Here is a 121,896-nt window from a genome sequence, read left to right as displayed (position 1 = left end):
TCCCTTTTATTTTCCTTCTGAAAAATGCTTCTGGCGGTAACTTCATATATACAATACTTTGCTGTTCTTTAGGGTCTAGGAAAAGCAGCAAAGGCACAGAGGGGATATCCTTTCATCTTCTTCACATTCATTTAAGCTCTTAGGGAAATACCTAATAATGCATTTACAGCATGCTGTTTTCTAAGCACTACCTATTAAAATATTAATAGCTTACTCATCTCAGTCCCCTAGGGAAGCAGGAAATTTTATGTTTCCACTACTTTATAGAAAGCATGGATAAGTATATTGAAGGAAAGGATAATTTTCAGAGCTGAACACATGAAGGACATCTTAATGCTTGACAGTTAGAAGAGGATATCCCATACCAATCCACTCAAGTATGCATGCAAAGTGGGCGTTAGTCCCACAAAATAAACAATTGGGACATCTGGGTTTAAGGCACTAAGGCCAAAGCACAGACTAAACAAATACACTTATTCTGCACTTCTGTAATTTTTTTCAAACACAGAAACTGGATCAATAGCCACTTTTCATGGCAAGTATCCCTGTATTCATTTTAGGATCAGAGAAGCTGATGCACATTAAGCTAAGCCGATTGCTGAACTTGACACCTTCTGGCAGCACAGCAGATGTTTTCAGAGCATATGTAACGTACAGGTCGAGTCTGTCACAAAATGTACAAGCAAGTACTATTTCCTTCTAAAATGGCAGTGCTGATGCCACAGTCCTTTGATATAAGAACACAAGAAGAACTTACCAAGCATATAAAACGCAAGCTCGTTTCCTTTCCTCTCTGAGGGCATTTGTGCCCACAGTCCTCGCCTTTCTGAAAAGCGTTCTGTTCCCCAGAGCCCTGGGATGAAGGCGAGGAGCAGAGGCTTATCCTCTGCCCTTCTAGCTGGAGCTGTTTCTCTCTACAAAAGACACAAGAATTAAAGATATGTTGGGCTAGAAAAGGAGAACAATCGTATGCTCACAGGTAAAATACTCAGCTGGAACTGTTCACCCCTGTTTAATGTCATGTTGAAACAGCCGGGACTATTGCACCCCAATAACCAAGTCCCTTGCAAAGCATGGCTAACACCAAACTACATTGCTGTTAATTTTACAATCCTTCTGGTGCAGTACCTCTTTGGACTCAGGCACTGCAGCAAGGCAGCTGTAGGATGTGAACCCATCTTTTGGACTCATACATCAGTACCATGTCCACATCCTGCGGCCTCATGCCCAATACCGGGGCACTGTGAGTGTCTTTATTTATTTGAGGGAGATTTAAACACGGTCTCCCATGTGTTGGTCTATTCTCCCACGTGCCTGGTGACAGGACGAGGGGGAATGGGCTAACGTTGCACCAGGGGAAGTTTAGGTTGGATATTAGGAGAAACTTCTTTACCGAGAGGGTTGTGAGGCATTGGAACGGGCTGCCCAGGGAAGTGGTGGAGTCACCATCCCTGGAGGTCTTTAGAAGATGTTTAGATGTAGAGCTTAGGGATATGGTTTAGTGGGGACTGTTAAGTGTTAGGTCAGAGGTTGGACTCGGTGATCTTGGAGGTCTCTTCCAACCTCGGTTATTCTGTGATACCAACTTAACTGCTAAATTATTGTGATAAGCATTTTCTTAGTTCTTTCTATCATAACCTTCCAAATTTAGAGGATAATTAATTAACCATTGGAGTTGAGTATAAGAAAGATACAGAGTGTGATTCAGGAGTTTAACGTCTGAGGGAGAAGAGACCTGAATTCCCATGTGCCTCACTTAAGTATTTTATAGGCTATATATTTAGGCTCCAGCTCTTTCCAGAAGAGATGGATTAGGAAGAAAAAAAAAAAAAAAAAAAAAAAAAAAAGCTTGATAGGGGCTGACAAAGGGCCATTACTGAGGGGCAGCCAGCACAGAGCGAGGCGAGGGGACCCCACACAAAATGGCGGCGGGCAGGCGGCACTGCCACGCGGTGCTGAGGGCGGGAAGGGACGGAGCCTTCCTCCTTCTCCTCCTCCTCGCCCGGTCCCAGCGTCCACCCCGCCCTTTCCACGGGGCGGGCCGCGAGGAACCCAAAACCCCCCAGGGCTCCCGGGAGGCGGCGGCAGCACCCCGCGGACTATTTTGCGGCTCTGATCGGAGGCGGGGGGGAGGAAGAGGAGGAGGAGGAGGAGGAGGAGGAGGAGGAGGAGGAGGAGGAGGAGGAGCGAATCCCTCCGCCCGCCGCGAAGTAGCGCCGGTCGCGGAAGTCGGCGCTGGCGGCTGCCGGGGGCCGCGGCTGGGCAGCGGCGGCGCCTCCCCCCCCGGCGCCTTCCCCCGTTCCCCCGGCCCCGCCGCCGCCGCCATGGCCACCCGCTCGTGCCGGGAGAAGGCGCAGAAGCAGAACGAGCAGCACCAGGCCATCCTGGCCAAGCTGCTGCGGGAGGAGGACAACAAGTACTGCGCCGACTGCGAGGCCAAGGGTACGGCGGGGGGCAGCGGGAGAAGGGGGGGGACAACCGGGGGGCGAGGAGGGAGCCGCAGGCGGCGGGGTGCGGGCACCCAGCGCCGCCCCGCCCCGCTCCACGTCTGCAGCAGTGGCCCCGGCCCCGGCCCGGCCCTGCCCGGTGCTGCCCGGCCGGGCTCGGGCGTGTGGCGGCGCTGCGGGCTCGGGAGGCGGCCCCCGGGCTGCAGGGGCCGCGGTGAGGGGACGGGGACGGGGACGGCGAGGGCACTGCCTCGCTCCCCTCCCCTCCTTGGGGTGCCAGGCCTGTGGTATTTTGCAGGTAGCCCTCCGGACCCGTTTGCTGGCACAGCTTGTTCGGGCCCCCCAGGCTGTGCTTTTCTGGAAAAATCGTGTGTTTTGTGCATTTCTGGCACTTGGGAATGCGGTCCTGGGCGCTGCTCGGTTCTTGCTGGCAGCTCAGCGCGGGTGCTGCTCCCCGGCACAGGCCTCGGAGCTTGGGTGCTCCTCCAGTCGTGCCTCCAGCTCTCCAGCTGTGTTTTGTCTTGGCTGATGTTTGCTCTTTCCAGCCACCACCTGGTCAAGCTGTTCATGAATCTCTGTAGTCCTTGCCTGGTATCTTTTGCCACTTCAGTCCAGCAACGCTGATGCTTCCAGCCTTCTCCTCCCCCTACCTGTGTTATCAAGCATTTTCTCTGCACTGTTCTTTCTTTGATGCTTCCAAGTTTCTCACCTGTCCCAAGGCAAAGGAACTGGCAGAAAGCTCTTACTTCAGTCCGTGCCTTCTGTCCAGGTTCTGGAGCACCTACCAGTCCCTTAACCAGATGCCTTCTGCCCGTACCTGCCACTTGTCTTCCATCTTTCTAGTAAGTTAGATAAGGTAGCCAAGTAAGTCAAAATTTGACTGCATTTCTAAAGTCTTCTGTTTTCTATTTCAATAAAACCTCTTCCTCCCACGCTGTCTTTCTGCATGCTGGAGGTGGAGCAGTGAACTTAGCTGAGCCTCAGCTGTCCTGGGAGCTCCTGACAGGAGGTGGTTATACGTGGAGATGCCGTGTAGGTTTCCTTTCTTATGTTGAAGAAGTTTCCTTCCAGGCAGCAGAGTTGTGTGAGCAGTGTTGAGGTGCCTCCGTTATACCCTGGAGTCTGGAGTTTTGTATCTTTCCAGAAGACATGGTTCAGAAGAAAAAGCAAAATTGGTTTGCCAGCTGAAAATCAAGCCTTCCCCGCCATCAAAACGTAATATCACTGTTGAACTCCTTCATCATATCATTCCCTTGTTGAAACTTCTTGAGGAAAAGAAGTGGAGGCTGCTGCTTGCAGATACAGCGAGCGTTTTCTTTCTCCTGATGTTTCACACTTGACCCATAGTTTCGATACGTGCTGGTGGCTGGCAGAGGTATGGTTTTGTTAGTCATGGCGCACCCGGATGTCTGAGGCAGCAGTTTTTAGAACGGCTCTGCGAGGAAACCAGGTCTGTGAGCTCTCCCCAGGCTCTGGCAGTGGCCTGCTCCACTGCATGGCTAGCAGCACCCCTGTCATCACCAAAGGTGTAATTACAGGCTGGAGTTCCCCACTGTCAGTTGCACTAGAGGAACTGACTTCCCTTAGTCCTGCCTTCTGGAAACTGACCTGTGAAATTGTTCATGATGAAATATTGAGGACTTCTCTGGCGTGAGCTCCAGTTCAGACCTTCTGTTTCCTTTTGGTGGTGTTACTGATTCTGTTTTCATGGAGCTATTGTCTGCTTCGGCTTAGGTTACTTTCCTCTTCATGCAAGCTTTGCTTCCTTGTCTGGCATCCTCCTTTCTGTTGGCTAGGATTCCCCGAGTTCAGTTTATTCACGCTTCCATGAGTTGCACTTGCACCTTGGTTCTTCCTCTGCCGATATTCAAAACCTTTCTGCCTGGTAGGGCCTTGCAGCTGCCTAGCATCAGCCCAGATTCAGCGCGCTCCGAGCTGAGGCGCAGTGCCTGTCATCGCAGATTCCTTCCTCTCGCTGGAGATGTTGCAGTCTTCCCCTGGATCTGAAGCCTCAGGTGCTCTATTTACCCTGGGCTTCTGTTCAAGTAGTTGCATCCAGGGGATGTTGTAACCTCACCCTGTGCCTGTGTATCTCTATGAACTGCTGTTCTCTGAGGCCCTGGGAGTTCTCCAGCAGCTAGATACCGTCTGAAGCCTTGTGAGTATCCTCTAGCCCCTAACCACCTTAACGTGGTCCCACTTGCATTTTTATCACACTTTGCTTTGACCACAGCTACCACTAAGGCTTCTCTGCTGGCTTTTACATCTCGCATCAGAAAGGGGATCTTTGGAACTTGTCCTGATCCACTCCCAAATCCCTGAGTTGGCTCCTTGCTCTCTGAGAACCTTTTGCACTGCTCATGAGGAAGTGTTGAGCGCGCACCTTTCCCATATTACTGCCTGCTTGCTCTGTGTAAGAGGATCTTTCTTCTTTTTAAGAAAAAACGTGTCTTTCTCAAAATGATAATGCCATTATTAATAGCGATTGTGTATCAAGAAGAAATCCATCCATGGCTTTCTGGCCTACTTCTTAACGCGTGAGGTACGTGGATGAGTTAGGGATTACACCTCCTTGCTGCTTTGTTCTGCAAATCCTTCAGAAGGTGGAGATACGGCTGAGGATGCATCTGCCAGAGTAGGCACGAAGCAATAATTAGGACTGCTGACTCTGGGTACAGCTTGTGGAAGCGTTTCTTATTCTGTATTTGTTTGAACTGTTGGCAGAGCTGCTGGGAACCTGACTGCCACTGCTGGCACGTGTTGGGAGCTACCTGCTGTAGGGCCGGGCTGCTGTCACTGTCACGCTCCCCACTGCACAGGAAGGCTTGATGCCACCTCTGTGGGGAAGAAACCTCCAAATGAAATGCTCTGGAGCTGTCTCTGCAGCCACTGAGGTTTGTGGAAGAGTGAGGAGAGCGGGCTGACTTGTGATAGTTCTTGTCTGCGTGCTGACTGGTCTTGGTGTCCCTGTCTGAGCAGCTGTAGGCTGTAAATGTCTTCCTAATATTGTACTACCTACTCCTAGTATTTGGAGGAAATGCTAAGGCATGTAGGCAGTAACTTCAGTGATCCTGAGTTTCTGAAAGAGACGAGCAACTGAAATTCCCTCTAGTGCATCACTGCGTGGTGCAGCTCTTCACAGTCCTTTTCTGTGTGTGGGTGGGTAAAGCTGGCAGGAACTGGAAGGCTCTGGGAGAGAGAAATAGCTACAGATGTGTGAGGCAGGCTGTGCCGAATGCCACCCTGAAGCACCTGTGTTTTGTGTTGTTTTTTCCCCACTGTATAGCGAGTCTAAATGCATTGCTGCTATTTGTGCTGATGTTTGAGTCTCCTAAGCAAAACCAGCCCTTACGGATCTCTCAGATGGAAGCACAGTCAGAAAGCATCACCTTCAGTCCCCCCTTTGGCTATCAGGGTTTGCTCTTTCCGTTTATTTAGTGCCTCGTTGTAGCATGCCAGAAGTCTGCCAGGCTCGTGGACCTGCTTGGCAGCAGGTATGGCTTGGGCACTGCCATTGAACAGCAGCGCCTCGAGTACTGGGGATCTGAAGAGCGTGACAGAGCCCCCGGGGAGATGCCCTTTGTTAGAAAGAGTTGAGGTGCTCACCGCTGTCAAAGGACCAGCCACCTGAGCAAGAAGGCCTGCCCAGTAAGCTGAAGGCAGGAGACCTCGTGCTGGGGAGGCTCTGCTGGCTGTTCCTGACAGCGTGCAGGTGTGGGACGTGTTTGAAGGCAGTGTGAGCCTACTCCAGCATCTTGTCTTTCTCATGCCTTGTGTTTGGCTGTTGGCTTTAACACAAAGGTGTGGACTTGTGAGCTCTGCTGGGGAATTCACGTGTCTGTCAAGAAGACAATTACCTGGCTTGGCAGCCCCATTAGATTTTTTTTTTTTAAGCTGGAGCAGTTACAGTGAAGTAGTTGGAAGCTTGCAGATCTTGTATAGACAATTTGAGATGCTTTGGACCATCAGAAGAGGTGAATAAACTTGTGTCAGCTGTTTTATCATTTTTTCTTAATGTTCGCTTCTAGTGCGATGAGGTACGAAGCCTGGATAAACGATCCCTTACCTGAGCTCTGGCAGAAAAGGACACATTGACACTGCTTCTTAAACCAGATACAATCACAGTATTAAGTGTTTTTCAGTACATTCTGGTTGTACTGTACAATTCTTAGATATTTGTCTATGAGCGATGACTTGGTCTTTTTTGTCTGAAGAAAAACAAGTATGGGCTTCTAGGGAACGTGGGGAGAGACTGAACAAGGAAAATCGCGGTGCTGAAATTTGTGCAGTCAAAGCCAATTTCTACAAACTTGGCTTTAAGTAAACCTAACTTTAATTTGCCTAATCACCTGCCTTTTGAAAAACAAACAAACAAAAAAAAAGAAATTGAAATGGACAAACCAGCAGTCAAACCAAGCTCCTGCTGGGCTTAGCTGTTCAGACTCCTTTTTTTTTTTGCAGACAAACGATTCTTGGGTTTATCTTCTGTGTCCGGGATACCAACTTAAATGCAGCTAAGCCTCAATGTCTTTGAAGCTACTTCTGCTCTTTGCTTGTTTTGGTGACCGGGGGTCTCAGCGTCTTAATCTTGCTTCTATACTTCAATTGACTGCTTCTCCTTAGGCAGTACCCTGAAGCTTATGGGTAACTCTCAGCCCACTGCAGCAGCGCTGGAGCTTTTGCCTCTGGCTGCCAGTGTCAGCACACTTTTGGGTCAGCTCATCAGCGCTATTAGCTTGATGTAGCATGAGGTGCTGGCTGCTCTGCCTCCCGGGGTCAAGGCTTTCTCCTGCCTCCAAAGGTGGAGAAACTGCTGAAGCAGGACATGAGGGCAAATGGAGCAGAGTTTGCTTAGATGGGAGGTGAAGTCCACAACTGACAGCTCAGGTGGAGCCTTTAGCCTGATACTGAAGGTCAGGCACGGAGCAGAAACCAAGCAGCTCGTGGTTGCACTGTGGTACCTTGTCCTAGCTGAGGGCTTCTACAGCCCCTGTCCTTCCAGGGTGGGCTTTGACCTCTAACAATAGGAAGGAGCTGTGTCGCTAGAAATCCCGCAGTTCATCTGGTTACATTACTATTTTTTCTCACCTCTTCGCAGAACATCACACCATCGAAGACCTTAAGGGACCAGAAGCTCCGTGCTCTCTTGCCACTGTGTCTGCAGGGTTCTTCTTTTTCCTGGTCCTCTGCTGCTACAAGCTGTGCCAGCCCTTGATTTTTGTTCTGTGCTCTCTGACCTTTTGCTTGTCTCATGCTTGCATGAGGCTGAAACTTTCAGAGTGAGAGCTGGGAAGTTAACTGCCTGGGGTGAGATACGAGCTCTGGAGGAGATGCTTCTCTTCCCAGCTGGGAGAGCGTGGTGGCTCTGGCTCACAACCCGTAAGCAGGTGGAACGGGGCAGTGGGGTTGTTGTAGTGCTGGGTGACTCCAATGGTGGTCTCTTTACCCTTGGTTTGGGTTTGTTTCTATCTCCTGACTCTCAGTACAGAAAAATATCCTGACACGAGCCCCAGGAAATCTGTTTAACTTGGAATAGAACAAGGCTTGTTTGCAAATGCCTATTCCTGCTTTTGAAGTTCTGCGTGCTGCCTGAAGGCGTTTTACCCGAGCCCACAGCGGTGTTTCTGTAGAAGCCCCATTCTTCGGCGCTTGGCAGAGCTCGATGGGGTGAGACCCCAAGTGGCGTGGTGCAGCTTTGAAGTTGGCCTTGTTTTGACGGGAGGCTGGGCGAGCTGACCTTTGGAGATCCCTCGCAGCTTAAATCCCTCTTTGACTTTTAAAAAGAAGTGCAGGGCTTGTGTAGCTGATGCTCTTGCACAGCTGCAGCCGTCCTTACCGTGGTTTGCAGCCCTACATGCAGGAGCACGGGCCTCTGCGATCTGAGCTGTTGCCTTTGTGCCGACCATAAAAGTGGGGCAGTTTCTGGAGCAGTGGTGTTGCTGGGCCCATCTCCTGGCCTTTCAGTGCAGGAGGTCCCAGAGCTCTTGGCCAGGAGCTACCGGTGTCTCCCCCCTATCCACACCTCACCTGTGGCCCTGTCACTCCTCGGTGACACGAGAAAGGGGCCGCTGCAGGACGCTGTTGAGGCCAGATGTTGATCTTTGCTCTGTTCCCAGATCTCCTCTCATGGAGCTGAGGCTGTTCCCGTGCTGTGAAGCTGTGAGATCTTCCCTCCTTGGTCCCGATGAACAGCAGAGCAGCGTTGATGCAGCCCGAAGCAGTCCTTGTCAGCAATGCAGAGGAAGCACTTAGACACGTTATGTGACAAGTAGGCTTGCAGGGAGGGACCTTTCCTGGAGGGGTGGCTCCCTCCTTAATCCAGATTTCCCAAGGGGATTTCATAGAGTCAATTAGCAGCTATTACTCTGGGGTAGTCAGAGGTTAATTTAGCTCAGGTGTTGCATCTTCCCCCACTGGCTCACGCAGGTTCATTTGAGCATGATTCAGCCCTACAGTACTGACCGAGGTGCTTTGTTTTGTTCTCTCTGGCGGCCTCAAGTAAATTCCCTGAGACTTAATGAGTTTGCCTTGCCAGCAGGTAGTGTTTGGTGAGATCTTAGTCTCACGTTGAGGTTCTTGGAGTATCCCTGTTGGGTCTGCAACGGCTGGAATCCAGCCCAGGATTCAGGCACAGTAGCCCTGGGCTACCAGAAATCCTTTTCTGTCAGAGCACGGGCCTGATGAGCTTAGGGGCTTACGGGTCAGGGCTAGAGGGCAGCCCAGCAGGGGTGCTGGTGTCTGTTCCTGGCCACCTGGTCAGGCAAAAGCAGGAATGAGAAATGAATACCTTCCTCAGGCAGCTTGAGGGCTGACATTCATGAGCCATGGTGCTTGTGGGGCACTCAAACCACATCAGCAGGAAAGAGAGGGCTGGAGAAAATGTGGACCTGCTGTTGGATGGGGCAGGGGACCTGGTGGTGAGGGACGAGGAAAAGGCTAAGGCATCTTCACCCTGGTCTTTACTTGTTGAATTGCCTTCAAGAAATCCCTTCTGCGTCAGAAATCTCCCTGGATCTTAAAACTCCTGGTTGGTTCTCTGGGTTGTGACTAAAAAGGATACCCTCTGCTCTGCCTCAACAACTTCACTCAACTGAAAGCTGCTTCACCCTCTTTGTGGAAAGTTACCCGTTCAGATCGAAGCTCGCTATCTATTTTATGTTTATCTTTCTTTACAGTGGTTGATTGTAGGGTATGGAGCAAACCCTTGCTTATCCTCCGCCCCTGCATCGATCCCTCACTGCTTTCAGCAGTATGTATGCGTGTGTCGAGGCGTTCCTGCTTGGTGCAAGGGTGCTTGCAGGGGGTGCTGAGCTCCTGCTCTGCTCCCACCTTACCCCAAGCACCCCAAGCTGCTCCGTGTCCCCTCCCCAGAGCAGCCCGGTGCTGCTGTGCTGTGGGGCCACCGTCTGAGGCAGAGGAAGAGCTTGGCAGCGTGGAGAGCATCCCAGTGCTCCGAGCCTGTACCAGGCACGGAGAGCTCTCATCCTGCAGCTGACAAAAGCGGAGATGACTTCTGTGAGGAAGGTGAGAAAGTGCCCAGGTCAGCTCGCCGAGCGTCTCCCTTAACCTGGCCCTTCAGCAGCTCTGCCTGCCCCGAGGGAGGCGCTGACACCCTGCATGTGGCCAGAGCAGCAGGAGCACCGCTCGGGCTTGTCGGAGCAGGGTTGCCAAGCAACTAACTTTGAGCTGTGATTTGGGGAAAAAAGTGGCTCTGTTCCTTGAAGCTGCGCCTGGCTCTGATTTCTCTGGCAGAAAATGGCTACGCTGGGGAGGAGCCGTGCTCCTGGCGTGGCTGGGGAAAGGAATTTGGTGTCCGGGTTTGGTGGCTGATTGCTGTGCTCCTCTTGTATGTTATTGATGTATTGATAGGATTCCTCAGGAGGATTAAAGGCTGTAGTAGTGTAGGAATTCCTGCAGAAGGAGGTGGAAGTGCCCGTAACCTGAACGCAGCAGAGCTTGCAGGTGGAGTCAGAGTGTGGCAGTGAGTAGCAGCTGGGTTTGAGTAATAAATTTCAAATAAACTTTGTGCTGTGTGCTCAAGTCAGCTGGGTTTGTTAGTCATCCATGACAATTTCTAGAAACAGCCAGGGTGTGAATAAAACCCAGTGCTTCTCGGTGTAGCATCTGACTTCTCTAATAGGGTAAATACCTGTGGGACATCGGTTCTGTTGCCTGTTACCTCTAGATAAGGGCAAAAACAGCCGTTCCTTCAAACATAACAAATGCCATACTTAACATTCACTCTTCAGACCTTCAGCAGAAATTGTGTGCATCTCAGCTCCCTTCCTAGGGGCTGGTTAAGCCGCAGACACCCCCACCAGGCGGACTTTGGTCTGATTACCAAGCGACACCTACGTGGCTCTTTCTAGTGGCTCACTGAGCTGCTGAAGGCTGCTTCGGTGTTTCAGAAAATCACAATCCTTTCCAAAAATCACAATCCCTTCCTAAGCTCCAGGCTTCACACTCCTTTATTAAGCAATCTGCCTGGGTGCTCTGCTCACACAGCAAAGGGCCTCTGAGAGTGATGCTGAACGCCCCTTGTCTGGCTCGCTGTAATTTCCATGGAGTTGCTGCTCTTTAAGAAAAGTTACTCAAAAAATGTGCTTTATTAGCAAAAAGATTGTCGTGTGTTTGGTCTTCAAGACTTAAGAATACAACAGAAGAAATCCAGGCTCCAGATTACATGCTGGAGGATCCTTTCAAGTTTTGGGAATACATTTTGAGAGCTGATACTTCTCGAGCACCCTTGATGCCACTCTAAACACTTATTTAAATCGTGTATGTGAAAATAAATGCAACTGATTACTTTGGTGGATTATTCAGTTTCTCTTCCTGGCTTCTGAAGAAACGGATATTTTGCAACAAGTATTTTCCAGCCACAACTCTGTGTCTTACTACTCGAGGAAGTAGTAACCATGTTTGGGGTGAAAAAGCTTCAGAAAAAAATGAGCTTTTTTTTTTTTTTTTTTCTCCTTGTGAAATACAAATCTAGTTAGAGCCCGTGTGAGGAGCACAATGCTGTTGGGCCACCTCTTTGGGCAGTCTGGGCCCCCTGTCCTGCCTGTGTCCCCTCTCAGCTCCTGGGGCACCCCCGGTGTCCTTGTGGGCAGGGCAGCACCAGGAGCAGGAGAGTCCTTGGCTCTGTGCAAGCACTGCCCTGCAGCCACTAAAACACCCACGTGCTATCAGTGCTGTAGCAGCGATGCTCTCAATGCTTAGCTATTAATTTCTAAAAACTTTTTAAGACCTTACTATTCCCTAAATTATCTTTTATTTTTGCATATAGAAGGAATATAAATTGTTCGCTTTAAAAAACAATTAAGCCTTTCAGCAGTTCCTTGCTGACAAGGGAAAAATTGCAGTCAAGACCACCTCCAGAAGCCTCTTACCAGTATGTAACATGCTCCATGGCCGTGTCCTCTTAGAAAACCCCAGATGCTGTTCAGAGGAAATGACTGCTCGCACGCTTCTTTCTCGCGGCTTGAACTCTGACACGAGCAGTGCTTTTTCTCTTTGCAAGCAAACAGGCCGAGTGAAGTCAGAGCACTGCTCCTTAACCAAACTGGAATTTGATTTCTGGAATTGCTGGCTTACTGCACGTGGCCGGGTTGGCACCGCTGACGCTTCCTATGCCAAAGGGTTTGCTTTTTGCCTTTCCAGAGGGGATGCTGCGGCGTGCTCCTAGCCTGTGAGGCTGAGAGGAACGCTGGGGCAGTGTCCTGTGGACAGTGTTTCAATAAGGAACATGTTTTATTTAAATATCATCATCTTAGAAATAAGATGAGTAGGAAGTCTTGGTGATACTTTGGGAACAAACAACCCAAAAGCCATTATTGATCTCTCTTTTCTGTTAATATCCCACGAAGACTGGCCAGCCACATATGGGATGGATGGATGTGTATAACTTCACACTGAACTTGGAAATACTGCGTTTTCATTTGGTAAACAACTTAGCGTTTGCATCAAATCATTCCCTAATTTGTGGTGACATTATTATTGTTATTTATTTTGGAAAAGCAGACATCTCATGGTCTTAGCCAGTCAAACTCAGACTTTTAGTAACTGGCTGTCAGCAAGGCCAAAATACTTGGATTCCATCTCTTACAAAATTTCTTATCTAGTAGCAATTTGGTGTGAGTAAAATGCTGTTCATTGCAAGAACAAACTGACTTTTCCTATGTGGCTGCGTGGCTGCTTCAGAGCTGGGAATAAAACCAAGCTTAGGGGCGTTGTTGTGGATGACTTCAGTGAAAAATGGTTATCCAGATGGGAGAGAGAAACTTGGGGGAATCCTGTCCTTGAAGCTCTACGCCACTTACCAGATTTTGGCTAGCAGTAGCAAACTTTAAGTTTGTTCTCAGGTTCTGGCCTTGACTGTGTCAAAATCACCCCAAATCCTGCTTTGAGAATAGCAAGGTCTAAGGGAGGCATAAACTAAGGACCGGAGCCACCCTCAGACCTGAACCTGTCCCGTGGCAGAAGCATGTGAATGAGAGAAGGTAACTGGTGTGATAACACCACGAGATGTTTACATAGTTTGCTGGTAATTGTATGTAGCCTGCTGGAAATGGTGACGTGACCTCTCCTTTTCCTGATGGAGGAAGAGTCATGATCAGGACTGAGCTTCAGTGAAACCTGTTGTAAATCTGCCTTTGGTCCTCTTTCCTACTTGGTCACTGAACGTCCCAAGTGTCATGTTTGACACAACTGTCAAAGTACAGGCTTATTACTAAGCCAGCTACGAGAGATTTCTCATAACGACTTGGAACAACCCGTTCTGTGGTTCTGCAGATCTGTTTAAGCTACAGACTTCTGTCACCTTTTTTTTTTTCGATATAAAAGAGCTTTTTGCTGGATGCCTTCACATCTGAAAAGAACAAGAAGAGTGCACTCACATGATTTTCTTAGCCTTTGAGTATAAAGGTAAAGCAGGGAAGCCTCTGCTGCACAGGAGAAGAAAGAGCTTACTGTGGGGAAAGGCAGGAGAATGAGCGTACTGTGACACAAGATTGCTTCAGGCTGTTTGTTCCTTTTAATCAGGAACTAACCCAGTGCAGCAGGTGGTAGGTAAATAGTCCCATATCTTCAGTTTGTAAAGACTAAAGGTTCAAGGTCCTCGAAGAACTCTTTATTCAAGAGTAAAGATTCATGTGTTGTGGTTCTTGCACAATTTCCCTTGCGTAAAGGCCTTTGTGTAAGATCCTCAAGGTTTTTGCTCTTTCTGAGATCCGGTCCTTAATTCACAAAATCCGATGTATTTCTTCACGGCTTCTTCTTCCTGACTTGAAGACTTAACTGATTGAATAGGCATGATTAAGATCGTAGTTGCATTATTTTTTGGTTCTGGGGTGCTTTTTGTGTGCGTGTTTTGTGTTGTGTGTGTGAGAGCCTGAACCATACGTGGTAGGAGGTGGTGGATGGGATTCTTCTTTCAGGGGATCTGAGCAGCTTCCAGTGAGGCTGGTAAGAGAGTCTCTGAAAGAGCAGGGAAATACTGAACGCGTGTGACAGTACTAGTGCTGCTTTTGAGCATTTTAGTCTCATCTTGATTTAATCCCTGTCTCAAGTGCGTTGCCTTGAGGGGAGGAACTGATAGGAGCCTCTGTGGTTCTGCCTCGTATTTTTCTTCTTCCCCGTGTGGCCAGTGGAGGCAGGACTCTAGTGTTAGTGGTACTGCTTGTTGAATCACACAAAATACAACTGCTGCTTACATATTTTTCTGTGTTGGTATATCTGATACATAATGCTTCTGGAAAATGTTCATGGATAACTTCATTGAAGTCTGGAGTAGCAGAGCACTTACACGGCCCAAATTGTGTGGGGAAGTCACGGAGAGAGCACTGCACGAGCACGCTGACGTGGTGCAGCCACCCAGCCTTTGGTGAAGCTTTGGCAGAAGAAGTGACTTCAGGAACTGGCTGGTGACCATCAGCTGTGTAAATCTCCTTGCAGTTAATTCTCTATTCCACAAGATGGAGCCAGTTATTTGACAAATACAGTCTGTCAGCCAGCTGTGCTCTTTGGAGGCAGAGCAGCGTACTCGTAGTCGGTGACATTGGAGCAAAGGGAAGAGCCACGGAGCCGGAGTCTGGCAGAAGACATGGATGATGCTGGCCTGGAGAAGTTTGCTGTGGACTATTTTGAGATGCACAGGAGTTAGTGCTCTGTTACCTGTAATATTTGCCTTCTTTCCTTCTAGATTTTATTTTATTTTTTAATATATCTGTGTGGGAAGTGCTCCTGCCCTAGCCTTGGCTAAGCGTGTAGCTGTACTTCGACTTTGGACCTGCAGGAGCTGATGGACCTCGGCCCACGGTACCTCTTGTGATGCGCTGGAACTCGTCCAGTTTAAGTAACACGGAGGAGAAACATACCATCAGAAATCATGCCCTGGAAAGGGAAAAGTGGGAAGATCTTTGAAAGCTGTTCGGGGAAAGCATCTGGTTCAACAGAAAAACACATGAAAATGATGGCTGTTTTTCACAAAATTCATACTTTGAAATCATCTTAGAATATGCGTTGTGTGAAGACAGATCACTTCAGCAGCTTAAAAATTGGACGAAAATCAACTTATGTGAAGATTTGTGTTTAAAATTGTCGGTGGCTTTCAGGCGCTTTATTGCTTAGGTTTAAAGCAGCTGAATTCTGATGTTGAAATATTCTCATCTTTTGGGAGCTGTGGATGTTTTTGCAAGTAGGGAGAAGTTTTGTGCAGTAACTGTAGGGGCATGGGTGTTTACTGGAAAAGTGGGGGGAAAAAAACTCCCCAGTTTGTTTCTGAAATTCCCAAGTTACCCGGCAATTTCTAGCAAGAACACTTGAGACATGTCAGGAAATGTGGAGCCCTGTGGCTGTACTAATTTCATTCTAAAAGTCCAAATGGTCTCTAATAAAAGACTACTTAAGTACTTGATGTATGTCGCAGTCAGTGGTGTTTCTGTGCATCTGGTTAAATTCTAGTTTCTGATCCCAACCTGACCCCATTCCTGGATGCCAGTGAATCTGGCTGTGGCTGACCCCGGTGACCAGCCAAATGTGCACCCAAGCTCTCACTCCCCTCTCCTGTGAAATGGGGAGAAAACAGGAGGGCGAACAGACTTGAGGGTTGAGACAGTGGCAGCTGAATAAGGAAAGGAAAAAGCCCTGTGCACAAGGGAAACCGAGGAGTTCATTCAGTGCTTCCCATCGGCAGGCAGCTGTCTGGCTGCTTCCTGGAAGGCAGGGCCTCAGTACGCATATCAGCTGTATGGGAAGATAGACCCCGTAACCACGTATGTCCCTTCTTCCTCCTCCTCTCCTGGGGTTTTTCCTGCTGGGTGCAGTGGCACAGTGCAGGATGTGGCCCAGAGAAAGCTGGCTGGCCCAGCCACAGCCAGCCCCGGGGAAACGTCGTTTGCTTTTCTCCAGTTAGCATCCAGGAATCCAAATTAATTTATGTGAATGTGTAACATCGCAAGTACAAGTTTCTGTCTGGGTTTTATGAAGCTTGTGAAGCTTAAATTTCAAATTGAAATTTTGTCCCTGTTCTGCTTCTTCAGAAGGTAACTGAATGGCAGCTACAAACACAACTAAATCTGCACGATAAACCACGTGGTTGTATTTGGTACTGGTTATTGTAATGGTTAATTGCTAATGTCAGACTGTCCTAACAAAGACTGCCAAACGTTCACAAGAATAACCTAGTCTTGGTAAGTTTTCTAGAAAATAGCAGGTAGCAGCTGGCTTTACCTAACTACCTAGTAAGAACTGAAAAGTAAACGTAAGTCTAATCAGGAGACAACATAGAAGAGGAAAAGTTTAAATGAAACAAATAGTTCTCATCTTTGAAGCAGCAATCTGCCTTTGGATTAGTGAAGTGTTTTCCTGGGTGTACCCAGATAGCGTTTGAGAGGCTTCATGGACTGCTGGAAGGGGCCACCATAAGCACATTGCACTAAAAGCCTTGTGGCTTTTCTACCTGCATTGTCTTTAGCCAGTGATGAAAGAGGCAGAAGATATTTTTAAGCAGTTAACTGTATCTTAAATGGCAGAAGTTATTTGAAGTGGATTTGGTACCAGAAATGGTACCCCGATAGCAGCAGCATAGAAAGTTGGTGAAGTTCAGCCCAGCCGTTCCAGTAAGAAGCTTGTATTAAATGGCTTTCAAAAGAGTAAAATTAACTATTGTGTTAAAACTCGTACCAGACAACATTTCCTACTAATGTTGGCCAGCTGGAGTTGCAGTTCTTGAGAGGTGAGGTATCTTTGTTACTGCCATGTGGAGGTGTTTTAGATAACATCAATTAGCAGTCATCGACTTTCCTAATGTTCAGTCTCCATTGCTGAAGCCAAACGCCTGTTTTCTTATGTCAGTAGCAGAATATGTACAGCAGATAAGCTAGCTTACTTTTCTAAATTTGTGAATTGTTTATTGAATCAGTACAATTTAACCTTGAACGTCTCTGACACGGAAAAGTTTGCAGGCTGCCAACTTTCTGGCAAAGTTGAGCAAAGCTCAGTGGCATAAAGCACACAGTCGGAGTGGTTCTTTTTGTTCAGACTGCCCTACTGCACGTACAGCAAGTGTTTTGGTGCCCATACAGACAAATTATTTTAAAGCTTCTCTTTTCTACTGCTTACTGTGACACAATTGATTTGTATTAATTACTTCTTATTTGAAATATTTAATACTGCACATTGTCATTAGTCTGAAATAAATTCAGGGATTACATATATGCATTTTGGTCTGGCCTCAGGTTTATTAGTGTTATACCACAGCTTAGTTTGTTACTCCGTTGCTCAGTGAAGTTTTATTTCCCTGAGTTATTCAGAAATAAGTAAAAATTAATGAACTTTGAGCTTCTGGGAAAAAAACAAAACCATTCCTCTCCAGGAGAAGAATAGCTGTTACGTATTATGATCTTACTGCTTGTTAGCAATTCTAAGCTAAGCTATTAAACTACCAAGTTAGCAGTCTCCCTCCTCGTTTGTTAAAATAGATTTTGGTCATGTTGAAACCTCATCCCAGTCTTGCCCTGTTGATGTATGTGGGGACTATAACTGAGAGAAATCTGAGGAATAAACCAGATAGGTGACCTAAAACTGGACAAGCGGTTGGGTGCACAAGACCTTGCTGTAGTTGTTTTAAACCATCTTGGCTACATTCAGCAACTGCACAAGCTAAGGTACGTTAACCACAATGGAGTATTTGTAATATGTTTCATCTGGTGCATATGGTGCATAATTTCAGCTGAAACTTGGTTTCTGAATGCCAGCAGCCTGCACACCCTATGCACTATATGGACTGACTGAATAGGGTGCTTTGTGTATGGAGCATTTTATGGGGAGAACGGCAGGTCAGGAGGCTGCTAGCTTTTGAGCTCTTTTCAGATGTATATCGCAAATAGTTTGACTGTTAGTTCGTACCTGGTGAGTACTTCTGTAGAAGTGTAGTGTGTGCAGCGTTAGTTTCAGTGAGTAATGGTTAGCTCTCCTGACCCCTGAAATCTAATTTTATCGTCGTAGCACTTCTTTGTAAAACTGCCAGTCACCTTAATCGCTTTGGTCTTAAAGGTCAAGCGCTGGACATCAGGGGTCTGACTTGTTAAGGTCATGAGCAAGACAAATTAAAAGCAGAGTGGCTACTCCTGCTGTAGCTAGTAAGAGGAACACCTCTCGCAGTAAAGCCAGGGCCCTGTGTATGTGCTAACAGCGTGTTAGTGGTGTAATGCAAACTGCTGCAGTTATGGTAATGGGCTGGGTGCCCATCTGTCCTACAGAAGGGAAAGTGATTGCTCCAAACAAGCTCCAGCTCTTCAATGTGTGTCTTCTTTGCTTCTGGGTGTTAATTATTTGATCGCTTTAATTGTGTAGAGTTCAGAACTAGATGGAGTTTAAAACACTGCCTTTAATACTGGCGGTGTTGAGAGCTGGAATAAAACAAGTAAGAGTCACGGAATCACCCCAGGACGTGGTTGGCCCTTTTGGCTTCCAGGGCACGCTGCTGACCCGCATTCAGTTTGCTGTTGACCAGAACCCCCCAGATCCCTTTCTGCAGGGCTGCTCTCTCATCCAGGTGCAGAATTGGGCACTTGGACTTGCTCTCATTCAACTTCAGGTGCTTGATGATTGCCCAGCCCTCTAATTTGTCTCAAGATCTCTCTGCAAGGCATCTCCACCCTCAAGAAAGTCAACAGTTCCTCCCAGTTCAATATCATCTGTGAACCTACTTAGTATGGGTTTGAGTCCTGCATCCAGATCATTTATAAAAACGTTAGAGAGAACATTAAAGGGCATTTGACTCGAAGCTACTGCAGTCCCAAATATCCCAAGTGTCTGTGAGATTTCAGGTCAGTGTATACTAGGTCTGTGTCAACATGTTTCTCAGCTGCGTTAACAGTGATAAAGTTCATAAATCATCTTGATTCTATAGGAAAATTCATCGGGCTGTGAATGGCACCTCATTAAGTAGTTCAGGCATCAAGGGGACTGAACATATTTCATTTTCTACTGTACTTTGTCTTGGGTATTTTGATCATTTGGCTGTGTAAATCTCTGTATGATCATTCCCTAAAAGCTTGTACGCTACTGTTGCATATGTGAGGTATCAAAGGATTTGGTGCATTCATATAGGATTGCTCTGCATTTTATTTCAAGTTTGGTACAGGTGTGTGTCTTAGGTCGCTTTTAATTGGAGAGAACAGAGTCATGCCAAAGATCGTCACAGTATATGGAATTTTGAGAATAACTCATGTATTTCCCTATTTCCTTTAGGTCCAAGATGGGCTTCCTGGAACACTGGTGTTTTCATTTGCATCAGATGTGCTGGAATACATCGAAATCTTGGGGTCCATATATCAAGGGTCAAATCTGTCAACCTGGACCAGTGGACACCAGAACAAATACAGGTAAAATATTAGAATGTTTTCAAATTGGAAGGAATTCAAGGAATCCTTTTTGAATGATTGAGTTTATCATGAATGTTTTACAGTCAAAGTACAGAGACAGGAGAGCTACTGTGATTTTCAAATGTTTAAGGGCAACTTTAACTGTCTGGCAAGGTAACTTAATATCCCTATGTGCACAGAAAAGCTACAGAATCAAAGAAAGATGCCTCCAGTTTTGAGGAGGTGTACTTAAGAGTATTTATTCTACTTTCCTTTATCCTCGAATCTTTCAAATGTGTTTCTATATAAATAAAATATTGAATGTACTCTCTAGCTCTTCTGATTCATTGTAAAGAGACTGTGTCCTTTATAGATATTGCAAGCAATTTTTTAGGTTTCATTCCATAGGATTGAACAGATTGTAGTCAGCTACAATCTATTCACAAATACCTAATGTATTATTTAAACCTTTTTTTTTTTTATATATAATCTTGGTACACAACTTGAATTACTAGAGCAAGGGATCAGAAATACTCATGTTCACATGAATCTTTATTATGCTGAATGAGTTTGAGAAGCTGAAGCTTGTTAAGTGCTATAAATTTGGGACATCTGAGTTCTTCAAAACCTACAGCATCATTTAAGCACACCTTTAGCATTCTGACCATCATGATTTGAAGTATAAATGGTCAAGAACTAACTGTTTTCTATCACGTTTCCTTAGTGCATGCAGGAAATGGGAAATACTAAAGCAAGACTACTCTATGAAGCTAACCTCCCAGAGAACTTTAGAAGACCTCAAACAGATCAGTATCCTTTTTGCTTTAGTTTTCACATTGAAATGACTTTAAATGCTATATAGAAATTAGTACTATTTCAACAAAAATCTGCTTTTGGCATCTCGTTATTTTGTTGATACTGTTGTGTAAGAAGTAGCAGTGGAAGTTGGGTACGGTTCAGAAAAGGTTTAAATTACTTCGGTTATAGCAAATCTACTTTGTAATGAGATTTGGCAAGCCCCATTTATTTTTACTGTCAAAAGAAGTGACTTCATAAATTCCATGTATGTAAGAAGTTAAGAGTGATACCAAAGAGCTCTTGATTCTGTCCCTATCTTGAATAACTGCCAGCTGAAGTTAGAAGCATTTGAACAGGAAATAATGAGCTGAACAGTAGAGAAAAATAAGTCATTGGATCCTATGGAAAGTGAAGTACATATTTCTTCCTCTAGATTAAGTATAGTTTAGTTTTCTGAAGTTCAGGTGTGTGCAGTCTATGAACTACGTGAGCATAGATGATAAATACGGGAATATCTGAGTAAACCAAACATCTCCGACAACTGCCATTTGTGTTGGTGCCTGTTTGTCACCAGGTACCTGGAAGGGGAGGGTTGAAGGAAAAATTGTCTGCCACTGATGGGATGGCTTTACTCAAAAATTAGCTTTCTGGAATGTACTGAATCCTTCGGATAACTTATAGTAGTATTAACCTAGGTTTGTATTAGCCTCTGATTTACTGATGGCACTCCGCAGGTAGGATTTGCTTCACCTGATCTTACTGGAACTCTTAACTGTAATGAGATACTAAACACTTACTGTTAAGTGAGCTGAATCTTTTCCCAGCTCTCTTAACCTGACACAGGCTATAGAGGCTGATAAACTGACTTAGCTGTAATTGGAACTGAATTTTCTTTTTCTATATCCCAAAGTGATCTTGGTTCTTCTGTTTATTAGATACTATGCTTGATATGTAATGTGCTGAAGATTTTTTTGAAGGGTAACACTCTTCATTTTAATGAGCACTTGGGGAAAAAAAAATGTGTTTCTTGACATTCCAGTAGGTTTTGCATTATATGTACATAAGTTTAAGGGAAAAAAAAAAAAAACAAAAAAAAACACAACTGGAACCACATAGTACTGTAGTGTCCCAGCTGTAATACTTAGGTTAAAACTTAATCAAAAGTCAGTGTATACCTCGAGATAATTATATAGTCTTTTGTCAGTTTCTAACTGGTTGAGTTGGTAAACTGAATTTATTTAATTGCATATGTCCTCTCATTAAAAATACAGTGCTAGGAAAAATGATGACTGTTTTCTGTTTTAATTCTCTTCTCCCTCAATTTTGGCAGCTTCTTAGCTGCTTGACATTGGTAATAACTGCTGTGATATGAACTTTTTTGCCATCTTTTTGACCTTTTGTATCAGTACAAAATCATTATGGTCTCGAAAGTATTCTGGTTGTGAATATTCTTAATATTCTGAAGCAGCTTTTGGATGAGCTGTGAAAACCCTTTGCCTTACAGTGATCGTTTTTTTATATATTATTTTATCTTAGCGTTTAATTTCTTGTAGCACTATAATGTACATTCTTCTACTTTCTGGGTAGATGAATGGAGAAATGGAGAAGCTTGCAGGGTTGGAATCTGCCCAAAGTCTCCTGATAAAGGTCCCCCAATCACAAGACCCGATCACAAGACTGACCTTTCTGAGCATTTTCATTTTCTCTTGTACCTGACAGGGGTCCTCTGGCCTGGAAGCTGGCTTTGAGGATCTTCTTGATGTGAACATTAGTTTACTGTTTGAAAGTGGTTTTGTTCTAAGAGTAAATTAATTTCCCCCCTTTGTTTTACTTGTCTCTTAAAACAGTTTTGGCATCTGTTGAGGTTGCATTAAAGTACTCTGCTAACAAGGACACGGTGGGTTCCTGACATAAGACATCATTCAAAACTTGGCATACATTAACGTGGGTTATCTTGAATAAAGTGGTATCTTTCAAAATGCACAAGTTCATGCCCCAGTGTAATAGCATCCTGAAAAAGTAAACCTTCTGAAACCTAAAAACTTCTGAGTGTTTGGTATGTATAAAGAACAACATATGTATAGCTTGGAACTAATATTTTAAAGAGCTCGAGATACCCTTTAGAATGTAGATACATTTGAAAAGAGAAAGAAAGTAATGTTTTCTTTTTGCAGCTTTTTTATGAGGCAAGTGTTTAGGTGACACTTGCATGCCTTTGAAACTAAGTATTATTGTTGACTATAAAACTTGATGTGTGAAAGGAAGTAACTGAGTGCTCTGAGCTCAGTGCTAATCTTAAGAGATACAAAAGAGTACTGGGAACTAAGGTACCTTTCCCTTGATTGAGGAAAAAATGGTACGGGAATTAAAGATGCAATGAACCTCAGCTTTCACAGCTGAAATCTTGATTTCTGAATGGATAATCATATTGTCAAATAGATAAGTAAAAATTTAAAATTTATTCTATAGATACCAGAGAGTCAGCTTTACTAAAATTCAAGTATTTACTCTGCTTTGGATGAGCTGCTTTATTAATCTGAGATAACACTTGAAGAAAATAACTATTGTCCTTCCTGTGTTCGAGCTAGCAAGTTATCTGTTCTGGTCTTCCATGTTAGGATGCTTGCTGTTATTTCCACCTGTGGTTCAATACCTTTTTATCACTGCTTTAGTTTTCTTTCCCTTCCACAGAGATGTTTGTTGTAGTGGAATATTCTTATAGAGGACTTGCTGATCCCAGAGGACTTTTTATGATCAGCTTTCGATGTATGCTAGAATTCGTGCAAATCAAGAAACAAGAACATACATCTCACCTTTTTTTCTGAAGAGAGAGCGTTTTTTCCAAGTTACGATGATAAATGATCCTTTAATTATTTACTGTATTTACTGCGAGTACCTTTGCAAGTATTTGCAGTGCTACAGTTCTGCAGCTTATAAATACCAAGTGCAAATATCATAACTGTGGAACGCTGGGTTACTTCTAGTATATCTTTCTGATACTTCATTAAGAGGTGAAAATGACTACTTTTCTGCAGTAAAAAGCAGCTCTTTTTGGACAATACAATAGCAATTGATCTGTGCAGAGTAGTTTCTGTTCCATTGTTCTAAAATGACAAAATGGTTTGGAACAAAATCTGCAGTTCTTTAATTTGAATAACCTGTCAGCCATTTAACTTACTGTTGCTATTTATCGGAATGCGTATTTTCCTTAATCCAGCTGTTTCCAGAGCCGTGGAATTCTTCATCAGGGACAAGTATGAAAAGAAGAAGTATTATGATAAAAATGCAGTAAACACCTTCAATGTAAGTAAACAGTTTCACCAATGATTGTGTCACTTTTCTTACTTGAGAGCTATATGAGAGAAATGTAGAAAACATTACACACGTTAAAATGTCTTTCACAGTAGAAAACTTTTTGATACAGAGCTAAATGCTTTCTTTTATCTGTTGAAATCTGTTCCTAGATTCTGTAAATACAACATGCATTGTCTATTGCATTTTTAACAGCAAACTGTTGGATCGTAATAACTTTCTTCAAGCCTTTTATATTGTGTTTTGTTCTTTCAGTAATGGATAGTTCTTTAACAGTATACTTTTGAGTCCTTTCTGAGTATCTTTTTCTGTCATAGAAATAAAACAGAATTACTGTTCCTGCGTACTTTGGTTTTCCTCTTTCTCTGTAATATCTTGATGAGAGGTCCTAAGGTGTTTTGGGTCCCTTTTATGAGGGTTTTGTTGCTCTGCCAAAATGCTAGAACCTTGCTTCCAGTGAGGTGCACTGTAATAGCAAATGAGTAATAAGCCAATAAAAAATGAAATAGTCATACATTCACCAGAGTAAGCTGGTGAGAGATTTCCTTGCAAAGCAGTTTTGAGAATGTCAGTCCTTACTGAAATTCATAATTCATTTGTTTTCTTGATAAAGCAGTTCATTGGGTGTACAATCTAGTTTATACATCTCATTTTTTGTATAGGTATATGTATACTTAAACTCCCGTATATCTACATTATTTAAGTATGGCCTAACACAAAAAAAACTTACTAGTCCATCTGACTAGGCAGTGAACTTTGTCAAAATGAGCCTAAGGATGGGAGTAGACTGCGAATTTATGCTGCCTTTGCTGTTTGAAAAAATGGGTCTTCAAAAGATGTTCTTATTTTAGAAAATTTAGAAAAATGTGGAAATCAGAGAAGTGAATTTCATCAAGCATTATTGCAGTAGGGGAAAAGTCGCTTCACTTAAACCACAATTTATATTTTACCTCTTGAATTACTGTTAGCTACCTCTGTTATTTTAATTACAAAGTAGAAAATAGCAACAATCACTTGAAACTAGTATAAAAAGCTCAAAAGACTCACAACGTACTTTTAAGCACAAAGCCTAGGTGTCTGGTATAACAGTCTGCTGCTGCTTTAGTAGATTTGAATGAGTAATCAGATTTTGCTTGTAGTACTGCAAACTAATATAAATCATTTTTGACATAGCATTGAGAATAGAACCCAGGTAAGCTGGAGAGATTCACGTTACTGATGAGTAGGGGACAGCATTTTATTTCTTCCTACCTGGACTTTTCTTTCCTTGACTAGTATAAATTGCGTCATTTTTCTGATTAGGACCAAAATCTGATTATGAAATACTTTAACAAACAGACAAATCCTGCACACTCGTATCTACCTGCTTTTCTTCAGGGCCATCAGACATTGGGTTTGAGGTAGGCAATTTTTTGCTACTGTAGTAGCAAAGTCCTAAAAGTACACAGATTCACTGAACTAGTGCAGTGCCTGTCATCCTGGTCGGCTGCTTGTTTTCAGTTGCTCTGCTTGGCTCTGATCCCAGCCCAGCTTGTGCACACTTGTGTTTGTGTGCCTGGTATTCTGTGATCACCTCTTGTATGGGCTTTTGGACTGACAGGGAAGAGGAAGAAAAGGTGAACTGAAGGTGGGCCTTCATATTCTGCATGTCTGATGCACTTCTTTTCTCCTCCTGGAGAGCCTTTTATCAGTATCAGTCTCAGGAGCTGTTGGTTGTGAACAGTTTAATTTGGAGATGCATATGTGTATTGTCATCTGGTACAAGGAGCCCCTTCTGGGTTTGAGCAGGTAAAACAAGTGCAAAAATCGGCTAGCTAGACCTTCAGGGCTGCTTTCCTTAATCAAGTGATTTTGCTGAAGTGGTGTTGAAAACTTCAAGGGACTTCCCTGGATTTGATTCACCGTTAAAGGTGCTTGTGATAAAAGCTTCAAGCAGCGTAAAAATTGTACATTTTAAGAGAATCTGTTCAAAACCATACACAATTTTTCATAGATCAGTTTTGGCAAGATCAGAAGCTTTTCAAGTTTGTTAACAGCACAGTGTCTGTGTTAATGTATTCTGTCTGGTGGAGTCAGGAGTCTAAGTGTCAAGGCTCCCTTCTTGCTACTGTGGTTATCAGGATTCTTGTATCAAAATGTTAATTACATGAGGTGTTTTTTCTGACAAGAAGACTGGTGTAGTACTAAATTGAGTTTTGAGAGACCCTGACTATAATAACAAATTTCTCTAGTGGCCAGACTTGTACTGCCATCAAACACGCAGGCCAAAAATAAGCAAATATGAAAAATGTAATGACTCTTCTCATATATATATATATTTTTTTTTTTTCTGTTTAGCTTCTGCTAATGTTGCACTATTTGACTTTGTTTTATTCTGATCGGTGGAAAACAAGAACAACAAAACTATGAATAAATAAGCCTGCTATGAGGCAAACTGTTTTATTTTTTGTGCCCCATGGAAGCATCCTCAGACTGGGTGCATATGACATGGTGCTGAGTTTGCACAGCTGAGTGTTTTTTTTCCTTTTTTCCTTTTTTTCCTTTCCTGCTTTTTCAAGCATCTGCTCAGAGGCAAGGTATGACCAACAAGCATGGAAGGAGGCAGTAACTTCTGTAAGCTCCACACAGCCAAATTCAAATCAAGCTTTATAAGCAAGAGCATCTTTTTTTGAAGTTAAGGTGTAGTTTAGGGAGACATAATCCTCAGGAATCCTTTAAGGCAGGTGGTTTTCATTTGCAAAAGCAATTATCATTGAGCCAGCCCAAAGACTGGGAATTTCAGAGCAACTTAATGTGTGTCAACTCTTTGAGGAATCGTTACTGTTGTAATGATCTGTAAATGTGTAGATACAGTTGTAGGATTCTGACTGAGACTAAATTGTCAAGACAGCTGTATGGTATTTATTGTATTCAGAAAAATGTACCCTTATTATCAAAGCATATTCCATGTAAGCAGCATAGCCTGTGACAGAAGTAGGATTTCTCAGGCCGGTGCCCATCATATTTCTCTTTCAACATTAATTAGTCACGCTGGTATAAAAGATTACCACTTCCTTTCTCAGGAAGTACTTCATAGCCCTACTGTGGTGAGACCTTGGTTTGTCAAGATTTCGAAAGGCCAGTTGCTTAAGGAAGCCGAGCGTCCATCTGACCGGCTGCCTTCCTGGTTTGCTTTGTTGTGATGGAAATTGGAAACATGCAGGACTTCATGTTTGAATTCTAAAACTTGAGGAATAATACAGATAGAAACAAGTGAAGCTGATTATGTTACTTAGGAATATGTTATCTTTGTATGAATACTGTTGGATTTGACATTGCTAACCGCAGGAACTTTTTTTGCATATTGAATAATCACTTTGAGAGCAGCAGTAATTGTTAACAATTTGACTAATTTAAAATACTTCCAACATAATGCTGTCCACCTAAGTCTTTTCTGCCAAGCCCCCAAGTTTTTGAGCAATACGTAAGCTGTAAAGGATGCCACGTGCAATGTGGAATCTGTTAAAACAAACTTCACATAGCCAAAGGATCGGGGTCTTTATGAATGTGATGCATCTAAGACAGTCATGTGAACAACTTGCTGTGCACTGTGCTGTGGTATTCGACTTGATTTACCCCAAAAGCTTGTACACAGCAACTGAGGGCTTGCATGGCTTCTGTAATTAACTACAGATACTTACCAGAGGTCAGGTGGTGTGAGGTAATTTTGCATGTTAAAGCTCTTCCTCAGGTGGGTGCTGATATGAAGCTGTTCAAGAATATCATTCCACTTCAGACTTGCACCTGAGTTTCACTACAAAGCAAAGGCAAATCCTTCTGTACTCATCCTGTGGTTTTGCTGTACAGAACAATCCGAGACATGAAGGGTAAAGCATGCAGAGTGGTTTCTCCTTCAGTTGTAAAGACTGTTGCTTAGTAAATCTGTTGTTTGCTGTAGGCTCTCATTAAACTCTTTATGCTCTTTTATTTTTTCCTGGAGCGTTCTTAGACGAGCACAGCTTACAGTTACACAAACACCTTTCCACAAAAATCTGAACTTGTCTGCTTAAATTAATGACTTGGAGGACTTTGCCAGACTTGTTGCAGTAAATAGAAGTGGAGCAGATGTAAGCCTAGTCAGAGACACGACGTATTCCAAGAGAACGTAGTATAAAACTGTCATTATTTTTAGGAGAATAAACTGCCTTACTATTTTTGAGGGCTGTTCCCTGTTACAGCAGAGCATACTTACATAGCTCTAAAGTTGGGTATGAAAGGGGGTTCCTAAATGGGAAAAATACAGAGAAGGCAGCTGACTGTTTTAATTCCCTTGATTTTCAGTCTTTTTTTTTTCTGGTTGGGCTTTTCTACTGTATTCCTCCCACCAGCCTTTAGTACAAGTGCAGATAATTCTTTTGTTTCTGTATTTTTGACTATACTCTTTTATTATTCTTATTTTTTTTCTGGTACATATTGATATCTTTCTGGATTATTTAATATTCTCTTACTTCCTCATACCACTTCCTGCTACTTCCAAGAAAGCCGTGGATGCAGGCAGTGATGAAGAGCCAGAAAAAGAAACTTCGGTTGTTAAGACTTCCAGATGCAGCCTGTAGTTGTCCAGCCTATGTGATTGTGCAAGACGATTATTATTATTATAAATTTCTTCTGGTGATATTTTCATTGTTGAAGTTGCAGCAGATACAGCTATTCTCGACTTTGAGGTCGGGTTCTTTTTCCCAGCTCGTATGAAATTTGTTCTCTGTATTGCAGAAACAACATTTGCCGTAGGCTTTGTAACGCCACCTGATGATGTAAGATGTTCAATGAGTTGAAAATGGGTTGTATGCAGTTCGTTAATAAAACTTAGGTTAGGGGCTGAAAAAAAGAAAACAGTGTATTTACAGCTAATGGTATTTTTAGTTGAACTATCATAATTTTTGATTCTTTTGAAACACTTGTATGGCGCTGAAAGCAGATTGGTTTGCAACTGAAGCAGCTTAGTTTGAATGCAGGCTGAGGAGTGTTCTCAGGAATCTCTTCAGAACGTCACAACAAATGTTAGGCCAGTTTTCTCAGTGAAGTAGAGCACATTTCCAAGTATTAACTCATTTTTGTGACTATCAAGACAAAGCCCTTATTTGTCAAGTGCACTTTTTGGCCTTGTTTCTTTCCCTTAATTCTCTAACCAACCAAAGACAAATTACTTGAAAACAGAAGTGGAAATGGGGAGAGTGTTTTTAGAGATCACTTCCTAGCCTGGAAGAAGTTCAGAGATTAGACTTACCAATATTAGTAACTGTGATAATTAAACTGGAAAGGTAAGACTGCATTGCTTCCCCTCCATCCTGTTATCCTAAGAAATAGATATGCATTATCTGCTCGAATAACAGGAAGATGGTTCCTAGTTGTATAGGAGTATTGTATAGGAGTGGGTATTGTCTTACTCTCATTGCTAAACAATTTATCTGATACCAAAGCTGCTGCTGTACTTAATATTCATATATAATTTCTGTCTAGCCTTTAGTAGGTTTGTCACCACTATGTGGAAGGATGTCTGAGGTGGCAGTAGTGGGCGGAATTCGCTCTCGTTGAAGGGAAGGCGTTGTGAAAAGCCAGAGCCCTGGGCTTGCTAAAGGTCTGAACAGAGCTCCTGAAAGAGCGTTGATTGGTGTCTGTGCTGGGGCATGAGTTGCTGCCTGATTTTTGGTCACAAGTGGAATGATTCAGTGCTGTGATTATAGCCAACAATGTGAAGTGCTCAAAGGGTAGCTTGTCTCGTCTTCAGCAGAAGTTACTTGTTCACTCTGGAAAGAGGCAAAAGGCGTTCTGCATCTGCAAAATCTTTTTGAAAGCTTTTTCTGAACAGAGCATTCATCTCAACTGATGATCTCTGTATTGAGCTCCAAATACTTGTAATCAAAGCTATACACCTGGTAAGGTGGCAGGAAAGCTGATAATGAGGCCAGGTTCTTAGATGCAGTGGCCAGGAGAAATTATTCAAGTTGCACAGAGGTTTGGGAGATCAAGTTTGAAGCCATCCTATTTCCTAACAACAACAACAACAACAATAGCACCTCTCTTTGATATAAAATAAAAACTATGAAAAGACAAGCTTGTTTAAACGTTTGTTTATATCAAATGCAGAGACCCTTATGCCATATGAGTAACGAGGAAAAGAAGCAGTGAGGTCACTGTGTTGGTTGTGTATAAAGATGAGTGGTGTAGCTATTAACACAAGTATCTCTGCAGTTTTTAATAAAAGTATATAAGAAGAAACAGCACGACTTCTCGGAATGCCTATGGAAACTGCCCTGTAAGGGTGGATGGTAAATCAGCTTAAGCTCCCTCCAGATACTTTCAGCCTCGGGGAAATAATGAACTGGTACAACTTATTCACACTACGTGTAGTGTGAATATATTATCATGTACTGATGATACTCAGAATAATAAACAAAGTTTCTACATTTTAGAAAGGGTGTGAATTATGTATGCAGCAGAAGTTCTACGTAACTCTTAAGTTCATGGGAAGAAAAGAATAATGGGCCTACATTTTCCATGCTTTAAGATGCTGTATATAATTTAAGAGCTTTGAAATCAGGCAACTGGATAAAATGTGATGTGAATTTAAAGAATGCGGTAACACGTTTTCCAGAAAGTTATCTTAAAGGAGATTAGTGTTGTAAATTTATTATGGATTTAAAATATACCGCATGGGCAATTTAAGATGGAGAAATTGGGGTATGATAGTAATGAGCGTTGAGCAGCATTCAGAGTCATTGGCTTGGGGAGAGGTTACTGGTGGCTTAAAAATCAAAACAGCTCCGCTCCCAATATTACAAGAACTGTAATCACAGAGTCATTATGGTTGGAAAAGCCCTCCAAAATCATCTGGTCCAACCATCCCCTTGTCACCAGTGTCACCCACTAAACCATGTCCCTAAGCACCACATCCAACCTTTCCTTAAACACCCCCAGGGACAGTGACTTCACCACCTCCCTGCTGTTTTTGATGTTTTTCCAAAATGGAAAATGTGTGAATCAAGTGATACAAAGCATCTTTGAAATATGCTAAACATGAGGAAGCACAAAAACACAATATGATAATGACTTGAGGGCAGGGATAAAACTATTTTGCAAGATTGTGCTGTTAGAATGAGTTAAACTACAGAATTGCAGAGCAGCTGTTTGCCTCAGTCATCTTTGTTCTCCGCCACTGGGTATTTGTACACATTGCTTATATTTCTTCCTCCTCATTAGCTCTCTGTCCTCCAGACTGAACAGTCCCAACTCGCTAAGCCTCTCTTTGCCTGAAAGATGCTCCAGTCCTTTAATCACCTTAGCAGCTCTTGACTTGCTCCTGTCAGCCCATGTCTGTCTTATGCTGGGGAGCCCAGAACTGGACGCGTTGCTGACACCTGCCCAGCTTGTTCACCAGGACCTCCAGGTCCTCTTCTGCAGAGCTGCTGGTGATGGACTGTCCCACTGTGTAGGTCATCAATGAAAAAGTTCACAATACTGACCCCAGCGTCAACACCTGGGCATAAAACTAGTGCCTGGCCTTGAGCTGGACGTTGCCCAGCATTGGTTAAGCAAATAGTTTGGAGAGGCCAAGGTGTGAATTTTCTGTGTGCAGCTGCATTCCCAGCAGTAGTCACGTGTGGTGTCTTGTTTTCCCCTTTTCCATAAGGAATAAAGTACTTTCATTTGAGGAGTAGTTAACACAGGTGAATTGCCTAGCTACAACTTCCTATGTCCATGTGGACAAAAACTCTGCCAAAGCCGAAATCGGTAGTGATTGAGTTGCCAGTTCAATGTCAGTCATGAAAATGTAAACGATCCTGGTGTGCAGCGGAGCAGGCATTGCCACTCGGGAGGAAAAAAGGTTTTGTTGTGAAGTGTTGGGAAGCTCTCACCGAAGAGAGCTCTTTTCCCCGGAACAAATGCAGAAACATCTGTTGGGTTGGACAGGGGAAATGGAGAGTGCTCCAGTAAGAGATTAAAAGCATCTGTTCTGTTCATCCAGTGTCAGCCTTTAATCAAGCCATGTTGACTCTGTAACATCCCAAGAGGATAGATACCTAAAGAGAAGCTAAGTAACCTAAAGAAACATGGGCAGCCATAGGTGTGGATGCTCGTGAGGTTGGGAAAAAATATGTATTTTGCACTGAAGTCAAATACTATTTAAAAAGCAAAACAAACTTCCAGATCATTGAGTCTCTATGTGATGTAAGTTGAATCTCTATGTGATGTAAATGTTCGGAGTGTCTGTATTTCTGCACACATACTAAAAGAACTACAGGCAGGTTTTGCACAAGCTTTGCTGTATTCCTGAAATGAGATGCAAGCACTCTAAAGGAATGGAGGAGAGACAAACCTGTTCAAAATAGTGGCTGCACAGCAGTACTGGGTTCTTTGAAAAGCCACCGACTGCTGTGTTTTGTGAAACGTGGGGCATTGCGTCTGTTCTCCGTAGTGTCCAGCAGCTACAGCTGTGAATGGCAGAAATGTTTTACTGGCAAAAAGCCATCGCAGTTAGCCTGAGGAACTTCTGCAAGGATTCAGAGATAAGCGTTAATAATAGTACGTTAACTTTCTTATACTTCTTTTAAAGAGATCTACTCTTGAAATACTAAAAAGAGGTAAGCAGTTGTGTGTGCACATCTGCTAGGACTCAGTGATTGCTACTGCTTTGAAATTGTTTTTTCAATGTGTGTTGGAGATGTGCAGTAATAAAGACAATGAGAAACACACCTAGTAGCCAGACTTGAAACCTGCCAAAAGAGTATGGAGTAGTCCCCGTGATTTAAGTTATTTTCCCTGTGTATTGTGTGCATTGAAAACGGCCACTCGAGGGCACCTTTGCATTTGGTTCAGCTGCTAACTTCCTGAATGTATTGACCTGGCTTGGTAATTGACTCATTTTTTAATATCTTGAATCTTCTGAATGATAGCACCATAAATGTCAGGTGTAATGGGAGCTTGTTACAGGTTTCTAAAGCTTTAACTTGAACTCTCTAATAAAAAGTTAAATAGTCAAATGCAGTACTTCAAGAGAGAGATTTTGGAAAAACTGAAACTAAAAGCTGATGAAAACTTTTGACATTAATGTCCGTAAGTGTTTGTATGACTGCTGCCTACCACCAGAAATATCTTAGTAAAAGCTTAAGTAAAATCATTCTTAGATTTTGTGCATGTTCTCTGATAGCTTCATTTCTTTTAACCTTACTTTTCATTTGAAATAGTTTCTGGTGTGTAAGCTGCAGCAAAGCCGTAGGGCCAAACACTGCTTATATTGGTGCCTTCCCATTGAACTACTACCGTGGTGTGTGTTCGGATAGTGCTACTACTAAGAAATCCTATAGAAGCTTTTAATGGAGAAAATAGGAAACTGGTAACCCCTTTCTGTGTAAGAAGGACAAGGAACTGGATTAATATTTTAAACTTGTAGGTCCGTGCTTTTCTGTTCTTTTTTTTTCTGAACCAAAGAGCCTCTTAGAGAGCATAGTTGGAAATGAAGTCTTATGGTACCATTACACGTGTACGTATTTTCTTGTTCTGCACTGAATATTCTTGGTGTTTTAAAAGGCACTGATGAGTTTCATTGCACAAAAGGGTTGTTTTGGCCAATACCAGCTTTCTTAAAAGTACTCCCAAAACAAACACTGGAAAGAGATTCAAGAATTGCTAAAATGAAATGGTTGCAAGTCCTTAAGTCTCAAACTCAATTAAAATTTTATGATCTTAAGTATATAAATGCAGAGCCTTAATAAAGAGCTCCATACTTCACTGTCTCTTTTAGGCACTTCTGAATTCACTTCTCAATCACAAGGCCCCACTATTCTTAGGTTAAAAACTAAAATGAAATATTCAGATGCTGGTTGTCAGTTTGTAATACATTTTTAATGCATACAGGCACGTCAGTTTTATCCTCTTCCCAGCAGCATGTACAGTTGGTTGTAGGGGTTGCCACTGGTTTTGTCTGGTGGTTTCAAGTGCCAACAATCAACTGTTGCTGACAGCTTTCCAGAGCAGAATGCTAGCATATGCTGTTGGAGTGGATCAGCGTGTGCTGCTTTACTTGGATTCAGGAAAATGGCTAGAAACAGCTTTTAGGTTTTTGATATAGAAATTCAGATGAATTTAATGTTTTATACTTGTGGCCAAAAGGCTTCAGTCATTTATCTTTAATGGCTTTGGTGACAAACCTCACTCCTACCACCTACTTTCTCAAATGCCTTTCTGTTGCATCTGAATTAAATACAAAGATATTTTCCATTGTCCTGCTGTCTGCTCTTCAGACTTCATAATTGGTATCAGCACTGGCCTGTTTTTCTAGAAACTTTCTTTTTGCTTCCAATGGAGTGTAAGAAGTGAATTAAAACTGACAAATCAGGGAAGTGGTAACAGGATTATTGCTGTGGAGTGGTGGTTTTGCAAACCGTGTTTTTTTTGGCACTCTACAGAGGGGGATGTCTGCTTGTAAACAACAGTATTTTAGGGACTGGAACTTGCTCTCAGTTGGAGAGCTGATCTTCCCTAGCGATGTTTCTGATCACCCCCACAGAACATTATTAAGAAAGGCTGGTAAATGCCAAACAGAAACCATGTATTACTATGAGATGGGATCACATAGTGCTGCTTTGCAATGATCTCAGTCTACTAAAAAGGTTTTAAAATTATTATTAAAAACCGTGATCGGCCATCCTGCGCGGTGATCAGCTATAAATATTCAAGGTGCGTTTGGGGCTTTCCACTAATTAGGGGCAGTGTGAGCAGCACAGCCTGCAGCACTGCGGAGCTGGGTGAGCGACGGGTTTGATCCAGGAGCTGCTCTGAACCTCAGCACTCACGCTGCTGGCCAGCCGGCGCTATCAGCACAACCGTGGAAGTAGGTCACCGAGCAGATGCTTTTTCAGTTGCCATTTGTTAGTCAAATGAGCTTCGTTAGCTTGCCAACAAACTGGGACAGCTTCATGAGCTGCTTTAGCACTGTAGTGGTTTTAAAAACAAAGATTTGCTGGAACTGTAAGGCAGCAACACACAACTTGTCAGCCACTGTTCCTCGTCAGCGTTTCAGTTGTTCAGTGACTTTATGACCATCACTAGTGGCGTGCCAGCAGTGCAGGCAGGGTCTAGAAGCTCTCAATGCTAACTTTGAGAGTGCTCAAACATGCATTTTTGCAATAAAATCATTGGAATAGTGTTGAAGTTGTTTAAGGATGATTTATGCGAACGAGAAGGATTATTTGATGAGGTTTTTGCTGTACATTATAACATGCGCATCTGTGGAGTGTGCTGCGGTTTCAGAACAGGAGCACACCACAACCTTGCAAAGTAATAGTCACGGGACAGTACAAGGTTTTATTGAGATCTCAGAGCATCAGGCAACTTCAGTGATTTGCAAAAACAGTACATGTGGCTGAGTTTGACTTAAAATTTTTGCAAACTGGAAAACAAGTTCTTGATGATTGAGTGTTGTCTCTTTATGCTTGAAGACAGTATCACAGAATCATCTGGGTTGGAAGAGTAGATCAGCTTTTATAATGACTTTGATACTAGTCAAAATTCAGAATCCCCAGATAACAAAATGCCCGTACATTGCAGCATTATTACAGTTCTTAGTTGTGTTTGGTGCTCCTTCTGGTATACGGACATGACACAGGGAAACACCTGACCATCAGCTAGGGGCAAAATAGCTGGCACTGCCGGGGCTGACGCTGGCTGGTTTGCTCCAGCTGTCCTTAAGGCTCCTCTGCAGTCAGTGCCACGCTGGGCTGCTCTTAGCTCAGGAGGGGCTTGTTCAGAGCGAGCTGGGAATGGTAACAGGATGCTGCTGGTCCCTCAAGCATCCATTTGTACCAGCGGCAAGTAATCCTCCAGGCTTCTCTTGTACCCTGACAACTCTACAGCGGACTGCATCCGTCTGTCTTTCAATCCTGTTTCATGTTTAGCTTTATCCAGCCACCCAGTCTGACTCGATGTTTTTTTTAATTCAGATTTCCTTATCTGGTGCAGCATGTTAGATAACAATGTAACATGATGCAGTGATGATAGAAACTGTTAGGCAGCCTGAACTCACACCATTACTTCCACTATATAAATTTAATCAGTTCTATACATTGTAAAGCGTTTTCTTTTAAAGATTATATTCACTCATACACCTTTTGTATTCCTGCTCAGTCAAGTGTTCGCATATGTCAAGTGTGCTTTGAAGAGCCGGTGTTTAGCCTGAAGTGAATGCAGAGCTGTGTGTCTATAAACGCTTCCTCTGGGCATTTCTCAGCTTGTACGTCCTGATCCTATCACAGGACAGACTGCCACTGCTCGTCCCTGTCTAGCTGCTTACAACTTGCATGCCACTTCTCCATTACTTGATTGGCAAAGCTACAATAATTTCAGGCCTTTGTAGGATTATCGCATCACAGGTTAGATGATCCTTTAATTTTTGAAGATGAAATACAGATTGAAAAGAGCTATTGTAGAAACAGAGAAGTGACACAAACATCTATAGTGCTGATTTCTCCCAACACCCAAATGCACTTCTGCTCATCTGGTTCTATGGGGTGAGTAGCTGCTACCTGCTGTTCACCTGTGAGAGCAGCTGTCAAATTCTCTAAAATCTGAAGAATTCCAAAGAATTTTTTGAAAGCAAAAATTGTACTTTATCTATAGAAACCATACGTAAGATGATCTATCACAATTTCACACATTTGCATTCAAGTGAAATGTTGATGAAGAGCATGTTATTAGAGCTCATTGTTTAGGGTATGTACCTACCTATTTTTCTGACACCTTTATTTGGCTGCAGCGTGGTGTAATTGGAATAACCAGGATCCCCGTGTTCCTATAGCAACTGAATGCTACGGTGTAGGACTGCTTTCTTGCAGCAGATGTATCCCTAACTCTTTTGATAACCTGAGGATTTTAAAACAGTAAATTCAAAACAGAGGACTCTGTTCCATGTCTCTGTAGGTTAAATCTGGTTTAAAACTAAACGCTTTAAAAAGCTTTGCTGAAAATACACCACCTTCCAGGTTAAGTATAGTTTGAGTTTGTGAAAAAAATGTTTATATATACTCTATGAATATCCAGATATATGGGCTATGGCACTGGCAGGATTGTTTGTAGCAAATATGAAGTATGTAGATATAAGATACTTTTATTTAACAACAACAAAAAAGGCACTAAAAGGAAACTGAAAGCTACAGGAAAAAAACACTGTCATCTAAATTGGTTGTTTTGATCCGGCATAATGGCCTGCTCTGCAATAGCTTCATTTACTTCTAAGTTTTCCCTGTAGATAGTAGAGATGATCCAAGACATAGCAGAAGTGTCACCTTTATAGCTCTCAGGATCTACTACCTGTTTGGTAAAGGTAATTCCATTGCATTTTTGTAGTAAGTGTAACGGAAAGATAATGTTTCCATTAAAGTGATCAACTATGCATAAAGAAACAGAATAGGAAGATGTATGGAAATGCATTTAGAGAAATCCCATTTTCTTGAGCAAACTGCATCGGCTGCATATCAAACTTAAACCTTTCGGACCACTCTGCAAGTCTAGCAGTACTTATAGCAAATTTATGTACTGGGTCCTAGGAAAGAAGCATCAACTGGCAGGTCTGGCATCCTACCCCTAGGATGCTGCCTTGCATTAAGCTGTTTACTCCTCTGGAGTGCTCTTAGAGGACAGTTAATTACAACTTTAATTACTGAATAACTTCCAGAGTTATTTTGCGTTGTTTTTAATAAAATTACTGAGGCAGTGAACAAGAACAAAGGCACTCTTTCTCCCCCCCTCCTCTGGGGACAGTATGCCTTCATGCTTCAGGACATTAATATTTCAGGAGTCACGTTGGAAAAAATTGAAAAATGGATGAAACCTAATTATTTCTCGTAGGCCTGTGATACGATCATATCCAGGTTCATTTGCTTACATGCTGTTCTAGTGAACCTCATTAGGAGTCACTCGTTCCTACTTGACAGATCTCCTTTAGAAATTGTACTGAGAAAATTTATGAAGTTAAGTGGAAATACTTTGTTTCTTACTTTTGCTTTTTCTGTGTTGTATGTTTCTTTTTTCTATACTCTCAAAACTATTAAAAGAGAATGAAAATCATGTCTTAGCTGCCTCTGTTCCCCATCCACCCATTTCCCACCTATTCTTGCTTATTTTCCTTCTCATTTCTTTCCTCTATTTTGTACAGATATCCTCTTCTGATACTGCTCAACCTTTGACATCCTCTCCTCTGCAAGCTGCTGCTGAGAAGAGCAAAGCAGAGGTATATTGGGTTTTCTGCTGTGACTCTTGTCAAGTTATCTAATCTGCTCCTTTGCACAAATGTTTGCATTGCTATAGAGTAATTTCAGCGAGCTAACCAGGTAATTTGTATTGTTAGTAATACTTCAGGCATTTAAAGTACTTCTCTCCCCCCTCGCTTCCAGGGCTTGATAAATTAAAAGAACTGATAGAGTGGGACAAAACATATGCATGAATGATATGTGCTAACATTTACGTGTCACAATTCAGATTTTACGTGTCGAAAGCCAGATTTTGCTCTGGTTTAGTGTCTCAGAGCTGTGTGGAAAAACTTTTTCATTCCAAGCTAATGGGCTTGAGTGACTTTGCCCTTTCTCCTCAGGAATAGTTCTTGATAACTTCTTAATATTAATTGTTTCAGAACCTAAATGATCAGTGCTATTCCAGCCAGTGACTTCAGTCTCCTTGGAGATGAGGGTCATGGAATTAATTCTGTATTTCTGTTAACTTACGTGGTTTTAATATCCCTTCTACTTGGGGTATGTGCGCATGTATTAAAGTTATATTTACTGTGTAGAAGGACCTTTGAATTTTCACACGTACCCAGGTAGGGGATGAGATATCATTTGCCTGAAAGTTTGGTAAATGTTACGATTCATAACAATAATGAAATGCATATTTTTAAATGAGATTGCTGGGTTCTTTTGTGTATTTCACTCTAAATTGAGACTGTATACAGTATATGAAAAAAGTTATGATCTAAATGTATATCATGCTTTTTTCTTCTAGACAAAGAAAATGTGACCAGATGTTATAAATTATTTCAGTTCAGCTATATTTGACATTAATTAAAATTTAAGTTAGTGTCATGGACAAGACCACAAGCCTCGGGGAATGTGACATGCTCTTAACGTTGTAGCAGGAATCTCAGCTGCCATTCTGTAACGAAACTCACTTTTCATTTCCTAACCTCCTCTCTTGTATTCCAATTTAAAAGTTCCGCTATGTAACTCGTATACCATGTTGTCGGAAATGAATCTTGGGGAAAAATGAATGATTTTTGCTTAGAATTTAGGACCAGTATAAAGACAATTTCACATTATGATCTTGATAGTGTCTTTTGACTAATTTTGCAAGTAATGAAACACTTGAGTTGAAGTCCTGGCATGAATACAGCCTCTGAGAAATGCTTTTATTTAGTCTGAATTCATTTTTATCTAACGGAGCTGAAGCAGAAAGCTTGCATATTGGACTTGTGAAGTGTGAAGATGAAGTTATGGGTTTTTAAGTCCTCAGTGAAAATGTGTTTAGCAAAAATAAAGTCTCTGGGAATTGAGAGAAGTCCTGTGGGCTTTGTGGGGTGTGGAGGTGGAAACACGGGTGTACAGTTTGTCTTCACATCTTCACTATGAAGAACGCAGGAGTTTTATAAAGGCCATGAGAGGCATTTCTTATTTATATTTGGTCACCTTTATGGAGTGTTTGCCACATGAAGCTTAATGCAAGCTCTCTTCTTTCCTGAAGTCTGAAAAATTAAAATTTTCTGATACTTCTCCCTCTGAAAGTGAAATTTCTCTAACAAAATATATTTTAAAATATATTAAAGTCAAACTGGAAATCAGGACATCTTGAAGAAGATCATATATAAAAAAAATTTCTCTTCTTTCACTTGACATATTGTAGTAAACTTAAAATACTTTATTTGAAAAGCAAGTACTGCTATGGTACTTCCAATAACCTTTTCCAAGAGGAGAAGAAACAAATAGCGTCTAAGACATAGACGCTAAGACAAGCTTCCATAAGGGAGGAGATTAAGTGTACTTAAATTATTCAACTTGAGAAAGCAGCGAGGAAAGGGATAAAAGACTTTTGGAAAAAGAAATCTCTGTTGCTCCAACGGTGTATTTGTGCCCTATACATTATTGCAGTCACAGGATTTGGGGAGTGTTTCGAATGCAAGTTGGTGCTGGAATCAGTAATGCAGCAATGATGGGAAGATTAAGCTTTGTTTGAAAGGCCTGGCTGTGCATTTGCAATCTTACTTCAATAAACCTGCAAATTTCAGGTTATTATGATGGCTTCAACATAAAATCCCGCTCTCAATACTTGTCCCGGTAAGCTTTCTCTTATACCTGACACTGCCACAGGTGAGGTGCAGTGTTGGCTGGTCCCTTGGTTTGGACTGCATTTTGTGTTCCTAGTAGTTCATGTTGCTTGACTGACAGCTGCCTGTGCTTCAAGTTGGTTTATGTGGTAGTCTCGCTTTTCAGGGTCAGAGATTAAGTTAATACAAGATTAAATAATACACAGGGGTTACTTGGGTCTTGAGAAACTTCTGTTGAATAACCTCAATCCATCTGGTAAATACAGCGAAGCTTTTGAAAGCATTACTTGAAGCTGTGAAGAAAGAGTGTTCTTGGAGTTCCTTAAAACAAAAATCCTGGTATCAGAGCTGCTTATAGGGAACACCATTGGTGAATGCCAACCAGATGGAGCTCCATTCACTGCAGTGAATATATAGCTTGAAGCAATAGTTTGAAGGCTGCATTACGCTTGAAAGTTTCCTGGTAACATCCTTGATCTGAGCCCTGGGGAGGCAGCAAACTGCTCTGTGGAGAGGGTCCGGCCTGCAGATGGGAGCCTCCAGTCCCTTGAGGATGGAGTCGTCTACAGCTACAACCCTCTGTCATTTCTTCACGGTGCCGGTCTTGGTGCTGCGCTTGCTGTGAGGCCTTGGCTGATCTGACCATGGAGGGAGAGTTTGCGTGGATGTCTCTTCTTCCCTCTTTGCACATTCCTCCTCTGCCACTCCCAGAGCCTTGCACCTCTTCGGTAGTGGAAACTGAGCAGGCAGACGGCTCCTCTTCCAGCTCCATGTGGTAACTTGCTTCCACGCCGTGGTGTCCCTCAAGGTGCTGCCTTGCTCCTGATGCAGATCAGATGCCAGGTTGGCACGTGCATACCTGAGAAAGCAGAGCATGGCTCCATTCATCTATCACCTTTTCAGATTCCCAGGTGCTTCCCCGTCTCCCCAGCTCTTCCTTAATCTTGGCCACCAGGCAGGGCAATCCATCTGCCAAAGCACACCTCTTGTGTGCCCTCACCCTCCACCTCAGAGAGCAGCGCCAGGCCCTCCCCACAGCCCCAGAGCTGGGTGGTCAGCACACGGCGACTGCTGCCACCACCATTAGAAGTGACGGTGTCCTGATGTTTTTTTAACCAAGATTGCAAGATTTATAAAAATCTGCTTACTTGTACCTTTTGATATTTTTTTTTGCATATTTCTGAAGCAGAAATTCAAGGCAGATTCTGATTTATGAAATTATGGATGATGCAAGGAAAGTAATTCCTCTGATGCTAAGAATCGTTGGTACTAGTCAAGGATGGCACACCTGGTTCTTTCTCTTCTTTGCATGGGACATCACTATTAGTGAGTAGTAAGGGGTAGTTGCAAAGACAAAGTTATTGTGGAAAGACTTCTTTACTAGGTTATGTAGAGTGGCTAAATAGGTAAAAAGGAAGAAGCAAGCTTTAGTAAGTTTTGTTTGTTTTTGTGACTATGTGGCCTTTCCTAAATGGTTTTCTGTGGGCAGCTAGAAATGTTTTTTCTTTTTAGATCTCCTTGGCTCAGGAAAAAGCAACACTGATACTTTTACTTTCTGCTTATACACAGACACAAGAAGAAATGCAAATAAGAGGGCAATATAGTATTTTCTTAAATTTGGAAAAAAAAAAAAAAAACACTGATTTTTTGGTAGTACTATTTGAACAAAAGATACTTCTGGAAGCAGAACAGATAAAAGCATAGCCTCTGTATTTGAAAGGGACTAGCTGAAGATTTTTCTGTATTCAGTATGTTTGCGAATGTATTGTTATTGAGTACTAGCAAAAAGCTTTTGTTCATTTTTCAGAAGGAAAAAGAAAAGAAGAAAGAAGAGAAAAAGAGAGAGAAAGAATCAGAAAAAACATCAAAACAAGTAGCAGTTGAAAAGGTAAGAATATTTTTCCCAGTTTCTTAAAAATTACACGTAGTGTTAGACGTGTGAGGACTTGAAAAAATGAAATTTTTAGTTGCAGAGGAAATAATGTATATACACATGTGCACACATGAATAGTTACCTCGATAACCACATGAATGGTGTACTTGATGTTTGTACTTCTGCTTGCATACAGACATTGGTTGACCATTTAATGAGGAATGTGTTTGGTGGAGCAGGGAAGTGAGTTAGGATTTGTTGAGATTTAAGCTCAGATGATTCAGGTTTTCAACATGTGCCATTAACATTCTTACATAGAAAATTTGCAGATTTATTGAGCACAGTGTGATCATTTAATGCTGTCTTTCTTAAATGAATCATTTTGAACAGGTGTATAATTATAAAATTGAACTACTAACTTCAATCTAGGTAACTTGAAAGCATTCGACAAAATGTGACAGACAAACCAGCTTAAGCTGCTTTTTTCAGCAACTATATTAAAGCGTAACGACCAGTTTTAGCAACATAGGTACATTTAAAATTTCATGTGCACTGATGTACACTGCTTGTAGAGTTAATATTAACAGAAATGGAAGGGATAATTTAAGTATTAGATAGAACAGTTTCTTCTGAGACAAATGTCCTCTCACCAATTAGGTGACTCCATTAGTATGTTCGTATCTGCTGTGTAGTCCACAGAACACAGTGGGGACTCCCATTTGTCAGTTAATTTGCCAGTAGTGCTGTGTTACAACTATGAAAAATGTGTATTCATAAATTATAATTGTGGGTATATTTCTAGTTCAGTTTTTATTTTGTTTATTAATTTTCTATATATTTTATATTTATTTTGCATAACCAAAAATAAGTACAAAAATATATGCATCTGTGGATGAGGAAAAAACCCTCCCCAATTTAAATATCTTTTTCTCTGGCATTGGAAAGCAGTTTTGGAATAACAAAGCAAGTTTGTTATGACAGCACGAGTCTTCAGTGAGCTAGTGAGAAAGGATGTCCTTACACATATGGTAGGAGGTCAAAGCATGTTTAAGGGTGGTAATACAAATATTAAAATTATTATTTTTTGAAATTTTGTAAAAGTACAGGCTTTTTGCATCCAGCCAAATTAAGTGTTTTATTCTCGTGATTAGAACAATGTTGTTCAGTTGTATGGGCTAAAAATATTGCTGTGGTTTCTAAGTGTTAACTTTTTAAAGTCTAGAGGTCTAGTGTTGGTTGTGGGGAGGGAGAAGTTGCTTTTGCAAGGGACCCTTAACCATGGGTAATCACATGGCAAGATTTAAGTAAGAAGAAAGAACAGCAGTGCACAGTTAGAGCAGAGGGGCTTCCCTTACACTTGACATAAAGCCCAAATCAAATGTTACTGACAAGATTTATATTAACATGATTAGATATCCATGATCACGTCCCAACGTCGTTAATGTCTACTGTCATTAGGTTACCAGTTTAATGATTAAGCAAGAAAAAGACGTATTTTGATTTTAAATGCTTGTGCTACAAAACGTGGCATTTTGTAAATACATCTGCATTAGGTAATAGTGCTGTTGTAGCAGCTGCAAGTGTTTGAGCATGCAGTGCATTTTATTTCATTATTAATGCAACAGCACTGGTTGCTCAAATGAAACTCATCTATGTGTCTGTTTGATTTAAAAGCTTCTTTAAGCTGGGGCTTTTCAAGGCTTTTAAGGATCACTTAAAATACGCTGTTTTTAGATACCACCTGTAAACGTTACTTTAAAATTGCAGTCAGTTTCTAGAATCCAAGGGAAAGAGACCTATATTGAATGTTTGTGTTTCCATTGGAAAGTGATGTGGTGAGATAGAGGATCAGAAGGTTTTTATTTATGTGTATAGAGTCATACATCGCTGTTTTTTTTCATGATTCAGCTTCAGGAGATCATAAACAATAATATTCTTCTTAGTTTGACTAATAATGATGGACTTTGTGTCCAGTTAAGACTGACTGCAGGGTATCTTAAATGTTGCGTGTTGAATCAGTAGGAGGAGGATGGAGTCTTGACCACAGTGTATTCCCAGCAACCACCACAAGCAGCAGATGGCAATTTATCCCAGTTCCGAGCTTTCTGAAGAGGAAACAACTTAAGAATTCTTTGGACACTTCCTATGTGCAGTCACTGGTCACCTTCATCAGGCATTGTATACCAAGTGTAGACATTCCAGGCTTGAAAAGTCAATAAAGTAAAAGCATGTAACCAAGCAATTGTCAGTTTTATAGGAATTTTGTTGATTAAGGTGATTCAAGCAGTGTTTTAGCCATCCTATAGAAGAATCAATGAAGAATGGGGGGGGGGGGGGGGGGGGGAAGGATTAAGCTAGCAAAAAGTTGGAAATGAAACTATTAAGAAAACTTCAGATAGCTTTCCAAAAGTGATGTACCTCTATGAGCCTTAAGTTCCTAGTGTCATTTTTGTGTCTTATACTGAATTCAAATTTGTTAGCTTTGGAAATGAAACGTTTTATGAAACGTTTGGAAATGAAATGTTTTAAAACAAATGAAAAAAAAGCAAAATGTTGACATTCAGTGCTTATGTTCTGGTCTCTGCGTCAAGGAACCAACTGATCTGCTCCTGTGGTTGCATATAAGAGCTTTTCACTGGTGACTAACTGATCTTTAGTCTTTAACAAGCTGAGTATCCAGCCCTGTTTCTCTTGCATTTTCACATACTGCTGAAAGCTTATAACATGGGTTTAGTAAACAGCATTATTTCAGTATTGTATTACTGTGTCAGGTAATTAGCAATTTCTTCAAGGTCCAAATGAGATCTTCTGCAGAACAGTGAGTAGCAAGGATACTTAGTTCTGACTCGATTTTTCTGGGCCGTTCCATTTTCTGTGACAAAACGGCTGGGTAATTTCTATTTTAACAGGCTCTTGTTATGTCAGCTGCAGAATGAGTCTAGCCCAGTGGTTAGTGGTTTATTGGGAATAGCCAACACTGTGGTGTTCCACATCAGATCCTGCAGTTTCTAAAAACTGGTGATGTTGCCAAGCTACTGGCAGTTGTAATGATTTATTTTCAGTCTAATTGAGATCTACCTCATGAAATCTTACTATGGAATAGTAATGTTGTCAGCCTTGCTGTTATTAATTATAGCTTCTGGTGCTTCATAAAGCCTGGTCTAGTGGTCTGAAGGTTTTTCGTGTTGGTAATAGGCTGATAGCAGTCAGAAAAGACAGGGAGTTAGCTTTCCTCCGACGTGCTCATTTGATCCTCTAGTACTGCATGCTTGTTGGTCATGGGTCTCAGTTGATAAAACTGTTCTTATTCCTATATAAAAAACTTCTTGTAACCAGTAGATATCAAAGTTTATACTGAAAGCTTAATTGATTCAGCAGTAGTCTGTGTCTTTCTAAAGATGATGTTTAAGACTTGCTAAAATATAACTAAGCTACCAATACAAACTACAGTGTTCAGTGTCAACACTCTTCAGTTTCTCCAGGAAAACTGAATAATAAGTGGAATACTAGACGCTCAGCATACATGAGGTTATACACTAACCTATCATGTCAGGAAATTAGAATTTTATCTTTGCTTTCAGAATTTCTAATATGGGCCAAATATTTCAATTAGGGCTGGTATGGTAATCTGTCTGGATTCCAATTTGTGTTTTAAATTACAGTAAGTTAATCAGTAAAATGACTATTTCTGGGATGTCAAAAGTGTACTCTGAGGGGTTAGTTGCCTTTGTTAGATCATCTCTACAAAGGTTTGAAAAACAATTTTTTGGGGCGTTGCTACTTGGACAGTTAAAATCCAATTATTGGCACACCTCGGGAAGATGAAAGTAAAGTCTGGGTGAATGTTGGTCCTTTTAGACTTCTCTTTGGCTTTAAGAGGGTGCTTTCCAAGAACAAATCATGCTAATTTTCAATGAAATATTATTTCCATGGTTTGAGCTAGAGCTTCTCGTAACACAGAAGACTGGCATGCAGTTTTAAATGGGAAGTTAAGTGACTTGAAGGCCTCATGGGCTCTAACTATTGGCAGATCGTATTGGCAGTCGGAGGAGATGGGTGCTACTTTGCCAGCACACTCCTTTCACAAATTCATATCCGGATTTTAAATAAAGCAGTTCCAAAATTAAAGGGAAGTAATATCTCTGTATAAGGGTGGGCAGAGAACTGGAGCATGAGGAATGAAGCTCTTGAATTTCTAACTTTAATAAGGAACGGGAAATAAAATCTCTCGTTTTGTGTGAAATTGCAAACTTCCTTGAACACGATAAATAACCACCTAGTAAGTATAAAGGGACATATTTCAGGAGTAAGGGACTACTGAAGGAATACTCTTCAGAAATCTGGCAGCTTATTCTGGGAGCGGTTGACCTAATGAGGCCTGGACTCTCTGGGGATATCTCGTATCCTCTTTTCCTTTCATTCACTGCCAGCTGATTCTGCTCAGAATAAGCAAGATGATGCTTTAAGAATAAAAGCAGAACTACTTGTCACGTTACTCGCTCAGTATTCAGGAACTCACATTTGTAGTGTCTCCCAGCAAGGTCTTCAGGCATTCATCAATTTTCAGCTTAAAGTCTTTCATTAATGTCTTTTCTGAAGCCGGCAGGGACCAAATTCTGCCATCTCCAGCACTCCGACACCGCTCTTTCAGTGAATGCCCTTGTCTCTCAGAAACCCAGGGTTCTTCTTCCCCCTCTCCTTGTGCCATTTCCACAGTTACAGACTTCAAGTTGCCTTTTTTTCCTCATGCTTTAAATAACCTTACCTTTACGGTTGCTTTGAGAAAAGATTGTAAGAAAACTGCTGGAACAATCACTGTGCAGTTCTCCTTGACGTGAAAACCGGGGACTGAGCACGTGGAGCTGAGGTGTCCAGCCAAAGCCCAGCTTGTTTGCGAGCAACAGAAATGCCAATATAAATAGCAATATAAAATGTCTTGAATTGCAAGAAAAAATAAATGGGGCTACTCATGTGTTTCCTAATGTTTCTTAAGGGCCAACAGCAAGAGTAATAGCACAAGAGAGACTGTCATGCACGGAAGGAAATTTTTAGATGTTTTGTAAACGCAATTATTACTAAGATTTTGAATTAGCTGAAAAAAATCTGATGTATTAAGAGCCAGTTTGTGAAGGGAGAGGGAAGAAAGTCTGTAGTTTGCCACTAGTCCTATGTATTCCACTGATGGTAACACAGGAAAATTTTTAATTTCTTTGAGAAAAACCAGCTAAGCTTTCAGTAGTCATCTTTCAAGCTTCATCATCCTGCCCACCCTTTCATCAGCTGCTGAGTAGCTTTCCTTTCTTATTAATTAGTCCATTGCACAGTCAAAGCAGGTGAACTTTCCTAAATCAGCCACCACTTTTAGTTTTCCTTTTATGCCAAAGCTGATTGAACTAGTTCTTAGTTGGGGAGCAAAACACTGAACTCCTTTTTATTTCTAGCATTTCTACTGAGGAGGACTTCTTCATCCTCAGGAAATTGAATGTGTTCATTTTAGTCATTTGGTAAATTTGAGAAGAATACCTAGCCTAAGTCTACTACTGTGTAAGGGAGCTACCAAAGCCTCATTAGTAGTTTTGGGAAGTAAAACTTAAACTGTGCGTTCCTTTTGTGTAGAGCCTCCACTCGTAGCCCAAAGGAGCACTTGAGGTAAGTTCATGCTGCTGCTTCAAGCAGTGTGCACCCCATCCATCTCGTACCTGTTCCACTGAAAGGAGGGATGGGGTACAGTGCAACCTGGTCATTAAGGCTGCACAGAATGGAGCCAGGAAGTTGGTGTTTGGGGATAATCAAATGGAGTCTGATCTCTGCAGAATCGACAGGAAACTCTTCGTCATTTGGCAGGACTTCTAATAAGTGAGGCCTATTAAGGATACAATACTTTGTTTAGTAAAGGTACTTGTGTTGCACAATGCTTCATTTAGAACAGAACTTGGATTGAGTTTTATGAATGAGACTTCCTGAATATCGCAGTGACTAAGACCATTCTATTTTTTTGTTCCAAAACATACATTATATATCCACCTGCAGTACAAATTCAGACAAAAATAAGCATAACCAGGCATGATGCTTTCAAGTTCAAGCGCTTCCAAAGTAAGGAAGAGAAAGTCCATGTAACTAGAATGTTCAGATTTTTGTAGGTTTCAACTTTTTTAGAGATTTAATTTTTAAATTAAATGAAGGAAATCTGATGTATTTGTGTGCTGGCAATCCAGAACTTAGCCAGTAGTGATCTGGAAAACCATCCCCAAAATTACAAAGTTCAGTGAAGCCCGTGGCACTGAGTGATTTCTAAGTGCTTGGATTCAGCACAGTATAGCTCTTTATGGTGTTTATTTTAAAGACTTTGCATCAGTCGAAGGCTTTCATGATAACATTGTGATGATTTCTCTGTAAAATACTGCATATTAAGGGTTGTAATCTATTTTTGTGTTCACCAACTACTTGTGCTTTTGCAAACTAATAATGATATTCACAGTTAAGTTTTTCATTCTCATGAACATATCAGGATGAATGTTTCTAAAGGACTGCAGCAGTTAACTTGATTAATTGAAGTACTGTTTGACACTGAGTGTAATTTGCTTTATTATAGCGCATTTTGAGTTTGAAATTGGCTCTTGTGTATAGAGTTGAGATAAGTGACAGGAATGGGTAAGTTAGAGGCAGTCTTTGAGTGGCAGTCAATCAAATTCTATTTTTCTTTCTCAAGCTGAGGACTGAATTGCCAGCTTAATCTCAACAGTAAGAGTAAGCTGCTGCCTCTGTCTAGGTAGGACCAACTTGCACCAAATGGCCAGTGTTACGGAGGTACCAACAAGTTCATTTGCACTTTAAAAGTTCTTGCAAACCCCTGAAGTAGAATTGGGGGCATATATTAGCAGCTTTTCCACTTCATATGGCACAAACGGTGTCAAATATTCTTTCACTGAAGAGGAAGAACATACATGTATTGTAGTTGTTTGTGTTGTCCCCTCACCCTCCAAAGACAGGTAAAACTCCCACAAAAACCAATTGTGGTGGTTTTACTCAGGTGGGCAGCCGAGCTCCACCACAACCGCTCTCTCACTCCCCCTCTCCTCAAAGAGGAAGGGGGAGAAAATACAACACAGAGAACTCGAGGTTTGAGATAAGAAAGGTTTAATTAAAAGGAAAGGGAATGGGAGGAAAAAACAGAGACAAAAGAAGCAATCAGTCCGTGCGGAAGCACAGAGAGAGGAAAAATTATTCTCTACTTCCCATCAGCGAGCGGTGTTCGGCCACATCCTGGGAAGCAGGGCCTCAAACGCGTAGTGGTTGTTCAGGAGGAACAGCCCCCTCCCCCACGAGAGCACCCCTTTTATTGCTGAGTGTGACATCAGATGTTATGGAATATCCCTTTGGTTGGTTTAGGTCAGCTGCCCCAGCAATGTCCCCTCCCCATCACTTGCCCACCCCCAGCCTGCTGGCTCTTGGGGGCTTGGAAGGAGTCCTGATGCTGTGCCAGCACTACACAGCAATAGACACAACACTGGAGTGATATCAGTGCTGTTCCAGCTACGAGTGCAGAGCACAGCACTGTGTGGGCTGCTGCAGGGAAAAGGTGACTCCAGCTCAGACAGACCCAACACACCAATCCATCCAGGCAAGTGAGGCAAGAGGAATATTAGTCCCCATTGGCTGGAAGAAGGAAAACTTGCTAAAATTTTTGTCTCCACTTAAACACCAGTTTGATGGAGGTGGTGTACTTAGGTGTTTACTTTTAAGCTTGTAGGAGTATCTTTGACTTGATGGATATTGACACGAACAATAAAATGTAACTACAGAATTAAATCATTGACATTGTAAATGTTTTCTTGATTATATGATTGATGAGATCTGCTAAATCACTTGAACTTGATTCATGTTCTCCTAGCCCTATAACCACAATTTTGCCTTCCCGAATGATTTTTAAGGTTTTTTTCTTTGTAATTGTACATAAAATGTTAGTATGTAAGCAATTGAGTGTTTATCAGAGGAACAGAGAAATAAACAGATTTTGCACTATGACTGTTTAGTCTATTTTATATACATAGTGCTTGTCTCAAAATTCAAACAAAGTAGATTTGATATAAAGCTCAGGAGTCAGGAGTAAGTGGTAAGACATAGGACAACCTGTTTCCCTTCCTCCTACTTCCACAGAGGGTGAAGAGTTTTCAGGCTTGTTCTGTTTTCTATGCTTGCTCTGCATTTTATGGACTATGCAGACTGGTTTTATATTTCTAATCATACCTTCCCAGTGTTTTGGAAGAGAACGGATTATTTTTGAGTTGTTCTGTTGCTTCTGTTGAATGGTTTACAACACGATTCTTCTTCCCAAAGCTGTGCAATTCATTTTTTGTGCAGGGAACAAAGGATTACTCGTGTTTAAGGACTGCTTTGAAAAATAGTCTTTATTTCACAGAAGTAATCCGTCATGGGTATTATTATTTATTAGAGTTGTAGACAAAGATATTAAGAAATAAATATTGTAGGTAGAAGCAATTGAAAGAGAGCCTTGTTTTGTCATATATGGGATGAGAGAGGAAGGACATTTGTTTTTTTAGTTCTGGAAAAAGAGCCACAGGAAGGGTATCACATTTTTTCTCTTCAGTGCAGCGTGCTTTCTCTGCATCTGCTTGATTCTCTCAACTCTGCTCCGTGGCATAACAGTGTTTTCACTTTATTATTTCTAATTAAATGGAATCTTAAAACTATGAAAACGAGCTTGGGTTTGGGCCGCTTTGGTTAAATTTGTCTTTGTTTAATTTCTTAAACTATTTTTAACCAAAAGGTATTCTTAAGTCTGCTTCGTTTTAGTTGATCCTCAGTTGTTTTTCCTGCATATGGAGTCAAAACCTAAAACAGGCCTGGGTTTTGGGTTGACAATACATATTAACAGATGGTATTTTCAGGTTTCTCCTGCTTGCTTGTGATAAGCTTCATCTTTTTTCTGTACGACCTTGAGACAGTTAGGAAGGCAACTCACGCAGAATTGCTGGAATATGTTAGGCTGCAACTTTCACTTTCATGCATCAATTTTAAATTGGAATAAGTGCTGAGGTACATTAGTTCTACTTTTAGTTTGTTGACATGATTTTACTTACAAATTTACATATACTTACATATATTTAACAAAAAGAAAAGCGTACACTTAAATTAGCTTGAACTAAATCAGTGTTATTTGCAGATGGACACTATCTTTAGATTAAAAACATCTGTATGACCAAGTCTTACACATTTTGAGGCATTTGAACCATAGCAGCATGCATGATTGAAAGTGCAAATATGCAATCTCATGTAAAGCATATTATAAAAATTACAGTACTAGTTAAATTGTGTACAATCAATCACATGCAAAAACAAGTATGATGCTTTTACAGAAGTGGTACTGACACGCAAAATTGAATATAAGGAAGGGTAAGGATGGGATGAGACAGGAAGTTGAGAACAGGGAAAATAAATTGAATTTAAAGAATGTTGCTCAAAATAATAACCTTACCTTGTTTTGTATAATAGGCTTCCTTTGTTTTTCTAATATAATACAAATATTGGATCATGAGGAAAGCAGCAAAGTGCCTTTATGTTCGTTTTCATTTTACTGTGCTTAGGCTAGAAGAACGTGCTTAAAATCCTTGGGAGGATCCATACTACAGTGTAAGGCATAGACAGGGCCTTGAGATGGGACAGCTGGGTAGCAGGGAGAGCTGTCAGATGTGTAAATCTTTCTTAAGAGTAAAGATGGTAACCCATTTTTTATAAAAATAATTTTAGATGCCACTGGCAATGTTAACAGCTCCAATGTAACCTTTAGCTTTTAGTATTTTCTTTTTTTAAATAGTGTGTTGTAAGTTTTCAATAAGAAGTTAACAGACACTGTCGTGAAATTTTCAGAGCCTTTCAGTTTAGGTTAACAGTTGACGTAGGTATTGATTGTGCAGCTTTTTATTAAAAGGCAAGAAGGCTATTCACACTGAATTTACTATGTTTTGGTAGTTGCTTGTGACACTAGAACAATTGCATAAAAATCTTTATGGCTCTGGCATTAATCCTGTTACCTAATTATGTCTTCACACTCTTTCCTCAAAGGTATTTGGAAGATACCGCTCTAGCTGTGATAGAGATATAAGCAAGACAAGGTGGAGAGCAGGATCTTCTAATCCAAGCTATCTCCCAGCTTGAGGATATTGCAGTTCATCCTGCAGACTTGGCTGCTAGGCAAATAGTGCATTTTATACTGTGGAGTAGCATGGGTAACTTCTGCTCAAGATAACCTATGGATTTTGTCTTACGTACTTAAATCCTCAGTTTACACAGTCCGTACATACCAAATATCCTTTGCCTTCAGTTAGAAACAGACTAACCCAGTGGTGTAGAAGAAATTGATTTGGTTGCATCTGAGCATAAATATTGAAATGGCTGCACAAATAAGCAAATCGGAGTCTTGTAACATCGCTTTGAAGGGTCAGTTGTAAAAGCTCAGAATCCCTTGAAGCTATGAATCTAAAGTTTCAGTGATCCTGACGTTTAGTAGGGATGCTTTAAAACAATTCATTTCCAGAACACACAAATTTCATACAGGTTCATATTATTTAAGCTGGAGGAATAAAAGCAAAAAGAAGTTTGACCCATTTGCAGTACAGATGTAGACTGCGAGGCTGGATTGCAGTTTAGCAGGTGTTAAAAAAAATTACAGTTATATGAAGGGCGAAGAGAAAGAAAATAGAGTTTACTCAAGTAGAGCGAAATCCATTTTGGTATTGATTGTGATAGGTTAAAATTAGCTTCTAAAATAATTGTTTCAAAGTGGTTAAATTTGAAATGGGAGCAAAACTGAGGGAAAAAAAATGCAGGAAAAACTAGTACATTGTCATAGACATGAAAAGTTAATGATGCTTAAATATTTATTAAACAGTTCTTATGGGATGCAGAGAGAAAAGAATGTGGGGATTGGGCAGAGGGGATTGGGATTGTGAAAAGTTAATTATGCAATTAACATGCAGTTAGGTGACAGGTTAATTATGCAATTAGGTGACAGACCAAAAGCAGAGAAATGAAGGCATCAAGGTGGGTGAGGGTGGATCAAGCATGAGGATACACAGGGAGAAAGGGATATAAAGGGCTACTCACATGCATGCAGGTTCGATGCAGGTTGCTGGGTGCTATGCTCGTCAGAGCCCTGAAGACGAGCAGGATTGAGGATCACTGCAGGCTACCCTGTGTTTGTATCAACTTCTGTTTGCAACCATACCTGTTCTTCCATACCTGTGTGAACACTAGCACACCTCAAGTTGGACTACCAGACAAGTAGGATAAGAGGTTAGTGTTGGACACAAGAAAGGCTTCAGGTCAGAGGACCTTAAGGTCAGCAACTGGAGACACTCAGCATGCTCACACAGGCAGGTGTGTAAGAGCTAGCAAACCTCAAGCTGAGTTAGCCAGTGAGCAGGAAAACAGCATCTGGAAGGACCCAAGGCCTGAGCTGGGGACTGGCTGCAGGTGTAGGGTCCTGATACCCCATGAACTTCAGTTTCATGCAAAAAGCATTTTTTCAGCAGAAGAGCACTTCTGTTGTGGTCAAGGAAAAGAATGCAAGCCATGTATTCACAAATAGGGATAGAAAGCAAGGTTCCTATTAGATTGCTTTTTCACTATGAGTTCAGTCAAGTGCCATGCCCACAACAGCTTACTCTTGTCTGGAGGTCTGTAAACAAGGAATTACACATCCATCTATCTATCTATCTATCTATCTATCTATCTATCTATCTATCTATCTATCTATCTATTCAGATACACTGATGTTATATCATGTATGGCTAAAGATTTTTAGAAGGAAAGTTATTAAAAAAAAGGAATGGAAAAACAGTTTAATCCTTTCTAGGATACATTTACAAAACTCAGTACAGTGCCACATGGTTATGAATGAGCTGAGGAACTGGAGCTCATACAGCTGTATTACCGTAATATTGTCCAGGCTAATTATACAGGCTCTGTATAAACAGAGTCGAAATACTTTTTAAAAGAGTTCGTGTAACCAGAATGTGGTTCTAAAGCTGAAGGCATATTTAAAACAGCTTATAGAAATGCAAGGCACGTGTATTGCATTTCACAGCTTGCAAACTGAGGTGCATTAAAACACTCCCACTCTAATCTGATTTATAGATGCTGTAATGGGACACTGGATCAACCCCAGCTTTATGACGGATCTGTCCAGATTTTCTACTTTAAAATGACTTATCAAAGATTTAAGAACAGGTTTTATTGGATTAAAAGTAGAATGCTTTAGTTTTATCTAAGTAATTTTCATGACCAGATTAAGACAAAACAGGAAAAGGGTTGATAAACAGCTTTTCCTAGTGCTTTACACAGCCTTGTAAGTGGGTCCTCAATTCTAGGTTCAAATGCAGTCATTTCAAAGATCTTGAGCTGCAGCAAACTCTGCTCGCATCCTTACCCCCAGAATCCCTATAAAACTGTTTCCTTACCCCCAGAATCCCTGTAAAACTGCTACCTCTGCATGCAGGCTGTGGGTCTCCTTCTCAGCAGTCTTGCCATCCCTCCCTCTTCAGGTTCCTACTCCTTGTGACTGTAACCTAGTGAACATGCAGTCTTTCGATGCTTTTCTTCAAACTCTTGGGAGAAAGAACTTGTCCCCTTGTCTCAGACCCTATTGTGGACTTGTCACCTCGAAAACGAATGCATACAATTAGTGCACCAAATGCGGGTTAAATCTTTTTAATAAGTAAATCTTGTACTTGCCCTTGAAATTCTTGTGTTCAATCTTAGATGTTTTGCCTGATGTAGTCTCAGCAATAAGTATAAAACCCAGACATCTTCATTTTAAGAAATGATGCTTCTACATTGCTTGTGTTACTTTGAACAAGGCTAAAAGGGCCTCTCGGAGCATCTGATGCAGGTACTAGAAAGGAGCTCAGTATGAGACATGAAAGGTTTTAAGCTTTCTTGGAATACATCGACTGAAGTAAATGAGACCTGAGCTAACATTTTATGTTCTGTTAAAATGGCAGCACCGGCTGGTCAAGAAGTGATAACAAAAGAATAGTCTAATCCACTTCATAGATATTAATAACCTCTTAGCCTTGATAAACCTATATTAATGGAGCAAGATTAAGGTGCAGCTGTCTGATAGCTCCGCCACAAAGATTTTCATTCAGGTGACTGAAGATACGACACATTGTATGTTATCTTCTGCTAGGGCTGTCCTGGTTTGACTCCAGCAGGCAGCTCAGCACCACGTAGCCGCTCGCTCACTCACCCCACAGTTGGTTGGGGGAGAGAATCGGAAAGGTAAAAGTGAGAAAACTTGTGGATTGAGATAAAGATGGCTTAAAGAAAAAGCTGTGCTCACAAGCAGAGCAAAACAACGAATTCATTCACTCTTTCCCATCAGCAGGCAGGGGTGCAGCTGCTGCCAGGACAGCAGGGTTCATCACGGGTAGTGATGAACCTTGGGAAGACAAATGCCATCATTCTGAACGTCCCCCCTCTTCCTCCTCTCTTCCCCCAGCTGTTATTGCTGAGCATGACACCATCTGGTGTGGGATATCCCTTTGGCCAGCCTGGGCCAGCTGCCCTGACCGTGTCCCTTCTTGGCTCTGTGCAAGCGCTGCTCTGCAACAACTAAAATACCCATGTGTTATCAAATTATTTTAACCAAAAATCCAAAACACAGCACCGTACCAGCTACTAGGAAGAAAAATAATTCTCTCCCAGCCAAAAGCTGGGCAAGTACTTGCCCTAAACTGTGAAAAATTAACAAAATCCAAATACTCGGGTTTACAAAATGGAAACTTAGATCAAGGACAACTTAAAAAAGTTTTCCTTCAGACTGAATGGCCTACAAGTGTGCAGATTCCAACTAAAAAAAAAAAAAAAGTGTTTCAGTTTTGTTGGTTTCCTTGATACAAACACTCTAAATTAAATTACCTACATCAGCATGAGTAGTTCAGTGTCCAAGAGTGATTCATTAGAATAATCGCAATAGACTCATAAATAATAAAATCAGGACTTCTCCTTGGAGTAACTGTTAGTTTGAGGCAGTTCTTTAAAGAAGAGTTGCAGCTTTTTGTTTGGTTGACATGCAGTGGTTTTTCTCTTGATTAGAAACGCGTCAGAGTTTACATGCTGAGACATTGCAATCTGTACAACTTCAGAGTGATACCATTGTAGTGTCTCTTGTGCTTCAATGCAGTATACTTGTTTTCTGGCTCTTTTTTTATTATTATTATTTTTTTTTCAATTTAGTCAAAATGGAAGTTCATTTATTAAAGGTATCCTAAGTTTTTGATCTGTCATTCTCATTGTTGAATTTCATCTTATGTAGTTACAAGTCTGAGAAAAATCCTGATAACTTACAGGAAGGTAAACAGAACAACACCTTTCATTTTTGACTTGATTTAAATTTAGTGTTATGGAGGAATTTAGTTTTTACTTATTTCCTTGTACAAAAAGTACAAAAGCTGTAAAATGTCCTTTAAAAATTCTGGGACTTCTGTGAGTGATGCTTTAAATAGATACTGGCCAAACTAACTTGTATAGTGAAAGTATATAAGCTGTCAGAAAAATCCCACCTGCTGCAAGCTTATAGTAAATGACTAACATTATTTTCTCATATCGAAATTCTCAAATGTTTATGCTGTCTTCAAAAGTTTTATTGCAAGCAGGTAATGAAGAAGGAAGGAATCCAATTACTTTATGCACAAGGCATGAAGTTCCTACCTAATAAAGAGCAAAGGAGGACTTTTGTTCAGTAAGCATAGAGGCATCTATAAGCTCTAGTGAGTAAACTGGAAATTGCTTTTAAGTAGGTTAGGAGTGATTTTCACTAAATTATTTGATGGATCTTCGGCTTTCATAAACCCTCATGTAGCTAAGGTAGAGTACAGGAATAAATGCCTGAGTGGGTCTGATGTATATGAAACAAACTAAATTCTAGATTCATGTGAATTTTTCATCGAAGCATGAAATTGAGGAAATGTTCAGAGAGGTTTCTTGTGTGTATAATGTTTAAGTATGAAAATAGGAGCAGATAACTGGACTGGACAGCTGATGGATCAATCTTTGACAGTGATTGATTCCTTGCTTCAAAGGAGGAGAAGAGGGATTTACAGTAGTAACTTCTGACTGCTTGTACTTTAAACTTTTTCTACTTCAGAGCTACTAGTCACGTGGCTTATGTCTTACCATGTATGCTACCCCTCGCAATACTTCTTAGCTAAAGTAAATGAGAGTAAGGTAACTTTTAATCCTAAATGCTGTTGTTGAAACTAAATTATTTGCATGAATATCTTGTGGTAGTGAATTCAGCAAAACTTCCATTTGTTTTTTGAAGTGTTTTTTCAGTTTTACATTTCTGTTGGGTGTCACTTCCTTTCTAGAGCTGTTGAACCCTTAAAAATTGTACATACGAAGTAATTGTCATGAAGTTACAGAAGCAGAAAATGGACACTCGAATTACCCAGCATTATTCTTTTATCCCAAAGCCAGTCATTTACGATGAAAAATAACCACAATATGTTCTCTGTGTGCTGGCTCTTTCGAACCTACCCTTCCCAAACAAGTTTGTTTCACCATTGTGAGTTTTATGCAAAATGTCCTCAGCTGCCTCTGTCAGAGGAGAGCAATCTGGTGAACAGGAACATGCAGACAAGTAGCTCTTAAAGGCAGAGTTCAGACTGACCTGTAGGCTCTGCAGTGTGTAGTCACGTCTGAAAATGTTCTGAAAGGACTGCAGTGTATGGGTAGTGTGTCCTTAAATCATTTCACAAACTTGGATTGATCTCCTATTTTGTTACAATAATGATTAAAAAGAATGTGGGAGTAACTGACAAGTGGAGTTGTTGAGTCTGAATATTCTTAGTTTTTCTTCTTCAGGGTTTAACTCATGTAGGAAGACCTCACATTGTCCACCAAGCCAGCTGGGATGAAGCTTTCTGTTTCCCATTCCCCTACCCTTCTTGTACACCTCGTAGTCAAACGTCCATGTGGGCACTTTCAGAAAGGGAACTTGGGTTCCAGCAATAAACCTTGTAGCATCCTCCTTTTGTGAATGTAATAGGTGTGTGCCTGTTGGTCAGGGTCAGGTACTGACCTTCCTTCTTGTCTTGCCCATGAGATAACCATATCCTTGTAGACAACATCGTACATGCTGAACTGTAATCTTTGTGCAAAGGAGGAAGATTGACTTGGCAATGCTTTCATTTTTTCTCTTTTCTCTGATGAGACAGAATGAATTATTCATTTAATGGTTATCTTCAAAAATAGCTGGCTGAACAAAATCTGATGAAGTGCCTGACTGAGACAGCAGACTTTCAACAGTATGCAACTTAGGCTTCAGTGCTACTTGTGGGGTTCTTCACAACCCCATCTTCTGCAGAGCTGCTGAGTCTCTGGGACAACACATGGCTGCTGTTCAGTGGAGTGGGAGCTCACCTTTGGATGAGGCTAGTGAGAAACTGTTAAGCTCAGATTCAGAGCTTTGAGGCTTGTATATGCTAAACTTCAGTGGCAAAACAGACTGGGAACTCACTGTGATTTGTGGTTTGCACTTTCTTGAGGCTGTGCAAGTGGTGCTCAGCAATAGTCAAAAACACTGCTGTGCTACCTACAGTGTTCTAGTCAGAAAGTCAAAGCACAGCACCACAGTAGCCTCTCTGAAAAAAGTTAACTCCACCCCAGCCAGACCCATACAGGCAATTTGTTTGCAAAATAGATGGTGTAAATCAGATTTCAGTTCTCTTGTCCTTGTCAAAGAAATGTTTATATTTACTGGAAGATTTGCCTTAGAGGAACATATAAGAGAGAAACAAATCTCTAAAATCTACCCTAGACCTTGATGTGTGATAATTAACATTGTTACTTGCTGATTTATTTGGTTTAAACTAGTTCAAAAAAAGTGTTTCACATAAATTAGATTGAACTAGAATGGTGTTATTGGTATTATATTGAGAGCAGTGCATTGTGAGAGTTCAATAAAATGTAATATTGGTTTATATAAAAGCTTTGCTTTTTGAATTGAGACCTGGTAGGGACAAATAAAATGATTTATTTTTTGCTGATCTAAACTAGTATGCTTACAAAACCTATTTTTCAAATTAAATCTTTATTACTGCACAGAATGAGAATAGAAAGAATAGCAGAGGAGAAAACAGCAGTGCATCATTAAATGTAGGTTGCTAAATTATGAGTTATTTTTTCACAATGGAATGGAAAACTTTCTCATCCTGTGAAAATAGTGCAGTTCTCTAGAATGATGTTCTTTTGATTTTGAGCAAAACACAACTCAAAACTTTGATTTCAGTACAAATATTTTAAAATAATCTTAGCCATAAAATGCTAGGAAAGGAGCTAGATGGATAAGTGATTTTGATTATATAATACCTAGTATGGCTATGGATTAGAAGCAGACCGGTGTGAATCTTAGGAAAAATTACATTACATAAAATTATTCAGGCAGGCTTAAGTGCTTGCTTAAAAATTGTAATACATTACAGATGGCCTGATTTTATCCACAGTTGACTGCTTTTTACAGCCATTAGGACAAGAATTCTGTTTGTGATAGCTTCTGAGCACATCATATTAAAGTTGACCAAGTTGCAAAGTGGAGGTATATGCAGATTGCCAGCACATAATGTTCTGTCTGCTAATTTCAAGCCAATTAACTTCGAGTGAAGATGTGAGGTAATTGTTAAGATCCATATAGTCATTTCTGTATTTCCATTTTACATAAACAGGGAAGAGATGTTTCTTATTATCTGTAGAAGCTATTTTCTCAACTGTTGATTTTGTTTGTTAGAAGTAAAGTTATGGGAAGTTCCCAACTAATTTTAAAAGAAAGAATCTTTTTTTAAAAGATTATTTATCTTGTTACCTAAGGACTACTTATGAATAAAGTTTTAGTGCTATGTTGTCATGGTATGTTTTTATTGTATTGTAGATGGAGATTAATTTGGGAACAAAATTGGGAGTCACTCATCACTGGATAGTAAATAGAGAATGGAGTGGGAGCAAAAACTTGAAGTGGGAGCTGATTCAGTGAGAGCAACTTGATCAGTTTTAAGCACACAGCTATGTATGTTTGTCTTATTAAAATGCAGCCACCACAGGTATTGTGATTATCTGAGGTTCTGACAATTAGTTTATCTCCTAAATAATAAACCAACATTCAGGTATTCTGTGAAGGAGTAGCACTTGCATTAGTCTCTTGTATCACGTGTTCTTGTCAGAGAATAATAAAGGGAAATTCTGACCAGACAACATAAGAAAAAGCTATTCTTGACCTCTGTCTATTCTTACTCAAGTCCTGTTCAGTACTCACCTTTCCCCTACATCCTGGCATGCCTCTTGGGATGCTCATAGCAACTGCAACCTCTGCTGCAGTTGAACTTGATCGTTTTTCCCAGTTTTATTAAGTATGGAAAATGAATGTCACATAATATTTATGCAGTAGATACTTTTTCATTGCTGAAGCAATCTTCAGAGGTGTTACTAAAAACGATCTCTCAGAGAGAGCTTCAGGAATAGGCTCTAGTAGATGAAACAAAATCCAATACAAAGGACTGATTGCTTATAAATGAGAGAACTCATTGGTGTAAAACCAATCCTAAAACAGTGGTGTCTGTGCATTCAGCATCACACCAGCCAAGATAGGTAAGTGGCTTAGAAGTCAGTGTTTGATACTAAGAATTACTTGCCCATAGTCTTCTACAGAAGACTGCTTTACCCCCTTCTGTTGAGAACTTAAAACACTGTTAGGGTGCCTGAAACTGTGGAAAGCCTTCAGCCTTGTCCAGGCACTTGGCACCACCGAAAAAAGCCTGGCTCCTTCCCTGCGGGTGTTTATAGAGTTTGATGAGATCGCCCCTGAGCCTCCTCTTCTTCATACTGAGCGGTCCTAGCTCTCTCAGCCTTTCCCTATAGGAGAAGTGCCTTAAATCCACATACTGGCCTGTCGCTGGACTCTCTCCAGTCAGTTCATGTTTCTTTTGTACTGAGGGGCCCAGCACTCCAAGCGTGGCCTCACTTGGAGCAGAGCAGAAGGATCACCTCACTGGACCTGTTGGCAACACTTTGCCTACATTATTGCTGAAGTAAAGAAGTAAAGCCAAACTGCTTTCCTGCTTGTTGGCCCTCAACTTGTCCTGGTGCCTGGGATTGTTGCTTCCCGGATGCAGGACTTTGCTTCATGAGGTTCCTGTCAGCCTGCTGAGGTCCGTCTGGTTGGCAGCACAACCCTCTGGTGTACCAGCCAGTTTTTGTCTTGTGTACCAGACACTCCTCCCAATTTTGTCATCTCCAACCGTGCTGAGGAGTGCACCATCCACTGCCCCATCACCCAAACACTTGGCGAAGATGGTGAACCCGACTGGACACAATTTGGGTTCCTGGGGTACACCACTAGTTACTGACCTCCAAGGAGACTTCATGCCACTGATTACCACTTTCTTGACCCAGCCACTCAGACAATTTTCAGGTCACTTCACTGCTCATCCAGCTCATAGTTCATTAGCTTCTCTATGAGGACCTTACAGGAGATGGCATCAAAGACCTTACTGAAGTCTGGGCAGACAGTATGCAGTGCTCTCCCCTTTCTACCACGCTAGTCATTCCATCACAGAAGCTTATTAGATGTGTCTAGCATGACTTCTCCTTGCTTGAATCTGTGCTGGCTCCTAACCACCTTTTGTCCTTCGTGTGCCTAGAAATGGTTTCCAGGACCAGCAGGTCTGTCATCTTCCCAGGGGTCAAGGTGAGGCTGACTGGCCTGTAGTTCCCTGGTCATCCTCCATGCCCTTCTTGAAGATAGCTGGGATAGAAGAATGTGCTTAAGTAAAAGGTTAAAAGGATATAATTGGGACTGGGGGGGTTGGGGAGGATTACTGTATCTCAGCTAGATATTATCTGTGCAATTGCAGAATCATGATGCCAATACCAGATCTCAATAATGATTGTTGCCCCGCTTCTCTACTGAAGAGATTTGCTTTATGGATGAAAATTGCAAGACTTGCCAATCTGAGGAGCTATATAAAGAGCTGAAGTACGCAATACCTGCTGAACAAGCGATAACTTCAATGGATTGTTGTTGCCCTCTTCCAAACAGGGGCTCAGTTTTTCTTAAGGTAGAAAATTCCAAGTCATGTTGGATACCAGGCTGATAGCACAGGGGATGCAAAATAATTGACTTCCAAGAAGCTTGTTCTGGCCTCAGGTGTTTCTCCATGACACTTGCAAATGATCCGCTTTCAGTTATCTCAGAATAATTTAAAGCTTACCACATTGCTTGGTTTCAGTAGAAGCTTGAAAATGAGAACAACCGTAAAGTGTAGTGCCCATTTGTGACAACTGTGAAAAATGGAAGTTTAAGGCATGTGTATAGAAGACCTTTGCTCTGCTGTTTGCAAGGACAGTGTTTCAGGGGTATAGACTAGTACCATAAAGATTTAGTTTTTCAATCCGAAGTTGTTTATGTATGATGAAAGTAAATGTATGTAGAAATCACTGAAACTGTGTACTTGACTTACGAAACCACACATGCTGCTATGCCAGCCTGGAATATGGTTAAAATGGTAGCCCCAGTAATTGTGAAGACTTCACTTGAAAGTAAATACAGAAATACTGCCTACTGTCCCTGCATACAGACTCCATTATAGCAGGGTTTTATGCCATTTTTTATTTATTTGATGCTGCTTTGTCTCCTATTTTTCTGCAGCCTTTTTCCAAAAGATACTGCAAAGAATAATTAATCTATTAGTGGTGTTGATAATTAACAATAATTGCTGTGATATTCTAGCAGACTAGTTATAGCAATAGACTGAGATGAATCTGAGTGCAGCACAAGTCCCAAGCAGCCTTTTGTCACGGTTTATGACACTGCTACAAAATTCAAGCAGGTCACTAAATGAAACACTAAGTTAAAGCAATTTCACTGCCTTGTTATGCAGTTCTTTAGCCCATTGCACGCTTCTGTGCACACTGCGTGCAGGGATTTTTTTGCTAGAGCAAATCAGTATTTCTCTGAAAGATGAGCAGAGATGAGTTTGGGTGTGCAGGTTCCTGTTTCCCATCGCTGCAGATATTTCCTAGAGGTTTTCAATGCTCGTTTCAGAGGAGCATCAGTGGTATGTTGGGTTTGGGGTAGTCTTGAGTTCCTTCACTGCTCTTCACAGACACCAGCCTCATTTACTCTTTATTCCCAGTTTGCAGGAGAGGAAAGGAAAGGATGATGTAAACAAAGATAACTCCGTACCCATGCAGTGATGTATGTTACAGAACTGTGAAATTCTCCTAATACTAAATGCTAAGATTTAAGGACTTTAGCGACCTCAGCAGACTCAGTGGCTCTGTCAAAGGCAGCTATAGGGATGATAAAGGTGGGAGCGAAGCACATCTTGATCTCAGCCCAGTGCCCAGCTTGATAACTCTACTGCTATCCATCAGGAATCCGTTCTTGTTAAAAGCTGTGCAAAAGATTGACCAGTTCACTTCAGGTGTGCTTTTTTGTGATTAAGTATGGAGTAAAGGCATATTAGATACATAGAAGAGGATACATTTTCCATGTCACTACTGTAAACCAGTTTATGTTCATTTTAAAAAGTGATGTTTAGATGGATTAGGATGGTCAATTGATATTAGTATGAGACAAACTATAAATAGATCTATGAAGTCATTTTCATAGTCAAATTTCATGTCAATACCATCTTACATTCTCTTAGAAGTGTCTTGGCAAGAAAAGATGAGAAGTTTCCTTCTCCAAAGGAGACAAATGGTGTCACTTGCCTTCAGGTTTACAAAGAAGGACCGTAAAAACACATCTGTGTGGAAGCAGATTTGCACTTAGCAACTATGAATTCTGCACATTCTGCAGATACTGTTTTCAAGAAGGGTAAATAGTGGCTGTCTGTAGTCTGCTTCTGAATTTTTACTACAAGCTTTTGAAAAATAGAACTCTTTTCTCTTTAATGATGCAGAACGGCGTAGTTTGGATGCTGAAGTAAGTCAATAAATAAGAGCATAGAGAGATTTCTGGCTGGTGCATGATAAGCAGTGGCTCAGTTTAAGATTTCAATTTATTTTTAATTTATCCTGGAAGTTTTATTTAAAAATTGATTACATATCAGTGAAGGAATAAGGATAATGTTTTAGAGTAATACACCTTGTCCTTTATACCAAAACTGTAATTTATCTCCTTATAAATCAAATTCATTACAATAAACAAATAGAGAAAAGAGTTTTTATTTCTGACACTGTAATAGGAATTTTTAAGCACTTTATACTTATCAGAAAATTTACTTGTGATTTTTTTTTTCCTTTCTAAAGCCACAGAAGAAGGAGGATCAGCAATTAGAAGTTAAAGCAAGTCCCAAAAAGTCATCAGAACCCACTATTGACCTTTTAGGACTTGGTAAGCAATAGATAATTACCTGTTTTTCTATCAAATACGGATACATCATTTTATGTTTCAATAAATATTCTCTCTGCTTACTGATGCTGTTAGCTGAATTTGAAAATCGTAAGATTGAATCTATGAATTTGAAACTATAAAGGAAAATGCCATGGGGACGTGTGTATATCAATACTTGTGTTTTGCTAAGGAGAGTAATGAGCTCCTGTGGGAAGGGGAAGTTACCAAAGTGATCTTCAAAGGGCTTGCGGATGGTGGTATTTCAGAGTTTATGGTACAAGCATACTTTTTAATTGAAATGCTGAGGTAATCTGAATTGTATTTCTCTAAAATGCCTTATATCATAAAACTCCTGTCTTTGTTAAAAGAATAATAAAGTGTCTCACTGCAACTGACCAGTATCTTGTAAAATTTAATACACTGGGCACTGCTTTGCTGTATACTGACTGTGACAGTCATTCAGTTTTATGTGATATGGCTTTTGTTTTCTTGACTGGCAGGTAACCATCCATTTGTCTTGTAAATAAACTGTTTCAGACTCCGTAATTTTTATGTGTTTCCTCTGCTTGTTGAAGGCCATATTTGTATAACATATGTGTTTGCCCATTGGATAGAAACAAAACCTAGAAAAACAAAGTATTACAGTAATTACTTTAAATCCCTTTTATTGTCTGAATTATTTGTTTATTAATTTGAATATTGTTTATGAATTAGGAGTGGATATTAGTATTTTCAATTTAAACTATTCTAGATTTCTACGTAGTGTTTACAGGGTGTTAAATGAGGCAGATAAGTTTTTAAAATGGAATTATTTTTCTAGTCTGTAGTACAATCTGGAATTTGTTGGAAAATGTTTTGTTGCCTTTTTAAAAAAAAAAACACACTTTGGGGTTTAAGGTAATAATGTTGCAACAAAGCAAAAAGCATCTTCCCTATTTTCGAATTTACACTGGCATTCAGAATGCAATTTATTTTCCCTCTGTATGCAGAGTAGCTGCAAAATACTGTTTTTGTACTGGTTATGCATGTGTGTTGTGGTCCGTATCTCATCCCAAGTAATCTGCTACTATAGGCAAGCAAATCTTAATTAACACAGTAGAAGTTAGATTATGGATATAGAATGAACTTGTTAAAAACAAAAGTAATTCAGATGTCACGGAAAACTGGTCCTCCTTTCTTTTCCTTTACCAGACCTAATTAAGAATTAAAATTTAATCAATATGTGGTTCTGAGGCTGTCAGACTTCTGTATCCTTTTAGTTATTGTTTGAAAAGCATCTTGGTAATGCCGCTTCATGATGTGGTAATGAACTCGGATCACATCGAGATGCAATACGCAATAGAAAGAGAATTGGAATTGTGTTCAGCAGCTGTGGTTCTTCATTGTAAGGAAGCACAGCGAGATACACAAAGGGCAGGGTTTATAATTTGTATTGTAGAATAAAATGATTTTAGAGGAGGGGGTGTTAAAGACTTCTTCAGTAACAAATTGAAAGGCAGTGTAATAAGCCAGTATCACTTAGAGTCCGCTGAGCTACAAATGAGGTGGATTAATGAGAGCAGACCTGCGTGTTTCATTTGGAGAGTTGTCTTCTAATTAATTCCTGCAGTGGACTACTTGTTGTTAATTTGTTGGTATTAAAAGAGCGATCACTTCAAAACAATCTATATGCCATATCAAACAAGAATAGAGTGGACACGATTGTATAGCTCATTTTTCTTACTGAGTGGTCACATTTCTAATAACAGTGATTCATTCCCTCGGGATTTTATTTCTGCAAATGGAGAACGATAGAAGTTTTCACGAGATGGATCAGAATCACTTGTAATAGCAGATTAAGTAATTTTAATGGATCACAATTCATGCTAGAAGAATTCTGGCTTTCAAAACAGCCTGGCCTCTTGGGGAGTATTTTCTTGAGTAAAGAGCAGCTTTGGGTATGAAGTTAACCTCTGGGTGATTGCTTTTTGTTTTTTTTTTTTTTTTTTTTTTGTCTCCAGTAGTTTTTTTTTAATAGTGACCTCATCACCTCATCAGAAGGTAAACCTCATCCTGTGAAGTAGGACTTACCCTGAGAAAACGAGCGGCAGTTATAGCTAGACAATATAATTTTCTGGAAACATTTTTTTATTATTATTTTTCTTTACAAAATGCAAAATTCTCAAGGTAATATGCCTGGGCAAATTGCATCTTTAAAACTTGTAACAGCAGCAGAAGCATGATGCAGAAAAACAGTACAGTCACCAAGGATTTCTTCTGAGCTTTTAAAATAGATTCATGTGGTTTCCTTGCGTTTGTCCTGTTCAGGAGGCTATTAACTGAGATAGTGTTTCAAAATTCAATTTTTGATGATCCAGCTAGATAAACATTTGTGCCTTTTGGCCTTTTGTTTCAATGTAGATTTTAATTCAGTCATCCACAGACATAGAAAGGTGGGAAACAGACGTGTACAAGCTAAATCACAGAATCACAGAGTCACAGAATTTCTAGGTTGGAAGAGACCTCAAGATCATCGAGTCCAACCTCTGACCTAACGCTAACAGTCCCCACTAAACCATATCCCTAAGCTCTACAATGTTCTTACATTCTTCACAAGCAATAGCGATAGTTAACGTTCATGCTGTGCTACCTCAAATTCTTTCCCTTACTTCCCAAGCTATGAGGAATCACAGCCTGTTTCTGCAGGCTAAATCTGCTTTTTGTTATTGATCTGTACAATTAGCTGGATCTTGCCCACACTGAACGAGTGCCCTATTGAGAATGTTAGGACTTGGAAGTTAATGCCAAAATCGGTAGCATGGGATTTTGTAACATTAATTTTTAATAGGGGAATTATAGGAAACATTTTTTCAGTTTGAAAGTCACAACATGTAAACCAGAGTTGCTCAGCATTGAAGTCACTGTCACTGCTCTCTCCATCGCAGCAGCGTTAATCTTGCATTCTGTGCTGCTTGGTGCCTTGGGGGTTCCTCTTACAAGAATTCTCTCCATTTACGTCAGATCAATAGAAATAAGACAATTTAAAGAAATATTTGTAAAAAAAAAAATGTATGATAGCTTTTTAAGATAGTGAGGTGTTTTTTTTCCTGAATGCTATCAGTGTATGCCACTTAAATTATTTCAGTATTACATGAATACAGAAAAAAGTGAGAAGTTAATATTTTTAAACTATGCTATCTTACAGAATAATGAGAAAAAAGGAAAGTTCATTTTACATATTCTGCACCATTTACTGTGTTTAGACATGCCTTTTATAAACCAGTTAATTGCACATCCTTGATTAATCGGTGTAGTAAGCTGTTACAAATAATCAGGAGAAATTGAGTTTTATTATGTTGCATGTTTTTTTTTTTTTTTTTTTTTTTTAATATTCATGCTTATTTAAGATACTCCTAAATATACCATAATTATTGTGCTGCTGGAAAGAAGCTCTAATACAATGAACCAGAATACAGCATCATTAATTGAATGGAAGGAAGGTAGCATTATGAAAGGAAGTGGTATCATCATAGAAGGAAGCTGTCATTAATTGAATGAGATGTGTGGGGCACTCATCTGATGTGCTTGGAGGTAAAGTAGGATATGCCAAAAGCTGCATATCTGTCTGCTTGTGAGGGGGAAACATTCTGTGAAGGATTTCTGTGAAGTTTTGAGAGCCTCATCATAGCATGAAATGTAGCACGGTGTTGCATATGAGAGAGATGCGCTTGTGTCAGTGCTGTCTGGCGAGTACCAAAGCAGCATCGTTGGTCATAAATTGGAAAGCTGCATTTATGAAATCAAAAAAAGACATTTATAAGTACATAAATATCATTTGCATACATAAATACATGCTAATATTTATGGTATTGCTGCTATGTTAAGATCATGTTTAGGAGGTCTCCACTCAAAACGAAAATGTTTACGACCACTCGGGGCATGTGGCATTGTTAGCTTTCTGGCTTTCCACATTTCATTTTGAGAAGTATTATATAGAAACAACCTTCCTATGAGTGATTTTTCACTTCTGCAAAGGTTTTAGCAGTAAACATCAGTTTAATAATGCAGTATATAACTCCACAACAATTTGGGATATAAACAATATTTCTGTCCCAGATTTTGTTTCAAGTGTTCAACTATTTTTCTCAGCTCTGCCTTTTTAATAATTTGGTGCAATAAATAATCATATCCATACTCAAAGTCCTCTCTCCTTTCCTTGCAAGTTTTAGTATGGCTGTCATAAATATATAGAGAGAGAGATATTAAAACACATGGCAGCTTAGTAGCAAAGGTCTTGTAAATAGCTTGCCCCGTAGAAAATCAGCTTCAGAAACATAATGCAAAGTTTAAGAATAAATCTTCTTGCTGTGCCCTTGAATCTCTTCTGTTGGTCATTTCCACTGTTGGCGAAGAAAATTATACCGCACATTAATGCTGTGTATTAAAGCTTTCATAACAAAAGGCAGCATGACTTGGAAAGTTTCAGAAACCAGCAAAATGTATACAGAAAAGCACTATAATGGTAAATCCTTCACTTATTGAATATATCCTGGTAAATGGCTTTTGTTTCTACTAGCCAATTTAAATAAGACTTCCTAATCTGAAAGCAGAAGCAGCATCTGCTGTTGTGTAGCATGGCAGACAGCAGTCGGATATTACCTGTCACATTGTCATAGATGTAGAAAGAGCAAGTTTGGGACCACAGATAGGAACAGCAATGAAAACCAGCATCTACTGCGGTGGGGTTGTGCCACGTCTCGTGCTTCACCCGCAGCTACTGGTGAGGATGAAGGTTTGGGAGTACTTTTGATTAAAAGTGCTTTCCAAGTAACTCTGTGATTGTCTCCATAAGACTTCTGTTGGTTAAAACTAGAAATTTCTCGAAATTTAAAGTGAGGAGAGAAATGAGAAAGTGCTTTCAAATCAATGGTCTGGTGCACTGAGGTTGAGAATACCCAACATGTGAACTATTGCACTGAAACACAAGTTTGTGTATGCCTGCATGCATATATTTAAATGAAGACACTCATATTGCTACAAATGGTAAACATGATTGAAAACACTTAGTTGTTTTTTTTTTTTTACATTCTGAAATTTATCACATTCTGGAATCTTCTAGTTTCATTGTGGAAAAAATGCTTTACAAATCACTTTTTAATAGATACAAGCATTCCAACCATTGTGGTTTTGAAAAATTGGTAATACAGAATCTCATGTTATTCCAGAGTTGAACTATGTTGTAAACAGTAATTCAGAGTGGCTGGCTTCTGCACTGATACAGACAAGGAAATGCTCATTTTTAATGTAAAATTCAGTAAGAGGTCGAAAGTATGTACATTATCAAATAAAAGTCTTTGTGAATACGTATAGCTGTTAAAACAGCTTTAGATTGATCTGCTGAAAACTTAAGTTTTCATAGTACTAACTTATAAGCAGGTTATTAAATACTTGAAAGAAAATGTGCTCTTGCAAATGTGTTCTTCCAATGAATGCTCAAACATATGAAATGTTTGTTTTACTAAATGACTATGTTTAAATTTAAAGTCTTACGTTAAACATTTTTACATTCAGGGAAACTGCACCACTTTGGAATGTAAGATTTTCTCTTTAATACACGTGTCTCACTGAGAAAATGAGAACGTTAAATTATTAATTCTAGACAAATCCTTTTGCTTGAAAATTATGCACTGTTCATTCCTAAATTTATCTGAAACAGTCAACTTTTGGGGAGATGTTTTTGGAACTGCCTGTCTGCAGAATGACCTTAAATGAATAGAACACTTGGCACTGCCAGAAGCTTGTTCCTTGTGTGCAAATACGTTTATCTGCACATATCTTAAAGCATGGGTGTGGATGAATGGTGGACCAGATTATTTGTACGGTGTCTGCTGGCTTCCAGTCATCAGAACAGAAATAAGGAAAGGAGATCTTCATGGCTAAGATGTAAGCAGGTTTGCCATGATCATAGATGACTTTGTGTAACTTTGGTTTTCAGAATTGTTGAAGTGGTAATCCTCCCAGCAAAGTCAAATCATGACACAGGAATTAACTGTGATGTGGCTACTGCAGTCCTGTCATCATTGTTCAAGTCACTAACTTATTTAGTACAGAAGGTCTAATATGGCCAAGCCATTCCCATGGCCATTTTGCCTCTGTGGAGTTCTTGAGTCTTTCTTAGTCCTTGAAGACAGCATAATTATCCTTACAGACTTTGGGGAACTTAGGGCAATAAACACACATGCTGAGGTTCAGTTTCTGGAGAATGCTGTTCACTTGCAGCCTTCCTGTATCCCTGCCTTGTAGGTATTTCGGTCTTGTTACTGGGTCTGCGTGCCTTTGCTGGCGTGCACAATTTGGTCTGAATTTCCTATTGATACGAAGTGGATTTGAGAATTAGCAAACAGGAATTAGGAACTATTAATGTTCCTGCTTGATACTGAATCAAGGCATAAAATCACGTTGTGTCTGAAGGAGTCACAAAAGCAAGCATACAGCTTTCAAAGAATTGCAACCCAGCACCCTTCCACTTGGTTGTTTCCTAATTCCCTGCATGAAAAGGGTGCAGAAAGTGCTTTAAAGTATGCTGGGGGTTTTACATATACCACAGCCTGTTCTGTTACAGTTTCTGTAGCAGCTGTAGCCATGCCACATTCTCTGTGCTTACAAAGGCACAAAGGTTAGCTTCTCTAAAGTAAGGCAAAAGATGGATATGGGTGGGTGGCGGTAACTTCAGACACATTCCACATTGCCAGATTTTGACATTTGTGACTTCAGTGTCAGCTTTTCAAACACATAGCAGTACCAGGCTGTGCTTTTAAAATAAATATTTACGAGCAGCGTGGCCAAAGGGGTGGGGGTGTCATGGATGGACGGTGGGCCATCAGAGTTTGAAGGCAGGCATCATTGAAACATGAAGACATCTTGTGGGGATATTTCGTACGGACTGTTTCCGATGCACTGACTTCTAATACGAGTTAACAGCTAAAAATCTTGTCAGCTCTTCTGTGATAGCCTAGAAACCACTTGAGTGAGGAAACTGATGAAGTGTCTGGTGATGCCTTCAGGCTTCTTCCAACTTGTCAGCATCCTGGGCTACTGGGAGCAGTAGTCTCCAGCTGCTGGCACTGCAGCAAGTTTGCATGTGACTGAACAAAATAATGAAAAATGAGAATATTCTACATGCAAGGTGACAGATTTTACTACATTCAGCCAGTTATTCGTGTTTCTAAAAAAAAAACAGGAGCAAAAGGAGATCTTATTTCTAACTAATAAACTTACTCTTTTATTCTATTCTGTCTTTAATAAAACAAAATGCCAATTCATTTATGATTGTTTTACAGATGGGAAAGAATGCTGCAGTTATTTAAGAGATGGACTTGTATTATTTTAAATAAGTGTTGGAAGCCTCTTATGATTTGCTTTTAATTAAACATTGCATTTCAACCATGCTCTTCACTAATCAGACCGCTTCTGTGCTTTTATTAGAGTTGTAGAAATTTTAATATACCAAAACCTCACATCTCCCTTCTGCCTTACATACTTCTCTGTGGTAGCAAGGCATATGCTTTGTGTGTTATCACGAGATTGCTAATGCTGATATTCCAATGATAGACCTCTGCTCTGGAAATAGATCTTTTCGCTGTGCTTGATAATTTTCATGGTTGTAGGATATTGGAAAAAAACGCCATACATTGTAGTAAAAAGGAGCAAGTGACTGTTTTTTCTTAAATAAATATTAACTGTTTTTGAAGGTTCTTGAAGTTTTTTAAGTTTAAAAATGGTGATCTGTAGTCTGTGTTTTAAATTTGGAATATATTACTGAGAGTCTGTAAGTGTTTCAGAAGTTTCTGGTAGATATATTTGAAGTTAGCTACCTGTGTGTAATTGTATGACTTCAAAAAAAAATCCTTTAATTAGAACTCTACATAAATTAAAATTTGCTTTACAGAAACTTACTCTGAATAATGAGAACAGTCTTATCTTAGGAATTGAATACATATTTGATGGCAGTGGGGAGGATGGGCAGCTTTAATTATTTTTTAATTATTTATTACCCATTAAAATATTAACAATTTTCACTTCAAATGCAATTCCATTGTCTTTTTAAGATGGTCCAGCTGAAGCATCTGTTACAAATGGAGGCACTGCTACTGCCGCAGCATTGAACGATGACCTGGATATCTTCGGTCCGATGATCTCTAATCCTTTACCAGCAGCTGCTGTATCTCCTGCTCAGGTAAAATTTATTTGGCCATATGTGTGCCTCAATTTGTGTGTTGGTGCGCATAGTTTCTTTCCAGGAGTTGTTCTCATGGAGATTCAGAGAGAAGGAATGTGTCTGTTTGCAGCTGGAGACTCTAGCCATAGTGACTACATTTTTCACACTTCTTCAGGCTTCCCTGCGCTTGGATATAGAATTAAGAGGGATATTTAGGAAACGCTACAGCAGATGCTTCTGTCTTAAAGCTGCTGACAAATTGGGGTCTCAAGCATCATACCCAAAATCAAGAATGGATACCAAGAAAAACTAATACTGCTTCCTGGACTGATCTGTCTTTTTCTCATCTTGGAACTTGTGTGTCCCTCCTTCCTCAAGGAAGGGGTGGCATGAAACCCCTACACCTGGCCTCCTCCCTGTCATAGCACCATGACAGTTCGAAAGAGACCCCATTGCCTTGCCTGCCGTAGCTGGGAAAGGCAGCTTTGGGATGCACAAAGAAAGCACTTCATGCTGCAGCTCCATCAAAGTAGCTTTCAGCCTCAGAGAACAAAGTGCTGGTGCTGAACGTGGCAGGTATAGATGAGAATGCACACGGGATGACTTCCTTACCCAAAGTGGCTTCTGACAGGGAGGTTTTGCCCCACCTATGGAGACCTTTTAAGGTTATTTGGAGGCTTCTGCTTGCAGAAGGCTTTCTGCCTGACTCAGCTGAAGCAGGAAGGTCGTCTGTATTCTTGAATTTATGCTTTGGGACCTATGATCCGTACTTACTTTTCCTTCCCCAGTAGTTCCGATCATATATAAACTGGAAGGAATGGTGATGGAAAGTAATTGTGATTGGACTGGCCTACTGTAATTTTGTTCCCAAATGATCCGTTTGTCACTGTGGTCACCTCAAAGCCTTGAGGAGCAATTGCTGTTGTCACAAGGTTTGATTGTAATTGTTATTCTATATATTTTACTCTCCCCTCATCTAGTTGTTGCTGAGGGCTGGCTTTCTGAAAAGTGCTGGGTAGGGTTGTAGAGCCTGAAATCACGCTTCTTTTTCAGCATAAAAACTACAGATAAGGCAGGCTTCCCAGCATGCCTTCAGCCAGCTGTAAATGGTGAGAGATGAGTGGTTTGGATGTGTTAGCTCAGACTGCAAAGGAAATTGTTGGTATGGATTTTCTTGGCTCTTGTGGATGTCTGTGTTCAAAGTACCAGAAAGGACGGTATCTAAGTGCACGCTGTCTGCTATTCTACAGCCTTATGTCAAAATTGATCTAGATAAACCTACCTGTAGAGCTAGATGGGAAAAGCAGGAGCCCATTTCCAGCTTCACTGAGCTGTTTAATGTATCCAATTTTGGTGTAGATTGGGTAAATTGAAATCTAGAATCATGCAGTTTCCACTCAACCCCATAATAAACAGACCAGCAATAGTAGCACGTGTAATAGGAAGGGCTGACTTGTGTTTTTCCCCTTTTCCTGCCTTTCTGATGCTGGAAATGATTTCCCCTATATGTAGTTATTGTCTGCACAGGAGAAAAGATTTTTGGGGTACAATTAACATTGCCCAATCAGTCTTTTCAGGGAGCTTTCAGAATTGCAGCTTTCTCTTGATTCCATTCCGTGAGCAAGCGGTGAGATCCGCTGGTTAAACAAGTGATGTAGCTGCGGAGTTCAGGAAGCCAAAAAGAAGGCTAAATGCTTAAGAATGAGAAAAAGTTAAGTGAAGGGTGATTATCTGGATGGTGATGATTTCTGAAGCGTTAAATAATGGGGTGGCTGCTACAGCATATTGAATAAAACGTATTAGCAGTTAAAGGTAAGAAAGTGCATTTCTGTGATAAAGATTGTTCTGATATTTATAGTTTATCTGTGATTGTGCTAGTTTGTAGACCAAGGATAGCACTTATTAAATAGATTACAAAGTAGTAAAAAGGAAAATATTCTCAATATCTGCTAAGTATCAACTTGTTTGTATCCTGGGAAGCGTGGCTATATTTACTTGCAGTTAACAAACCAGTCCAGATTTTTAGTGATAATTTGCTTTTTTCTGAGAGCCATAATCAGGAGCAGCAAATAGAACTTTTATCAAATAAATGGCCCTTATGGCATCTTGCAAGATTTAATTCTTGGTTGTCTTCCATTTTTAATCAGTAGTCTCAAAGAAAATGTGATATAAACAGATAATTTCCCTAGATTAGAGACAGGGAAATGGTAGGTAGCAGAGGATGGGTTTCTGGTGCTGATTAAATGGCTTGCTTGGTAAAGTGAATATTCCATTTTCCTTTAGGTCTAAAAAGGCCTTGCAGGTCTTGCACGTTTGGACGGTGGTATCTAGTGTGGGCACTGATTCTGGAAAGGACTTGAGGGTGCCTCTCATTTGGCAGCAGAATGAGTATTTTGCAACATGGATAAAAGTTGGATGGGATTCAGGGACCCTGAAAGTTGGATGGGATTCAAGGAAGTGTCAGGAAAATACTGGAGGCTGGAAACTATGCTTTGTTATGAGATTTTAAGGATTCTCTCTGTTTAATGTACTGACGCAAAGAGGTGGTGTGATTATGTTCTGTAATTATTTTGTATGAGACTGCAAATGGGAAGGTGGACATGGAGTCCAGTAGCTGAGTAACCCTACTGTGCAGTTCCTACATTTGTTATTGGAAAATTTAGAGTAGAAATCTGTGGCCAATTCTGAAGTTGGGATGAGTAGCACTTGTTTGAATATCTAATAATAGAATGAACTGACTTCAAAAACTGAAGGTAGAATAAGGGATCAAATGCAAAATAATATGGCTTACATGCTCACCCAGATTTGCTGTGGTGTTCTGCACAGGTGTTTCTGAGATACCACAGCAGGGTTTGTGGGCATCAAAAGAGAAGGAAATATAACTTCTGTTCCTCAGACTGATTTGCAGGAGCAACATACGCTCGTTCATTATTCACAGGATTGCTTTTCTTTTCCAATCTAACCTTTAAGATAGGACTTAGTATTCAATGAGTATTTTTATGGCACTGCAGAGCCCAGAAGTGTACTGTTTGAATGTTTTATTATGAGAACAGAACAGTGTGATGTCTGAAGAACTTAGGATTTGTAGTGACAGTCGACATGGCCAAGACATGATTTTAAATGAAAACAAAAGCATTTATTTATTTTTTGTTCTCAACCATTACTTCAGTATACAGTGTTTTATTGACTTTTACTCTCCTTTCAGATGCGTCTTTATTATAGTTTCCATAAAAACTAAAAATATTTCTTCCTACTTCTCTGTGTAGCTGGATATTAAAAAAAAAAAAAAACACAAACAACAGTTGATTTTGTGAAATGCACAATATGGGAATGGGTAACTTTTTTTCTAGAAATTTGCTGACTAGCAAATTCAAGAGGGTTTCAGTTAGCTTAACCAGCTCCAACTGTAAAGCTAGATAAAAGGCATTTGCTATAAAATTTACCAATTATGCAGTATTCGTGGACAGAAAAAGAAAAAATGACATTTTGTACGGTTAGTGACACTTTGTAATGTGAAGTGAGCATAGCTGAATTATAATTATTAGTACAAGGTTTTTTGTTGCCAAACATTGGATGGGAATTGAACAACGGTCTATCACTCTTAGTTGTAATTAAGCAATTTCCTAAATTGTTTCAGCCAGATTGTAATTTCAGATTTTGTATGGGAATATCCTCCAGCAAAAACGTGATCTTCACTCTTTGCGGAAACTTGTAGCATGGGGGAGACGTGGAGAACTGTAGGTAGTAAGTTAAAAAGTCACTGAAACACTTCACATGCATCTTTAATTGAGCAAAATACTAAAATCCACTGAAATTACACTTTGGATTTTTGTGTGCCTGTTTTGGATCATATTGGGAACTGAGAATTGGAGCAAGGGCTATCAAAAATTGTTTTTGTAGAGATGCTGTATGTTCTTCATGAGTGTTTGAAGGCAAACTTTAAAGTAGTGATGTGATTTAGATAACTACGCATTCTCAAATACTTGTTTTTCCCTGAGACCAGATGTATGCACATACTGTGGCTGCTATCAATCAGCCCACAAGCTTTAACTTCTTAACAAAAGTTGTGGTAATGATGATGTGTCGTAGTCCTTGTTTTTTTCTGGACAGAAAATGACTTACTCAGAAACTTGCTTTAAGGTGAATGTTCTTTGTGTGAGGCCTTACTGGAGAGCTATTTAGTTCTGTTATATTATGATCTGCTGGATTGCTTGTGGCTTCTGCTCATGTTTATTTTATCCCTCTAGATTTTGAGGTAATCTGAAAGATAAGTTTATTGCTTCATCTGAACATGGGGGACGTGGAGTGACTCTTCACTGTGACTATAATTAATTACTACCAAACTTACCAAATTCTGTCTCTAACTGTAGAAAGTTGTCTTATCTCCTTTCCTAATCACTAGTCTGCTGTACTTGACCAGTTTATCATCGTTGATACAATCTGTGGTGTCTGATGATGACTGGCAGTGTTCAGTGGCAGGCTGGATTTGGGGTTCACACTGAAGCTTCTTACTCAGGCAGTCGCTGTGTGTTTGCACATGGTAGGCAGAGCTGAAATCCTGTGTAATTATGTCTGTGTCCACAAATTGAAGCTACTCGGATCTCTAGTCTGTGTTTGGGAAGTTGGTCACTGGGAATTCTTCAGCACCTTGCTGCTCCTGCCCCTTCTTCAGCAAGTTGTTTAGATGCGGTGTCAGTGATAAGATTACAGAACATAGAAGTGGTCAAATGATCTTTAAATTATTGAATTATCTGTTTTGGTGCCAATAGCTGTTTGTTTATCTCACAAAGAAGCTTAAGAGGATTTCTGCACGCTTTAGTATAAATTAACATTGGTTAGCGCTGGTCCTAAGTTCATTTTTTTTAATATGTGTGTTCATGTTGTGGTAGTTCAAATATTGCTGGAAGCATTGGTGCAAAAGATTTGAATCATTTTGAGGTCATGGAATCATAGAAGCATTGAGGTTGGAAAAGACCTCCAAGATCATCTGGCCCAACCATCACCCTACTACCAATGTCCCTAAGCACCATGTCCAACCTTTCCTTGAACAGCCCCAGGGACAGTGACTCCACCACCTCCCTGGGCAACCCGTCCCAATACATGACTGCTCTTTCTGAGAAGAAATGTCTCCTTATTTCCAACCTGAACCTTCCCTGACACAACTTGAGGCCATTCCCTCTTGTCCTATCACTAGTTCTCTATGAGAAGAAGCCGACCCCCAGCTCCCCACAGCTTCCTTTCAAGTAGTTGCAGAGAGCGATAAGGTCTCCCCTGAGCCTCCTTTTCTCCAGGCTGAACACCCCCAGTTCCCTCAGCTGCTCCTCACAGGCCTTGTGCTCCAGGCCCTTCACCAGCTTCATAGCCCTGCTCTGGACACGCTCCAGGGCCTCCATGTCTTTCTTGTAGTGAGGGGCCTAAAACTGAACACAGGACTCGAGGTGTGGCCTCACCAGAGCAGAGTACAGGGGGACAATCACCTCCCTGGTCCTGCTGGCCACACTATTCCTGATACAAGCCAGGATGCCGTTGGCTTTCTTGGCCACCTGAGCACACGGCCGGCTCACGTTCTCCCAAGTGTTGTATTTCAGTTATTCGGTGTTGGCCTTTTTCAGTTTTAAACTCTTGAAACTTCTGATGCAAATCTCAATTGTTCTTGTGTTGAGTGGCAAGAACGTGCCCTCTTTTATTGTATTCTTGATGAAAAAGACTGCTTCAAGCTATATACAGACATTCCTTAGTTTACCTTTCTCCCGTTTTAACTACTCTTGTGCTTCTTTAGTTTTACGTTTAAAGAATGCAGTGCTTCAGAGAAGACCATGAAGTCTGCAGTAGGGTGACATCTCTTCTTCCTAGGGAACTGGCAGAACAATGGATGCTTGTAATGTTGCAATCTTTGTGGATTTAGTTGAATTAAACTTTCTTCCTCGTCTGTGATAGACAAACCAGAATCGTGACCCAGGTTCCCCTCTGTTTCCTGAAGACATGGCCCAGCTGAAGAGGCTTGACAGGGAATGAAGAGTAGAAGGTGCTTGTTCTTGGACCTCTCTGCATGCTGAAAATTTGTAGGCATTATGAAGTGTTTCCAGCCTATACTTTGCAGTATACTACTACTACTTTTTTACTTTCTCTTCAATAACTTTACATTCTGGGCCATGATGAGTAAAAATGTACATAATTCAGTGCAGAAGCCATACCAGACTAATGAATTGTTGAAGAAGAGCTGGAATTTAGATATGATGGATGTTATTACAGTAACAGGATCTGCATCACTCTGCGCCTGGGGGAAGAGAAGGAACTAAGGAACTCCTTATATAAGTCTGTATCTTGGCATGCTTTTGAAAGCTGTCTTATTAGTATGCATGCTGTACAGTTCGGAGTGGAGGTAACAGTGCTAAGAAGCTTACAGTCTAATGGAGAAATAATGTAGATATGCAAAATTCTGTGATTCTGTGAAAATAGCCATGTGCAATTTGTGTAGCCAGATGGTAAAGCGATGGATTCAGCTACCAGATTTGTGGTCCTGACACATTTGACAGATACTTTATGGTGAAAATTTCCCTTGCTTAGGTGTTACCTTTACAGGTAATAAATAAGCTGTCAATAACTAAACCAACTTACATTTGAACGTGACGCACATTTGAGATAACTGCTAGTAGTTCAGATAAATTGTGCTGTATTAAACAGCTCAGCAGTGTTGTTTCTTAACCACCTGACAAGTGTTTAGTTTTGATACAGCGACTGAGAGTACTGCACGTAGCCTGTCTTGAAGGCCTGATACTATATGTATTCAAGACATGCTTATCTAGAGGCCTTGGAGAGCATGAGAATGTTAGGTATGTGAAAATGATCTCAATGTTTTTTTAACTTGAATGCCACCTGCTGTTTTCTTGCCATGTATTTTGCATTATCTTCCATCTATTTAGCTGTTGAACACTTAGGGCAGTGGTTGTTCAGTGCCTTTGGCTCCTCTTACAATCTTCCCCAAACAAACTGAAGGAAAAGATGTTCATTGAACATTCATTTCAAACATAGCAGCTGATCAGTCCCCATGGTCTTTAGCTGTCTCTTCTCTTTTGTGCACACATGTATGATTTGCTTTATTTCACTAAAGCATCTACAGGTAGCAATATTTCATGTATCTGGAGACAATTTTAACCTGAGGTCATCCCAGATGAGAACAGTTTATCTCTGATGCTATTGTTTATTTAAAACCAAACTAAAATGCACATGAAAACAAACAAAAAACAGAAAAAACACAGATACTACTGTTCTCCCTCCTAGAAAAAAGCAAACCTTTTCCTTACTGCAGCATGAGTGGCAGAGAAGAAGATGCCTCTGTTAACTCACCTCTGCTATTAAAATGTCTTTCTCCAGTATGCTGAGCATGGCTGTTGTACAGAGGCTACCTTATGCAGTAAGAGGAGAACGTCTAATAATTTGGTAACGGGAGAACATACAATAATTCGGTAATGAGACTTCCTGCGTGGATGCATGGGAAACATACAACCATTTAGGGTAGACTGTTACCTGAATACATCATTTAAATTCATCTCTGGTATTTTCAAAGAACGCCACACCAGCCTGACAAATAATCCTCACAGATTGAGAGGACTTCCTACTGCCCATTACAAAACTCTTATTTTGGCTTTGCAATCACGATTTGTTGTCAGTTACAAGCAGGAGGCACCAGCTTTATTAATATGTGCTGAAGGAAGTTGGTAATTTAAGTACATGTTGGCCAGAGAGATGATTTCATGGGTGTTAAACAGTTCCCGGTCTTTTTCTGTCTTCTTTCCCCTTTGTAGTGCCATCATCCTACTCTTTGTAGGATGGTTTCCGTAGGGTCTCAGTTTGACTTTTGCCCAAATTGAGTATGGTATAAATGCAGGGTTTTCAGTTGCCAGAGAGTTCCTGTTCCTTACTCTCTGCCCTTCCTACAGTAGTTTTGGAGATTCTGCCCATCAATCATCCGAATCCACACTTTTTCTCCCTATGGTTTCTGACCAATTTAGTTGGTATCACTTTTTTTTTTCCCCTAATTTATAACACTGCCTTATCCTATAGCTTTTTAACACTGCAGCAGTCAGATACGCTTTTTGAGGCTGTGTACCCAATGCTCGTATTGCAGTGTTGGTACAAATCCAGTGTCAGTATGTGTAGGGGAGTTTTCAGGGCCTGCCAGCAAAGCCAGGAAAGCATCGAGTTTGTGGCTCCAAGGGGGAATACAGATGTCTTACAGCAGCTGCTTGTTTTGGGGTGGCATCTTGTCCTACAGGCGTTGCTGTGGGATGATGGTGAAGAAGGAGATGGACCTGACTGCAAATCCAGTCCATTCATTGTGGTACTGCAAGTAGGTTTTTGTGTTTTGTAGAAAAGGGTTGAAAAATCGCATAGGTTCTGGCATCAGGCAGATGTATGCTAACTGGGTGGCGTTGTTTGGCTGGACCATAACTTAAATACGTGCTATGATCCTGGCTTTCTTGCAGTGTGCATACAGTTGATTTGTACTGAAAGTTCCCACTGCTAACAGAATGAGTTGGTTTAAGAAATTTAATGGGAATGCAGCATATTGCCTTGTTACCTAAGCAAACTCTGGTATGGAAGTGTGTGTGTTAACAGCAAAGTAACATAACTGACAGACACTTGGAGGAAATTTGTTTATAAAACACTTGGTGCAAGAGCAATAAAAAACCTGACAGCCTGAGTGTGTTTTAGGTTTTCAGTCCTGGGCTACAGTAAGCTTCAGATAATTAAGCTTTCTCAATAACTCAAATGTACTTAAAGAACTAAAAGCTAATTACATTGTATTTTAGAACTTGTATTAGTTTATCAACTGAAATTTTATTTCTGCCTTTTCTCCAAAAAATACGATCCTCTTAGCTGGAGTATATTCTAAAACACTGAATCTTTTGTTAGCTCCTCTCTAATTTATTCTATGAGAGGATTAATGAGATGTGAATTGTAATCTCCTTATTGATTTCCTAATTATTTTTCATAATCTAGCTAGAGCTTGTGATTTATGCTGCTCGCTGATAAAAAATAATAATAATGTAGGAGCACCAAGAGTGAATAACCTGTATGTGTAATCCCTGGTGTTGGTCTGGGTTTTAGTCTTGTTTCATAACCTGTCTGGGTGGTGTTCTTGCCATACCGCATGTACTGCTGTCTTGCTTTTCAAAGCCTCATTTAATTTAATCTCTACAAATGGACTGGTTTTCATGTTGTTAAGGGATGAGGGTGTGCAGTAAATATTTAATGTAACAACTTCTGCTGCTTTCCTTCAGTAGTCTGTCTTGACCTTTATTTCCCAGAGCGCTTCCACTAAACCAGCAGCTGCCACCTTGTCTGCAGCATCCGGGGATCTCGATCTGTTCACTGAGCAAACAACAAAATCAGAAGAGTCGGCAAAGAAACAGCTCTCCAAAGACTCCATCTTATCGCTGTATGGCACAGGAACCATGCAGCAGCAGAATGCACCAGGTAAATCATGTTGTGACCGTTTCTAATGCAATCCTATTTTAAGCTTTACTTGGAATGCAATAATCTCCTACGAGTGTACAACCAAGGTGGGGTACTCTGCTGCCTCTCTTCAAATGAGGAATTCTGTTTTTACCATTTACAAGCAATGGGAAAATTACTGAAACATGAATATTGAAGCTGCAGAACACAATAGTGTGATTGTAATGTATTTATAGCTGTTGAAATTACCAAGTATGCATTTGACTGAAAGATTTGTGAATTCAGCTTCTGCCATCTAATTCTGCCAGGATGAGTGCAGAGCTGTCATGTTTTGATTTTGGCTATATTTGTGTGAAACCAAAGACTTGTAGTACAGCAATTGAAAGATTCTCACTGATCACAGGGATTTGCCAAACTCTTTTGGGCGGTTAATTTGTGGTGGTGAGTCCCTTTCCTTTGAGAGATTTTAAGCAACTTCCTACTTTTAGAGAAAGTAAATTAACAGTGCTGACATACAACTGGATAAAGTTATCCTTGAAAATTATTTTGATGCGTTTCCAACTTTGGGGCACGTGGGTTGAAAATCACAAAACACTTTTTCTGAAATCTTCCCTTCTCTGATACAGGTATGTTCATGGGCTCGTCCTCTATGCCATTTACCACACAACCGTCAACTCACTTTCAAGGTTTTCCAGCCATGGGAGTTCCTGTGCCTGCAGCAACTGGAATGATGGGAAGCATGATGGGACAATCGGTGCCAGTCATGGGACAGAGCACGGGTGTGATGGTAGGAATGGGAATGCCCAATGGATTTACTGGTACTGCACAAACTGGTGTGATGGGACTTCCTCAGAATGTCGTTGGACCTCAAGGTGGAATGGTGGGACAAATGGTTACTCCACAAAATAAGTATGGATTGCAACAAAATCAACAAGCTCAATGGAACCTCACTCAGGTAAACACTCCCTGTTCCCAAATAAGGATGATTTAAAAAAAAAAAAAAAAAGATGCTGCTTTTCTGATACAAACTGTTGAGCTGTAGGAAGACAGCTGCAGTGGAGCTGAGTTACAGACTGCTGGACTATGAGTTGCTCAGACACGCAGGGAGAAAGAATCCACAATGAAATAAATTAAAGATAACTAATAAAAAGCACAGAATAAACTTTGCCAAGGGAGACCAAACTCAGCTTTCTGCTACTGTAGCTAGTCTCAGCCCATTGTCTGAATTAGGTTAAATAAAATAATAACCTACTAGCTTCACTGTAATCATGCCATACTGAAGTGTAAACACAGCAGTATAGCTAAAAGCAGAATTTAATTGCTTGAGGATGGCTATTAACAGTTAATACTTTAATTTACAGACTTCAGGATAAATTGCAGTGGAATGTACACTGCTTTACACTGCGATATTCTACTGTACATAATTTGCTTAGATCCATGTTACTTATCTGTAGTATTTCCATGCTGTTTTTTATTTCTTAAACATGTTTAAAGGGTTCTCTAAGTGTCAGTATACACTTAGTACTATATTTATACAGTGTCCAATTAAACATCTTAAAATCATGTAGTTGAAAGCTTTTTTTTTTAAATAAACGATTCCCTAAGAGATCAATAGGATGATAGTAACTTTTTTTTTCATACGTTTTTAATGAGAAGAACAATACAATATTTACATGCTGCTTACTCTAGTGATTCATGAAGTGAACCTTAATGACTTATGTAGATTTAAGTACATAAAGTCCTGCAGTATGAACAGTTATGAAGGTAAGCAGTATTTCTTAAAGGAATAAAATAGGCCTTATTTAAAAATAGAGGCTGTCATTCGGCTTCAAAAATTACTTTTTAAAATGTGAGAATTCCAGAATTTCAAATGAAAAAATCCTCTATGGTCTTACTGTTAACAACTGTATCTTTTTTTTTAAGATACCTGACTTTAAAAAAGCCCCATATCAGCTTTGACATAAAAATCATGCTTCTTATCAAATATATATTAAAAGTTGGCTCACAGGACAAGCTCCTACCTATTTCTGCACTACTTGCACACCAGATAATAATATCAGTATGCTCATATTCAGCAATTTGTAGGGAAACTGTGTTTCAGTTAAAAGGGGAAGAGCTTGCTTTACTTACCAGAATAGCCTGCTTTATATAGTCTGCTTCTTAAGAATTCTGCTCAAGAAGAGATTAACAATTAGGTGAGATGTTCTCATCAGCATTTTTTAATTTCCATGTTCAGTGATTGGTCAGTCATTTTTGCGGATAAAAGTGTGAAAGCACACAGTACTGAATTTTACCCTGAAATACTAGCTTGCAGTTCATTTAACAACTTCTTTCACCAGTTTTTCACAATTTCCTTTTGTACACTGGTGTTGCATGGTTTTGTTCACATGAACTCTGAAATTTTACCTAATGCAGTCTCTTACTTTAATCTGATGCTGCTTAGCCAACATCCCTGTTCGTTGCTTCTGATTATTATTTGCTGTCTTGCTCTCAAACACTTAAGAGGGGACATCTTTACTCTGTCTATATGGTTAAGTTTTGAGCTTGTCAGTAAGTGTTTTTTAGAAGGTAAGAGGTTTTTAAAGGTTTTTATATTGGGTGCTGAAAATTACACCAAATAGATAATAGTTTTAGAAAGTAGAAGTATTTTTTGCACTGTCCTTAAGATGAATGTGCTTGATTTTGAACTGTTTCCCACCTTTAGTTACCTTTCTTAATTTCAGGTGAACCATTTGTTTTAAAGTAGTTAGGGTATCTTGAGTTGCTTCTTTAGCAAAAATGCTTAGATTTAGACAACACTCAAGTTAATAAATCTGTATCTTTTTTGGCCAGCTAAATGGACAATTTATATAAAAAAGCGTAGTCAAGATTTTGAGGTCTCCAAAGAAATACTGCTGAAACAAAAACCATGTGGAGTTGCAAATGTAGATAAGGCTATGCTACCTGCTTTGGTGTTTCCTTATTGCAGTTGCCAACGTTTTGTTGGTTAGCTTTGAAACTTCAGGCTGTTACCAACTGCAACACATCAGATTTCGTTGTCACATGCTCTGTGAATTCACCAGCAGAATGTTTGTAGGCTTGTCATAGACACCAAGTGCTACAGCCAGCCAACCTATGTATAATGATGATCACGTGAGCAGAAACTGGTTTCCGACAAGCTGGTCTCTTGAAAAATGTTCAGAAGCTTATCTTGAGTCAATATTTAATAAGAAATATTAAAGTTAGGAAAATATAATTTAACTGGGTTGCTAATTTAGGAGGCATTACTGCTTTTTGGCTAATAGTGTGTTGTTTCTCAGCACCAGTACTAACAAGACTTGTGTATGCTTCACAGATGAATCAGCAAATGGCCGGGATGAATCTCAGTAGTTCCAGCAACGTGATGGGCTTTGGCCAGCCCCCCAGCACAGTGGCAGGATGGACTGGAAGCTCCTCTGGTCAGACTCTGAGCACACAACTGTGGAAATGAAAGTTGCAATAGAAGTTTCCTCCAGAACAGCCACCTAACATTCCTTGTTCAAATGCATTTACTTTTGCTGTTCTCTCCATGTACATACTCTTTTTCTTTTTCCCAAGCTGTTCAGATTAAGAATATAACTGACTGACCGTGTTGTGGTCTATATTGATTTAAATTTGATGTAGTGAAAAGCAGATCAAGAATACATTTATATATCATTGGCAGCGTTTTCATACAATGCATATGATTTCATAGACCATGTATTTAAGAAGCTGCTTAACCACATACTGATTTTTTCCCTCAAAATTCTAGATCAAATGTTTGCATATAAGGGATGTAGCTATCATGTTAGTAATATCCAAAAATATAAACCCTGACCCCACCCCCCAAAAAAAAATTACCCAGTAATCCTGTAGAAGGTACTGTATGAACAAATGTTTAATCATATATAAATAGAATGTAAATGTATCACTGAGCAATGTTTTCTAGTGTATCAAAGAAATTTTGTTTCATCATACATTTCACTGTGATGTTATTATGGTGTGCATAACAGGGAATATGGTTATTGAAAGAAAGATAAACCTGGATGTTACTGTAGTTCTACAAATTAATAGTTTATTCTTTTAAAAAATGAGCATTTGATCCATTTGAGTTTCCTGTGATAAAGTACCCAATCTGGCTCACGAGGCATGTACACAGTATTAATGCTGAGAACTAGTGGCACAACATGTATACAAGGTAACTCAGTGTGAACAGATATATTTTTTCCTCGCAGTGATCCAGGTTTATGACAGTGATTGTGTTTACATTTTATGGTGCCTCGTAATGATAAAATGTTATTTCCCTATATTAAAAGGATAAATCCATAAATGATTGTGGGTTTTTATTTCATCATTGTACGATCAACTGGACAGCTATTTCTTCCAGAAGTCTGCTTTTAATGAAGGAAAACATGTTCAATTTGGAGCAGCTATTTATGCAAATATTGAGATCAACTGTTCATGATTTAAAATCAGTTTATAATTACACCATTAAGCTGGATAAATACAAAAAACTATGTACATACATGATGATTTTGAAAATATTCCATTGCAGTCATGTTTCTCTTGCTTGTTTTTACTATGTGGAAACAGCCTTAAAATAAAGGTAAGTGTCAGTTTATTAAGACGAGCTCAGAAATGCATGCAAACAAGTTAGAACGAAGCACACCCATTTGATTTGCTTATTAGAGTATCTGACAACTTTCTTTTTGTTTCCACAGAAGTCCATCAGGTGACTGTTTAGAGATCTCACACATGTAGACTGTTGTAACTGGCTGATTGCGAACACCTTCTGACACGCCCGTTGTACTGCACCTCCTGTACAACTTTGTCTCCAGTTCATACCTCGATATTGACTGTGTCCAGATGGTATTTTGGCTCATTAGCTAGATTGACTTTTTCTGTTCGTGTGTGCCATACAAGGACCTATAAAACAGCATCTGTGTTAGTACAGCCTTCTCCAAAGAAAACACAAGAGCTCCTTAGGAAGGAAATTAGTACCTTTGTGCAGTTGTTTGCTTTTGGTTCCAGTTCCTCCACTGTAGTTATCTGTTTCAGAAAATCCGATTCTTGCATTCCCGGCTGAGAACCACGACGCTTGAATACAGCTTTTGGATGCGACAGAATCACTTGAAGACTCACAGCGAACCCTTGAAGAAAAAAAAAAATGGTTAAGAAAATGCTTAAGGTTTTACATTTTGTGCAGATTACACTTAAGCCTAGAAATCTCCATGTTCCTTTTAAAAACATGTAAATTTGATTATATGGGTAGACAATATTTAGTAGTTCTGTACATCCTACGTTGTTTTGTTTTGCCCTGGAGATGCACTCATTTTTTTTTATTGCACTGTATTTTCAACACGTTTAATCAGTTTCCTGTAATGAAGAGAATGTTTTTTGCCTGAGAAGTCAGCTATTGCTAAGATGTTGGACTATTTTCCCTTTCTACTCCTAGTTCAGAAAATAAAACTAAATTTTTACTAAAATAAAATGTATGACATTGACACTGAACAAACACTTCTAGGTTTAAAGGTGAGAGTCAAAAAAAAAGTTTCATAACTGATGACTGTTGTCTTCAGAGATTTTTTTACCTTGTTGATGAGACAGGTCGTTTATAAGCAGTCACCTGCACGACAGTCCGTAGCTGATCTGTGCATTGCACTATGCAAAGGATTTTATCTGTGGGCATAGCTCTGTTGGCAATGCATTCCCCCTGATAACATACAGTAGGCCCCCCAAAGGGAGATAACAAACCAAGAAATCAGGAGTTTGAACAAACTCACCCTTTCTGAAGCAGAAAGGTTAGTCTTCCCATTTGCTGTTACTTACAGAAATGTATGTGTTCATTCAGTAAGGTTCAGTCGTATGCGTACTTCAGGTATGACCCAAAACTGTTCTGATACACTTGTGGAGAAAAAATACGTTTGCAATGCCTTATGTCTAATAGCCAAGACTACCACACAAATAAATGCTTTTTAGTCAGTTCTGAGTGGTGCCAGCTGCCCCTTTGTAAGAGAAGCTGCTGTCCCTTTACTACAGTTTTGACATCTGCTTTGGAAAACTGTGAGCATGTTAAGTTCTAAAGACAGTGTTAAGATTTTTCTCATTAAAAAGGAGTATGATTTTCTCTAATGGAATATAAGTCTGTCTCCTTTTTTACCGGAACTGTCTTGCTGCTGTATTTTCCTTGAAACTACCTGGGTCTTTTATGGGAGTCTTTTAAAGAGGAAGATAAAAGGAAGCAGTTAATACATCACATGCAAAGAAAGTGTGTTGAAACCACGTTTACCTTACAATACAGTAAGACTCCAGAAAGTGATTTTTTTCTTTAAAAGTAAAGAATTGCCCTGGTTCAGTTCAGTATTTTTGGTTAGGTTTTCTTCTAAATTAGAACAAGCAATTACAGTCTTTGGTGTAACCAGACTTCATGGTGGTTGACAGTTTGGGCACAAAACCACATAATTTGCTCTGCAAGGTAAGTCAGTCTTTGCTGGAGCCCCGCTCAGCTGCAGGAGCTGCTGTTTGCTTTTAAAACGCTCGAAGATTGAAGCTCGTCATCCGTGAAGAAGAAAACCAAGTAAATACCAAAATTAGTACCATGGCCTAGATTTAAAGAGTGGTGAAAGCATCCGCGGTAGAACAGAAACACATTTCCTAGCATTTCTTTGCACGTTTCACCTAACTTGGCCTCTGATTCCCCATAGTCCATACTCATCAATACAAGAATTCCTTCTAGGGTCTCTTGGTTCAAACCTGTTCCTGCATTGAGAAATGGAGTCAGGTCTAAGGATGAATTTGTCCTATGCTTATATCTTCAACAATGCTGTAGCCTCGGTACCGTGTTACTGCAAACCACCCTCCTAGAGTGCTGTCAAAAATCCCCTGTGTTTTCAGACATGAAATTAAGTCAAATTATTAAACTGTTGTACACAATAAGGATGTAGACTGCTGTGCACTGACTGGCCTGAGGCTTGGTTTCGTGAGCAGTGGTCACGCATTCTCTGGGTATCTTAAGAGACTGAGTAAGCAGCAACTTGAAAATAATTCAGGGAGACTTATCTCCCAGCTCTGCAGTTCTTCAGCCCTGCTGTATAACTGCTTTACTTTCACATGACATATTTCTGTAGATAAGACTTCCAGCAGACTTGGAAAACATTTTCCAGTGCCAGCTTTCGGTTGGCTTTATCACAGATCATTTTGGCATCAAGAAGAGATAGATGGCTGAGGTTTTGGCCACGCTGGCACTAGTTACTCCCCTTGGTAGCTCACGATCCCAGGACAGTAGATGAAGAGCCACCGTTGTGTCTGAATTCTCTCCCCACCAAGGAATTACGTGGAATTAATGTCTCCAGTGTAGCGTAACTGAGCAGCACCACACTCAGACAATTCTTACTTCATTATTCCTGCAAGGTCACACTGAGCTTAATCACTTGAAATACCACAGGACAATTTCATAGACAAAGTGTAAAGGGGCATTTTGTTTGTTAAGTGCAAGGCTGTGACAAAAATCTAACAGGCTGAATCTCCACCTGGATACGAATGAGTTTTTGGAGGATGAGACCTCTGGAAGATGTGGCAAAACCTGCATCTGTGCTTCTTTCTGTGGAACCGATCTGTTAATTCACACCTTGGCTTGTCTTGGATCAACAGTTCCTGTTCGGTGATAAACATTTTTCTTCACCCAGTTAGACAGCCTTTGAGGACTGAGTTGCCACAATAAATGCCTCTGCCTCCTGAAGGCTCTAGACAGGATACTAGCTGAAGGCAAGCTAGAAACTGAGCATCTTTATCACTTCCAGAGTGATAATGGGATAAATGTTTAGCATTTTAGCCCATTTAGCTCGGTGCTGGTATTGACACAGATACACTAGTTTCCACACAGTTTGAGGTAGTACCAACTTTGATGTGTTAAACACGTCCTGACCTGGGATCTGCTTCCTCCTTCTCCCTGTGATGGAAAATTTGGGTTCAGTTTTTTAAAATATATATTGTTTGTAGTTCAGGACAGAGAAACATACTAACAATTCATTCACCTGAAAGAGGGTCTCCATTATGAACTGGGCAACCTGTAAAATAGTTGTTACATACTTGTTGGGGGGGGGGGGGGGCTCTGAGATTGTCTGCTGTAGCCACTCAATATTTTCTTTTTTGTTTGTACTTCGTCTTGCAGCAGCGGCTCTATGCAATGTGCCATGCTTTGCAGTGTCTTTAATAGACTGGCTTTTTTCTCAGGAGAACCGTGAGAAGGATGAGATGTATTAAAGATCTCATCGCCACAGCATCCAGGAAGCAGGTGGTTGCTCAGGCCCTACCAGAGGGACTCAGAGCACAACGAATGACTCAAAATCTGCCTGCCCAGTGAATCTCAGGTATAGATTAATCTGTATGCCCAAAGCAGCTGCTGCAATGCTAATGTGAAGCATGCATCTGTTTTCCTTGACCAGGCTTGACATTGCAAGATTCATGATCTAACTTGTTCTCATGGGTGGTGAAAAACGCCTGCACTGGAAACAAGCTGTAAGTAAATCGATAACAGTGTCACTTACAGAAGATTTAGAATCAGGTCTATAATAAACAACACAGTGCACTCGCTTCAGCTGCCCAGGTGGCTATGGATAACTTCTACGGTTAACTCCTTTACCGAAAGGGTTGTGAGGCATTGGAACAGGCTGCCCAGGGAAGTGGTGGAGTCACCATCCCTGGAAGTCTATAAAAGACGTTTAGATGTAGAGCTTAGGGATATGGTTTAGTGGGGACTGTTAGTGTTAGGTCAGAGGTTGGACTCGATGATCTTGAGGTCTCTTCCAACCTAGAAATTCTGTGATTCTGTTACCTGAAAATAGTTTGTGGTGATTTGTTTTTTTCAGGGAAGGCACAGAGAGGGATTTTTTAAATTCCCCCAAAGCCTCAAAGTGTTCTTGTTGCAGCCCGCGTTCTTTTAGATATCAACGATATCTAAAACGATAGATATGACGTACTGGGGTTGTTATTTGCATCAGGCTCTCTAGGTCCAGAGAAATTCCAGTATGTCCTTGTAGACAGCCTAAGTATTTGTGCAGCCTGATGTTAGGACAAGCACAGGTAGACCAAATGTTTAACAGAAATTATCTGGCAGTACACAGGAATAGTGTTCTAACCAAACCAAAAGCAGCTATTGCTTCAAGTTATTATTTTCCCATCCATTCAGACCAAACTGCCTAAAAAGATGTAAAAAAAACAATGCCATACTCAATGGGAGTGCGTCCTTCAGGGATAAAAGCCATGACAGGAGGCAAGTTGGTGAAATAAGGAACGGTGTTCGAGGCCTTCTCAGGCAGTTTTGCATCAAGGCAACCAACTACTGGAGTGTCACCTCCTTCACTACGGGACTCCCCTGAAAAAGGGAGTGAGATGGCTCTGTCACATCATTTTTCTGCCAACCTATTACAAAAAGAGTGCCTCAGCTAGAGTCACCAGGAGCAAAGATGCTTCGCAGCTTTCACAGTCAAATCCTGTTCAGCCTGTGACAGAAATACTAATGAAAAAGGTGTCTGTCTTGCAGTAAATTTTGCTTAGATTAAGATGAAACCTGCCTTGAGTGACAACGCATTTCCATACTTCTAGTTCCTAACATGATGGTATAACTTTTTTTTTTAACCTAGTTTTCCTCAGTTTGTGTTTAACCTAGATTTTAATAACACTTTTAAAACCTTAGGACTGTGTGTTTGAAAAGACAGTATGTTTCCTTTCCTACCCTCCGGGCAATGTTTGTCTGTATCTGGAGGAAGATTTTCTTAATTTCATTCTTTGTGTAATACAAGAGCCCAACTTCTGTACCTTTCATGTTGTGGATACAGAATTTTGCTTAGCTTCATTTAATAAAATATCATCATAGTCTGGGTAAAAGTACAAACAATATTTATTGCAGAATCCAGTAAAGTACCGTTTTCACTGAGAACTACAAAGCCAACTCTTCAACAGCTCTAGGTAATGCACGTTTCTAAAGTAATAAGCACAGGTTGAATTTCAGCCAATGGTAAATACCTTTTACCATTCTCATGAAACCAAATAGGTAAAATTTACCTTAGAAGTTGAAAATTAATTTTGGCTTGTTCTGCCACACTGCTTTCCCCACTTAAATCTGTTCCAAAGCCAGTTCTGCAAACATGGAAATACGGCCCTGGCACACAGGCTTTAGCAAGAAGACCACTTCTAACTGTGGAAAAAGAGGGGTGCTTATTGTATCACTGAGCCCTGCGGATGAGTCCAGGGGCTCTCAGGAAGCAAGAGAGCAAAGAGCAGCTCCTTTCTTTTCCCTCCTCAGCCCCGCTCTCCCCTGCTTCTGCTGGACAGAGCAAAAAGGGGAAAAAAAAGACATATACTCTTCCCCTGCCCCAGCCTTTTTCTGAATGCACACTTATCTATCTTCCAGGTAACCTGTGCTTTTCCTGCTTATTTTCCTCGAACTCATATTCTTTTCTCACATCCCTTTTCTCTAACAGCCAAATGCTCTCCCATGTGTTTGCAGTCATTTCTTACCCCTTCTTCCTGCTAGCTCGGACTCACTGTCACATTTTGCTTACAACACCCAATTCTCCTTCCCTTTTCTTCCCTTATGATAAGGAAGTCTGTCAACCTCTAGAAAACACCTACTGTTAAAACTGAGGCAGTACTTTAAAAACACCAGAACTAATTTGTATGCTCTGTTGGTTGCCAGACAATAAGGAACACAGGAAACAGCTCCTCTGCTTTCTGAATGCAATTTAGCACCGGGGAATAACAGTGTCAACCACAAAATTCTCGAAAGAAATCAATGTTCACTGAACAGATAAAATGTGACTGCCACATGTGAGGACGTTTCAAAGAAGAAACTAGAAGTTGGCCAGCTAGGGTCTTCAGCTGATCCCGATGAAATCAGCAGTACCTGTCTCCACTTGTGGTAGATTTGAATTTGGCCCTGTATCTTAAAGTCGAGAATAAGAAGTCTGTGTACTTAAACACAAGGATGCACTTCAGCTGAACAGCCACAAATTAAATCGGGGACCTTTTGAACAGCCATCCTTTTCATACCAAGCCTCCTGATCAAATCCTTGTGAAAATCGCTAAGAAAATACGGTTCTGCAAAAGAACAGAGGCCCCTTAGCATTACCCTGGGAACCAGAACATTAATTAGAAACAGCTATAGACAGCTGGACAGCTTAACTTACACACTATTTATTTTTTATTCCTGATCTTCCCTAGGTGCAATATATGAAATAACCTTAGTTGCTTACATAGTTGGTGCCAGTAGGAGGAGGAATTCCAGTGATGCAACAAGCATGCACTTCAGTTTACTAGCAAGTCCTCTAAGTCCCTGAAGGTATAGAGGTGTGGTAGGGGTGACAAGGCTGGAAAACAGTGCTCACGCACATCCTGTACACTACACCTCTTCAGACACCTTTTTCATTCTGAATTCACAGCTTCTGTTCTGATTGTGCCCTTCTGCTGTGTTCCTCAGGGGAATGAAGATGCAAACTCAAAATACATATTTACCCAACTACATAACACCCATTTTCCTCTTTACTGAAATAATGGTATTAAAAACTTTTTTTTCCTGATTTTTCTTTTTTGAAGAAAAATACAAGTACTTTCACAAAGTAGTACCTCCTTTTTGGTGATTCTGCAATAATTTCCTATACTCTCAGCCCTTGTATCTGTTTCCGTAACTCCCTCTTCCATGACTTCTGTAGTCATGTCAGAGCAGGTCATGCTCCTAATGGAGCTGCTTTTCCCTCATGCCAGTGTTTCAGCCAGCCACTGCAAACTGTAAGCAAAGATGACATGAACTTTCCATGTATCTCTTCGTATCAGGGTTAGAGTCCCTTGGCTAATGTCATGTAATGGCTTTTTGCCTGCTGCTAACGAATTATGAACCATGCTATCATCCTTACAATGCCCAAGAGCAACCAGTTCTACTACATAGTATCTGTACATATCCACAGGCAGAGACTGTTCTTAAAGCATGGAGCTGCAGCCAGGCTGCTGGCATTTTGGGATTGACATACCTAGGTATCCCCCTGAGGAATGCCTCTACCTAGGGGCTTCAAAATTTTTCATGCTAGGTGATACTAGTAACCTGTAAGGTTTCTACAGTGCGGAAAAATTCACCTGTTGATACTTCTGCTACTACTTAGTTCTCCTAGTGCTATTTTTAACCAACTGTACTATAAATACTGCACGTATTTGTCATCAAACACTTCAATCCATATAAAAACATTCTGTTGAGAGGAGAAAGCAATGTCCCTTTCCCATTCCTGAAGCATAAAGGTTTTAAGAAAATTGCTGGCTATTTCTATCCCATTCTTGCCCTTGTATCCCTACTTTTCCCCCTCCCTCTGCTCCCTTGAGTACAGAATATGCTTAAGTGCAAATACCGTATCATTCTGGGAAACCAGCTGCTGCTACATCAGCAACCAGAATTCGGCACCGTGGTGATTCATGTGGCAGTTGTGAGTATATAAAAAGAGTGTCTAAGCATGGACTGACAGCAAGACAGAGCTCTGTGGTGTGCTAACTTCATAGCAGAAGATTGAGTAGATCAATTTTGAAGCTTTTCTGCCTTCATCTATTAGGCTATAGCTGACAGTGATTTTTTCCCCCCCCTCAGCACACCATTTCATACTATATCCATCTACAGTCATCACCATCATTCCAAATAGCCAATAAAAAATGAATTATTTCATGATAAAGTAGCATTTTACAATATGGGGTCTAAGAAGGGTCTCCATTTATACTGGCTGCAGTAGATTGATGACACAAGGAAAGGGAGGCGTTCCTTGCAAAAATTAACTCGTTAATTTTTTAAAAAATTAACAGCTTAATTTACAATTAACTCGTAAATTGTACTTGTAATTGTTTCAGACAATTTATACAACGTAACTGCCAAGCTGCCACATAAAATTAAAAGCAAGTGAGAAGTAAGTTCAGCTATCACTAAGAAGCAACTTAATTAAACGAGATGTGCAAGCTAAGACTTCCAGGATATTTAATGCTAAAGGGCTACGTACAGCAGCTACACTTCAGAAGTTTTAACAGCTGCTTACCTCGAGACATCTGTTTCTGTCCCACTCACAGAAAACGTAGGTCTGGGTGTTACAAGAAACACATTCATGTGCCATGAAGCTTGGTGCTCACCTGCCATGTCAATAGCAAACGGCCTGTCAGCCCTCCAGCCCGTATACCAGCCGACGACTTTGCCGTTTTCCACCACGGGGCGCTCGTACCGCCGTCCTCCCACGAGTCCCACGGGCCACACCGACACTTTGCGGGTCGTACGCATCTGCAAGAGGCGGGCACAGCGTGACTTTGGGCATGCTTTTTTCCTAGTAAGCTTTTCTGTAAGCGTTGGTGGAAAGCCTACACATTAATCATCAATACTAGGTACTTACGAGGAATTCTAGCTTACAGGTGTCAGCCCAACAGAGTAAACATTTGGAAGCTGCATAGGCCCACTCATTTTCTGTGAAATCTCCAGCTCCCTAGCTAGTAGGCACCTCCTTTCTACTGGAAATATCTAAATCAGGTTATTTTTAAAATAAAAATGTTAAAAGCCATGAAAAAAAATAACATTACTTGCTTGAAAAAAACATCACTTGCTTACTTGTTTGTTTGGGTTTTTCACGGTGCATTAGATCTTTGTTGCAGGCAAAAAACTACAGCATACTATCAGTAGGTGTATTTCTATAGACCTCTTATCAACTGTGAGAGAGATCCCAGTGAGAGAGTTTATAGGAATGATTAACAAATACGCATTTCATTAAGACATGTATAATTAGAGACTGTTAACAAATACACGGAGTACAAGATACTGCGACACACAACCCTTCCCCTACCTGCAACATACCAAGTTTGGACAAAAGATGCAGATTAGATCAACTAAAGGCTCACAAATAAATAAATGTTGGGGTTATCCCTTTTAACATTTACATTTCCTCTCAGAAAGAGCCGTTATGTTTCTGAGAAGGACAGAAGGCAGGTTGGGCAGTGTGCTGCTGCGAGTTTGTTGTCAGTAATGGGAGTTTTTTCCCCAGTGTAACCAAATGTAATTCTGGAAATGCAGTCTTCATCTATCCTAGAATAAACTATAGGTACTGGAAGATCACTCTTCCTTTAGCCACAGGCATGTTGTACTGGGATTCTTCTGTTCACAGGCTAGAAGACCACTACCTACAGAACACAGGAGACGAGCCCCAGGCCCTGCTCCCCACAGGAAAATGTCTGCCTGAGGACTTGAGAAGCCAAGCACAGAACTGACAGCAGGGACACAACTCACACCATTTTAACATGCTAGTTCAAAAGCCACTGGTTTAACTACCATGCCAAATATGGTCTTACTTAAGCAAGCAGGAAACTATTCCAGTGTGGTTTAATTCCAGTGGTTTAATTCGATCAATTTTTAAAACAATCTCATCTTCTAGTGCAGTTGAGGCCTATTCCTTAGGGAAAGGTTATCCCTTTCTCCTTCCAAGCACTCATCTTAGCAAGAAAAGCAAATGAAATTTTACTTATTTGTAACTGCACTCCCCTATCGATAGATGTTCAAGTAAAAGACAACCTTGGTTAAATATTAAACACTTCCCTCTTTCCGTCAAGGTGAAAGATTTATCATATGTATCATCTACACTCCCAAGAGATCCACTAGAAAAAACAAAGAGAACACTTCACTCTTGTTGGCATTTCTAAGCTAGACGCATTAGCAGGTTTTCTTAAGAGAATACAGGAAATGCACAAAATACATATTTAAAAATCCAGATATGTATGTGCACACAAAGGAGAGGTGTACACCTCCTTCTCCTTCCACTTGTTTGTGCACATTTAATATCAAAACTATTGACTATTTCAGTGTTGGTAAGAGACTGCAATGAATGTCTCTACAGGCTACTGTCAAAGGTGTTTGCCTTTAACCGTTCTGCCTGCTTAACAGTATTTTTCTTTTCTCTCCCACTCCTCCATTCAGAAAAAAACAGAATTAGCAAGTAACTATTCAGATATGGAAATCAGATAAACCTTCTCATGAAGCTCTTCTAGCTCTGGTTTTAATGATACATCCCATTGGCAAGTTTTTCTAACAGCTTATTGGCATTAACATCTAAGCACATGGGATATGGACACAGGGCATGATCCTTTCGGGCCTGTCTACGCAGCCAAGTGTGCCTTAGGTTTCCAGGGGCACGATCAAGCCGCGCACCCACACACCGGTGTTAGGACATGCGTCCTCTGCCCACTTTCTGTTGGCACTAATACCTTCTGGAGTGCATGGCTGCAGGAGCAACTTCTCGGCGTCTGGATTTACAGCACTTTGACAGCTGTGTGCTAGCTGCCAGCCTGCACCCATGCTGCTCTGCATGGTGATCACAAGCTGCCACAAGGTATGGGCAGGATCCCAGCTGCACCACAGCCCTGCCTTCTCCCACAGGAAGCCTTTGGGCAGCTATGTTGCAAAGTGAGCCCAACCACACAGAGCTTCTAGGCAAGGCAAATACTAGCTGCAGCATTTATGCTAACACAGCTAGACAAATTTTCATCAGTACTTCGGCTTACAGTCTGTAGGGAAACCTTGCTACTCAAGAGCATCCCACTGACCTCCAGAAAGTAGCATGAAACGTCCCAGGAAGGTTTAATTATTACAGTCTTGTGCTCATCTCCATGTCTGTGAGTTAAGTTTGTAATGCCACCATACCTCAGGGGAAAATAGGCACACATTTACAGAGCTCTTCATTTTGCACTCGTGTTACTTTCTTTGTTCTCACAGGTTACATTTGTGGAGAACGAAATAAGTAGGTGTCAAGAATACAGCAATCCCTTTAAGTACAAACTGAAAGAGCACATCTAGACCGGTATTTATGCTAATTCTGAAATACCTTACAGCCTCAGGATTTGCTAGGCAGATGGAAGTAGGAATATTTCTTTTAATCTTCTGAGAATTGCATTATTGCATTTAATGTACTCACGTGTCATGGCTGTATTTATGTACGATGGGAAGAAAGCCGTATTTGGATTAAAAGGTCAGCTTGCAACTGAGATTTGACACTACTAATCATTAGGACACAAAAAGGTGATTGAAAAACATGTTAATTCTAAATAGCTTTGCTACTGTGAGTTAAACTACCGCCAAAATCCTATAAATTACAAACAGCTTCCTAAATTACTCTTCTAGCTGTCACTTTAATGTGTGGCAGCACATGCTATCTTAATGTTCACCACTTTTAAGTCCTATTAGTTTACACGAATAAGATTCGTCTTTCTTACACATAACTCTCTGAAGGGTAGGCATCTAGTCAATCCTAGTTAAACTTTGATAGTTAATGAGCAGAGATGAACCTGCCAATGTGATTCATCCTGCCCAGCCTAGACAGCAATCTTAAGATAGGATGAATCTCCCTCTGGAAATGTTTTGTTTTCCTCTCTTTACTTTTTGATTATCTGAAGGTGGTCAGGACACAGGAGGAGAGTGATGTACTGGATGGGGAAAGATGTGGAGGACATTGCAAGATGGCAGAACAAGCAAAAATGAAGCAATTGAGAACTAGGAAGGAGTGGGCAAGGAAATGACAGGACAGAGCAGTAACAACTGACAAAAGAAATCCCAATGAGGTGATGGGAATACAGCAGTAGACATAGTACTAATATAGGAACCACTAAAGAAAAACAAGTGAAAATGCACAAAACGTAGCTGAGCAATAAAAGAGATAGCGTTAAAAGCATTGCCAAAAATAGCACCGCAGTCAATCAAGAAAAGCTACTTAATGGGATGTGCTGATGGATAGGTAAGATGCCAAGCCAGGAAGAAAATAAAAAAGCCCTAGGGGAATGAAGGTAAATGACAAAGAGAAGGAAATATACTTCCTACAGTGAAAAGGCTTCAAGGCAGGAACAACAATTCCTGTGTTTTTGCAGGCTGATGTTGATGTGTTTCTATTTGGATTCAGTGTTGACAGCAAAAACAAACCTGGCTGCCACATGCAGTAAGCTTTGTTCTGTTCTCTGTCACTTCAGCCCCTGTGTAGTTTGTGATCTGTACTGGTCAGCCTACAGATTATCATCCAGGCTCACCTGGATGAAACTCCATCCCAGTGAGTTTTGAACAAATCTGTATGCAAAAATCCAACTTATTACTACCAAAAATGTGATCCAGAGCCTAGAGCTCCTTCAGTACAAGTCTTTTAAAGCATGACCATAGCCAGGTTCTTTATCAGTTCTCAACCAGGTGTTGTGCGTTACTCTCAGGTCACATCAAGTCAATTTCTACTTCAACAAAACTTACTTGACTGCACTACAAGCTAGGACAGCTCAGCAGCAACATTGCCATGTTCGTTTCCTTAGACATGAAGAGGAGCTCCTTACTTCAGAGGAGGTCCTGTGTCAGAAAATCTGTGCCAGTGGTTTTCTGGTTCAAGGACTGTGAGTGAGGCTTTGGTGACAGTAACTTTAAGAAGCAAGTCTGTTGTCAGTAAACACGGGTCTATGTCTCCACCAGAAAACGTGTAGGAAGGGTCTACAAATTGAAGAACGTGTCAGTCACTGACCTAGCCTGCCCTGCCCTACAGCTAGATAAATGGCATTTAAACTAGACCTGAAGGATCTACATCCAGGTGGAGGCCAGTGACGACCGGTGTCCCTCAGAGGTCTGTCCTGGGACTGGTATTCTTTAATATCTTTACCAGTGACAAAGACAGTAGGATCAAGTGCACCCTCAGCAAGTTTGCAGATGACACCAAGCTGAGTGGTGCAGCTGATACAAGGGAAGGAAGGGATGCCATTGGGCCCATGTGAACCAAATGTGGTACAACAAACCCAAGTGCAAGGTGCTGCACCTGGGCCAGGGCAATCCTAGACATGAGGACAGGATGGGAGAAGAACTCACTGAGAGCAGCCCTGCAGAGAAGGACTTGGGGGTTCTGGTGGACAAAAAGCTCGACATGAGCCAGCAGTGTGTGCCTGCAGCCCAGAAGGGCAACTGCATCCTGGGCTGCACCAGCAGAGGGGTGGGCAGCAGGGCAGAGAGGGGATTGTCCTCCTCTGCTCTGCCCTCATGAGGCCCCACCTGGAGTGCTGCATCCAGGGCTGGGGCCCCCAGCACAAGACGGATTTGGGGCTGTTGGAACGGGTCCAGAGGAGGGCCACAAAGATCATCAAAGATCCCCAGGGAGCTGGGGATGTTCAGCCTAGAGAAGAGAAGGCAGTGAGGTGACCTCACTGCAACTTTTCAATACTTAAAAGGGACTTATAAAAAGATGGAGACTGACTTTATGCTCAGACAGATAAAGACAGGACAAGGCAGAATGGTATTAAACTAAAAGAGGGGAATTTACATTGGATGTTAGGAGGAAATTCTTCACTCAGAGGTGGTGAGGCACAGGTTGCCCAGAGAAGCCGTGGATGCCCCATCCCTGGAGGTGTTCAAGGCCAGGTTGGATGGAAACCTGACCCAGTGGGTGGCATCCCTGCACATGGCAAGAGGGTTGGAACTGGGCGATCTTTAAGAGCCCTCTTATCCAGAGCCTTTCTATGGTCCTCTAATGTTTGTCTTATCTTTTCTTAAAGACCACAAAAAACAGAAGCTCTACAACCCTCACAGCTAATCTGATCCAGTGCTTTATCATCCTTACTGTTAGACTTTTTCCAAATATCTGCCTTAAGCTTCCTTTGCTGATTTTTACCCAATCCACACCACATAGGAAAGATGACAGATTAATTTTCCCTTCTCTCAAGCAACATTTTATGTATTGGATACAATGATTAATGCTTCTAAATCCATGGGTACAAATGTCAGTACTGCTTCCCTAGGGGAAAAAACAGTACTAAACTACAGCAGTTAGGAGCCAACTTGGGAAGAGTTCCAAAAAATTTGTTGTTCATGTTTCTTTTGGCTCTTCTACTTACTAATTCTTTTTCTTATCCTACTTTCTGTCATTCCATTCAGCTGCGTTCCTGCATCTTGCAAGGCACCCCCCGAAAGAGCCTCCAACCATTCATAATTAATTTGATAGTAATGGCATTAGTTTCACAGGTAAAAAGGAAAAGACTGTTGTCAAAATACAGAAATAGACAGTGCTTAGCAGAATGTAATCCAGAGTCCTTCACTTAGATAAATCTGCTTCAAATAGCTTAAAATGAGAGGAAACAGTGACAAAAAAGCTATTTCATTGTTTCTCTACCAGCCTTTTCTCATCCAACCTTTTTAGCATAGGTATTACACATCTACGTGCAAGGGGAATTGTCAGTGTGCATTTAAAATCTGTCACGTATTCTTAAACCATTTATATACCAGGAAGATATTTAGTGTGCTGCTAACTCATATTTAGATCTTTTTTATTACGAAGGAAATAACTAATGACAGCCAGCTAATATTTAATTCTGTCTAGGCTACTGAGTGTTATTTTTAATGCTATGGCAAAAATCTGATTTTCCAACCAGCTCCAAGAGATCCGACAAAAGATCTCCATGTTTTTAGAGAGAAACAGATTAATTTACACTACTTTTAAATCATTTGCATAAATATATCCATTAAAAGATACATGGAAGTCTACTTTTACATAATTGTCATAACTTGAATATACTTTATTAAGCTTTCAAAAGAACACTAACCCTTCCCTTGTTAAATTTGGAGTAAATTGAGTAAATACTCAATTCTTCTCCTGTGTCTGCTCTGAGTTGCTTTCAAACTATGTTACAAAGGAGATCATGAGAAAACTGAAGCCTGAGTTCAATTTCCCACTGTTCTTTCCCAGAAAAACCCTGTCTAATATGAAGCCTTCTTGGGGGGATGGGAAGAATGACTGGGAAAAAAAAAAGATTTTTAAGAAAATACTTAAAACCCTTTGCCCTTCTTATGCTAATAGAGAATAACAGTCATGAACAGTCAGAGATGCAGAAATTTTGTCTTCACTTTCATAATATTTTCCTGAGATTTTTTCTTTTGACAAAGCAGATATCAATGTCACTTCTCAATTAATCCAGAAAATATTCAAATGGGGGGAAAAGCTCCCGTTAGGTTTCTCTGATCACTGCATCAGATCAGAAGTCCCTGGAATGTGAATGGGTTGGTCTGCTTTTGGTGCTAATTTAAGTCCATGGATAAAGTAGCAAATTAAAACTGCCACCTCCTACATGTAAACAAACCCAAACCAATTCAAGCCCTTGACAAAGAACACAATACCCTGAAACATGTATAAAATTAACTTTTATAAGGGCCAACACCTGCATCACACATGCATTTTACAAGTCAGTGTGTAACAGGTAGGTGAGTTCATGAGTTCCTTGCAAGGGGTGCATAGCACAGCGATGAGAACAGCATCAGCATGGAAACACCATGCTGCGTTCAGTCCCATAACAGGATGGAGGCTGTCCTGCCCTCATCACACATCACAGAAAGCCCCACACCATCACAGAGGGCTCTCTGGAAAGGAAGGAGAACTGTGCATGGCTGACAGACACATCCACTGGCCATCCGATGCCTACACAACACACAATGCCTGCAAGTATTTCTGTTCTGATTTTACTAACATGGGTATTTTAAGCCACAAACTGCTACCCAGCACGTAGGATACCTGCTACTTTGTACAAATCCTCTGGGAGAGGGAAGGGCAGGGGCATGAGAAAATGTTTTCGGTGTGAATCACTCTCACAGCTCATCCTCTGCTCCACAGTGCCACTACGGAAATTATCAGTGCCTATTACTGAAGGCATGATCTTTACTATTTTTCCTCTGTTCTTCATGAATCTTCATTCCCATCTGGCTGATTTGAGGATGATCCTGCCTGGGCAATGTAGGCCACCACCTAAGCATTAGTATACTTCCAAAATACTAGAGAATTTTTGTTTTGATTTTGTTTAAATTATTCCTTTGAAGAGTGACCCAGATGACTGTCCTCTTCACTAATCAGATTCATATCTTTTTTTTTGTGCTTCCACAAATTATCTATAAAGACTACCTCAGATTCAAGCAAAGGAGATGGAGATCTCTCTCCTCCACCTCCTTCCCTTCTAGCCCGACAGGGCATTCTCATTTAGTCAACAGCTGTGGCAATTTGAATTCTGGTCCCCAACTCAGTGAGCAACCAGACTAACTAAGCCACTAAATAAAAGGATTATTTTCCCCTTAGAAATCATGATTAATGCTTTGCACTGTGTTCTGCAGGTCTGCATTCAGAACACACCTTACAGTGCAAATTCCTCTAAGGAGATTCAGTCTGTGAATCCTCAGCTCACTCTCAGACAAGACAGTGGTGTGTGCTTGCACACTTTAGACACCCAGCAAACCTTGCTATGAAATCTTAGACACCAGTGACCAAAGGGCTATGGGTGGCAGTGAGGGAGATAATGGTTTTAGATATAAGCACTTGAATTTCACAGTTACGTGTCTGATCAAAATACAAGCAAAGGTGACAGATAAAACTTAGGACCCTCTGAAAGTCAATGCATTTCTGAATAGCGCAAGCTCACCTTCTAGCACATTAAAGACCTTTGTTCCTGCTCTTTGTACTCCTGAAGCAGCATGGCCCTCATCCCCAAAGGTTTCAGGGGAGAGTCCACACAATCAACAGCAGAATGGATCTCCAACTTCATCTCACTTGCATGTACAACCATCTGTGGGCCAAGCAAGTGGTGGCCTTTGGCCAACTACTCAAAATGCGGGCAGAGAAAACAACTGAGACCCACAAACACACGAACGATTTGAAGAGGGAAGGGAAGTGGAATTTCAGCAATGTCTGCCTTCAGTTTCCAGTGCTCAGGTTGATCTCGTTTAAAAAAAAATCCTCTATGAAGGTGGAATGCCAGCCTTATCTAAGATTTTCTTTCTGGAAGTCTAAAAATACAGAACTGCAGTTGCTAGGCATCAGTCACAATATTACAATAACTTGCATTCAGGAATAAGATGAAGCACAAAGACAACAAACCATAACAGAGTCACTCCAAAAAGCACAGCCTACAGTAAAAAATAGAAGTTATGATGACTCATGTAGGAACATCTGTATAGCCTATCAGATACTGAATTTGGGATTTCAGGCCCCTCAGAAGCTTTAAGAACCCAGGCTGAGGTTCAATTGATAAAAGACATTTTCAGAAAGTGGCCTGCTTTTCTGATGGAGAGATGCAGTTGGACACCTCCAGGCAAACACACCATATCTGAGCCAGGAAAAAAAATAAATCAGTTTTGAGGCCTGGATCCCAAAAGAATAAATGACAAAACAATACACCAGACCCAGCAGCACTGAAGTAAAAGATTTTTCACCTGAGCACCATTACACCCTCAGGTGAAAAGAGCTGGGGATAACTTAAAGAAGCCACACCTCCACTCCTGGAAATATTTCTTGATCGTAACTGTAGCCACACTTAGCTCTCCAAGTAATTTTACAATCCCTGAGCCAATTGCTCCTTTCCCCAAAGCCTTTTCATGAGGATTAGCCCAAGCTCAGCCAGCAGGGAATACAGTAGCAGTGGAAAGACACCAGCTGCAACTAAACATGTTCAGCCCCCCTCCAGCCTGACAGCGAGGAAGTACTTTTGCCAGTCAAACACTAAGCTACACACACACACGCCATTGTACGTCCTACAAAATAAACCATTATAAAAGCACCAGATTTACTGCAGATGGTGACACCGACCAGCAGCCAGCTGGCACATCCACTGCCCCTTTCTGACTACATATATAAACGAGGAGACCTGTGAGTGAAACACACACCTGACACCAACCCACCCGTCCCTTGGCCTGGGGCTGGAGGCCACCCAGCCAACACAGGTGGGACCAACAGTCAGAGATCCTCTCTCCTTGCTCCACGTTTACACTGCTCTCCCAGGTAAGCAGACTATAGTTAATCAGACCTCGGGATTAGGCAACTGCCCATCTGGAGAATCCACCTGGTAAGGTAACCAAGAGCAGATAGAAAACACCTCCCTCCCAGGCTTCTTTACACCACTTCCACGACGGAGTTACTGCTGGAGTCCTTCTGCATGCAACACGTTCTGAAGTTGCTCTTTTTGTGCTTGGAGAAGAGAAGCACAGTTTACCCCCATAAATCAATCAATCCCTGAAGGAGAGAGCAGGATTTACTACAGAGCTGTCAAGCCAGAATCCGTAACCACAGAGAAGTTGTTTTTATCCTTCCTTTTTTTTTTTTTTTTTTTTTTTTTTTTTTTAAGACAAGAAATAAAATTTCAATCAGTGCCTAGACTGAAAACAAGGCTACTAGCTCCCTCCAAATGTAACCTCCCACTTGTCAGAAAGGCACATCCAGCCAGCAAATGCTGCCAGAAGACTTTGGTTACCTTGGCCAGGCCGACAGGGCATTCATTCCTGGAGTTACTGTCAGTGGCATCCCAGAAACCTGCCCTACACACCGCCCGTCGGCACTGCCAGGAGACAGTGATAGCTGGAGCAGGAGCTCTTCCTCTGCTCCTGCACTGGAGCTTTCCAGCTGCTACCTCTCACAAGGAGAGCTCATTCATTCGCAGGATTCATAACAACAATTAAAACAACAGTACAGGGAATAATAAAAGAATAAATCTGACACAGACCCCAATAGCTGTGGGCCACTCAGGTGACACGCCTGCCATGCTGTTCCTTTAGTTTGCCTTAAACACTTGCACTCCAAAAAAAGTAGAGATTCACCTCCAGGTATTTTCTCTCACACTACTTGTGGTGTGAAAGTGCATTTTCTGAATCAATTCACAGAGTCCCTTAGAAAGAATGAGGTTAGTTTCACATCTCCGAGCAGAGACGGGCACTCCCATCCCACTGAAGATCAGTATACGGGATTACTCCGCCTCATAACACCCCAAGCACAGCCGTGAGATCTTAAGGAAATCAAGCACAGCAGGGGCTTAGCCCCCAGGCAGAGGTCCCCCAATTAGCAGTTTCGATGCCGAATGCCAAACTGGGAAAGGAACTAGGGCATCTCTGCTCAACGGGACCTCGTACCTGTCGACACACAGACAGTGGAAGCGGATGCACTACAAATCTAAACACAAGCCAACATAAGCATTTCTAAAATAACCCGCTCTGGGGAATTTCACGTGCTTCACATTTCTGTGCGCCACGATCCTCTTAGCCTACCAAGAGGAAAACATCTGAGGGAGCACGATGCCTGTGAAGTGCAGATCGGGGCTCTACACCGCACCGCCTGCCGGTGAGAGGCAGGGGTCAGGATCCGTCCCGAGCCCTTCACCTTCCCCACCTGCCTGCCAGCCTCCTGTCCCGTCCCCTTCCCACGCCATCCTGCCAAGGTTACCCTCCCCAAATGTCACGGGAGATGCGAGTGCTCATCCTGCTGCTGCTTTACATCCATTAATTATTATTAAGCATCCCTCCTTCCTGCCAGGGGAAATGAGACAGAAAGCCGGATCACCTCCCCCAAATCCTCGCCACTTCCCACCGAGAAGGAGCAAAGCCCTTCACCGGGGGGCTGAAAGCACATCTCTTTATGAAAGAGCCTGCCGAAGGGCTGGTTAGTCCTTATGGGGACAGCCTGCTGCTGCTCGTAGGGGCTGCTTTTAGGGTCGGGGGGCTCAGGGAAGTCGGGGCGGCAGGGGACGGCCCCGGAGGATGGACGGGGCAGCTCGGTGCCTGGCCCCGGAGCAGTTTTTTGCCTCCGGGCAGCGAGAGCACAGCCTGAAGGACCCGAAACTTGCCGGGAGGAGCAGAAAACCCCTCCGCAAGTTGGCGGGGTGCCCCAAAACACCGCGGCGGCGCGGGGCGTCGGGGTTGGGGCAGAGGGCTGGGGGAAGGAGGGAGGAGATTTTTAGGGCGGGGGACGCTGCCCGAGGGGAGCCCTACGCACCTCGTGGAAGAGCTCCAGGCTGTAGGTGTTGTCGTCGTCGGCGAAGAAGAGCACCCCGGGCTGCGGGGGGGGCAGGTGCTGGTGGCGCTGCCGCAGCCAGGCCAGGCCGGCGTTGCGCTGCTCGGTGGCCCGGGGCAGCCCCGGCCTCTTGTAGCGCCGGGGCGTGGGGACGTGCAGGTGGGTGCAAGGCAGCCCGGCCGCCGCCACGAAGCGGCTCACCAGCTCGCTGCGGGCCGCCGCGTCCTCCACCAGGATCCAGTGGAGCCGCGACACCTGCCGGAGGGTGTTGGCCAGCCGGGTCAGCTCGGCCTTCTGCACCGGGCGGCTGTAGGTGGGCGTGATGGCGTAGATGGTGGGCAGCGCCGCCTCGGGGCCGCGCACACCCACACCGGACCCCCCCACCCCGCCATCAGCCCCGGCTCCGGCCCGCGGGGGCAGCGGCGGGCGGCTGCTGTCGATGTCCAGCACGATGATGACCACCAGCACCCAGGGCAGCAGCAGGAGGAAGCGGCCGAAGAGCAGGGACTTCATGCTGCAGCCCCCCGCCCCCCCCCCCACACTCAGCGCCGCCCCATGGACGGCAGCGGGGGCGCTCAGCGCATGGCCGCCCCCAAAACCCACCGCTCGGCGCCCCGAGAGGCTCGGCGGGTCGCCTGTGCCCCCCTCGGTGCCCTCCCGTTGCCCCCCGGTCTCCCCCCGCTGCTCCTCGAAGACCCCCGGTGCCCCCCGACGGGGGCAGCAGCGCGGCCCCGCCGCCGCCGCCCCTCTACCAGCGCCCTTCCTCCTCCTCCTCCTCCTCCCTCAGCATCGCCGCGGCTCCGGGGGGCTCCGGGGAGCGAGGCTGCTCCTCCGCCGCTTCCCCGGGCGGCTCTGACGGGGCGGGGAGGCAGCGGAGGGAGGGTCCCCGCGGGCGGCTCCGGGGGGGCTCCCGCCCCGCTCCGCCCCGCTCCGCTCCGCCGGCCTCCCCCCGGGCTCCGAGGCGGGGCACCGGGCGCCCCCGGGGGGCTGCGGCTCCCCCCGGACCCCTCGCAGCCCCCCGCCAACTTCTGCCGCCCTCCCCCGACGGCCCCGAGCCCCCCGCCGGCGGCGTTTCCCCCTCCAGCGGGCTGGGCCCGCCTAATTCATTTTATTTCTCCCTCTCCCTCTCCTTCTCCTTCTCCTTCCAGGGGCAGAGCGGGTCGGAGCTCGGCAGGAGCCCCGAGTTGTGCATAAGGCGCCGGTTCCTGCTCCAGATCCCCCTCGGGTCCCCCCGACGGCCGTGGCCCGGAGCCCTCTCGGCGGCACCCCCGGGCCCTTGCCGCTCAGAGAGGGGGTACCGGGAGCAGGGGGCAGCACCTGCTGCCGGCACCTTTCTGAATCCCGTTTCGCTCCTTTCTCTCCCGTCTTTTCCTTTGCCTCATCTCCGAAGAGCTCGGAATGACGTGAGAGCCCCTCTGTAAATCTTTCGTGTACGGGAATTTGCTAAGAGCCCACCTTTCTGCACTTAGCTTGAATAAAAGGCATTCACCGAGTGCCGTAGCACGCCTGAAATGCATGATCTAAAGCCCCCGGGAATAATCCCTCAGCGAGGAAGTTCCCCGTGCATTTTGCAGCACTCGCTGCTGTCGCAGCTTGAAGACCTGCTTGCAACTGGAGCTGAACGCTTCAGCCTTCGTCTTGCACAAAAACACGGGGGCACAGAGCAAGTATTTACAAACGGGGGAACCCTCCTCGATTCCCTGACTAAAACATTTACCCCTTTATAGACCAAACTGTGGGCTCACCAACTTCTGGGCGATTTGAGATCAGAAGCAGGGTGATTCATCGCCGAAGCACTGACTTATCAGTGGGAATGGTGTGGGCTAGAGAAATTGATAGTGTCTTCACATCAGCCTCCTTGTCTCAAACTGCTCCTTTCATTTCTGCCTTATATGCATCCTTCACATTTGCATGTGTATTACCAGCGCAGATAATGTAGATGCTGCGTCCATCTATCACTCATATCTCTGTAGCGATCAATTTGTTACCCAAAAGGACATATTAACCCAGAGGGCTCGCCCACAGGAAGGACGTCGAAGTGATGTAATACAAGCTGAAATGCTCGGGAAAGTGGGGGTGACACATGGGCACGCACTGAATATCTAAATGAGGAAACATCTGTGTAGCTGAGAGGTAATTGGAGTTAGTATGTTCAGTCGGGAAGTGGAAGGCTTGTTATGTGATTAATGAAATAACATGGAACAATGCAGCAGCCACAAATAGTTCGATATATCCCAACCAAACGCATCTCAGACATGAAATTACAGTTGCCCATTTTGTGCTGATGCAGTTTATCTAGAGGACAATAATCTAAATAACATCTCTCCCCAGTGAATGAACATACCCTTGTTTTCTCATTTATAGTACGGTCCTGCTTACAGAGAGATTCATTCAAGTAATGCAACGTATGTGTGAAAGCCACATGCCAGCGAGCTGCTGTTTGTGCTCCTTTGGAAGCGGGGAGTCTGTTGGGAAAGGGAATTCAAGGCTCATAACTTCCAGCCATTGTGTTACTGCGTCAGCACCCTAAAAACCTGCTGGGGCAGAACGTGGAAACTAAGGGTTACAAATGAATGTGTTTAATTAGCACTCTTCGCAGAGCCTGCAGCCTTTTTTCGGCCAAAAATAGTCTTTGGTGGACTTTGAGTCCATATTCAGAGCTTAGCCTGGAGAGGATGGCTAATAGTTTGTGGCTATAAAACCTTGATAAAGGTAGCAATAAGAATAGCTGGGTGTAATTGCAGCGGTTTAGGAAGGAGCACAAACTAACCCAGCACCAGGGAGATACCCTGGTGAACTGCGTGGCGTTATCCCGCTTCTTTAATTGCGTCCCTGGAAGCCGGTAACTACATGTTTGTGTGTGCTTGCTAACAGAGCATTTACTGCTCCTAACTGCGCACGGGATCTGTAGCATAATGATTCCAGATACTCAGCTGTTGGGTAACAAATTACTACAGCTGTATTTTCACTCCGGAGCTGCTGCAAGGTGTTTCCATGTGCCACAGAACAGACTCGGAGGTCATGATTCGAGCGCGTCAGGTGTGATATCAAATAAAGCAACATCATTCTCTGCTGGCTTTAGGTGTAGATTGCATTAGATGGGGAGGTAAATGATAATAAGACACTGTGTACAAGCCAACTGCTATTTATTAAACTGCTGCTTTTTGATGAGCAAAGAAAAATGTTCTTCCTTTGGACACTGGAGGAACCCAATCAAATAACCACTCCATTTGTGTGGACAAACATCCACAAACATAGTTTTTTTTCTGCAAAACACCTTAGCTGCGGCTATTATAAAAATTGTCACATTTGATTTGGGGCCTCAGGTGCAACTCGGAAACAAAGGACAAGTTTCTAACTTGTGATGGATGGTACCAATCACCGTGTGACTCGGGTTGTTCCTATGGCTTCACACACGGTATGCAGTACAGTGCATATTCCGGGTTGTATGATGGTGTGTGGGCAGGTGTTTCTCTTTAGGATCTAGTCCAGCGCTGTTTGTTTGCATTACTTTATTGCTTGGCTCATCTATTATGAGATTGCTGATTGCTGCCCCCGTTCTCCAAAGATTTTTGTCAGAGATGTGTCAGGATTTGTCACACAATTTTTCATTTGTCTTCAAAAAGCAATCAAATAAACCAAAACAAAACAAAAACTCCAGTTTTGTGCACGGTTCTTACCAGCGGAGGGTGCCTGGCTCTGGCAGAGGAATGCTTGACAGTGCTAGAAAGCAGCGTGTATGTGTAAGTATCCATATACCTGGTCATACACAAGAATTTTTATTCTACAGGAACACACAGAAGCTGTTTTTTCTTCCTTTCTTTCAAATTAGAGCACATTTCAGATTCTTCTGTCTTGTGCAGGCTGGACACAGTCATAAGGGATTGATTGCATTGCTAGCCTGTGATTGTGTGCCCCTGTTTATTTTCTTTTTCATTGGTTTCAGTCTTTCCAACATCCGTAGAAAAAGACAGGCATGACATGAGAGTTTCTATCTCCATGTACGGCTCTACTGGCTCTAAAACAATTCATTTCTTTTTGTTTTACTCTCTCTTACCACCCTGAGTCACCCTCCCACTGGGCAGCTCAGCCACAGCTTCTGCTAGGACCCCCCAGCCTCCCAGCTGGATGTGCTCAGACCCTCTCCTTGCTCAAAACATTTGAATTTCCCCGTGGTTTTTGAATGCTGGGATTTGTTCAAGCTAACTACAGCATTACAGACTGTTCTTCAGATATTGGAAAGACAGTCAGAGTTATAGATAGCATTTGAAAAAAAAAAAAAGCTATTAAAATTGATTGTTTTGTAGGTTCTGTGGCTGATGGAACTATTACGGTCCTGCAGGAACAGAAGCAAAACCAGTTGGATAAACATATCAAAATGTGCAATTATTTTTAACTCGTGGATAAAACACTGTAGAGAAAGAGTTCCTATTTCATATGTTTGTAATTGAAAAGATCAAGCCCAAGGACAGTTCATTTCTTCAGAATGTTTTGAGGTTTTCCTTTCAGCAGCACCAACTGGTGATAACTGAAAATGGGTAATCAGCGCTGGCATGCAAAGGTGGCTCCTCAGCTTAGTTTCTGTGATAGGCAAAGCCAGATACGAGCTGACTCAAATCACAGCAGGCAGTAAGGCTGGCCTGCCTATCTAAATTAAATATGCGCAGTGTGGTTTCTTGCACCTTTTGGCACCACTCAGTCAATCAAAATGCGTGATTAGCCAAAAAAGAGCACCGGGGCCGCATCTCGCAGGAGATGAATGTACGCTGTCTACGGTACGTTCAAGGGCGCGAGCCTGATCTCGGCACTATCTGGGCATGTAAATGAGATCAGGTTTATTATACTTCAGCAAAGGCCCAGAAGACCAGAGCTTAAGCCAGACTTCCTACAGATAATGTAAAGTTTTGCTGTTTGACAGGCGCAGATCACCTCTCCCTGTCTGCTTAGAGGGATCTTGACATCAGCAAGAGGTGAAAAAAAAAAAAAAAGAAGTTAGCAGAAGAGGATGCAGCAAAGACATTTCTTCTGTCCTCATCTGGTCCTTTAGATTTATTCCAGCCTTATTAGATCACCTCACACTTTCTTTAAGAGACCGCATTTCCCTACACTGTCCACCAAGAAATTTTGTTCTCCAACTTAGAAGTAAAGGACCCCACACTCACACACGAGATTTGAGTGTGTCAGAAGGGACAGGCAGTGGAGACCAGGCTGGACTTGCTAAAATAACACATAGGGGGTCTGCGCTGTTCCCAAAATGAGAAACCAGCTGCCTGAGCTGATAATGAAGGATGAGATTGCATGTTTATGTATGCACGTAGGCCATTTTGAAATCATTTTCTCTAGTGCTTTGTTCCTCTCCCTAATAAGCCAACTTGTTTATCACTATAGCAACCGGCTCCAAATTCCTGGAAAGAAGAGCTGCAAATGCCCATTTGGACCTCTGTGGTCACAGGCAGTCTGCACAGGCAAGGTGCCGTGCCTGCCTCCTTGGGGGCTGACGTGCACCAGGAGGACAGAGCAGGGTGAGGCAGGTACCATGTGGTGTGAGGGGACGTCGGAGGGAACGTGGCTTTGTACGGCATGACGGAGGCCATCCCAAAAATGAGCAGTGTTTTACTTGGAAATAAGTGCTTTAGGAAGGATGAGGTTGAAACAAAGCTGAATCCTCAGCTGTGAGAAGGATCAATTATTTGTGCTAAGGCTTTGGGATGAAGGCTGGAAGAGGTGAGAAATGGACGTGCAAATAGCCTGCTCAGGGGAGGTCTTCCAGATGCAGGTATGGATGGAAATCAATGCTCTCACCAAACATCTGCCAGCAGACACCTCTGAAAACACCTCTGAAACACCGCTGGTGCTGAGCCACATCTAGATGATGCCTCACAACTACGGCATCTGCTCAAGGGGCAGAGGTCAGTGAAGTCAAGCCAAAAACACCATCCCTGGAAATAACCTGCAGGGTAATATGGTTGCACAGAAGGCAAAGCTCTTACTTGCTTCTCAGCCTAGGCAACTGCATGCGAAGAATACCACGTTACAAGAATATTTTCAGAAATGCAAATTTAAGAATTCAAAGAGTGGAAAAGCCAGAATTAAAACTGCCTCTTATGTTGGTGTCTTTGAGCTCTCGCCTTATGATTCAGCCTTTGCACTTTCCTGCTTCTCTTAAATCTACATTTTCAGATAGAAAAAGGATCATCCTTACACCATTTGGGTGCCCCTCCCCTGTATCTACATAACTTAACTCAGAAGTTACCGAGCTCACTCCTAAGTCCTGGTACATGGTCAGTTTGTTTTATTTTGAGCAGGCCCCAGGTAGAAACAAACAAACAAACAAAAAAGAGCAAGTTAAAAGCTGCATGGTTGAAAAGGCTGCTCGACCATTAGTCCCGATACTAGCAGCGTTGAGAGTTTTGTTCTGTGTTTGTAGTGTAATGTTATATTAATGAGGTAATGTTGTTGTAGCTCCAGTGTCCTAGCATACGAGAGGCACGCTTGTAAGGAGAAGCTGTACCTCTTCATAGACTCCACGATATGGTAAAACACAAAACGAAACAAAAACCAAGCAAACAAAAGTTTTGGCATACTAGCTTTTCGTAGGGTTGGAAACGGCAGCTTTCTAAAATGCTCTCAAAAGAGGATACCTCCAGGCTACTACCAGTCATTGCTCATAAAGAAAAAAATTTCAACATCTTGTGAGATTTTGGTAAGAATCTTAATTTTATGGTTTTGACAGTAGATCATTTTAATCAACCAGACATTAACTTAGACCAGCACAGCTAAATACAAGCAAACTTCTTTCCAAGTGCACTCAATTTAGTGTTAATGTGGTGGTTTTCTGTCCGGCATGATTTGATCAGGAAAAGGCTTAGGGTAAGCCAAACCAAGCCACTCTGAAATTAATACCAGTGACAGAAGTGGTACTCATGAAGCTGTATCATTTGACTAATTAATAAAGGAAAGTTACTTAGCCCTACCTGAAGACCAATTCATCCTTGTGTGAATCTATTGTCCTCTATCTCCCTGGCCAAAAACCCACATCTGATCTGACACCACACACGGAGACAGCTGGCAATCACCACGGAAAATGGGTATTGTCTGACAAGGCTTGCAAGCTGTCTTGCAAGGCAGCTGAGGGATACCTTGTGTTGTGAACCAGCAGACAGCAAAGTTTCTTGGTCTTGGCAGAGGACTTGGTTCCATGATATAATATTTACTAGTTGTCATATGGAGGTGACTGGCTGAACCTGGCTCTGTTTTATGTAGAGATAAAAATAAATAAATAAACAAAAAATTGTGCATCTCTGATATGTTGAGTGTTTTACAGTGCTGTAGGGTCTATCAGTTTAGAGACTGGTAGATACCTTCAAAGTCCTAGAGCATATATCTGCCTCCCCAGATCTCCAGGGACATTGTAGAGCTGACTGGCCAAGCTGGAGACAACTCCCTACCGTATGCTCCTCTATGTGTTGTATACAACAATTGTGTAACAATTGTATGAGACATCAGGCTGGCAACAGGAAAAAGCACGTACAAAGGTGTGACCTCTGGCTGATAACCTTACAGTCCCAGAACAGCTGAGAAGTCATCATGGCTAGGGGACAGCAGGCACCTTTTAGCGTCTCCTCCCTAGCTTCACCTTTTTTTCTCCTTGAGATGGGCTTGCCCATGCTGATCTGACAAGGAAAGGAAAAAGCAGTTGGCTGCCTCCTGGTGCAGGCTGCGAATGGTGGAACTAGTGAGAAGGAGATGGCATCTTTGTCACGGGCAAGACAGGCACTGGAAAAAGGGTCACACTACATCAACACTAACCAGAAATTCATGCACCGGGAGTGTTACTTGAAACTCTGCCTCTTTTTCTCCCGAACAGACTAGACCAGAGAGAGGGACAGCTGGGCTTGGTCAGCACCCAGTTGGCCCGCACGCCTCACCAATATGTCTTGTGGCTTGCTGCTGCCTTTCCATCTGTTCATGGTATCTCCTCCCACACTGAAATTCTCATTAAACCCTAGCTATGGCCATGATACCGTAAATATACATTACATAATACCTTTGTGCTGAGTTTGCAAACTTCACCCATCATTAGCAGAGCTCAAAGACACTGAGGATCTGGCTCTACTTTGGTGGTATTTGTAACACTTCCACCAAGCCAGAGAGCTGTCATGTCACATCCCTCCCTCCCTCTTCTCTCACCTTCCCAGTATTTCTTCTTTGCGTTGCTCCAGCAGGGTGTCCCTGGAGCCTTCCAGCTTGTCAAGAACAGTAGACTGCTCTGTGCTTGAAAGCATATGGCCAACAAAACAAAGAGCTTGCAGCTGGAATTTGAATGCGGTACAAAGAGAATTGCCTTAAAAATCAAGGTACATGCTGGGAAGAATCAAGCTGTGGAAATGCCGGGCACAAAAGGTCATGCAGTCCAGACACTGATCTCAGGCCAGGAGACATTTGTCTAAATGTCCAGTGACGATATTCCATCCACCTGATGTGTAAAAATAAGTCAAAATCTTATTACACTCATCTATTTAATAAAATGTGGACTCTGATACCAGAATTATTACTCTGCCAAAGGTTCTAACAATGCCACGTGAAGGATTGTATTTACCACCCATGTCTTCCATATGACACTTTGAACAGTTGAGTTCAGTTCATTATTCATCACAGGTCCTTTTCTGTGTTACTGTTACTTGCTATTAAGTTTAAGATTTGTTAGGCAATGGATCATAGTTCATTTTTCTAGGAAGGGATAATCCACAAGAAGAGACATTGCACCTTTCAGTCTTAGGATATATTTTATGGCGGTCTGTTCTTAATATTCATGTTAGTTTAATGAAGTTTAAAAGCTTTCTAAAATCCCTTTCTCATTACAAGAGAACAACGCACAAGTCACCATCCTTATCCTCCTCGATATGCTCTGATTTTGAAAACTTGCTGTAAGCTGACTGTCACTCTGAAATATGATCAACAAAATGCCCTATGGGGCCATTGCTGAAGGTGTGGTGGAACAAAATGAACCTTTTCCATGAATGATGGGATAAAATACAGCCATAGAAACATTTTGCTGAGGCTGCTGGTAGGCTCATACATCCACTTTTCTGACAATTTGATTTGCCTCCATGCTTGCAGCCAATGCATGAGTGCAGGACAGGGTGGGAATGAGACTTTGGGGAGGATACAAGAAAGCTTACTGTGTTAAAGAGCAGACCAGGGTTGGGAGAGGTATTGCAGCCACCCAAATCCACCGCACCCTGGTGGTAAGGCAGAAGTAAATCACCGCATAGATCCCCCAAAACGAACTGTTGGAATCCCATAATAGATCGGAGCAGACCCTGTCTCTCCAAGGGACTGGGGACATGTCTAAGCAGCTGTGGGCAAGCATGGGGGTCAGGTAAATTTTGAAGAGGCTCAGGCTGTGGCATGCCTTAGAGGGGGTGCGTAGTGGGAGGAAAGGTCTCTTCTTCATTGCAAGGCAATGGGTGAGGACACGCTATTATTCCCAGGAGTTATTTTTCAAGGGCAATTTGTCCTCAGGCACTGTTGTTTTGTTAATAAGGATGTGGCCAAGCTAAGCAATTTTCTCTAAGTCGTTGTGTGCATTTCTTTCTCAAACCATGTCCATGGCAAATTATGTATAATTGGGCTGTAAGGCTCTCTGTGTCCTCCTTAATCTGCTGTTTACTGATATGCTCTTTATCAACACTGACAATTTTTTTTTTCTTGACGATTTTGTCACCTCTAACAGAATGCAAACAGTGATTATGTAAACAGCTTACATTCCTACTCACCATGTTCAAACACTTTGATTTCTTATCGTTGTAAGGGTGAGGGCTGGATAAATAAACGTGGCAGCATATTCTGCAATTTAATAATTAGGGCTGGATGAAAGCACCACCCTGCACCAGGGGTGCTCCCCCCCACCCCCGCCATGCTCTGCTTAGGCTTGAAGGTAGGAATTCAACTTCAGATAGTGCTTGCGGTGGGGTCTCAACCAGCTCAGTGCCCTCCTTCAGTGGATGAGGCTGTGCCAGGCATTGCTATTCCAGAGGATTTCTCTGATAAACACAAGTACCAGGTCCCAAGCAAAAATGTGCCTTAAACCAGCCCTATATGTTAGTGTAAGGATGTGCCTTTCGCAGCTGTGAAGTCCTGAAGCATTAAAATTGGGCCTTTCCACAGAAGATTGCTTGCCCTGCAGCTTGAAATTCAGTACATGTCAGTGAGATATCATATGCAGAAACTTTCATTTCTTTTCTTCCCTGGCAGGTGGAACTTTAGGGATTCAGATTTATAATAATGTTTTAGGGAATATTATTCTTTCAGAAATCCTTGACCAGTTCTGGCATTTGAGAAGAATTAGGTATCTCATCCTTTGTGAGGAGACAAGGCAAGTAGTTGTACCTGTCACAACCTTCCTCCCAAATTACTCTGTGTGTAATTCTCAAATAATACAATTTTACATAGTTTAGCTATTTGCCAGAAGTTTTCACTACAGATGAGGGGTTGTATAATTCTCAAATGGCATAATTAACACCATCTCTTTCAAACCTGCATTAACTTTCTATTAGGTGTAGCACAAATAGAAAAGCCTCATGAACTTGCTATGTCAGTAATGGATACCAAATCGACACCATTTTTTAACTATTATTTGCTCTTCCATTTTTAGTCCTGCTGATATTCCAAAGGTGACTGAAATTATTCCTCTATTTCACAGATACCTCTGCAGTGTGAGGCTGAAAATGACCTCGAGAGGTCATTTCATCTAATGATTTCCACACATTTTGAAACGGTGGATCAGTGCCAAGGTTCAGCATATTTCCCAAACTACTTCTAGCTTTATTGGTGAATCTTTAAAGGGAAATAGCTGTAGGATGATCCTGTAGGCCAGTTATGGACCACCAAACGCAAAGCTTATGGGTGGCCAGGTGTCTCAGCATGGAAATATTGAGTCCAGGAACAGCGTCTCAGTCACCTCCTCCTGCTGCAGACTCAGGTGTATGCTGCTGATACCCTTGTATTTCACATCAAGTGTTCTTGGCTCTCCTTTTTTCCAGGTAATCCTCAGACCTGAGCAGGGAATGAGCTCTGAGCAGACAAACTGCACTGGCAGCAGCCTGTTCCCAACCACCATCCTCCCCAAATGGCTCTGGTCCTTCTCCAGTCCGAGAAGCCAAGATGCATGCACCATATGAGAGGGCCTTCTGTGAAACTGTGAGCTGGGCAGAGGCTGCCACCCCCAAATGGCTCACCCAGGTCACAGCTGGCTTCTGGCTTGGTAAATTGTCCAAGCAACCTACTGATGGTTGGCTGAACAAGCAGCCCTGATTTAGTCTATTCTTTTTCTTGAGACAAAATCAAGTAGATTTATACCATTCTCAGCTGCTCTTAAAAATGCTCAGTGTAGAGAACAATGCCAGCAGCCCTTGTGGTAACCTACGCTCAGTTGTCCTTTCAGTTCTTCCCTTATATCTAATCTAAATTATCTTTCTTCTCAACAAACAATTTTACTTATTTTCCTACTGATTGTTGAGGAATAGTACATATTTTGTGCCTGTGAAGACTCACACTATCATCCCTCTTTTCTCCCTAGAAAAAAAAAAACAGGCTTGATTGTTTCAGCTGTTCCTAAGAAGCCACATTTCTTACCAGGTGTGTTGCTCACCTCTGAGCCGCATGATTCAGAGAGTTAAATTCTTCTAAAAATACCCAGTCCAAAATTGGGCACAATATTCTAGCTGAGGTCAGTAGTGCCAAGCTGAGTAAAAGAAATGCCTCCTATATTTTATAGCTGTTGATGCATCCCAGAAGGGCATCTGAATGTTTTGCAAAGTGCTGTGTTTTCCACTCTAAGTCGTGCTCCGCTGTGATCTTCTGGATCATTTTCTGCAGCAGAATGAAAGCAAGCACAATAGGACAAGCTTCTACAGGGCCCTACCTCTTGTATTATCTCAATGGAGGGGCCCACTGAAGGATAAACTCAACCAGTAGGTACCTATTGGTTGGACATCCACCTCACCATTTTTTCTGTATCATTTTCGTTCAGCTCATGTAAGCTCAAAAGTAGTGGCTTGGTCAGGATAAATTCTATCATTCCTCTCATTTGTGCTTGGTTTCTAACCGTGATAAAGAATTTTGTTATAATGGTATCAAGTGAGCTGCTCTCAACAAAACAGAATATTGTTTGTTGTTTATGAAGTAGCTTTTTAGTAAGAGTATTTCCAAATACTGAAGCCGAACTCATCCATCTTGTATGTACCACAGATTTCTTCCTAGTATTGCTCTTAAGATAGATTTTGTTTGCATTTTTCCAGCCCTTTGGGACTCCCCATCCACTTACACTTTTCAGAAATGATCATTAACCGTTCAGAAATTGCTCAAGCTAAGTCCTAAAATGCTCTTAAATAAACTTATTCAAAGCCAGCTGACATGATTACAGCTCGCCTGTTTAAATAATCTGTCCTCTGCTCCTGTACTCATATTGAAATTAATTATCTAGTCAAAACTAACTTATTTTTTGATGAATAAAAGAATAAAGGAACTTGATGGAAGCTCAGTCATATATATGTACATTTAAAGACTTAAAAAATATTTAAAATGTTTTAAAATAGAAAAAATATATATTTTTAATTAAAATATTGTTAAATTACTTAAAATGTTATGTATATTTGTGTAGACTTTTCAGAAAACCTCACCTGTAGTGCTATATACAAACCCTCACAGATCAAACAGCACAGGGTTTTCAAATTCCACCCTGAGATCCATATAAGTATTAAATTGGTTATTTTAGCAGTTGCTAGCTAGATTAAAATGTAGAGACGGAGTCACAGCCACCAAAGTCGTTCTATGAAAAGATCAGTTCTTCACAGCTTACTGTTTATTGTAAAGTCTGAATCATTTCTCTTTCTCAGAATCTTTTGAAGGTGTAAGTGTCAAATTATGTATCATGTTAAGAGCTGGGTTTTCTAGTCCTTACTCTCTCTCATAACTCATCATCTTCACCTCTACAGTATTTATAGCATGCATGAATGAAACTTGTGCAGGCAGAACGTAAGATAAAAATACATCTGAAAGCTAGTTAATATCTTTATTTCGATGCACCACTTTGCAATGCTCACCCTTATTTTTTTCACTTTCCTCTTGTTCTTCCAGCCTTCTGTGACTGACGTGAATTTATGCCTAGACTTTTTTTTTTTTTTAATGCAAGACTATTATTGTTGTTATTATTATTATTATTATTAATTTAATACAGCTCCTCTTTCTTATGTCGGAGTGTTTTTCTGTGATAGGTGCAAATCATCACCTGAAATCCTGGATGTGCTCCTTTTACACAGTCTGTCTTCGTGGATGCAGATTCACATGTTTACAGTGTCAGGTTAGATATTGAGAGGTGTTAGAATTTCTAAATGAAATTTCTGCTGTTTGGCAGCCGGTGGTAGCTTCAACGCTGACTTCAACAGGGTCAGAGCATCAGCCGCTGTTTGTCCAGAGCTTTCAGTAAGACACTCATTTTGTGTAATTCATATGACTACAGCATAAATAAAATGCATTTGTCCTTATTTGAGCACTGCCTCTTCGCAGGGAATGGGTAATCACACAGAAGGCAGAGGGATGAAGGGCTCGTAGCACTGGTTGCACTACAGAGTAGCTGCAGCCACAAAGAACTCATAATCTAATTTCAAACAGAGACAATAAGTGGCTATAGCACTGAGGTAGAAAAATAAAGGAAGCACAAGGGGTTTTCAAGCTCTTACAGAAAACTAAAATACTTCCTTCAATGCTAAACAGGCTTTTTTTTGGTGATAAACAGACCTTTTCTCCTCTACAGGGAGCCGTGTGCTTTTTATACCTTCTTGATATTGCTGCTATAGACAGCAATGCAATAAAACAGGCATTTTCATTATTAAAACCTTTTCTTCAACTGCTTATAGCTTTCTGGAAATAAAACTTGCTTGCCTGATTTCTTAACATTGCAACAGGGAGAAAACAACAACAACAACAACAACATGAAGCAGACACTGAAGGGATATAAAGACCATGTTAAATATTAAATAAGATCAAACAACAAGACCATGGTTGTCCAGTTTCCTAGATTAAAACAAAACAAAACCAAAAACAACACATCAGGAGCAGTGATTATAGGGGGGATGATATTACTTTTCTGACAGGAGCTGTTTGCAGAAGTTTACTCTGAATTAAGATTACCTAAGCCTTTGCCCCCTTACAACGTAAGCAGTGAGGTCCAGTCTGGAAACCTGGGGAACTCATCTGCCTTATCTGCATCCCCTCGATGAGCAACTCTTCCCCAGACACAGAAAAAGAAAAAAATATTCAGAGAAAAACAATGTAAAGAGAGTTTTGCAGGGGGCTGAAGAGGGGCTTGTTGGAGGCAGAAGTAGAAAAGAAACAGTCAACAAGAAAAAGAGATGGTCGCTAGGGATGGCTCTTCTCTGCCCTGTTGGTGTTTTCCCTTGCCCACCAGTGACAGTCTCACACCCCTGCTTCTCTCAGCTCAGAGTTTAGCATGACATCTAGCTCCAGCCTCCTGGCTCATCACACGCTCACTCTGTTCTGGATCTACAGTGTCTGCAGCCTGAGCGCTGGCGTGCCCACTTCTCGCCTCTGCCTGCTGGTGATGCCTGCCAAAGGGACACCTGCCACAGGGGAACCTTTTCCCTTTGTGATACCCCAGCACTGTTTGCCCGAGGTTTCATTATTAAACTGTTCAGGCTCCTGCTTAATGCACAGCATAAAAGAACAGTAGAATTTTATTATCCCCAAATTTACAGCGTAGCTGCGCCTTACCAGAATCACTTCTACCAGTCTTAGAAATAAAAAGCAACCCCCTCCTGGGCAAGCCCCCTTTTTTAATCGACAGACTCCAGCAGAGGCTGGCAAAGAGCCCTCTCCTCTGCAGGGCTCCTGCCCTGAAGCTGCTCCCAGCCCTGCTCAGCACCCAGGCATCCTTGCAGGTAACCACCAGGCGCCCTGCAGGAGCTTGTGCAGGGGCTTGTGATGAGGGATTCATTAACAACACCCTGATCCAATGGTGCAGACAGACTCCTACACCTGTGCAGGGCTTATGTAAGGCTGGGATCAACATAATTCACAGCTCTACTACGCATGATATCAGGCTCAGTTACTCGTATCAGCCTCTACCACAGCAACGCTGAGAGAGGAGGTGAAACTGGGAGGATGAAAACCAAATTAAACACCCTGGGTAATAGGATTCTCCTACATTATTTCCCCCATCAAATGAAAAGTCTCTGTCTTCCCCAAACTGGTTTTGTCAAGTGCCCTGTCTGATTGGTACCGGGGGGTTGCTTGGCACGATTGTCATCTGAAAAAAACAAACCTCACCCCCTGGAGATTTTTGCAGGGAATAA

At 41.6% G+C, this 121,896-nt stretch overlaps 2 protein-coding genes across 5 annotated transcripts; one reads left to right on the top strand and one right to left on the bottom strand.

Annotated features, from left to right (window-relative positions):
* Positions 1 to 2,228: 2,228 nt before the first annotated feature.
* On the top strand, positions 2,229 to 87,652 carry SMAP1 (small ArfGAP 1). Of its 4 annotated transcripts, XM_084283834.1 has the most exons (13): positions 2,229 to 2,442; positions 19,200 to 19,333; positions 20,037 to 20,122; positions 23,338 to 23,413; positions 37,611 to 37,685; positions 41,575 to 41,655; positions 63,970 to 64,054; positions 72,142 to 72,269; positions 80,527 to 80,601; positions 81,563 to 81,731; positions 82,337 to 82,665; positions 85,045 to 86,313; positions 86,429 to 87,652. In XM_084283834.1, the coding sequence occupies exons 1-12, from the start codon at positions 2,325 to 2,327 to the stop codon at positions 85,177 to 85,179; spliced, it is 1,491 nt and encodes a 496-aa protein (XP_084139960.1). In that variant the 5' UTR covers positions 2,229 to 2,324; the 3' UTR covers positions 85,180 to 86,313; positions 86,429 to 87,652. The 4 variants fall into 4 exon arrangements, with proteins under 4 accessions (XP_084139960.1, XP_084139962.1, XP_084139961.1 ...); XM_084283836.1 differs by lacking the exon at positions 37,611 to 37,685; XM_084283835.1 differs by lacking the exon at positions 80,527 to 80,601.
* B3GAT2 (beta-1,3-glucuronyltransferase 2) lies at positions 86,547 to 107,035 on the bottom strand (the record flags this gene model as incomplete). The annotated part of the gene is made up of 4 exons (XM_084283838.1): positions 86,547 to 86,633; positions 86,709 to 86,857; positions 94,860 to 95,004; positions 106,505 to 107,035. The coding sequence occupies 4 exons, from the start codon at positions 107,033 to 107,035 to the stop codon at positions 86,547 to 86,549; spliced, it is 912 nt and encodes a 303-aa protein (XP_084139964.1).
* Between the last annotated feature and the right edge of the window lie 14,861 nt (positions 107,036 to 121,896).

This window comes from Netta rufina, assembly GCF_964035555.1.
Source record: "Netta rufina genome assembly, chromosome: 3".
NCBI lineage: Eukaryota > Metazoa > Chordata > Aves > Anseriformes > Anatidae > Netta > Netta rufina.
This window is presented reverse-complemented; position numbering and strand designations above follow the sequence as displayed.

Bases quoted from the DNA above. Each gene is read 5' to 3' on its own strand.
- SMAP1 (XM_084283834.1), top strand. From the start codon at position 2,325: ATGGCCACCCGCTCGTGCCGGGAGAAGGCGCAGAAGCAGAACGAGCAG. The intron at 23,414-37,610 runs GTAAGTAAACAG...TATTTTGTACAG, and splicing joins ATGCAGTAAACACCTTCAAT to ATATCCTCTTCTGATACTGC. The intron at 37,686-41,574 runs GTATATTGGGTT...TTCATTTTTCAG, and splicing joins CTGAGAAGAGCAAAGCAGAG to AAGGAAAAAGAAAAGAAGAA.